The sequence below is a fragment of the Garra rufa genome, chromosome 14, assembly GCF_049309525.1.
Source record: "Garra rufa chromosome 14, GarRuf1.0, whole genome shotgun sequence".
In the NCBI taxonomy this organism is placed as follows: domain Eukaryota; kingdom Metazoa; phylum Chordata; class Actinopteri; order Cypriniformes; family Cyprinidae; genus Garra; species Garra rufa.
The window spans coordinates 21006438-21150616 of NC_133374.1; the positions used below are offsets into that span (position 1 = coordinate 21006438).

General features: G+C 37.8%; 5 protein-coding genes across 8 annotated transcripts in view; 4 read left to right on the plus strand and 1 right to left on the minus strand.

Moving 5' to 3' along the window:
• Positions 1–7975, plus strand: part of ube4a (ubiquitination factor E4A (UFD2 homolog, yeast)) — a 14931-nt gene extending 6956 nt beyond the window's left edge. The window contains exons 11-20 of the mRNA XM_073818460.1: positions 1–97; positions 1781–1913; positions 1999–2189; positions 2274–2374; positions 3532–3645; positions 3848–4022; positions 4213–4393; positions 4490–4637; positions 4721–4878; positions 6305–7975. The exon at positions 1–97 is cut by the window's left edge and continues 211 nt beyond it. Of these exons, the coding sequence (XP_073674561.1) occupies positions 1–97; positions 1781–1913; positions 1999–2189; positions 2274–2374; positions 3532–3645; positions 3848–4022; positions 4213–4393; positions 4490–4637; positions 4721–4878; positions 6305–6440 (1434 nt within the window). The 3' untranslated portion in view covers positions 6441–7975. The remainder of the gene's footprint in view (positions 98–1780; positions 1914–1998; positions 2190–2273; positions 2375–3531; positions 3646–3847; positions 4023–4212; positions 4394–4489; positions 4638–4720; positions 4879–6304) is intronic.
• Positions 7976–13017: 5042 nt separating this feature from the next.
• kmt2a (lysine (K)-specific methyltransferase 2A) lies at positions 13018–59151 on the plus strand. The gene is made up of 36 exons (XM_073817477.1): positions 13018–13263; positions 30454–30523; positions 31014–34348; positions 34435–34612; positions 34697–34922; positions 35006–35067; positions 35150–35617; positions 35761–35831; positions 36070–36306; positions 36390–36536; positions 37971–38066; positions 38155–38275; positions 38364–38477; positions 39583–39767; positions 39852–40025; positions 40194–40304; positions 40401–40474; positions 41565–41767; positions 42386–42483; positions 42581–42718; positions 42854–43012; positions 43499–43616; positions 43698–43776; positions 43857–44017; positions 44099–44251; positions 44336–47428; positions 47462–48788; positions 48872–48940; positions 50087–50166; positions 50252–50413; positions 50532–50606; positions 50705–50879; positions 51530–51637; positions 51717–51800; positions 51903–52032; positions 54227–59151. The coding sequence occupies exons 1-36, from the start codon at positions 13018–13020 to the stop codon at positions 54500–54502; spliced, it is 12603 nt and encodes a 4200-aa protein (XP_073673578.1). The 3' UTR covers positions 54503–59151.
• A 4500-nt stretch (positions 59152–63651) lies between these two features.
• c1qtnf5 (C1q and TNF related 5) lies at positions 63652–75443 on the plus strand. Its single transcript, XM_073817930.1, has 3 exons — positions 63652–63772; positions 67063–67296; positions 74559–75443. Exons 2-3 carry the CDS (start codon positions 67071–67073, stop codon positions 75077–75079), a joined length of 747 nt encoding a protein of 248 aa, XP_073674031.1. The 5' UTR covers positions 63652–63772; positions 67063–67070; the 3' UTR covers positions 75080–75443.
• A 5521-nt stretch (positions 75444–80964) lies between these two features.
• Positions 80965–85438, minus strand: rnf26 (ring finger protein 26). Its single transcript, XM_073817741.1, has one exon. The coding sequence runs from the start codon at positions 84899–84901 to the stop codon at positions 83627–83629; it is 1275 nt and encodes a 424-aa protein (XP_073673842.1). The 5' UTR covers positions 84902–85438; the 3' UTR covers positions 80965–83626.
• Positions 85439–97658: 12220 nt separating this feature from the next.
• The window catches only part of mcamb (melanoma cell adhesion molecule b), a 53670-nt gene continuing 7149 nt past the window's right edge, over positions 97659–144179 (plus strand). For all 4 annotated transcript variants that reach the window (XM_073818266.1, XM_073818268.1, XM_073818267.1 and 1 more), the window contains exons 1-12: positions 97659–97798; positions 130320–130438; positions 132311–132560; positions 132641–132711; positions 132791–132878; positions 132978–133157; positions 133307–133434; positions 133614–133749; positions 133855–133967; positions 141527–141668; positions 141840–141967; positions 142142–142298. In XM_073818266.1, coding sequence (XP_073674367.1) covers positions 97741–97798; positions 130320–130438; positions 132311–132560; positions 132641–132711; positions 132791–132878; positions 132978–133157; positions 133307–133434; positions 133614–133749; positions 133855–133967; positions 141527–141668; positions 141840–141967; positions 142142–142298 — 1570 coding nt within the window. In that variant the 5' untranslated portion in view covers positions 97659–97740. The remainder of the gene's footprint in view (positions 97799–130319; positions 130439–132310; positions 132561–132640; positions 132712–132790; positions 132879–132977; positions 133158–133306; positions 133435–133613; positions 133750–133854; positions 133968–141526; positions 141669–141839; positions 141968–142141; positions 142299–144179) is intronic.

Consider the following 144179-nt stretch of genomic DNA (forward strand, 5'->3'; position numbering starts at 1 on the left):
CTGGTTCAGCTCAGCCTGGGCAACCAGGGAACTGAGCACATCCCTCTTACTTTTCCCTTACCTGCAGTAGAAAACAGTCTGCTATGCTTCGTGCCAGGTATCCCTACTAAGTTTTTGTGTTCCTTTTCAGTAAACAAGCTTGTTTCCACTAGGGCTGTCATGATTCCTCGATTCAATTCGAGTACTTGATTTATCTTTACTTGAGTTATCTTACAATTCTGACATTTTTATACACAATTTAGAGCTTTTTCCTGCAATTCTAAATGGTGAGATGTTAACTTACCATTAAGAGTTTACAACTCGGAATTGTTAGGAAAATTACAATTATTTTATTAATCGTCAGAATAATCGACCGATTACTCATTAGTGACAGCCCTGGTTTCCTCTATTTAAAAAAAGTAATTGCAACTTATCTGACAATTCTGAAATTTTTAACTTACAATTCTGACTTTTTTTTTTATTCACCTTTTTTTTCATGCTATTCTAGATTGTGAGATGTTAACTCACCGTTGAGAGTATACAACTTGGAATGGTTGGGAAAAAGTGTGTGTGTGTGTGTGTGTGTGTGTGTGTGTGGGGGGGGGGGGGGGGGATTAAAATTATCCAATTACTTGAATAATTGTCAGAATAATTGACCAATTACTCGATTACCAAAATAGTCATTAGTGACAGCCCCAGTTTCCATCACTTAAAAAAAAAAGGAAAGAAAGGTAATTGCAACTTTTTCCCCATTCTGAAATTTTCCCCCTTACAATTCTGACTTTTTTTTTCATGCAATTCTCAATTATGAGATGTTAATTCACCATTAAGAGTTTATAATTTGGAATTGTTAGGAAAAAGGAAAAAAAAAAATCATTAGTCATCAGTCAATCATTAGTGACAGCCCTAGTTTCTACCACTTAAAAAAAAAAAGGTAATTGCAATTTGTGAGTTATCTCACAATTCTGACTTTTTATTTACAGTTTTGAGAATTTTTTCATAATATTCTAAATTGTGAGATGTTAACTCACTGTTCAGAGTATAGAACTTAAAAAGGTTAGGAAAAAAAGTAAAATTACTTGATTAATTGTCAGAATAACCAACCAATTAACCAATCAAATAATTGACTACCAAAATAATAATTAGTGAAAGCCCTAATTTCTATGGCTTAAAAGAATGAAATAAAAAAGGTAATTGCAACTTGTGAGTTATCTCACAATTCTGACATTTTTTTTATTCCCAATTTTGAGGGTTTTTTTTTTCATGCAATTCTAAATTGTGAGATGTTAACTAGCCATTAAGAGTTTAGAACTTGGAATTGTTAGGAAAATTATCTATTGTCTGATTACTCAATTAGAATCAAAATAATCGACCGATTACCAAAATAATGGTAACAGCCCTAGTTTCCACAACTAAAAAAGAAAAAAAGACAAAGAAAAAAAGGTAATTGCAACTTGTGAGTTATCTCACAATTCTGACTTTTTTATTTACAATTCTGAGGTTTTTTTTTTTTTCCGTGCAATTATAAATTGTGAGTTAACTCACCGTTGAGAGTTTAGAACTTGGAATTGTTAGGAAAAAGTCAGAATTGTTAGAAGTTGCAATTGCATTTCTTATCTGTGGTGGAAACAAAAACATAACTGCGAGAGGCCAATTCAATATAGAGGAGAATTTCTAAATTGTGAAATATAAACTTAGAATTTCAAGGAAGAAAGTCTGAATTGTCTAAATTTACCAGTTTTATTTATATACCTCATTGGGCTGCAATTTTTCAAAACTGAATCTCTTGACTCCTTCACAGAGTTCTTTGCTGAAAACATGGGCGATTTCTTCATATTCCTCCGCCGCTTTGCTGACGAGGTATTGGAGTCCTCGGCGGAAAGCTTAGAACATGTCCTGACCTTCATCACTGTGTTCATGGGCAACGTTGATAGGTGTGAGCCGGAGTAATGCTGAGTTTCTCGCGCATTTTTTGCTTTCCATGTGGCTTGTTGTTTACTCTGGGTTATTTACTTACAGAATGAAGAATCCTCATTTGCGGGCAAAGCTGGCAGAGGTTCTTGAAGCTGTGATGCCCCATATGGAGACTTTGTCACCTGGCGCTGCCCAGCCTATCATGTTCCAGCGCCAAAGAGTGTTCAGCAAATATCGGCATGCACCCCAACTTGCTGAAGCCCTCATTACAGTGTTTGTGGATATAGAGTTCACTGGTCAGTTTCTGAAGTTTTTTTTTTCTATTGTTAATTTGATTGTAACAGCCTATATAAGATTTTGTGCAATGGCCTGTTTCTCAGGTGATCCTCATCAGTTTGAGCAGAAGTTTAATTACAGAAGACCAATGTATGCTATTCTGAAATACATGTGGGGAGAAGAGAGTTACAGGGAGAGCATTAAGGTGAGAACCAGACAGATATTTTGTTATTATACAGTCAAAAGTCAAAAGTTTACAGAATCAGCCAAATTAATTTACCAAAATAAGAGGGATCATACAAAATGCATGTAAGTACATTTAGTACTGACATGAATAAGATTTTTCACATAAAAGACATTTACATATAGTACAGAAGAAAATAAATGACCCGGTTCAAAAGTTTACATACACTTGATTTTTAATACTGTGTTGTTACGTGAATGATCCACTGCTGTTTTTTTGTTTTTTTGTTAAGTGATGTTGTTTATGAGTCCCCTTGTCCTAAACAGTTAAACTGCCTGCTGTTCTTCAGAAAAATCCTTCAAGTCCCACAAAATATTAGTTTTTTCAGCATTTTTGTGTATTTGAATCCTTTTCAATAACTGTATGATTTCGAGTTTCATCTTTTCACACTGAGGACAACTGAGGGACTCATATGCAACTATTACAGAAGGTTCAAACGCTCACTAATGCTTCAGAAGGAAACACAATGCATTAAGCCAGGGGTGTAAACTTTTGAACAGAATGATGTGTTAATTTTTCTTATTTTGCCTAAATATCATGTTTTCATTTTGTACTGCTCTTCAGAAGCTACAGAAGATATGTGCATGTTTCCTAGTAGACAAAATAAGTTACATTTACCCTGATCTTCAAATTCAAAAAGTTTATTAATGCATCGTGTTTCCTTCTAAAGCATCAGTGAGTGTTTGAACCTCCTATAATAGTTGCATATGAGTCTCACGGTTGTCCTCAGTTGTCAAAAACCAAAGACCTGAAGTATTTTTCTGAAGAACAGCAGGCAGTTTACCTGTTCAGAACAACCAAGAGACTCATGAACAACTATCACTAAACAATAAACACAGCTGTGGATCATTCAGGTAGCAACACTGTATTAAGATTTAAGTGTGTTTAAACTTTTGAACAGGGTCATTTTTATAAATGTAACTATTATTTTCTCTTGTGGATTACATGTAAACATTAAATAATTAACTATTTGCAGATTCTGCTAGGTGTATGTAAACTTTTGACTTCAACTGTAAATAAAATGTACATTGCTTTGATATTTTCTTCATCCCTTTTCTTCAACAAAACCAATATAAAATAAAGTGATATAAATAACTAAAACATTTGTTTCTTCACAGTGTCTCGCCGATTATGCATCTGAAAATCTTGAAGCCATGAATCCACCACTTTTCCTGAGATTTCTCAATCTCCTCATGAATGATGCCATCTTCTTACTTGACGAGGCTATACAGGTACTTGTCTGCAAAAAGATTGCTTAATTGTTTTATGCAAATCCCTACTATTTATACTGGTAGTAGTAACACATTTTGTTTGTTCAATTTAGCCTGGCTGTTATATTACATTAACTTATTAACCTCTATTAAGATGATACCAGCAAATATTTAATTGACTAATTAAAGATGTGACACTCACAAATGCATCTGTTCCTTCCAGTACTTAAGTAAGATCAAAATCCTCCAGCTGGAGAGGGATCGGGGGGAGTGGGACAGTCTGGCCCCTGACGCCCGCAGAGAGAAAGAATCTAGTCTGCAGATGTTTGGACAGCTGGGTCGCTTCCACAACATCATGTCAAATGAGACCATTGGCACCTTGGCTTTCCTCACATCTGGTAAGAGATGTGAAAGAAACCAAATGCACTAAAATATTAACACATCACAGATTTATTTATTTATTTTTATCATAAACCTGACCAATTAAGACTTGAACTGAAGGGCTTTAAATAATTATAACACTTGATTTAAAAGTGTACTAAATGACACTAAAACTCAGACTTAATGTACTTTTGATTTTCTCACCAGAGATAAAAGGTCTTTTTGTTCACCCGTTTCTCGCTGAGAGGATCATCTCCATGCTCAACTACTTTTTACAGCACTTGGTCGGCCCCAAGATGGGTGCCCTCAAAGTGAAAGACTTCAGTGAATTCGACTTCAAACCCCAGCAGCTCGTGTCGGACATCTGTACTATTTACCTAAACCTGGGGTAGGCTCTTTGATTATATTTTTGACATTTATTCTGAATTGCTTACCTTATTAACTTAAGAATAATATTAACTTATGGATGCTGTTTCGGCCACAGAGATGAAGAAAATTTCTGCGCCACCGTCCCAAAAGATGGAAGGTCATATTCACCCACTCTGTTCTGCCAAACTGTCCGCGTACTCAAGAAAATCAACAAGCCTGGCGACATGATTGTATCTTTCAGTCTTCTAGCAGATAAAATTAAGGTTAATAGAATCACTATGCACATTTATCTTAAATACACATCTTTCTCAGGAAGTGTTTATGGTAATTTTTCTGTCTCTTCCAGTCACTTGCAGACAGGCACCAACAAGAGGAAGAGACCTACTCTGATGCTCCAGATGAATTTCTGGATCCCATCATGTCTACCTTAATGCTTGATCCGGTGCTTCTACCTTCTTCAAACGTCACAGTAGACCGTTCAACAATAGCACGACACTTACTAAGGTGAGCCTCAAGGTTATTATAGTAAACTAATATCGAAACTTTATTAAAACTGTTATTTAAATAAATGTTAACTAATTTAAATATGCTAGTTTTTATTTAGTTTATCTTGATGTGTTAAAAGGAAAGTGAAATAAAAACTGCATACACTGCTGTTCAAAGGTTTGGGATCAGACTTATGTTTTTTTTTTTAAATAAGTGTCTTATGCTCATCAAAGCTGCATTTATTTGATCAAAAATACAGAAAAAAGGAGTAATATTGCAAAATGTTATTACAATATAAAATAATAGTTTCTATTTTAATATACTTTAAAATACAATTGATTCTTCATCAAAGCTGAATTTTCATCAGCCATTACTCCAGTCTTCAGTCTCACATGATCCTTCAGAAATCATTCTAATATGCTGATTTATTATTAGAATTATCTATGTTAGCAACAGTTGTTTTTTGGAGCCTGTGATATTTTTCTCAGGATTCTTTAATGAATAAAAAGTAAAAAAAAATAATAATAATTCAAAATAGCAAAGACTTATATTGTTATAAAAGATTTCTATCACTCTTTATTAATTTAACACATCCTTGCTAAATAAAAGTATTAATTTCGTTCAGAAAATGAAAGAATAAAAATGTACTAAACAGTAGTGTATATTTTTAGAAAATTAGATATAAATTTAGATTTCTATTTCAAATAAATGCTATTCTTTTTTTACTTTTTATTCATCAAAGAAACCTGAAAGAAGTTTCACAGGTTATAAAAAAATAATAATAATAAGCAGCACTGTTTCCAGCATCGATAATAAATCAGCATATTAGAATGATTTCTGAAGGATCATGTGACACTGAATGCTGACAATTCAGCTTTGATCAGAGGAATAAATTAGATTTTAATGTATATTATTTTCTGTATTTTTGATCAAATAAACACAGCCTTGATGAGCATAAGAAACTTTTTTGAAAAACATTAAAAATCTTACTTGACCCCAAACTTTTGAACAGCAGTTTACATATAAAAAAAAAACTACAAAAAATGACGACAAACACAAGAAAATTACTAGAATTTTGCCTAAAATTAAAATGGAAATTATGATACTAAAATAACACTGCCATGTTTACAACATTATTAATACTGGTTATTTGAGTATTATTTATATACTATAATATTTATTAATATTTTAAATTGGTTTAATATTTTAATTTTAGTAATTTTTTTTATGCACATTTGTAATTTGTATTATTTTTGGGGGTTTTAAATAATTTTATTTATATATGTATATGTATATGTATATGTATATATATATATGTATATGTATATGTGTGTGTGTTTGTATTTTACTTTATTTTATTTCACCTTCTAACAATAACCACCCTGGTATTTGATTAGGTAATTGTATTAATAGCAGTGTTGGTCTTGTCTTTTTTTTGTTCTAGTGACCAGACAGACCCTTTCAACCGCAGTCCACTCACCATGGACCAGATCAGGCCCAATGAAGAGCTCAGGCAACAGATCATGAAGTGGCTTGCTGATCATAAGCAAAGCAACCAGCAAATGGGACCCAGTGGCTAAACCACATTACTCCCTTCCCCCAACCACCCAGGCATGCTCTGTATGACTAAGCCATTCAGATGTTTCTGGCCTGTCTCATACAGCTTTGAAACAAGAACATAAACCACACTCGGAGGAGCACGTCTGCATTTGTAGTGTTAGTGTGCTCCTCAAAGGCCAAATGCAAATCTCCAAATGCCATGTCACTGTAGCATATTCGGCTATCTGTTCTTTCAAACTCCTCAGACACCTGAGGTCACCACAGACTGAACTCGATAACCGGAGTCACTTTTTCTCTAACATTTTGCACTGGGAAATGAAACCTGGGCTCATAGACAGCTGATTTGAGGTTTGCTTACTTGTTCTAATGCATCTGCCCTACCTCTGACTCATATGCATGCAATATTTTATATGCATTGCTTATTTGTTAACTTTTTAAGTTAGAATATAAGCAGTGTACCTTGATTTGATATCGAGGACAAGTTGTGGCCTCATTTCATTTCAAGCAGGAAGTGGCAGTATTGATTTAAAATATCAAAGCAAACCAATAATGTTGGCTGCAAAAGAGATTAAACTATCATAAAAATATTTTGCTAACATCATCAGCACTATATTCCACAGAGTTTCAGTTTTTATAGTTGTACCCATTGGTTTGCTCAGTGGCTTTACCACTTGTCAAAATGCTTTTGGTTGTTATAGACATTTTATGCTTGAAACTCAAGAAGCATTTGCTATAATATGCACTTTTATGACACTCATTAAGAATAGAGCTCTTGCTGAAATGTTTGAAAATAACCCTGTACACTTTACAAGAATCTGCTGTCTTTTAACAGTGCAATTTGTCCCGAGTAATGACTTTTTTGACTTCTGAGTCAGCCTTATGACCTCCTCTCATGCAGAGTGACGTCATGTCTCTTCTTCACAGTTGCAAAACTGCATGCTGTGGGTGGATGAACCTTGCTACTGAGATTTGTCTTAAAAGATGACACTGATAAGACACTGTCCACTCACTGCTTTTGGTTTTGAGAGAGTTGCATTAGAGCTGTAGGATATTTCTGCATTTTGGTTTTCACTGAATTGTTCATTTCAGTGAGTGTTAGTTGGTTTTAAGTCTAAAAATTCTTTGTTTCCAAGACCTCACCCAATCAATAAACCTGACCCCATGAGTTTTCAGAGCAGACTGAATGCTTTAGGCCCTGTTGTGATATTTCTGTGCATTTGCTTACTCATTTGTCTCTTTTAACACAATTGAATCAACTGAACTTTTTTTTAAATAACATCATGGACAGTAGTCATATAATGTACATGACAAAGAACAACCAGAGTTTCTACAGTGGTCTTAGATGAATGATTCTGCTAACTAACTACAACCGAACTGCCGCAAATAACAGCATGCTTTCCTGATGTTGATTTTATTTTTGTTGGCAACTTTTTTTAATTGTATATTAAATGTGCTTATGGATTGTTAATTGCACAATATTGGATAAAAACAGAAATCAATGTATTGTAATTAAACTTTCTAAAATAAAAAAGCAATGATGTATAAATGTTTTTAATCTTTTTAAAAGTTTTGTATGGATTCCATGGATTTATTGTTTAGACTTTACTGTACTTGCAGTGTTTTCACAACGCGTCATCAATCCACCATATTGGCACTGAATGTAAACAATGCCACTAGACCGAACGAAACTCGCATATTTTGCTTATTATTGCTGCTGAAAATGGTCAATTATTCTCAAGTTTTGGCATGTACTAATTGGTCAAACCAGGAAAAACATTTGGAGTGCCAAAACTTATGACAAACCAAGGAGAAGAGTGGAAAAAACTGAGGAACAAAGGGTGTTTGTGGTTAGCCAAACTAAACCAGGATTTCCAGGGCAAGAATATTGACATTCGTGTTTGTTCTTATTATTTCCAGTCAGACAGGTGAAATATTAGGTTAATATTTCAAAATATTGCGCCCATTCCTGATCTATATGATTCTTCCACATAGTTTTTCTGTGGTTTAGACCACATAAATGAGCAAAACAATGTTTTCGGTAGTACATTAATCTTTGCCTGATTCACAAGCTTGTAATAATGTCTTATTATGAGTGGTCTGGGTTTCTATGGGAAAAACCCACTGTCCCGTCCTTCTTTGCGTCACAGCCTCATGTCTATGTAAAGAAGGAAGCTGCTAGTGGCCTACTGGTGTGTGGATGCTGCAGGTGGCAGATCATTTGTGGCCTCTTCTTACAGCAGCTGGAGTAATTAAACTTAAAAAACGGTGCATGATGGTAATGAAACGCATGTAAGTGACTGATTACATTCTAGTTTTAAATGTGCATCTGATTATAGATATGTGGCATTTGTATTTTAAAGAGAATGAGCTCTAAAGAACATTAAATTGCTTTTTGAGGTTAAAAGAACAATTCCTTTTCTATGAAATTTGAATTGTTTGACTATTAGAGATTAGACTGTATATAAAAAAAACTGAAATCACAGATAAAGCTAATACACACTGACACTCAGTACAGATAGTCACGTTGTTGATGCTGATGAAGTACAGTGAATATCCACCCATGCATCCATATACCCATGTATAGAAGATAATTCCACAAATAAATACAGTTGCAGGTTTCAAACAGAGATGGTGAGTGACAAAGACGCAAATTTTACACACTGCAGCTTTAATTTCTTGCTTTATCTCATCCAATATGCAGAAACAACTGATTATCTCTACCCAAAAAGTGCAACCTCTGTCTTTGAGTCGCTATTGAAACATTGCCTCAACCAATGGTGTGTGAGGTGGAGTACAACTCGGTCTTGAGTACAATTTTTTGCGAACTCGGACTTGCATTTTGACTCGGACTCGAGCTTTTCGGACTCGGGAATTATTGCCGAGTCCAGGGACAGTTGATGGAAATTTTACTGACTCAATACATTATTACGAAAGTGTCATTCAGTATTCGCGCGTGTTAAAAAGTCTTTTTTTTTATTTTTTTATTAAACAAGTATGTACATATCAATACAAATACATCTCACAACAGAATAAAAAACGGTATACAGAGAGAAAACGAATAGGCCTACAAAATTGCATAATATGGACATTCAGTTAATCAAATTAAAACGACATAATGCATCATAGGTTTTCTCAGCTTTTCTGTTTCTAATATGTTTTAAAGTAGTGCCATACTGTTTAATTTCTTTAATAAACTGTTCACAATTTGGCTTAGCTTTAGCCCATTTATTAACATGAATATTATATTTTCCAAGTAAAATAATTAATTGCGTAAGAAAAGAAATTATACTTTTAGAATCAGTAGTATCTTGTACAAAAAAACAACAACATCATACATTTCTATTTGTATTAATGAATCAAACATCCGAGAAAGAAAGTTAGATACATCTATCCAAAATAATCTTGAATATATGCATTGAAAGGAGAGATGAGTCACAGATTCTTTAACAACACCGCAAAATTCACAAGAGTTTTCCAGATTTAGTTTGAATCGTTAAAATAATTCTTTAAGAGGGTAAATTCTGTGTGATATCTTAAAAGATACCTCTTTTACTTTATTATTTATAAAAAACTTATTTGTTCTTAACCACACTTTCTTCCATTCAATATTTTCAAATTTTGATGACCAGAAGAATGAGAAGTTGAGCATGGCAGATAATTTGTCTTTAACACATTTCTAATATATCTATTACTGCATTTATCTTTAACAATATAAATATCACCAATAAATATATCAAAAGTAAATGGTTGTTGGTCAGTATTAATTGAATGTACAGAATTACGTAATAATGAAACAACTTTAATTGGAATCGCATCAAAAATAACAGCGTATTCTTTTGGTTTCACAGGAATTTTAAATTTTGTAAGGAATTCTGTGTATGTCAAAAGCAAACCATGTTCATTAAGCAACTGACTTACAGTAAATATTCCATTGTCATACCATAACTGATTAAAAATTGATTTTTTTTATACAAGATATATCTATTATTCCACAGAAAATATCGATGTGGTGTGAAATTGTGTTTATAGATTAATTGCCAAGCCAGCAATGCCTGCTTATGAAAAGTTGCCAATTTAATTGGGATTTTATCAATAGAAAAATTTCATTTTAAAAGAGGGTTAATACCACCTAAAGAATTAAATATAAAATTGGGGAATAAATGCCACATAGTTTATTTATTTTTAATGTACTCAATTATCCATTTTATCTTAAAAACCTCATTGAGATCTGTAAAATTTAGCACTTCAAGGCCCCCAAATTCTTTACAATTATTAACATCAAATATCTTTTCGTAAGTAATGAGGTTTCATGTGTTAAAAGTCTTGCCAGTATTTGAAAGCCTGCGTAAACCTGCTGCCGCAGAAGCAGTTTAGTAACTTTATTCATCATCAACATTCAACATTTATTTTATCATCTATAGTTAATGTATACAGTGAAGATGAGTGTCTTATTTTTACAATTATTTCTTCATTAAATGTTTGTGGTAGGTTATTTCTGTGGTAGACTTTACTATATAGATCAATCTGAAAAACTTATACAACTGTTTCATTTGTATTTTGATATATTTATTTTTCCTTTTGCTTGTAATTAATCATTACAGTCACACAGTTTATTTTCCTTCAGTAAGCTTGAGAATGTTTTACTTACATTATTTTCTAATAATTCAATGGCCTATTGTCAATAGACCCATTTGGAGTAGATGTTACAGTTATGTGACTTGCAGCTATGTGCATTGTGGTGGCAGAAAAATTCTATTTATTTTACATTTACCTATTTTACAATTCTGATTTTTTTTTATATGTTGTATTTCAGACTTTATAACTCAATTTAACTTAACAATAACAAGTCTGTCAGTTCTGAGGGGAAAAAAAACAGAAGTGTGGGATATAAACTCATGATTTTGAGCTGAGGGGAAAAGGGCGAATGTATTTTATCAGAATTGTGAGATATAATCTCGGAATTGTGAAAATAAATTCCGAATTTTTAAATATAACTCAAATTGACCTTTTTTATTCTTTTGTTCCATGGCTTCCATAGACTACTTGAAAACTGTCATTAACCCTCACAGCCTCAATTTCATCCAAGAATAAAATGTAAAATGCCATAAAACCCAAAACACACACAGCCACAAGAGTTAAGAGGTACATTTTCTGCTCCTCGGGTCTCATTCACTAAGCTTCCTAACCACCCCATTGAATTTATACATTTACTATATAACAACAAATAAAGTCCTGTCCTCTAATTAATCACATTCTAAAAGCTGTTTCACTCTGAAATATGTCACAATTCATAAATCAAGTCAGACTTAACTTCTGTAACATGACTAAGATTGCTGAGCAGGACACTAATTATGAGATGGTGTGAAATCAAAAATCAAAATGGCAATATGCAATAGAGGTTTATTTTTGTTACATTTAAATTGTCATTGTCTTAGTTGTGAAGGTTAAAACAAGGTTAAGATACTGACAAACAGTAGTGTTTAGTTGGACTCAGACTCGACTCGGTCTCGATCCATTTGGACTCGGACTTGAGTCGGACTTGACTGGTTAAAGACTCGGACTTGACTCGGACTCGACTTAGGTGGACTCGAACCCAACACTAGTGTGAGGTTAGTGTGCAGCTACATGTTTCCCTGACCATTAGCAAATGGGGGCGTGTTGGATGCAGAAACTATGCAGGCAATTTAATGCATTTTCTGGAAACTAAAAATATATACAAATAATGGCATGAGCTCAGGGCGGGGCTACCTATTTCCCTGACCAATAGCAGATGGGGGCGTGTCCAAAAAACCTGTGCGAAAACAGTCACTATTTTTGCAGTTCCATTTGTTGACAGTTGGGGTGCAGAAACTACAAACACACACAAATGCAATTTGTGCAAACTAAAAATATATTTAAATAATGGCATGAGCTCAGGGCAGATCTACCTGTTTTCCTGACCAATAGCAGATGGGGCTTGTCCAAAAAAACCTGTGCGAAAACAATCATTATTTTTGCAGTTCCATTTGTTGACGGTAGGGGATGCAGACATTACACAAGAAATTAAATGCAATTTCTGCAAACTAAAAATATATTGTGAGCTCAGGGCGGGGCTACCTGTTTTCCTGACCAATAGCAGATGGGGGCGTGTTCAAAAAAACCTGTGCGAAAACAATCATTATTTTTGCAGTTCCATTTGTTGACAGCAGGGGTGAAGAAATTACTGGCAATTCAATGCATTTTCTGCGAACTAAAAATATATGTACAAATAAAATTAGCAAATGTTAAAACTTAATTATATAATTAAGTTTTTAAAGACTTAAATATAAAGGCCTATGTAAACAGTGTACCGAATTCCTAGTTAAATGTTGCTAAGCAGTCTTCCTGTGCCTGATGAACAGTTTTTTTCCTCCTCTGAGTATCGCCGACGAACCTGCGTAAAAACATCACTGAGCGTACTCTGCGCTGGGATCTTGTCGGGGTCTTCGGTACCACCACCCCGAAACATGGATAATCCATTCTGATCGCTGGACGACAGCGGCCGTGTGCTAAGATTGCTAGTTCGGGGCCACGCCCACACTGAGCTCCTGATCCTAGGGCAGGCAGGCAGAGTGTAAAATGGCGCACAGCTGTCGGTGGCGGTTCCCTGCTCGGCCCGGAGGGAGCAGCAACTCGGGCACCGGGAGGAAAGCGGGCCGAATACGAGTCAATGCTTCCCTCCGAAACAGCGCGGGGACTAATCCGAACGCGAACGGGCTCGGGCCCGGTTTCGACGCTGCGTTGCAAGTGTCCGCTGCCATTGGCAGCAACCTGCAGAAATTTCGGGATGTTTTGGGGGAGTCGAGCGGCTCCAGCAGCGGGGAGGTAAGCGGGACCCTGGCTAAAGCGTTAGCCTCATTCATGATCAATGCAGGAATTACAAATAACTCCGCGGCTGGGTAGCAGCTCCAACTTGCTCAGTGAGGAGAGTGACTGACTGACTGTTCTAGTTATTTTTCTGCGCAGCAAACACATGCCTCCATCCATGTGCTGTTTTTCTCACTATGGGACTACTGACAGGCTAAATTGCTAGCTAGTCCACATCAAAACATGTACCTATTCCTAACTAATAACTGGTGTTGCTCTGCTTCTGTGGTCTGATGTCTATGTTGAGGCGTTCTAGCATCACATTTCGGGACCCTGAGGAGTTTAGTGCCATTTTTTGACAGGATGGAGATGTGAAGCTAGATAGCTGATGGCTGCTTTACGTTGAACTTGTTTCAATTTGATTCGGAGACTCGTGTGTTTCATGAGACATCGCTTTTTTACTTTAAACATACTTTTTAGGCTAAAAAGCGTAGAAAAGACCATGCTTGATGCGCAGCTTGCGCCAAAAAAAAAAGAGGTCTAAAAGAGCTCAAAGATAAATAAAGGATGAAGTTTAAAGATATTTAGCACGTTTAAGTTGCTTTGGGCATTATAAATAGCGTTTTTCGGCCATGAAGAGATTGAACGATAGCGTTTGATGACTCTATATTGCACTTCAAGTTGTTTCTTTCACCAAAAGACAACTTCGTTCAAAAGCCTGGTGGTATATAACGGAACTTTCCTTTTGTAGAGAAACAAACAGCAGCTTAGGGTGTTTCAATAAGCATAAACGAGCAGATTTTAGCAGGACTGAACACCTGGTGCCAGTTGGTTGTTGTTGTCTGAGCATTTAGCGATAGCACGCAGAGTGCATCAATCCCAGCTATAGTCTGTTTGGATTTTAAACTTCATTTTAAAGTACTGGCCCATAAAGAGTTAGAAGATGTAATGCTTTGCTTCTAAAACTACTGTGGCCCTGCATGTGTGCACTTCTGATATTATTTTGTCCAGTTATACATTGCCCTCTAGCTTGGGTTGAGAAATGGGTGATGCTAGTAGCATAAACAGCGTTGCTATTAAAATACGCAGCCTGGTGTGTTTTTGTTGCGGGGAATGGGGCTTATATCCACAAATGGTTCATTCTGTTCTGAAACTTTGCAGCCTGTAATTTTAAACCTCTCGTGTTTGATCTCCTTCACCCTCGAGAGGAGGCTGGCTAACGTGTTAGCTTGTTAGCACCCGCTGATGCACGGGAAAATGGGAGGTGGACATGTTTTTTTTCCCTCTCAGATATTGCGTAGTAGCAGTATGCATTCGAAAAAAATGTCATATTTCTGTCAGGAACCAAGCGAATCCTGTGCAAAACCTCACTGATGCTACAGGGACCATATGTTTAGTCAAAGACGCCAAATGCAGTGTTTTGAGCGGTGCAAAAGGCGGCTGCAATAAAAAAGGTAGCGTTTGACGGAGGTTGTTATGTATGGGGGTGTGTACTGTGACAAACTACCATCTTCCTTTCACAGTAGTAGAGCGCTGCGCATCGGAAACGCGGGGAGATCGAAAACGAGAGCGGGCGCCAACCAGAAACATGCAAATAGCGTGCTTGATTTTGTGTTTCGCCTACGGGTAATTTAGCGTTTGAAAACGTGGCGCAGATTTAAAAGCGCGGAGATGTGGTTTCTAGACTTGATATCTTTAGGCGTTTTATATTTATGTCTATATATATACACGTATATACAATACACTCATTTTCCTCACCTCTCTGTCTTGTTATGTTGGCTTGGAGAAGCCAACATATTGTTATGCTATTTAAACTTATTATTATTATTATTATTATTAAAATTCTTCTGAGACTAAAATTCTATACGCTACTCCTCCTAGAGCTTTAAGGCTACAAGCCCCAAACTCGGCGGAGCCCTGGGCCCTGGTCACCAAAGTGTTGCTATATCTTTTTGGAATGATCAGACTTACAGTTGATTTAATATTAATTTTTTTACATGAAAAATTTCTATGGGATTTCAATGGGCTGAGAAAAAATGCGCCATCTAAAGGCGCAATACCTCTCCACTGAAGAGGCGGGATTCAAACCTCTTACTTACAGTCACTCTGAAATCGGTGGAAATACAAATAAATACCGCCTTAAAAATTCAAATATTAAAGCGATTTAACTCTAAATACCCATTAGAACATATCAACAGCTAAATTCAGTGGTTTGTGAGTAGTTCTTGTAAGAGAAAAGCTCGCACCCTTCAGCGCTTATACAAGCCGTCAGCACTAGGCTTCTCTCTCTCGACATGTGCTCACAAACAACATAAATTGCACGAATTAGAACGCCTTTAAAGTAAATATATTTCAGCGATTTGTTTGTAAATACCCATTAGAACACATCAACAAATCATGCCTTTTGAGATCTGTTTTATTTCAAAGTTAAAGCACTGTCTTCAGCAAATGTGTTATACAGACGAGCTAACCTGACTGAGAATTATACATGACTGCACGTCTTTTAAAAGCATTTAAATAAAAACACTCCAGCGATCCAACACAATAAATATACAAGAATATTTTAAAGAACTACATTAGCTGCAAATGAGCTGTTCAATAGGTTTCACTAGATGTTACCGAGCTGAGACTTACTTTCACTTTGATTTCGGTGGAAAATGCATATAAATAACGCCTTTAAAATTACAATATTCCAGCCATTTAATAGTAAATACCCATTAGAAACACATCAAGACCTGAATTCAGCTGTTTGAGCGAATTTATTGAAACCCCTAAGCATTTCCTTCACCGCGTACAGATTGCTTTCAACGAGTTTACATGGATACGAACGACAAAATTTGCACAAATTTGACCGCCTTTAAAATTACAATAATGCAGCGATTTAATTCAGTCCACCCATTAGAAAATATCAACAGCTAAATGCAGTTGTTTGTGACTATTTTTTTTTCATACAGAGAGCGCTGCATTCAGCCGTGTGTTCTACATAAGCTCCGAGATGTCCGACTGAGAATTATACATGACTGCACATCTTTTAAAGGCATTTAAATAAAAACACTCCAGCGATTCAACACAATAAATATAGAAGAATATTTTAAAGACCTGCATTGGGTGCAAATGACGTTTTTCATAGGCTTAACTAACATGAGATGCACGGCTGCATTTATGTGTCTGTTAACAAAGACATCATTTGCACGTCTTTTAAAGGTATTTTAATACAAACACTCCGGCGATTCAACACAATAATAGTTCAGTCATATAATAAAAAGTTTAAATGCTTATTTCTGCTTTTCGGCTCAACCGCACGGCAACGCAACGCGGCTTTGAAGCAGGCATCACTTATTCCAGTATGGCAAGCCGTTTTAACCTAAAATACACATATTAATCCAATATGGTGTTCTGGGCTGGCCCTTTTGCCCGAAGCCTGCCCGGTTTGCTTCTCCAAGCCAACATTTAAAGTTTGTCATCGAACTTTAGCTTCTAGTTCTTATTGCAAGAATATGTTGTGGTTTTTATGTGATGGTAACATACATCACTCCAATGTTATTGTACAGCCATTTGTTGTTTTTAAGGCGATTTACTTCAGATTCTTGTTTATAAGTCGACATTTAATCAAAATATATTCATTTTGAATAAATGTTCGTGTTATGTTATTGAAAACAATTGCTTTAGATGTAGTAATTTTGTCTTCCTCTACAATAACTTTCCCTATCTTGTGATGTCACTTAGGCCATGCAGGCTATTGGATAATGCTGATTGTGTTAACTATAGAGGGTTTGCACTTATGCCAGGATTTGGTCAGTTACCAGGATACTCGGATGTAAACAACAGCATTGATTGCACAGTTAATGTAACACTGAATGTTGTTTTGCTAATTTCTGCTGTCGAAACCATGGACAAAATGTGTGGAAGCTGCTAAATCATATAGAGAAGGATTAGGATAGAAGAGAAAGGGCTCAGTAGTTTTACAAACTAAAGTTAATAGGTGGTAAAGATATGTACAAGCAGTATTAATTAATATATTAGTTTAATATTTCACCTACCTGACTGGAAATAAGAACAAACTCGAATGTTGTCAACTACAAGTTTCGTTCGATTTAATGGCGTTGTTTATGTTCATTGCCGCCAATATGGCCGATTGTTGACACGTCATGAAAACACTTTTTTTAAATTTTATTTCAGCACTTCTTGTCTCTTTGTATGTTGACTTGAAATTGTTTAAAAGATTTAAACCAAAGCTTGCATTTTCTTTCCCGTGCTTTTATTTGTAGCAGTTCTGTGTGCTTTAATGCACCCTTTGAACCTTTTTGAGGAGCACTCAATTAAAACATTTGTGTATTAGTGTATAAGCCAGACCGATGGCTGAAATCCCAGTGGAGCTCACAGTTCATGCTGCACATCGATTATGTTAACTAGAGGGTTTGCATATGCATCACGATGTGGTCAGTTACCTGGATGTGCAGCCATATTTGAGATACCTGGATGTAAACAACAGCATGGATTGCACGGTTAATGTACTATTGCATAGGTTGTTCTGATAATCTACACGTCCAAATGATTAAAAAAATGTGTGGAAGCAAGAAAGGGTGTGATATTTTGACAAACTAAAGTTAATAGGTGGTAAAAATGCGTATGAGTAGTCGGTGCCGATAGCCTTGTGGGCAGCGCGCCGACCCACAGTGCCGTTGCGCTCCGGGCGTCCCGTGTTCGAATCCCAACTCGAAGACCTTTCCCGATCCTGCCCCTATCTCTCTCCCACTTTGCTTCCTGTCATGTCTGATCTGTCCTATCATAATAAAGGCCAAAAAAAAAATCTTTAAAAAAAAATATTAGCCTAATATTTCACCTACCTGACTGAAAATTATATAAACAAACAGAAATGTTGTCAAGATTCTTGCCCTGGAAATCCTGGTTCAGTTCGGCCAACTGCAAACGCCTTTTGTTCCGTGATTTGTTATAACTTTTGGCAGTCTACAGTACTCTAAATATTTTTCCCGGTGGCAATAATTGGCCATTTTCAGCAGCAATAAACAGCAAAATATGCACATTTCATTCAGTTCAGTGCCACCAATATGGCCGATTGATGACGCATCATGAAAACTGTCTATTTCGGTTCTGCCATACTTTTTGTCTCATTGAATATCCTGTTTCATTCATAAATATGCCCCACCATAGAAGTAAAAATGTTTGCAATTTTTCTTTTCCCGTGCTTTTAGTTGTAGCAGTTCTGCGTGCTTTAATGCACCCTTGGAGCCTTTTTTGAGGAGCGCTTATTTAAACACGAATACATTTGTGAAACGTTTAAGTAGTGTACAAGTCAGACAGACGGCTAAAATCCCAGCGGAGCTCGCAGCTCATACTCCACATCGATTATGTTAACTAGTAGGGCTGGGTATTGTGACCAATTCGGCGATTCGATTCTTATTTTTATGGTTTTGATTCGATTTCGATTAGCTATCAATATTTCATTTAAAATGTTAGTTTTGCAGACATGGGATCCATATTTTGATATAAATGCTGGTAACTGAAACTCTCCTACTTAAGTTTATTACTGAAATGCACATCTACATTAATGATAGGGTGCACACAGTTGTTTATTTTAAACAGTTTTTATTTTAAATGAACACTGTAACAAGAAGTCATCCAATATGTGCATCCATTGTACACCATGTAAACTGCAGAACTGCAAAATGCACATTACTGTAAAAAAAATTAAAAGACAGTAACAGTTCTTGACTACAGCCTAATCATTTTTGATCACCAGATTTGTCTGCAAAAAAAGCAGCTGATGGTGACACCTTCAGGACGAGAGGTGAATATTCATATCCTCTTACGTGAAGCACGCGCATTAAGAATCGATTCAGGGATTTCCCGAATCGATATCGTTGCGTTAAACTGAAGATCGATTAAAATCTGAGAATCGATATTTTTTACCCAGCCCTATTAACTAGAGGGTTTGCACATACGTCACGATTTGGTCAATTACCTGGATGCGCAGCCATATTGGCGATTAGGGCTGGGTAAAAAATATTGATTCTCCGATTTTAATCGATCTTCAATTTAACGCAACCATATCGATTTGGGAAATCCCCGAATCGATTCTTAATGCGCGTGCTTCAGCTTCACGTAAGAGGATATGAATATTCACCTCTCGTCCTGAAGGTGTCACCATCAGCTGCTTTTTTTGCAGAAAAATCTGGTGATCAAAAATGATTAGGCTGTAGTTAAGAACTGATAGTTTTATGGACAGTTAGAATGTTTTGTATTATGATGGGCCTGTTTTGAACGTTTTGATTTTAGAAAAATGTTTTATTTCTTAAACATGTTTGAAGTTCTTAATAGATTTCACTGTTGCACATTTACAGTCTTTATTTTTTTACAGTAATGTGCATTTTGGAGTTTGTTTACGTGGTGTACAATGGATGCACATATTTATGTTGTCTTGTTACAGTGTTCATTTAAAATAAAAGTTGTTTAAAATTAATAACTGTGTGCACCCTATTATTAATGTAGATGTGTATTTCAGTAATAAACTTAAGTAGGAGAGTTTCAGTTACCAGCATTTATATCAAAATATAGATCCCATGTCTGCAAAACTAACATTTTAAATGAAATATTGATAGCTAATCGATATCGAATTGAATCGAAATCGAATCGAATCGAATCGCCGAATTGGTCACAATACCCAGCCCTATTGGCGATACTCGGATGTAAACAACAGCATGGGTTGCACGGTTAATGTACTACTGCATAGGTTGCTTTGCTAATTTGTGCTGTCTAGACCATGGAGCAAAATGCGTGGAAGCTGCTAAATCATGCAGTGAAGGACTTAAAGGAACACTCCACTTTTTTTGGAAGTAGGCTCATTCTCCAACTCCCCCCGAGTTAATAAGTTGAGTTTTACCGTTGTGAAATCCATTCAGCCGTTCTCCTGTTCTGGCGATATCACTTTTAGATCATTGAATCCTATTAGACCAGTAGCATCGCGTTCAAAAATGACCAACGAGTTTCGATATTTGTCCTATTTAAAACTGAACTCTTCTGTAGTTATATCGTGTACTAAGACCGGTGGAAATGCAAAGCTGCGAGTTTCTAGGCTGATAAGATTAGGAACTACACTCCATTCCGGCGTAAAGTCAAGGAAGTTTGCTGCCGTAATATGGCTGAAGCAGGAGCAGTAATACCACACAGCACATGTGCAAATGCTAAACTAGCTGGGAACTCATTTCTGATAATACTCCGCCTGCTTCGGCCATATTACGGCAGCAAACTTCCTTGACTATTACGCCGGAATGGGAGTGTAGTTCCTAATCCTATCGGCCTAGAAACTCGCAGCTTTGCATTTCCACCGGTCTTAGTACACGATATAACTACAGAAGATTCAAGTTTTAAAAACAACAAATATGGAAACTCGTTGGTCATTTTTGAACGCGATGCTATTGGTCTAATAGGATTCAATGATCTATGCTAAGCTATGCTAAAAGTGATATCGCCAGAACAGGAGAACGGCTGAATGGATTTCAAAACGGTAAAAATCAACTTATTAACTCGGGGGGAGTTGAAGAATGAGCCCATTTCCAAAAAAAGTGGAGTTTTCCTTTAATAAGCAAAAAAAGGCACAATATTTCGACAAACTAAAGTTAATAGGTGGTGAAGATTCATACAAGCAGTATTACGTAAGAAATTGGCCTAATATTTCACCTACCTGACCAGAAATAAGAGCAAACACAAATATTGTCAAGATTCTTGCCCTTGAAATCCTGGTTGTTTGGCCAACCACAAACACCTTTTGTTCCTTGATTTGTTATAACTTTTGGTAGTCTACACTCTACAGTACTCCAAATATTTTTCCCAGTGGCAATAATTGACCAATTTCAGCAGCAATAATCAGCAAAAGATGCGTTTCGTTCAGTTCAGTGGCGTTGTTTATGCTCAGTGCCACCAGTATGGCCGATTAATGATGCATCATGAAAACGCTCTATTTTAGTTCTGCCATACTTTTTGTCTCATTGAATATCCTGTTTCATTCATAAATATGCCCCGCCATAAAAGTATAAATGTTTGCGATTTAGAAATATCAACCAAAGCTTGCACTTTCTTTTCCCATGCTTTTATTTGTAGCAGTTCTGCGTGCTTTAATGCACCCTTGGAGCCTTTTTGAAGAGCGCTCAATTAAAACACGAATACATTTGTGAAACGTATAAGTAGTGTACAAGCCAGACAGACGGCTAAAATCCCAGCGGAGCTCGCAGCTCATACGAGTTGCGGACACAGCATTGTAGTTTCATTCAGAGGGGATGTTGTGCCTGGGTAGGATTGTTCTGGTTCATCGCAGCCCGCTGAGCTCACAGAGCAGCCTAAGGCCAGTAGCATGCTCAGTAAACAGAAGCACGCCGCCCCTCCTTCCCATCAGACCCAAATCCAACAGCACGGGCCCACAGGGCCCCAATAGGATTTCACTTCTGATGGCTGCCTTTTAGACTACTTCATTAACCCATTTGGACAGCTTAAAATGTTTACACAGAGGTAATACGTCTGCGTGATTTCTCGCAGCGGTGGAAAACGAGGCTTTTGATGTTCGGAGATATTTTCGTCTAAATCTAAAGTGCAAATACAAGTGCGCGGCTGCTTGCTAGACAACTGTTACTTTCAGGAGGTGTCCTGTTTAAGTCTCCATTCATGGGTTTCTTTGTGCGGGACGCCATTTGGCTTGCCTTTTAATGTCCAGAGTAAAGCCCCGCTTACAGAAGCAGAATGAGGATCAATATCAAGGCCTCATACAAAAGTGCAGTTGAATGGATACAGCAAATGAATGCTTTGCTCCGCTGCTTTCTAATGAATGGCGTGGCCTATACGGAGGGAAGAAGTCCAGCAGGTGTTTGGCCTATTTATCTGGAGAGGGCCCTGTCCCCTAGACAGCGTGTGGATCATAGCAGGAAGCTTTGTGTCTGCTTTTATTCCAGCCTTTACGAAGTGCAGGCAGCTGAAAGAGCACAGACGTGGATATCAAAGGGTGAAGAGCAAGCCCTCCTCCCCCTGGGACAGCGCTGGGAGGGAATTAGACACAGGCCGTCCCATCCATGGCTTTATTCCGCTTTTGTAGGCGGGCAGAGGGGGTTTCGCCGCCCGCTTTTCGCTCCGAGGGGGGGCAGCGGCAGCCATTGAGCGCACGGAGCAATTCTCTCCGAATTTACGTCCCTCATTACACCTCGCAGGAGGCGCATCTTTGTTTTTATCTTAAAGCCACGACTCCTCATTAGCGTGGGTGTGAGGTGTTGGAACATGTTGTTTCAGAAACTCTCAGTTTTGGGTGCTTTGAATGTGGGTGCATGAGCAGCATCAGAGCGTTAGATCTGCATCTTAACTGAGGGTAATTTCTCCTGATGTGATTTTGTGTTACCAAAGTGTTGTAAGAGGCTCGGATGATCAAACGACCGGGGTTCCCCAACCTTTCGTGTTGTTTTCGTTGAAACAACCTATATGTGGCCACATAAGATGACCAGACGGGTTTCTCTCGCTGTGAGTTGTTGGGGGTTTGTCTGTTTTGGCCGTAAACTGAGAATGCCATCAGCCTGGCCCCGTTTTAATGTTTAATGCATTGCGTTTATCTTTTACACAGGCGTTTTTAAGGGAATCTGATGCCTCAGCAGTTGTCAAAACGTCACATTGTTTCGAAAATGGTGATTCAGTGAATTCATGAAAGGCCTCACTATCACATATCCCCGGGCTTAGAGATGATAAACAGTTGCATGTCTTGATGTGGATATGTTGGCTTACTGTGATTATAGGGGTGTATGCGTGTGTATGGTATCGTTGGCCACACACACAGTAGTGCAATTATGTCCCGCTCTGGGGAGGGAGAGTTGCCAGGTTGCAGTGTGCTTGCCAGTTTATGCCCAGTTCTTAAGCGAACTGTTGATGCCATGTTGAGCAACTTTCCTGGGTTTGTGACCATCTGCTCAGAACAGGATGTAATGAGTTTATGTAAACAAATAGTCTTGTTTGCTTACCTTTTATTTATGGGAACTCAGAGGTGGCACAAACAAGTACTTTATCTGCTGTTGTTAGAAGGGAGGATGTTGATTTGTAATCCGGTCGCTCTGCTGGGGGTGTTCCCATGTTTGGGGGTTTTTATGAGAAGCCTTTTTTATAACCGTGCGTTCTTAAAATTTAAAAGCACAATGGCCCTAGATATATGATTGTCAAACCAAGCAGCATCTGCAAATAAATGGGTGTAGAACTTTTCTTAAAAGTAAGTGTTTAATTGTAAACAAACTTGTCTGTTGGTTTTAAAGATTTTAGTGACTTTTATTTTGAAAAACATTTTTTTTTATTTTACTTATACAGCAATTTTATATTGTTATTATTGTTGTGTTAAGTGTCATCTTTAAAGAAACACACATTAACCCCCATAGAAAGAGCACTTTGTTTTATTACTATTATTATTATTATTATTATTATTATTGTTGTTATTATTAAAAAATATAAATGCAAATTAAAGCTTATTATTATTATTATTATTATTATTATTATTAATTGTTTAAAGTGTCTTTTCTTCAGAGAAACAAACAGTAAGCCCATAGAAATGGATAAAGTTTCTATTATTATCATTACTATTATTATTATTATTATTATTATTATTATTATTGTTGTTAAATATTAAAATGAAATAAAAGAAAATGAAATAAATTAAAATCAAGCTTAAAGCTTATTATTATTATTATTATTATTATTATTATTATTATTAAACTAAAAGTGCCTTTTCTTTAAAGAAATATAAATTTAAAGCCCATAGAAATAGAGCATTTTTATATTATTATTGTTGTTGTTGTTGTTGTTGTTGTTATGCTAAAAGTGTCTTTTCTTTACAGAAATGTAAATATAAAACCTGTAAAAGTAAAGCATTTAAATTATTATTATTATTAAGTGTTTTTGTTTTAAGAAACATGAACAATAATCAGATATAATTCTATAATTCTTTGACTATTATTATTAAATATTAAGATCAATTTAAGAAAAATTAAATTAAAGATTTATTATTATTGTTGTTGTTATTATGCTATTTTCAAAGAAAAAAACATTAAGCCCATAGAAATAGAAAACGTTTCTATTATTATTATTATTATTATTATTATTATTATTATTATTATTATTATTATACTAAAAGTGCCTTTTCTTTGAATGAATGTAAATATAAAATCTATAGAAATAAAGCATTTTAAGGTTTATTATTATTATAAGTGTTTTTTCTTTTAAGAAACAAACATTAAACCATAGAAATAGAGCATTTTTCTATTATTATTATTTTATTGTTATTATTGTTAATGGTCTTTTCTTCGAGCAAACGAACATTAAGCCCATAGAAATAGAGCACTTTTCTATTATTATTATTATTATTATTATTATTATTATTATTATTATTATTATTATTATTATTATTAAATATAACATTTGAAATTAAATAAATAAAATAAAAATCAAAGATGATTATTATTATTATTATTATTATGCTAAAAGTGCCTTTTCTTTAAAGAAATATAAAGCCTATAGAAATAAAACACTTTTCCTTTTATTATTACTATTATTATTAATTGTTACAATTAAATTAATTAAAAAGCTCATAGAAATATAGCACTTATCTATTATTTCTATTATCATTAAATATTAAAATAATAGAAAAAAAAATAATTAATTAAAAAAATTTAATTAAATATGATTTTTCTGCTTTAAGTTTTTATTTTACTTAGTTTCATTTTTTAAAAGCTATTTCTTTAAACAATAAGCAAATCAATATGCTGTTCAAAATAAAGTTCTTCATTCATTTAAAGCCTTTTATAGTAAAAGTGTAGCATTTTTTTAATGTGTATTGTCATTTACAATAATTTTATTATTAGAACTATAACAATTATTTTTGCTTATTTTATTTAGTTTTATTGTGTTTTATTTTGATTAAGTGTCCAAATACTTTTTTTTATGGGCCTTCTTTAGTTACTACTTGAATTCTTTTCCCCCAAATTATTTTGGGAATGAAGATTTGGGAACAAAAATAAAGTAAGTAGAGAATAACAAACAAGTGTTTTGGTGTGACCCCCCTGCGCCACCATTATCTCTCAACTCTCCTCCCCCATCCTGCACTGGCAGCAGGTGCTCGGGCGCCTTGGCCGAGCCGAGTGTCACTTTCTCGAGCCCAGTATCGCCGCTCCCCCCTCCGTCTCAGCCGTGGGTGTTGATTGAGCAGCTCCGCCGGAGCGGATAGCCAGGCTACTTGTAGTGCGTGGGTGTGCTGTTTAGATTAGCTTTTCATGTTTTAACTCATCTTTTTTTGTGTTTTGACGAATTGTAAGCCTCTAACATTTTGTCCTTCAGGAGATAGATATTCTCCTGACAGACTGTTGTTGTGCATTAGAAATCATTCTTAAATTACTGGCCCGGTTAAAGGTTACTAACGATGATGATGATGATAATTGCTGGCCACTGAGCCTTTTCATCATGCTGCATCTTTGCTCCATGCCTTCATGGTCAGAATGATGCTCTGTACCCTGTTTCTCCCTCCCTGCATCCCTCCATCCCTCCTCCCTTTCCTCTTGTCTTGGGATGTTGTTTACATCTTGCAGTGTGCCTCACGCACAAGGTGGAGGAGGGTGTGTGTGTGTCGGTGTGTGTGTGCGCGAGTGCGCTTTTGAGTGCCTGAGGCAGAGTCGTGCTGTCATTGAGAGCTACTCATGGTGTCACACTGACTTTGAGCTCCACTGCTCGCAGCTCTCTAGTACTCTATCACCTTCGGCACAACAGTAAAGCTGCAATGAAGTCATCGTAGCTCTGAGAGCGTACATTCCGGACAAAAATTAGACTAATGAATCGAATAGCAATAAATGCACTGTGGAGATTTACGTGTATTATTTTAGGCTGAATCCGCTCCTCGTTTTAATTTTTACTAGTCGTTTTACTGGTCTCTTATCCAATACTCAATTAAGATGATCTGTTAGCACTGATCATCTGATAACAGACTCTCATTTCATTTTGCTCTGCTTCCCATAAGAAATTTGTCGCCATATGTTGAAATTAAAGCTGAATGGGGATTTGTTAGTGAGATTGGACTTGTATGTGTGCAGTCTCCGGCGGCATCTGTTCTACAAACTGGACCGAAGGGAATTTAGCTGCAGCCCCACATGCTGCTATAAATAAAGAATATGAAATGAAACGCCCCCTAAGGCTTGAAAATCAACACAATAGGCTGTTTAAGGAACTTGCAGACATTAATCATCTTTTGAGAGGTAGGGCTTAGTGTGTAGTGAAATGTTGTCAGTACTTGTTCAATCCAGTGAAGAACCATTTACACTCTGTAATAGTAGTAGCAGTAGTAAATGGTTGGGCACATTGGCATAAATGTATATTAGGATGCTAATGTCACTGGCTCACTCTTTTCTGATGATTGCTTGATGTTTAGTTTGAATTATAGAGTGTGTTCACACTTGTAGTTCGGTTCATTTGGTCAGGACCAAAACGGAAAAGAATGCATTTGGTCCTGATGCGTTCACACTGGCATTTTTGACATTGAACCTAAAGATATACCAAACCTAAAGGCATAGTGACACGTTCACAACCTGATTGATCGGGTTGAGTAATGTATATTTTGTGACTGAACTCCCCGAACACCCCAAATAAAAGCAAAAGGTGTGTTGGACTTAAAGACTTGGACTAAGTGCGCCCATTATTGTGTGTATGTGATTTTATTTTCACCACCTGTGAATTTGCAAAGAGCTCATGAAAGGCATTTTACCTCCTCGTTGCTCCACTTTTCCCCTTTGCTCATTTTGTTTGTTGCATTCGTGAAATCAAGTCGCATAGTGTTGCATCTAGTCATTACTTCATGTTTTTGGTTAGTTTAGAAGTATTTGGTCTGTGTCGCTTTCTTATTTAATTCGAACCGCGCAAGAGTTAGTTTGGAAGCATCTTTTCAGCGGCCGTTTGGTCCGCACCAGGGTCGGTTGGCAGCGTTCACACTTACTCAAACTGAACTAATAAAGCAATCGCACCAGAGTTCGTTTAGAGTTCGAGACCCATCTTTTTAGCGGTCTTAATCATCTTCTTTGGCTTGCACCAGGGTTCAGATGGCAGTGTTCACACTTACTCACTAACCGCACTAACAGAGCATTCGCACCAGAGTTCATTTTAATCGAATCAAACATGACAAGTGTAAACACACCGTAGGGTTTATGAGGTTTTCTCTTCCTGTTATGAGTGTCAATTCATCCCATGCAGATAGACGTCTATTTGCTGTCACCGTTTTCATACGAGTGTTCAGCCATGAGCATTGAATTTATAGGATTAGTTCACTTTCAGAATAAAAATGTCCTGATAAGTTACTCACCCCCATGTTGTCCAAGATGTTCATGTATTTTTCTTTCGAAAAGAAATTAAGGTTTTTGAGGAAAACATTCCAGGATTTTTCTCCATATAGTGGATTTCAATGGGAACCAACAGGTTGAAGATCCAAATTGGTGTTTCAATGCAACTTCAGAGGGCTCTACACGATCCCAGCTGAGGAATAAGAGTCTTACCTAGCAAAACGAGCTGTCATTTTTCTTAAAAAACAAAAACAAACTTTAAATACCTTTTAACCACAAATGCTCGTCTTGCACTAGAGCAGGGGTGCCCAATCCTGTTCCTAGAGATCTACCTACCTGCAGACTTTAGTTCCAGCCCTGCTCCAACACAGCTGTCTGTAATTATCAAGTGCTACCTAAGAGATTAATTAGCTGCTTTAGGTGTGTTTGATTAGGGTTGGAGCTGAACTCTGTAGGATCGTAGATCTCCAGGAACAGGATTGGACACCCCTGCACTAGAGTCTTTGACTTTATGCAAAAAAGTTGTTAAAAATTTCCTGATATTTTACTCGCCCCAATGTCGTCCAAGATGTTCATGTCTCAAAAAGGAATTAAAGTTTTTGAGGAAAACATTCCAGGATTTTTCTCTATATAGTGGACTTCAACGGGAACCAACAGGTTGAAGGTTCAAATTGCGGTTTCAGTGCAGCTTCAAAGGACTCAATCCCAGCTGAGGAATAAGGGTCTTATATAGTGAAACAATCGTTTTCTAAAAAAAAATATACAAATTTATATACTTTTAACCACAAAAGCTAATCTTGCACTAGCGTCTACAACTTTAGGCTTTACGTAATCATGTCGAAAAGGTCACGCATGGTTATTTCTTTGTCTGTATACTCCATCATATTTTTTCCTCCAACATTATTGTATTGCCTTGTTTGTAAAGGCCCTTTGACATTCTTTGCATGTTTGCTTTGTAAACACTAAGCGTTGGTACTTCCGCCTACGTCATACGTGACCTTTCCAACGTTACTATGTAATGCATGAGGTTGAGCTAGTCCAAGATGAGCATTTGTGCTTAAAGCATATACATTTTTTTAAGACCCTTATTCCTGGGCTGGGGTCATTTAAATCCTTTTGAAGCTGCATTGAAACTGCAGTTTGGACCTTCAACCCGTTGATCCCCATTGAAGTCCACCATATGGAGAAAAATCCTGAAATGTTTTCCTCAAAAACCTTTTCTACTGAAGAAAGAAAGACTTGAACATCTTGGATGACATGGTGGTAAAATGGCCCAACTTACACTTTCAAAATGCCTCTTGTAATGCTCTTTCCCTTTTCGTTCTGCTCTGTCTAGCTGTTTTTGAATGCAAATAAAGCATCTGATTTAAATTCCCTTCTTTTTGTCCAATGCAGGGCTTCCTGAAGATTAAGTACTTGATTATTTGATCTTGAAAATGTAATTTTGCACATTTCTATTTTAGAATTCACAGTTGCAGGGAATTTTGATGCGCTCCCAGTTTCAGTTAGGTCCATAAAATCCTTTTAAATGCTCTGTGGAGCTGGCCTCTACACACACACACACACACACACACACACACACACACACACACACACACACACACACACACACACACACACACAGTGTGTGTCCTTGTGAGTACAACTTAATTCACACCAAGGACACTTCAGTGACTGAGACATTTTTATCACAACATAAACCAGCGTGCCCAGCTGCAGAGCAGACAGTAATTACAGTAATCATCTGCACTGTAAGCCTGTTGAAAAATCTGATAAATGTGGGAAATGTGGCTGACTTGAAGGGATGTGGAGCGTTTAAGTTGACTCAAAAATGGATTTGGAATTATGGCTTACCTAAAATGTTGTGACAGAATTAGATCAGGAAGGCGAGAGCCCAAATGGGCCATGTAATCAGCATTCCTCCCTGTATCCCTCATGTCAGGTGTGAGATAAGCACAGGGCTATCATAAAAGCCTGGAGCTTTATAAAATCCTATCATAGGACGTCTGCAAAGCTCAGCCTGTTTGGTTGACGGAGGTGGAGCAGTTGTCAGGCGATACGGCCATTGCAACAGATGTCCTGACAGTGAGATCAGCGCTGATGTCATGCAGCCTAGCGACAGCATCTGCTAAGGATACCTGAGTGCAATTGGCCAAACTGGTCATCTCAGTAGGAGGTGCCATCACAGATGAGTCTGACTCTGTTACTTTCTCAAGTTGTAGGTAGAGCACAGAAATTGGTTTGCCTACTTTTGAGCAGTTTAAAAGTCTGTTGTTTGGGGCAACCTGACAAGTAGCTGCCAGGTTGAAAATTTAGGGTACAACCAAACTGTCCTTAATTCATTAGGGTTACTGAGCCTGATCTGTTGGTGATGCATTATTGCATTTTTGTTCAAAAGGTCATGTTAAGTCAACACTGTATGTTGTTTTGAACAGATGGTGGTTAAACAAATGAATGAAATATGCTCCCTGAACTAGAGGGTATGACAATTAAATATTAAAATAATTCAAATAACAGGATGGGAATGTATTGCCTTCTCTGTCTTGTCAAATGTGTTTTTATCCATAAATTCACTATGGACAGACATCTAATGTTCTTTTTTTAGCTGAACACTTGACTCCAGAGTTCTCAGCGATTGTTCAGTGATTTCAGGATGAAAATTGCTAACATTATGAGTGATCTCCTGGCCTTAACATTTTCTTAGACATGAAGATGGGATTGTAGCAAAACTGAATGACTCTTTGGAGAATAGCCTGTTTAATTTTGTGGATGCTCATTTTGGGGAAAAAAATATATATATATATATATATATATCACACTGAACCACTGCAGTCAATGAATCTGTCTCATTTTAATTTTTTAGGAGGAATTTGGAGGCTTTAGCACAGTCAGTGACAACAGAAGAATACATAGCCCAGGAAGGACGTCAATAGGTAAAGTATCTTTTACATCTCTAATTGTGACCCTGGACCACAAAACTAGTAATGAGCTAAGATACAACTACGTGAAAATCTGGAATCTAAGGGTGCTAAAAAAATTATATGTATATATATATATATATATATATATAGAGAGAGAGAGAGAGAAAATAGCCTTTAAAGTTAACCAAATTAAGTTCTTAATGCATATTACTAATCAAAAATTAAGATTTGATATATTTACGGTAGGAAATTTACTAAATATCATGGATATTCATGGAGCATGATCTTTAATTAATATCCTAATTATAATTTTGACCCATACAATGCATTTTTGGCTATTGCTACAAATATACCCATGCTATTTATGGTGTTGTGGTCCAGGGTGACAATTCTGTCTCTCTGCAAATGTGTAGGTAATTTTAAGTGTAATTGAGATGCATTTTAACATTTAAGCATGAAGAAATGTAGAGCTTATTAATAAATTGCTTTCTCTGTCTGTCAGGTTCCATCTCTCCAGAAAAGAAACCCAGAGGACGTCCTCCTAGGACTCTAGCTGCACAGAGAGTTGGCTCTGATATTGAGACAGCCCCTTTACCTCTCTCCACATCTCCTACAGAGAAGGTAAAACGACCACCAGGGAGGCCTCCTGGCACTGGAGAACAAAAAAGAAGAGGCCGCCCTCCTGCTTCTGCCAGCCAGAGAAGCTGGCAACAGAGTGGCCATGTGCTCCCTGGAGAGGATGGGGATGCAGAACAGGAGAGCATCACTAGTCCCACACACCACAAGGACGGTGTGGAGGACGAAGACAAGGAGAAAAGGCAAACTCTGCTTGGGTCTGGGAACCATCAGGGATCTGAGGCTAAGCCTCACAAAATCAGCCGGGAGTCCAAGGTGACCAAACTGAAAAGATTGCGGGATGTCAAACTGAGCCCACTGAAGTCTAAGCTGAAGGCCATTGTGAGAAAGAGCGTCCCAGTTTCTGGTGGGCAAAGACGAAGGCGGGGCAGGCCACCTTCTGCCGAGCGCCTCAAAGCTGAAGCTGCTGCCGCCGCTGCTCAGGCTGCTAACGCCTCCTCGGTCCAGGAGATGTCCACCACGGCACCTGGGACTGCCAAACATAAGGCCTTCAGGGTTCGTCGGACACAAGATGTGGGTGCCCGAGCTCCACATGATCTCAGGGCTTCTCATCCTGCTGATGAACGCACTAGCCCAGATCCCCATGACTCCCCTACAGACAACCCAGTGACCCCAACTAAACAGGGGAGGCCGTTAGGGTTACGCCAGAGCCCTCGCCATATCAAACCTGTGCGGGTTGTCCCTCCTTCCAAACGCACTGATGCCACTATTGCAAAGCAGCTGCTGCAGCGAGCAAAGAAGGGAGCCCAGAAAAAGAAACTTTTGGAAAAAGAAGCTGTTGGCACCCAGGGAACTGCAGGTCTTGAGGGTGGGAAGCACAGGAGGCGAACGCAGCTAACGAACATCAGGCAATTTATCATGCCTGTTGTGAGCACAGTGTCGTTGCGCATCATCAAGACTCCAAAGCGATTTATCGAGGATGAGGGCAGTTTCAGCACTCCACCACCACACATGAAAATTGCTCGATTGGACTCTGCAGTGTCTGCCCCACCACCTCAACCTATAACATCACCCACCCCAGCTCTTGTTTCCACAGCTCCTGTCACAAGTGGAACCACTGCCACACCCGGGGCAGGGCCTGTTGTGGACTCTCTCCCTCCTCCCCCACCTCCTGTCCCGACTGGCAGCGCCAACATTGCAGCCAGTCTCCTTAACAGCAGCTGCAACAATAGCACTAGCAACGGGCGATTCAGTAGCAGTGCAGCGTCCTGTGGTTCCAGCGCTGTTTCGCAGCATTCCTCTCAGCTCTCCTCTGGTGAGTCGTCTCGCTCCAGCAGCCCCAGTCTTGATGACTCCTCGTGTGATTCCCAAGCCTCTGAGGGCACCCAGGCCCTGTCAGAAGAGGCAGATCATTCCCCTGCCTCTCAGGGAGAGACAGAGGCCAGCATGCACCACGCCTCGCACCCACCATCGCCACCATCCGAGCCGGAGCCAGACCATGTGGTGTTGATGGAGCGCAGCAGGCGGGGTCGCAGAGGTCAGAGCCATAGAAGGGGTGCTTTAGTGGCGCGTGGTAGGGGCAGCCTGATCGGTGGAAGGAAACAGGCCATCATCAGCCCAGCCACGGGGGTTTCACAAGCTGGATCTCAACAAGCCTCTTCCACGGCATCGTCATCCTCTTCCCCACCTCCGCCGCCTCTTCTCAGCCCTCCTCAACCTCCCCAGGCAGCTTCATCAAATGCATCTGAGCATCACTCCCACTCTCCATGGATGATGACACATTCCATTGCCCCTTTTCTGCCTACCCCTCCAATACTCTCCAGCTCCCACGATAAGCGTCGCTCCATACTGCGAGAGCCCACTTTCCGCTGGAAGTCTTTGTCATGCGCTGAAAATAAGTACTTCTCCTCTGCCAAGTATGCAAAGGAGGGCCTTATCCGCAAGCCCACTTTTGACAACTTTCGTCCTCCTCCACTGACTGCGGAGGATGTGGGCCTCATGCCTCCAGGACCTGGTGGAGGTAGCGTTGCACCAGGAGGATTCCCAGTGCCTGGTGGTGCAGCTGGGACAGGTTCCAGGCTTTTCTCTCCCCTGCATCATCATCCTCACCACAATCACCACCAGCACCCCTCGTCGCGGTTTGAAACGCCACTCCAAAAGCGCAGTCCCCTGCTACGTCCGCCGTTCTTCACTCCAAGTCCGGCTCATTCCCGCATCTTTGAGTCGGTCACCCTCCCATCCTCATCAGGAAGCAGCCCTGGCTCCCTGTCTCCCCTTCAGGTCTCACCAACATCAAATAAAAAGAGAAAGGGGACTAGGTTCTCTCGTGGGCAACCCAGGTCACCATCACACTCTATGACTACCAGGAGCAGTCAGTCAGGAGTTCAAACAGGGAAGGCCTCTGAACAATCCATGATTAGCAGTTCTGTTCCCATGAGCGTGACTGGGAATTCCAGCCCATTGCCTGGAGTTGCAGTCAGTCCACTTGCTGCCAGTGCCTTAACACCAGCTTCTTTCAGCGGCTTCCCCTCAGGCTCCATTGGTCTTACGAGCCACGGAGTTTCCGATGGGCGGCGAGCAGCAGGGGGTCTCGGTGTGAGTGGGAGTTCTGCTTCATCTTCACAGCTCTTCCCTATTTTTACCCCCGGTAATCAAGGATCATGTGGGGGAACTGGAAAAGCAGGAAGGGAACGGAGCGTCTCTGCGACTAGAGACACAGGTGCAAAGGAGAAAGACAGGGAGATGGAGAAAAATAGAGAGCGTGAGAAGGAAAACAAAAGAGATGGAAGGAAAGACTGGGATAAAAGAGGGAAGAGCCTTTCATCAGAGGCTTCCCCTAATTCTACATCCAGCCGCTTTACAATGGAGCCCAGGGACATCGAAGAATCCCTCACCCAAAAAAGGGCACCTGGCCGAAAGAAGTCAGTCACAGTTGACTCTGGTGCAGAGGCCTCCCCAAGCGACTCTGCTGGGGCCTTGCCCTCCAAGGGTCGTCTGACCAAAAAAGGCAGACCTTCAGAGAAGAGTATTGAATCAGAGGGAGTCGAGAGGGAGAAGGACAAGGAGAAATTGAGTGCTCCTACCCAAGCAGGGCAGATGGGAAAACCCCCTGCCACCACGTCACTGGGCGACGTGTTAGATTGTGCCGAGAAACAGCCAGTCACAGACAAGCGTGTTGCAAAACTGCTAAGGAATGCTAAAGCTCAGCTCAGTAAAATAGAGAAGAGAGAGGTACAAGCTGGCGATCAACCCAAATTACCGGTATGTCCTGCCTTTTGCTGTCCCATTTGATTTAAAAGATGTTCCCAGGTTGTCTTTCCCAAATACAGTATGTTTGTCTTGTGCAGGGTCAAGAGAGTGACTCTTCTGAGACGTCAGTCCGTGGTCCACGCATCAAGCATGTGTGTCGTCGTGCAGCTGTAGCTCTGGGTCGCAACCGTGCTGTGTTCCCAGATGATATGCCTACCCTTAGTGCCTTGCCATGGGAGGAGAGAGAAAAGATCTTGTCTTCCATGGGAAATGATGGTGAGAGAACCTCTTTGATTTGATTTTTTTTTTTTTTAAAGAAAAGTCTCGTTTTTTTAACACTTCAGTGGTGTGCTTGAATAGACAAATCATCAGTGGCGGGATCAGAGGAGGCAGAGCCACCCACACCTCCTATTAAGCCAGTAACAAGGCAGAAAACGGTCCATGAGGCCCCACCCAGAAAGGGCCGGCGCTCTCGACGCTGCGGGCAGTGTCCAGGCTGCCAAGTCCCAAATGACTGTGGGGTCTGCACTAACTGCCTGGATAAGCCCAAATTTGGGGGACGCAATATTAAAAAGCAGTGTTGCAAGTAAGTGTGAAATCTTTTATTGTGGGTTTTTGCACCTTAAATGTGTAACTGCCCCTTAAACCTTTGTGCTTATATCATCACAGAGTACGGAAGTGTCAGAACTTGCAGTGGATGCCGTCAAAGTTTCTTCAGAAGCAAGCAAAAGGTCAGTTTTCTGAGAATACCCCTTTTTGTAAGCCAGAGATGTTCTTACGTTTCAATTAATTGTCTGTTTGCATCAACTACAGGTAAAAAGGAGAGGAGGAGGAATAAAATGTCTGAAAAAAAGGATTTGCATCACAAATCCCAGTGTTCTGAAGCAAGCCCCAAGCCAGCCCCTCCTACAAAAGATGACCCACCCCGTAAGAAAAGTGAAACTCCGCCGCCTACGCAGGGAGAGGACAAACAAAAGCAGATGCAACCTTCAGCACCATCCTCACCAGCTTCCTCCCCAAAGGACCCTCCGCTCTCTAGTCCTTCTGATGAACCGAAGCATTCTCAAACCCCTTTGAGCTCAGCCTTTAGAAAGGAACGGAAGCAGCAGCCCAGTTCTTCACCCACCCCTGTGCACACTGCCCCATCCTCCCCACCAGCGCAGTCCTTGCAGCAGCAAAGCCAAGTGCCAGCAAAAAAGGAAGGTGTTGCAAAATCCCAGCCCAATGAGCCCAAGAAGAAATCTCAGCAACAAAGTCAGCCCAGTTCTGCCACAGACACAGGTAAAGAGATAAGGGAGATAAACTGTATGAATTACTGTTGTTAAGTTAACCTTTTCTTGTACAACCACCTTCTAGCCTAGTATTGGACACTCCTGACTTAACAAAGCCTTTGTTTGTTTTTTTATGGTCATGTCATCTTTTAGCATCCGAAGCAAAGCTAAAGAAACAGACCACTCGTTGTGTTCAACCACTTAAGCCTAAACCAAAAGAAAAGGTAAGCAGATATTCCTGGCACTTTTGTATTATTTATATGCCATAAACATTTTTTTATAAAAACAGTTTTGACTCTTGCTTCTACCTCCTCTGAATAATGGTTGATATTCTTTATGATGCTGATATTGCACAAGCGATGCCAAGATCACAGGTTCAGTTCCCAGGGACTGTTCCTTGAATACTCTGAAGTCACTTTGTGAAATATTTTAAAATTATTATTATTATTTTTTTTTTTGCAGGAGAAACAGATACCCAAACCTGACAGCAGTACTTTAAACTCCCAGAGCACTCCTTCGACTAGGGGCAACGCCAAGCAGAAAGCGCCCTGCGATGGAGTGCATCGAATCAGAGTAGATTTCAAGGAGGACTATGACATTGAGAATGTGTGGGAGATGGGTGGACTCAGCATTCTCACCTCTGTGCCAATCACCCCGCAGGTGGTGTGCTTTCTTTGTGCCAGCAGCGGAAATGTAGAGGTGGGCTATATTTTGTTTGTAATTCCTGATGAATTAAAGACCCAAAAATGATGGGATAGGTTCTTATGGCTTCTTGTCTTCAGTTTGTTTTCTGCCAGGTGTGCTGTGAACCCTTCCACCTATTCTGCTTGGGGGAGACTGAACGCCCCCATGAGGAACAGTGGGAGAACTGGTGTTGTCGCCGATGCCGCTTTTGCCATGTCTGTGGCCGGCAGTATCAGAAAACCAAAGTAAGACTTTCTGTTCAGTTGCCTTTTTAAAAATAAATTAGACTAATGGGAATGCATTTACAAAAAATGGTCCATTATTTTTTTAATATTTTGAGTCAAAAGTTTGCAGAATCTGCAAAGTGTTAGTTATTTTACCAAAATAAGAGGAATCATACAAAATGCATGTTATTTTTTTTTTTTTAGAACTGCCCTGAATAAGATATTTTACATAAAAGATGTTTGCATATAGTCCACAAGATAAAATATTAGTTTAATTTATAACTAATGTAAATAACCCTGTTCAAAAGTTTACATCCCCTTGATTCTTAATTCTGTGTTATTACCTGAATGATCCATATCTGTGTTTGTTTTGTTTAGTGATAGTTGTTCATGAGTCCTTTGATTGCTGGCTGTTCAAAAAGATCCTTCAGATTCTCACAATTCTTTGTGAATAGATGGATCTTAAAATTATACAGTCATTGGAAAGGGTTTAAATACACAAAAATGCTAAAAAAACAAAGAATTTGTGGGACCTGAAGGATTTTTTCTGAAGAACAGTAGGCAGTTTAACTGTTCAGAACAAATGAGGGACTCCTGAACAACTATCACTAAACAAAAAAACAACAACAACAAAAAACAGTGGATCATTTAGGTAACAACAGTATTAAGAACCAAGTGTTTGTAAACGGGGTCATTTTTATGAATTCAACTATTATTTTCTCTTGTGGACCATATATAAATGCCTTTTATGTGAAATATCTTATTCAGGTCAGTACTAAAATAAAAAAAAATAATTAAAATTTTGCAGATTCTGCAAGGTGTATGTAAAGTTTTGACTTCAACTGTAAGTGAGACTAATGAAAGAATTACTATTACTACAGGTATTTTTCATGTTTCAAGGTTTTCTTCTAAAGCATTAAAGACAGTTGAGGACACTTTGATTTAGTATTTCAAAGTGTCTGATCATGGAATAGTAAAGTGCTTACAACAATACCAGAACTGATTTTAAAGGAAGAGAGTCTTGGAACAGAGGAAGGAAAGTTTCAAAACCTTCAGATTTAATGGAAAGCAGTTTTAACACACTGACTACACTAACCTGTATATTATAAGACCGATTTATGTAATTATTCCTTTTAGTTTATTTCACAAAATGTTAAGACCATCAGATCTAAAAGAATGATGCTTTCTGATGTAATAGTTAAAGATAAATGGAAAAGTTTAATATTCAAAGAACCAGTCAGCTTGGTATGTGCTAGTGAAAAATGCCTCCTTTTGAAAGACAAATACTTGTCAGCTTTCTGGAATTATCATTTCCTTTTGGTAATACCGACTAAGCGACTTCCAAGTTTGGGTTTATTTCTCTTTGAAAGCCCCTTGTCGCTCTCAAAACCTTCAGAGATGACAAACGTTCAATACCCAGATGGAGTCAAAATAACAATATTTGTTTTCATCTAGCAGCTACTGGAGTGTGACAAGTGCCGAAATAGCTATCACCCTGAGTGCCTGGGACCCAACCACCCTACCAGACCCACCAAGAAGAAAAGAGTCTGGGTATTTACACACTCTCAATCTTAGATGTCTGTAACATCTGTGGTATTTTTGCTGCGTTCTCCCGTGATTATTTTTCCTTCTGCCACAGGTTTGCACCAAGTGTGTGCGCTGTAAGAGCTGTGGAGCCACCAAACCAGGGAAGGCCTGGGATGCTCAGTGGTCACATGATTTCTCTTTGTGTCATGACTGTGCCAAACTCCTAGCTAAAGGTAAGTGTTATTCATTCTGGAAGTTTAATGTATGCCTTTAATCTATAACTAAATTGTGTAATTAATGGATTTTTTTCCTTCTTTCCAGGCAACGTCTGCCCACTCTGTAATAAGTGCTATGATGAAGATGACTGTGACAGCAAAATGATAAAGTGCAGGAAGTGTGATCGCTGGGTTCATGCCAAATGTGAAAGTTTAACAGGCGAGTTATCAGTTGTTCTCCATATAAATTACCCCATGATTTTCTCAACCTCAAGCCATCATAGGTGTATATGACTTTCTTCTTTCAGACTAATACAGTTACACTTAAAAACAACTTCCAAGCTTTATAATTGCAGTGAATGAATGTTGAGATTTTGAAAGGTAAAGGTCACTTCCAGAACAAAAATGTACAGGAATTTACTCACCCTCCTTGTCATCCAAGATGTTCATGTCTTTCTTTCTTCAGTTGTAAAGAAATGTTTTTTGAGGAAAACATTTCAGGATTTCTCTCCATATAGTGGACGTCTATGGTGCCCCCAAGTTTGAATTTCCAAAATACAGTTTAAACGCAGCTTCAAAGAGCTCTAAACAATCCCAGCCAAGGTAGAAGGTTATCTAGCGAAACGATTGGTCATTTTCTAAAAATTATTACAGTTTGTTTTTTAACTTTAAATGCTCGTCTTGTCTAGCCCTCCATGTGCATTCTGGATTTAATACAGTTAGGGTATGTCAAAGAACTCTCATCTCGTTTTCTCCTCCAACTTCTAAATCGTCCTGCATTGCTGCAGAGAGTATCGGCCCAGTGTTTACAAAGTGAATGCACAAAGATCATCACCCTTTACTAAAAAAGGTAAAGCAGTGTAGTTGGAGGAGAAAATGAGATTGGAGTTTTTCGATATGCCCTAACTGTCTTGAACCGGAATGCAGAGCTAGACAAGAAGAGCATTTAAGGTTAAAACTAGTTTCACTAGGTAAGACCCTTCTATCTCGGCTGGGATTGTTTAGAGCTCTTTGAAGCTGCATTGCAACTACATTTTGGAAGTTTAAACTTGTGGGCACCATAGAAGTCAATTTTATATGGAGAAAATACCTGAAATCTTTTCTCAAAAAACATAATTTCTTTATGACTGAAGAACGAAAGACATGAACATCTTGGATGACAAGATGGTGAGTAAATTATCTGTAAATTTTTGTTCTAGAAGTGAACTTCTCATTTAAAGTGCATCTGATAGGTTCTAACATGGACATGCTTACTAAACATACTACAGTGTGGATGTTTCTGTAATGCCACACTCCAAACATAATCTTTCCTTTTTTATATTTAGATGATATGTATGAGCTCTTGTCTAACCTGCCTGAGGCTGTGGCCTACACCTGCACAAACTGCACTGAGCCCCATTCTGCTGAGTGGCGCACTGTCTTGGAGAAAGAAATTCAGAAGTCCATGCGGCAAGTTCTCACTGCCCTGCTCAACTCCCGCACATCCACTCACCTGCTTCGCTACAGACAGGTGAGTTGCCATCTGCACTCCTAGAAGTTCCCACCAGCTTTATTTTCACTACATAACCTATTGATCGATTTTCTTTGTCTCCAGGCGGTTATGAAACCACCTGAGCTGAACCCAGAAACGGAAGAAAGCCTTCCCTCACGCCGTTCCCCAGAGGGCCCAGACCCCCCTGTGCTGACGGAGGTCTCTCCGCCAAATGATTCACCGCTCGATTTGGAGTCTGTGGAGAAGAAAATGGATTCTGGACGCTATAAATCCATGGTAAGAGTTTTTGAGTATCTCCTTTTTGAAGTAAAAAAAGTAGCTTTTATGTTTCTATTCTTCTTTGAAGGAGTACCTGTTGTGTTTTGAGCTTCTAATGCAGCAGGGTTCAGATGCCGGTCACAAACATGTGAGAGCCAGGTGTCATTTTCTGCTTCTCTCTTTCAGCTGGAGTTCAGTGATGACATTGTGAAAATCATCCAGACAGCCATCAATTCAGATGGAGGTCAGCTAGAGAGTAGGAAGGCCAACAGCATGCTCAAGTCCTATTTTATTCGGGTGAGAAAAACTGGTGGAGACACAATTCTGAAAATAGAATGTCTTGGAGTCCTACATCATTGTTTGTAATTGCGCTGTCGCTGTTGTTTGTTACAGCAAATGGAGCGGACTTTTCCATGGTACAAGGTGAAGGAGTCCAAATTCTGGGAGACGCGCAAAGTCTCTCCTAAGTGAGTCTTTCCAGTGCCTGTCTAATGCTTTGTTTTAGTTTTGACTAGTCATTTTATCTAAACTTTTTTTGTCAGAAACAATGTTCAGAGCTAACTTAAGGATGTTAATGGTGAATAGAGGGACCAGTTAAGCTAGTACATGAGCATCGAGAACAAACTCACCGTTGAGTCTGTCTATTCTTTGCTCTCCTCTAGAGCAGAAATATCACCTTTCCATAGGGAATGCAGCCTGTATGGTCTAGTTCCATTGTTTGAGGTCAACAGGCAGTGTCACATTTCACATGGGTGCTTTGACAAGTCTTGTGGTTGGCATTTGGTTTGCTTGTTTGTATACTTCATTTGTTACCATGAATTATTAACAGCCGTGAAGCAAGTTTGTGTGTGTGTGTGTGTGTGTGCATGCCTGACATTGAAAACTTTCTCCTTAAAAAGAGAACACAAATATTTTTATTATTTCCTATATGCATTGTGTTTCCTTCTGAAGCATCAGTGAGCATTTGAACCTTCTGTAATAGTTGCAAATGAGTCCCTCAGTTGTCCTTAGTGTGAAGAGATGGATCTTAAAATCATACAGTCATTGTTAGAAAGGGTTCTCAATGCTCAAAAACCAAAGAATTTGTGGGACCTGAAGGATTTTTTTTTTAAGAACAACAGGCAGTTCAACTGTTCAGGACAAACAAGGGACTCATAAACAACTATCACTAAACACTGTGGATCATTCAGGTAACAACACAGTATTAAGAATCAAGTCTATGTAAACTTTCAAACGAGGTCAATTTTATAAATTCAACTATTTTCTCTTGTGGACTATATGTGAACATCTTTTATGTGAAATATCTTACTCAGGTCAGTACTAAATAAAAAATATGCATTTTGTATGATCCCTCTTATTTTGGTAAAATAATTACCATTTGAGAGATTCTGCAAGGTGTATGTAAACTTTTGACTTCAACTGTATACACTGATTTAAAAAAAAAGTGATAAGTCAAAGTTGGTAAAGACATTTTCTAATGTTACAAAAGATTTCAAAAAACAAGTCATTGTTACATAATGAAGACATGGCTAACAAGGCAGTGTTGTATATTTGCAGTAGTGGACTGCTTCCCAATGCTGTGTTGCCCCCTTCTTTGGATCACAACTATGCCCAATGGCAGGAGAGGGAGGAGATAGCCAAGGCTGAGAAGCCTGTGCTAATGAAAAAGATCATCCCAGCTCCCCATCCTAAAGCACCTGGAGAACCTGACTCCCTGATTGCCCCCACACCACCACCTCCTCCACCCATGCTTATCCATGGTAAGAAAGTTGCTTAAAAGCACTATAAATACAAACATGTATAGGAACTACTGAATATGGTACATTGTGTAAGAAGAGTTTAACGGAGAGTCCACCCAAAAATGTAAATTCTGTCATTAATTACTCACCCTCATGTTGTTCCAAACCTTCGTTCATCTTCAGAACACAAATTCCAGATGCGTTGTGGTACTCTTGTGAACGCTCATCAAAGACTGGCAGGGTAGAGAAGAAATGGTTGAATAAAGTTGTTAATTGTGTTTTCTTTGCGCACAAAGTATTCTCGTAGCTTCATAACATTACGGTTGAATCACTGTCACAGGGACTATTTGAACGAGTTCTTACCACTTTTTTGGGCCTTGACCGTGGTAGTTGCATTGCTGTCTATGCAGGGTCAGAAACCTCTCGGATTTCATCAAATATCTTAATTTGTGTTCTGAAGATGAACGAAGGTCTTACAGGTTTAGAACATCACAAGGGTGAGTAATTAATGGTCGAATTTAGATTTTTGGGTGAACTATCCCTTTAAATAATGGCATTGTCTGAACTTAAATATGAGATAGAAGAGAGAGTTAAAGTGTATGTTGATAAGTTACACAGGAATGTTTGTTTTGTGTTCAGACCACAGCCCTGAAGACAGCCCTAATACTCCTCCTCCTGGTGTAGGTGACAACAGACAGTGTGCACTTTGTCTGAATTATGGAGATGAGAATACAAATGTGAGTAATCACCCACCAAAATGAACGCATTAGCATGTACAGATTTGGATACTGTGTGTTTGTTTTGTATGACATTGTTTGGTAATTTGTTTTCTAGGATTGTGGGAGACTGCTTTATATTGGGCAGAATGAGTGGACCCATGTAAACTGTGCACTCTGGTCATCCGAGGTGTTCGAGGATGTTGATGGTGCACTCAAAAATGTCCATATGGCAGTCAAGAGAGGCAAACAGCTGGTACGCAATCGAAGCCATGTGCTACGTTTGTTCATTGAGTTTCAGCGCCATAATATGCATTTGTGTAATTATTTTTGTTACTAAAAAGAGACTGTAGGCATCCAAAATAGATTGCATTATGCTTTGTTTTCTCAGCAATGTGAGAATTGTCACAAACCTGGAGCCACAGTGAGTTGTTGTCTGACCTCCTGTACCAACAACTACCATTTCATGTGTGCTCGTCAGCAGCAGTGTGCCTTTTTAGAGGACAAGAAGGTTTACTGTCAGACTCACAAAGATCTTATAAAGGGCGAGGTAAGGAATGATACATGCATGCAAGTGCACTACCAGTCAAAAGTTTTTGAACAGTAAAGTTTTAAAGAAGTCTCCTCTGCTCACCAAGCCTGCATTTATTTGATCCAAAGTACAGCAAAAAATATACACACTCCAAGCTTTTGAATGGTATAGTGTATAATATTACAAAAGCTTTTTATGTCAGATAATGCTGATCTTTGGATCTGAACAAGGAACCTGAACAAATGTACACCACTGTTTTAAATATTTATAATAATAAGTTTCAACAGCATTATTGCATGTGGCACTGAAGACTGGAGTAACGGTGCTGAAAATGTATCTTTGATCACAGGGATAAATTACATTTTAAAATATATTCAAATAGAAATTTATTTTTAGTAGTAAAAAAGTTCACAAAATTACTTCATAAAATCACAAAAAAACATTTAGACTTGTGTAATTCACTTATGATTACATATTTGATTTATTGTAACCTTTTTTTTTAAGGTGGTGCCAGAGTCAGGCTTTGAAGTTACTCGGAGGGTCCTTGTGGACTTTGAAGAAATCAGTTTGAGAAGAAAGTTTGTTAATGGGCTTGAACCAGATAACATCCACATGATGATAGGTCTGTATTACAACAGCAAGCACCCTGCAAAGACATAAAATACACAAAATCAAAATTAAATAGCACGTGTTTTTGGTACAGGGTCTATGACCATCGACTGTCTTGGTATGCTAACTGAACTGTCCGATTGTGAGAGGAAGCTGTTTCCTGTGGGATACCAGTAAGTCTTTGAAATCAAAGTGTTGTATTTCAATAAACATAAGATATGAAATGGAATAACCACTTGATGTGTTTACACAGATGCTCAAGGGTCTACTGGAGCACTCTAGATGCCCGCAAGCGATGTGTCTATAAATGTAGGATTTTAGTGTGCCGCCCCTCTATGGCTGAAACTATCAATAACAACACAACCTCTCAAGAAGAGAACCACACAATTGCTCATAGTCCTCCACCTGTTTCAAGTAAGTAGTTTTAGATTTGTTATTGTCATTCCAACATTTTGTTGGAACTTTAAAAGCTAATCATTATTTTAAACATTTCAGATGAAGTCAACGCTGCTTTGCCTGCACTCATAGATTCCATGAAACCATCAAATGTGCCTTCCACACCAAAACAAAGGGTTTATTTTAGGAACAGACACCCCAGCTACCCACCATGTCATCGTTCTCCCTCAACTAGACCACTTCCCTCCCCAGGTAGGGGTTATGTACATTTAAATGCTTATTTCCTTTTTTGAAAGCGTTTGTTAATATTATTCAATGTGTTTTTCTCCCCATTAGATGGTTTTAGTAGTTCAGCCCATGAAATTGTGACTGTGGGGGATCCTCTGCTGAGCTCCACTCTACGAAGCATTGGATCTCGTCGACACAGCACTTCCTCCATCTCTGCTCAACAACCTAGGCAAAAGGTTTCCTCTCCTCAACAGGGAGGCACGGTATCCATTCAGTCAGGCAATTCATCTGCCCCATCACATTCCTCAACCTCAAAAGAACCTTTAACCAGGGACACAGACAAAGGGAGAGCACCATCTGGAGAGAGATCTCACAATCGAGAGGCAAATTCAGTGAACACTGGGGCGCAGCGTCGGCTCAGTTTTGGTTTCGAGAGAATCGAAGGCAATAGAGAAGCAACCAAAAAGCAGTCCGATGGTGAGAGTTTAAAGTTATCCCATCCAGTTAGCATAAGTCAGGTATCACCACCTCTGGGAACTGCAGTATTGACAGGACATCAGAGAGGAAGTGGCAGTTTGAAATCCGAGAAAGGAAAACAAGCCACAAAAGATACTGATCTACCAGCCGGAGCCACTTTTATGTCCAGTCATCCACTTGCCACACTTCCTAAGGACAAAGCTAATCCAGTCAAGGAAGACACAGGAAAGACTGGGTCTCCACAACCGGTTTACAGCAAAAGTGGGAGTAGGAAGTCTCATGATTATGCGTCCGGTCCAGCTGCGGCAGCGGCAATGAAGCCTCTCTGGTCATCCGGTGCCAAGGTGGGAGAGGAGGACATTAAGCGTGGCTTCCAGGCAAGTGCTGCCGTCACTGCTAGTCATGGAGCCTCTAGCACCAAAGAAAAACACTCCAAAGTCAAAATGATTGTGAGCAGGGATGTTTCAAAAGAAAGAAAAGAGACTGCTCAAAACCAAAACCCAGTTCTGAACAGCAACTCTAAAAGCAGTAATGTCAAAACACAAGGTCAGGGTCCTCCTCCTCACAACAGTAGCAATAAAGCCACAGCACTGAGCAGCAACACGGGGTCTAGTGCAGTGGAAGTTAATAAATTTGATCAGAAGGAAATGGAAAAGCCATTAAAGTCCAAAGAGAGATTTAGCTTTGAGAAAAAGCATAGTTCAGGCATGGATGCTATTCAGCCGAAAGCAGGGTCTGAAAGAGGTATTAGAGCACCGCAGGTACACCCTAAATCAAGTAAGGACGTTACTCCAGTCGTGAAGAAACACACTGAGAGGCTGCCTCTGATGTCTCAGAAAATGGATCCTAATGGAACCAAAGCTGTGAGCATATCCCCCAACACAAACACGTACACTTCTGTTACCCCTACCAACCAGGGCCCCCAAAGAAGGTCCTCTCGAGCGATGGTTTTCTCCCCATCTGCAAGTTCGGAAAGCTCAGAATCAGACAGCCACATTCACCCAGATGATTCTGAGGAGCACCTCATGGACCACCAGTGTGCTGATGATGGGGAGGACCATAATTTAGAGGATGAAGGCAGTGAAGATAAGCACCACGAGGAGGATAGCGATGGTTCAGCAGGTTCAGCAAAGCGCAGATACCCAAGGCGGAGTGCCCGTGCTCGATCAAACATGTTTTTTGGGCTAACCCCTTTCTATGGGGTCCGATCATATGGGGAGGAAGACATACCCTTCTACAGAACTGGTGAAATCTCCATGAAAAAGCGCACTGGGAGCAGCAAGCGTTCGGCTGAAGGACAAGTTGATGGGGCAGATGATATGAGCACGTCTTCTTCAGCCGACAGTGGAGAGGATGAAGAAGGAGGAATTGGTTCAAATAAGGATGCGTATTATTACAACTTCACACGCACTATAATAAACCCCAGCTCTGGTCTTCCGCCTATTGCGGGTATTGATCAATGTTTGGGAAAAGGGTCCCAGATCCACAGGTTCTTGAGGGACCAGGCAAATGAGCAAGATGATGACAGTGATGAGGTGTCAACAGCAACCAAGAATTTGGAGCTGCAACAAATTGGCCAGCTGGATGGCGTGGATGACGGATCTGAGAGTGATGTTAGTATAAGCACCAGCAGCACAACCACTGCTACTACTTCGTCAACACACAAAACTTCAACGAAAAGAAAAGGTAGAGAAAGCAGAACAGATAAAATAAGCGTTGACTCAGGGAAGGAGACAGAAAATAACCCAAGTGGGAACAGCCGTGACAGTCGTAAAAATCAAAAGGATAACTGTCTTCCATTGGGGAGTGTGAAAACACAAGGACAAGACCCCCTTGAAACTCAGTTGACACTCACCACAGATCTTCTCAAGTCCGACTCTGATAACAACAACAGTGATGACTGTGGTAACATCCTACCCTCTGATATTATGGAGTTTGTCCTCAATACCCCTTCAATGCAGGCTCTGGGACAGCAGACAGAAGCTCCTTCTGCTGAACCTTTCTCCTTAGATGAGAGTTATGGGGTGGATGTTAACCAAAGAAAGGACATGCTTTTTGAAGACTTCACTCAGCCACTGGCCACCGCTGAACCTGGTGAGAGTGGGGTAAACACCTCCATTGCTGTTGAAGAGTCATACGGTCTTCCCCTCGAGCTGCCCTCTGACCTCTCTGTGCTGACAACTCGAAGTCCAACGGTGAATAATCAAAATCACGGCTCGCTGATCTCCGAGACCTCTGACCGCACCATGTTGGCTCTGGCCACAGAGGAATCAGGAGTTGAGAAAAGCGGGAAGAAATCAAGAACAGGGTCCACAGTATCCAGCAAGAGCCCACAGGACAGATGTGCTGATTCCCAAGTTCCGGAAGGTCATATGACTCCAGAACACTTCATTCCTGCACGCATTGATGGTGACCACATCACAAGTCCTGTGGTAGCACCTGTGGGAGAGGCTGGGAGCCAAGATCTGACGAGAAATACTAGCACGCCAGGTCTTCCCAGCTCACCCACCTTGCCCCTCCAGAGTCAGAAGTTCATCCCTGCTGCTACTGTTAGCTCAGATCCCGCTCCAATTACAAGCTCTGCTGTTCAAGCTACCACCTCTCAATTAAAACCTGAGAAACTAATATTGCTAAATCAGCATACACAGCCACTCTATGTATTTCAAACCCTTCCCAATGGCGTAACCCAAAAGATCCTGATTGCACCATCTGTTAGTGCAACTGGTGTCATGAACACTAGTGCACCTGTCTTGACAGGCCTCAGTGGTAGCATCTCCACCTCTCAGTCCATTTTTCCTGCTGGTGGCAAAGGGTTAGTGCCTGTATCTCATCATCCGCAAATCCATGCATTCACAGGTACCACTCAGACAGGTTTCCAACCAGTCATTCCTAGTACCACATCAGGCCTCCTCATAGGAGTTACCTCCCATGATTCCCAAATTGTTGTGACAGAGGCAGGAAATAGGCATGATCATGCCTCTGGTGTTGCAATGGTATCTAGTGCTTCATCCATTACCCCAGCTCCAACTATGCTGCCCTCTGGACATGGCAAGAAACGCCTCATTTCGCGTCTTCAGAGCAATAAGAGCAAAAAACAGGCTCGCCCAAAGACCCAACCTACGCTTGCTCCCTCCGACGTTGGACCCAATATGACTCTCATAAACTTGTCGCCTTCACAAATTGCTGCTGGAATCCCTGCTCAGACAGGCCTTATGGAATTAGGGACTATAACTGCAACACCTCATCGAAAAATTCCCAACATTATCAAACGGCCAAAGCAAGGGGTGATGTATTTGGAGCCTACTCTCCTTCCACAACCCATGCCCATTTCAACCACAACTCAGCCTGGCATGCTGGGACATGATTCCTCGACTCACCTGCTTCCATGCACTGTGTCAGGGCTCAACCCAAGTCAGTCCGTTTTGAATGTGGTGTCGGTTCCTCCCACTGCACCTGGGAACTTCTTGGGAGCGAGCTCTGTCTCGCTGAGCGCACCAGGCCTCATAAGCTCAACTGAGATCACAGGATCTATAAGTAACCTTCTTATTAAAGCCAACCCTCACAACCTGGGCCTTCCAGAGCAACAGATGGTTCTTCATTCAGGAACCCCCATGATGTCTCATCTTGCTAATCCCGCCCAGACATCCATCGCAAGTAGCATCTGTGTGTTTCCCCCAAACCAAAGCATAAGCATGTCTGTCAACCAGCAGGTGGAGAAAGAGGGCAGCATTCATCTCCAACACCCAGTCAGTCGAGTCCTGGCAGATAAAACCCTTGACCCAAATGTCAGTTCAACTGGTCAAGTGGCTCTTGCCCCTAATCCCATTGCTCAAGACATGAACAAAGGTCATGTTGTTGGCGTCCTCACTCAGAGCTCACGAACCTCTCCTATTTCTCGACCACATCAGCAACAATCCTCAAAGTTACCTGCTGGAACAGCATCCACTGCAGGCGGAAAGGGAAAGCAAAAGGCCAAAAGACCTCGACCAAGCCCAGATAAGAGCAGTGGAAAGAAACACAAAGGACTCCAGTCGGATACACCAACTGTTGACGCATCTGCAATACAATTATCATATTTACCAGGGTAAGAGCCTGACATTTATATTGCATATTGCTTATTGTAGTTAAAAAAAAGTTTAAACATGCTAAAAAAAAAATTTTATATAGGGACCAGGATCTTTCATCACCTGAGCCAATGGATACTGGGCAGTCAAATGAAACAGGTTCAAAAACAAGGTAAATAATTATAAAAGATCAATCCTAATTTTTCAGTTTACTTTATAGTACAGTTCAAGTCAAAAGTTTACATACACCTTTCAGAATTTACTAAAATAAGAGGAATAAATACAAAATGCATGATATTTTTTTTAATCTAGTACTGACCTGAATAAGATATTTCACATAAGACGTTTACTAATAATCTACAAGAGAAAATAATAGTTAATATTACAAAAATGACCCCGTTCAAAAGTTAACATACACTTGATTCTTAATACTGTGTTGTTACCTGAATGATTCACAGCATTTTTTTTAGTTATAGTTGTTGATGAGTCCCTTGTTTATCCTGAACAGTTAAACTGCCCGCTTCAGGTCTTACAAATTATTTGTTTTTTCAGCGTTTTTGTGTATTTGAATCCAACGATGACTGTGATTTTGAGATTCATCTTTTCACACTGAGGGCAACTAGGGGACTCATATGCAACTATTACAGAAGGTTCAAATGCTTACTGATGCTTCAGAAGGAAAAACAATGCGTTAAGTAATACCTTTGAACAGAATGAAGATGTGTACATTTTTATTTTGCCTAAATAGTTTTTATTATTTAGTACTGCCCTTCAGAAGCTAAAGAAAATACTTGCATAATACCCAGAAAGCAAAATATGTTAAATTTACCTCAGCTGTTCTCAGTGTGAACAGATGGATCTCAAAATCATACAGTCATTGTTGGAAAGGGTTCAAATACACAAAAATGCTGAAAAACCAAAGAATCTGTTGGACCTGAAAGATTATTCTGAAAAACAGCGGGTAGTTTAACTGTTCAGGACAAACAAGGGACTCATGAACAACTGTAACTAAACAAAAAACACAGCTGTGGATCATTCAGGTAACAACACAGTATTATGAATCAAGCATATGTAAACTTTTGAATGGGGTCATTTTTATAAAGTCTTATATTATTTTCTCTTGTGAACTACATGTAAACGTCTTTGATGTGAAATATCTTATTCATATCACTACTAAGTAAAAAATATCAAGCATTTTGTATGATCCTACTTATTTTGGCAACATTTTTGCAGTTATTTTAGCACTTTCTGTAAGGTGCATGTACACTTTTAACCTCAACTGTATCTGACCTATTAAAACTTATTTTTTTCTTCGCAGTGATTCCGCCACTAAGACAGCTGATTCTTCTCTTAAACGTAAAACCATGGACCCTCATGATGAGAAGCCAATTACTGCAGGTGAGTAAAATGTTAGGTCTGGCTATCCATCTCTCTGTTTAATGTCACATGGCTAATAGTTGTTTTTTGGTTACGCTTTTTGCAGGGCTGCCTAGTAAGGGTAAAGGATCTAATGCATTTTCAGTGGAAACACCTGATCAGAGGAACAGCGGGAGAGAATCCTCTCTGGACTACAAGCCGAAGAAAGGCCTCATATTTGAAATCTGCAGTGATGACGGATTTCAGATTCGCTGTGAAAGTATTGAGGGTAAGTGCGATCTAGATAATAAAGTGTATTACGCCCAGTATAGAGTATGATGTTCTTTTGTTCATAATTACAGTCAGTCTTCTGTGGAATTAATTTCCTGTTTCCTGTTTCTTTTCAGAGGCCTGGAAGTCCCTGACAGATAAAGTGCAAGAAGCCAGGTCCAATGCTAGACTCAAGGCGCTTTCGTTTGATGGTAAGAACATATTAGAGTGTTTATTTTAACCATTGCACATATTTCTTTTACGAATCTAACAGGCACATCTTGTATTTCACATCATCTTTCTCTTTCAGGAGTAAATGGCTTGAAGATGCTGGGTGTGGTTCACGACGCTGTAGTGTTTCTACTGGAGCAGCTATATGGAGCCAGACATTGCCGAAACTACAGGTTCCGCTTCCACAAACCTGAGGAGCCAGAAGATCCTCCTGTCAACCCTCATGGATCTGCCCGTGCTGAGTTGTACCACAGGTGTGTTGTTGTCCGTGTTCATCTAAAAAATTAAACTTCTGTCATTAATTACTCACCCTTATGTCGTTTCAAACCCGCAAGACCTTTTGTTTATCTTCGGAACACAAATTAAGGTATTTTCGATTAACTCCGAGAGCTTTCTGACCCTGCATAGACAGCAATGCAACATGTTCAAGGGCCAGAAAGGTAGTAAGGACATAATTAAAATAGTCAATGTGACATCAGTGCATCATGGTACTCTTGTGAATGGCAGCTGAGACTGACACAAAAGAGAAGAAATTGTTGAATAAAGTTGTTTTCATTGTGCACAAAGAGTATTCTAGTAGCTTTATAACATTACGGTTGAACCACTGATGTCACATGGACCATTTTTACAATGTCCTTACTACCTTTCTGGGCCTTGAACTTGTCTGTTGCTTTGCTGTCTATGCAAGGTCAGCTGTTGTATTTAATCAAAATTGTCTAAATTTGTGTTCTGAAGATGAACGAAGGTCTTACAGGTTTGGAACGACATAAGGGTGAGCAATTAATGACAGAATATTCATTTTTGGGTGAACTATTCCTTTAAACCTTACAATGAAAAATGCAACAGTGGTTGTAAACCATTTAAACACTCCAACTGACTTTCGTCTGCTTGATTTAATTTTCAGGCGATCAGTTTTAGACATGTTTAATTTCCTGGCCTCCAAACACCGTCAGCCTCCTGCATACAACCCCCAGGAGGAAGATGAGGAGGAGATGCTGCAGAAGTCTGCTCGGTGAGTAACCTTACCTGACCTTGTTCTACCTGATTTTCATTTATGGAATAAAACATCACAACACCTGGTGTTTTCACAGACGGGCCACCAGCATGGACTTACCACTGCCTACGAGGTTCAGGCACCTAAAGAAAGCATCCAGGGAAGCTGTGGGTGTCTACAGGTATAAACACTTTCTATTTAAAACCAAAAATGGTTGGATTGAGGAATGAAAAGATGCATTTTTGTTGCATATCGTCTTTTGAATCCTACGTATTGCTTCCAGGTCAGCCATACACGGCAGAGGTCTGTTCTGCAGGAAAAACATTGACGCTGGAGAGATGGTGATCGAGTATTCTGGCAACGTCATTCGCTCTGTCCTCACTGACAAGCGGGAAAAATACTACGACAGCATGGTAGAAATCAAGAAATACTAGAAAACGCTAGTATTTTCACTAGCTTAAAAATGTTTTTAAGTCAGTTATTTCTATGTTTAGCTGTAGTGTGTGAGTAGGAAATATCAGTTTACATTTCCAAAGATTAATTTTGCCATTAATTGCAATAATCCAGTGAGAATTTTGTTTGCACAAGGACTCCACACTTCTGATTTGATCTCATCATCATCCAGTCTGGAATGATATGAAGAAACAGAACTAATTGAGACTGAATCTAAAGGAGCTGTTGCAATGTCTCAAAGATGCTTCAAGAAACCTACCTGCAAAGCTACAGTACTACAAAACATTTGGTGTGACCATCCCTTGCGTTTAAAGCAGCTTTTGCTCTATGTGCACTTGCGTATAGTGTTTTTTTTTTTTTTTTTTTTTTGGTAGCTTTGCAGGTAGGTCTCTTGAAGCATCTTGGAGACGTTGCCACAGTTCTTCTGATTTAGTCTGTCTCAGTTTGTTCTGTTTCTTGTCATTCCAGACAGACTGGATGATAATGATGAGATCAGATCTCTGTGTGGAGCACTGGCTGTTGTCAGACTCCTTGTTCAAACAAAAATCTCAGTGGATTATTACAATTAATGGCAAAATGAATGTTTACTGAAATGTAAACTGATATTTCCTACTGACACACTACAGCAAAAGATAGAAATAACTGACTTAAAACCAATTTTGAGCTGGTGAAAATACTAGTGTTCTAATCATTTTTGCTACCACTGTTAAGTGCATTGTGAAAGTATTCATTTTTTTTTCACATTTTTATATTGATGCCTTATGTTAAACTGCTTTAAATAACTTTTTTTCCCCACATCGTTCTACACTCCATACACCATAATGGCAAAGCAAAAAAATAGGTTTTTACCATCTTTGCAAATTACAAATAAAAATGACTCCATGTGGGACAGCTGAAATTTAGCTCAGGAGCATTCATATTGCTTTTAGGCGTTACTACACTTTGAGCGGAGTTAGCCAGTCGCAAATTCAATTGAATGGATATGGTTTGTAAAGACAAACATCTTAATAAAAAGGTCTAACATCTGAAAATGCATATCAGAGCAAAAACCAAGCCCTGGTGTCAAAAAAACTGCCTGTAAAGCTCAGAAACAGGATTGCATCAAGCCACACATGTGGGAAAGAGTTCAGAAAAAATTCATTGAAGGTACAGAAGCATGTAGTCTCTGTTACCCTTAATAGAAGTTTGAAACAACCAGGACTCTTCCTACCTCCTGGCCAAAGTGAAGAGTTGATAGAGAAGGGCTTTGGTTAGAGTGGTGACCAAGATCCTGATGCTCACTCTAGTTGAGTTCCATGATCATATGTGGAGATGTGACCTACAGAACAAACATCACTGCAACACTCCACAGACACATGAAAACACATGGAATTTGCAAAGAAGCATCTAAAGGACCCTCAGACTGTGAGAAACAAAATTTTCAGGTCTGATGAACCTTAATTTCAAACATCATGTTTGGAGGAAACCAGCTCTGCTCATCACCTGCAAAGTAGCATCCTAAAAGTAAAGTGTGGTGGTAGCAGCCTCATGCTGTGGGGCTGTTTTTCAGCAGTAGAAGGGCTTAACACGGCAAACTATAGAGATGGCCAGTGCAGAGCATTCAGAACCTCAGACTGGGCAGAAGGTTCACATTCCAACAGGACAATAACCCTAAGCACACAGCAAAAGTGGCTTACAGACAATTCTGTGAATGTCCTTGAGTGGCCCAGCCAGAGCCTGGGATTGAACCAAATCAAACATTTCTGGAGAAACCTGAAAATGTGCGCCTGTCCCTATCCAACCTGACAAAGCTTGAGAGGTGAACAGGTGAGGGAAAGAATGGCAGGTAATTGCCAAAAGCTGATGTGTAAAGCTTGTCACATCATACCCAAAAAGACTTGAGGCTGTAAAGGCGCTTCAACTAAGTACTAAGTTAAGTGTATGGATACTTATGCAATACTTATTTCAGTTTTTTTTATTTTGTTTTACCAATTCTGTTTTGCTTTGTCATAATGGTGTATGGACTGTAGGTTGATGTGGAAAAATAGTGATCTAAAGCAGTTTAACATAAGGCTGCAACATGAAACTTTCGCAAGGCACTGTATATCACTGCAATGAATTTTAAACTACAACACTGATGTTCCTCATTGATTTGTCTTTTTTGTGTTTACTCAGGGCATTGGCTGCTACATGTTTCGTATCGATGACTACGAGGTGGTGGACGCCACCATGCACGGCAACGCAGCCCGATTCATTAACCACTCGTGCGAGCCCAACTGCTACTCCCGCGTGGTCAATGTTGACGGTCAGAAGCACATTGTCATTTTCGCCACACGCAAAATCTATAAAGGCGAGGAGCTCACGTACGATTACAAGTTCCCCATCGAAGAACCAGGCAATAAGCTGCCTTGCAACTGCGGGGCAAAGAAGTGTCGCAAGTTCCTCAACTGAAAGCAAACTCACAGTCTGTGAATGCTATCAAGAGTATATACTTGCCAGGGAAGAGACATTTTAAATGTTTTTTTTTTTCTTTTTTACTGAAGCAGGCTCAGGTTATCAGAAGGTTAATGGTATTGTGCCTCTTAAGTTGTTTGATTTTAAGAAAAAAGACAAACGAGCGGAGAAGTCAATGAGTCGCGATGGAGAAGATTGCCCTTGTGTCCCCTTTATAAATGCCCAGTTTAAGAGATTAGTGCCCCCACGTTCTTAACTTTTCTATATTACCTTTTATTTTACTGTTTTAAGTTTTTTTTAAGAAGGATAGTTTTAAATTTGTAATAAGTCTGGCCTGCCCTTATTTACCAAGTGTGACAAATTACTGAAAAATTGCCACATCGTTCCATTTTACACCAAAGTGCAATTTCGGAAGGGAAAGATTTAATGTTTGTAGATTGACGATACATAATCTTTTTTTAGCCTGACCTGTTTAGACATCTCTCCCTTTTTGAATGTACATCGAAGCCTTCAGAGCATCCACGGTCCTTGCCAAGCTGGGCCCGATTCTCTGTATGGAAGACACTGTAAATATCTCATAGGAGAGATGATGAGGGGAAACACTAGGGGGAGCAGTGGTCCCAGGAATAGATTGTCTCAAGAAAAATGTTGTTTTGGCCAGTGGTAGAAAGAAATGCGTTACGAAGAGTAGGGCTTATTGAGATGTGCTTCTGGGCAGGTTGAGATCCTGGTGGACTGACGGCCATTTTCTGAGGTCTGGGGGGCAGGCTTGTGCACAATTCAGAATTGAATTGAGAATGACTCCTAAATTCTTGAATTTGAATTGAATTTGAATTGATGTCAAAAACAGGATCTAGAATTACAATTCGAATTTGAATTGAAGGAAGCAGAATTGCAATTCAATACAAATTCAAAGAAATTTGTATACATAAGTGAAGTGTTTACCAATGAAGCTTTACAATATATGTCAGGTATGATTTCATTACATATTCTATAAGTGATATTAGTTTGAACTACTTGTACAGATTACACTGTGTTATTTGATTACTTTGAAATGAAAATAACATTTTGAACAAAACTAATCAAACATTGAGGGAGTAATTTATTTCAAGAATTTGATCATTATCTATATGTTGAAACAAAATGTATGCAGGGTTGAGGAGTGACTAGTTATGTGTAATGAAATTATGCTATTAAATTACAAAATTAATGTAATTGTATGTGAGATTCAACACATTCTTTCTGTTGTATGACTGTGTGGAATGTTTTTGAATTGCCATGAATTTAATTCCACTTCCTGTCATTCCAACTCCAATTCAAATTCAACTTCCTGTGGGACGGAGTCAATTCAATTCAAATTCCAACTCATGAATTGAATGGCGGCCAATTCTGAATTGTGCACAAGCCTGCTGGGGGGGGAATAACATGCTTTTATTTACTGTCCGTTTTTATAATTCAGAGAGAAAGTAGCTCACACAAAGTATAATTTGCATGTCATTGCGAAACCTCATAGAATTTAAGTGATTTTAGCGAGTCTCACCAATTTTTACTCCCTAGGCCTGTAGTTGTGTATAAAATGATTAGATTACATTTTTGAGGCGATTTTAAAACTCAACTATTTTTGTTCTCGTCACTGACAAATATCATTCGCTGAATAATGTAAATAATATGTATATTTTTCTATACAAATGACTAAAAAGCACTCATTGGTGAATAGCACTTAACAATGGTATTTATATTTTTAATAATACATTGTATTTATTTTATCAACATTTTTGTAGGAAATAATAGATTTAGAACACTAATTCTTTGTCCAGACATTTTTATAGCACTGTCTCGTCTTTTTTTTGTTTCGTTTTGGTAGCCCAAGTGTTTGTTTCTATTCCAAAGACTGAAGCAGTTCCCACAGAGTGCGGTCCACCAGAGCCTCTCAATGCCAACCCAGATCAAGCGTGAACATTTCAAATATCATTTCAAAAAGGTGTGTAGGTTTTCTAAGTGCGGATCGGTTTGATACGACTCTCCTTTTTTAGTGCCAGCCTTAAAATCACATGCAAGAACAGCCCTTAAAAATTCCCTCTTTGCGTTTTCTAAAACTCGGAGGAACGATGCATGGAATCCTTCTCTAGCGTTCTAGCAACTGACGAGTCCCAAAGTTTATTCCATATATTTTGTTATATCAAAATATTTTCGTAGAGATTGGTGTAATGCAAGGAATCGCCACAGAGGCTATCCCGTGTAAAACTACTTGTAAAGCACTATATATATGGAGGAGCGGAGAGGAGAGGTTTCCTCACGGTCTTGTGCACTGAAGATCAGTCTTCTTCCCAGTCTTCTTCAACACATGTTGCCTTGGCACTGCATGGACGCTCCAGCCAGCCATTCAGTCAATGCACATTATTTGCTCGTATCATCGTTCTCGTAAATGTCGACACTCCTCACACCTGTTCCCGAGTTTGTTTGAATAAGGCTAAGACAGATGTGGCTTTCTCATTTTTGTGGATGTTCTGTGGATTGTTCTTCTTCCATGGTTCAGATTTTCAGAAGTTTGGTGCCTTCTCTGTAAATTTCTCTGGTGGTTTTCCTTTTCGGATGATCGGATCAGCTGAGGAGCATTCAAAGCTGTTTTAACTAGGGCACAAACAGATTCCACTTGAAACTCTCGTTTTGTTTTTCGTGTATGATTTTTAAAGGGATGCTGTAGCGTTTGTGGGTATCGCAGAATGGTTCGGGATCTGTACATACCTCTAGACGAAGCTGCTTTGTGCAAGTGTGGCTTCCTTAGCGAGCCACTTTTTCAAGGCCAGTTCCTCATTGCCTCGTATGTTTAACTCTAAAACAATTGTGTTTTGTTTCTTTTGTTTTCCTCGGCCACTGCAGACCCCCTCCAGCCCTCACTGTACCTAGGCTGCAATAATTTAGACTTTTCCCAGCATTTCATTTTTGACTATGGCACTGAAGATCAGAGTTCTGTACGTTGCCTCACATTGAACATTTGTTGGCTGCTGCCTCTTATTTGTATACGTGTTTATATTGATCCGATTTTGCGGTTTAGCCATCGTTTTCAGGGATTATTGGGGGGTCTCGCCCAACTTTCCTCTCGCCCCGGCACCCCTGTGGAACAGGACGTGCTGAACTCTGCAGCTAGGCCGTTGTTGAATGTATTCTCTAGAATTTTTTTATGTTTGTTTGGTTTCTTTTATTTTGATTTTTCCAACATGAAAGGCTGGGAAGATACGGGACAGCTTTTTCTTGCGTAAAATAGGAGGATTATACAGCAGGGTTCTACAGAAACTATTGCTCAGTCTAACGAAATAAGATTTTTATTTTATTAATATATTTTTTTTGTAATGCAGTTACTAATCCTAAGGGCTTTGTAATAGACTCCTGCACACAGACATCAATACAACGTCAGACGCTCCACAAACTGGTGTAACAGCGCTCGGTCAGTGTTTCAGAAGCAGACATGCTCTGTCGTTTTCCTGGACTTTACTCTTCCACGCCACGCGAGTGGTACCACACCTTCTCCTGTAATTATAGTCAACAGTATATATGTATACACAATATACATGATATATATATATATATAAACTAAACGTGTATGAATAGTAACTTGTACTTCAATATCTACACAATATACGGAATGGACAGACAAACTTAGTTACAGTAGCAAACAGCAGCTTCATAATGGTTAATTGCAATGTTCAGTGTATAATCTATAATGGTTTTGTGTTACAGATAAACTTTAGAGTAACTAATGTGCATCAATTTAATATCAAGATCAAGTACCAGTTTTCCTGTGCCTGTGTATGCTCCCTCAATGGAGCATTGCAGTTTTGTTTTTTTCTTTAGTTTTTCCATTAGTTTGAACTTTTTTTATTTGGCAAGGAGCGTTATTTATATTATGAAACGAGTTCATGTAAAATGTGGTTGTAAACTTTTTGAGCATTGATAATTTGTTTGCTTTTGATGGTGTAGTCGGCTTTATTTTACTCTGTACATTTTTAACAGTTTGTGGACATCAGGAAAAAAAAAATGTCCTTGCCTAAACCCAGCCATGTCACCTATACCTCTCTCTCCTATTGGATCTTAAGTTGTACTTTTTTTCTTATGTGATGTTCTGTAATGAGTAATGGTAACCATTCTATTTATTTATTTCTGCAAACATCTCTAGATGTACACTGAGGTAAAGCTCCTTTCCAAGAGCAGATGACTGTGCTTCCTGTTTTCGGAGTTTTAACGTGGTTCACTTTGTACAGAAATGAGTTGCGGACCATCGGAGGTACTTTAGGGAGTCAGAAAGGTCTTGAGATGAAAGTTTTCCTTTGTCTTACCAACACTCTTTCCCCCCGTAGCTTTGAGAAATCATGTTGATGTTGATACTGACCGTTTTAAGGTTTTTATTTCAAATTTGTTTCTTTTCTCCAAGTTGCCCCATCAGTGTTTTACCATTTTACAGAAAAATGAAGGAAAATTTGTTAAATTGAAAATATTCAACCACAAACTACTTAAGGATGAATGTATAATGAGGAAAAAAATTGTACATAACAACTGTAAAAAGGAAAATTTCTAATCATGTTTATTTTCTATGCACTTTTTTTATTTAAGTGATAGTTTAAATAATAAACATGTCTTGTTTACTCAAACTTGATCTCTTGTCGTTTTATCTTTCCAGAATTGATAGACCACTAGTTACATGACTCAAGCCAAAACTTATTCAGACACCTTTAACATCTTACATTATCATAGTTTATTTATTATAGTTTAGAAAATGTTAGTAAAATATGACAAGAACTCATTTTGATAATGTCAGATAACATTGATAGAAAGGTATGTAATGGATTACCACTGTTGGTATGACAATATTTAACTATCAATACTTTGTTGACGAATTACCAAGCAATGTTTAATTTTGTTCAGTCTGTGGTGTATAAGGTTGCATTAGCAATAAAAAAAATTAAAAAACACTTAAGCAAAACAGGTCAATAATGTCTGAATCATTTTTGAACCCAAATTTAATCCATTTTACTGGTAGTCCACTCAATGTAAAATTGTTGGGTATAATATGTCACAATTTACTTTATTTTGCCATCCTCACTTACATAAATTAACTGTAGTGCCCTCCACCCACTAGTAATAAGCATCAAAAATCTTATCTGGTGTCTGAATAATTTTTGGCTTGACTGTATATCAGGTACAAAACATGGCTAATTTTCTCAAGGAAATATAATCTCAACTAATGCTGCAAGAGTCAGCTGGTACTACATTATAATATATTACATTATGTACAGCTAATTATATTTCTACTTAAGTTAGTTTTTTGGAAATATGAACTTAAATGGTGGCTGCCAAAATTTGACGGATTTCTTCCAATGTAAACAATGTTAAGGACGTTAAAAAAATTATAATGAATGTTATTTAGCGAAATTATCCTCTCTAGAGTTCATTTTTCTAGCTGACTAACGAGTATGGTCAGCGAGTATGTTTTTTTTCTGCGGTAGATGTGGCGATGCGTGACATTGTTTACAAGCTGTTATACTGACGTCTTTCCGCGGTTAAAACACTGATTGAGCGATTACATTAGACGGGATACGGTTTTCGGTAAGTTGTACTCTTTCTTTTAACATACCTTTGGACGTTTACTCTGATTTATTTCGTGCTGAAACTAGTTAAAACAGAAAAAAATGATCAGCTGCTGCTTCACCTGAACTGAGGCGCTAACAGCGATCTGTCACTCCATGAAACAGCTAGCCTGGGTGTCCCCATACTGCCTTGCGCAGCGCGATTTTATTCACGCTTCTAGTCAGTCTGGAAACCATGGACCTAATTTTCACCTAAGATAGGGAACCAATCACCGAACGGGGAGGGAGCAGCAAGACGATGACGCCTTCTATGCGACTCACCGAAGGATCCAGCATGGCAGCAGACGCAAAGTTATCTCAAAGAGTGGTACTTCTATACTCTTTGGTTATCTTTCGTGTCTACACTGGACGCGAGCGGCGCGACCCGACGCGACAAATTACATTAGAACGCAAGTTTATTTTGAAAAAAGAGCAACTTTTGGCGTTCGCTCTACATACGTCATCCGGGATAATTGAAACGATTGGCTATGAGCTACGCACAGGCGCATTTGATAGACATTCGTATCGCCCAATAAACGGCTCTGGGCATTCGTAAACCACGCCTCAAATACGAGAAAATGAACATGTGGTTCCCAGACCACGAATCATGACGAAGTCATAACGTGGTCTGGTGATAGCCAGGCTATGAAACAGCGCCAAAACGGCATTTTGTTTGAGTAATGTAATAAAATGCACAGAATTTTAAATCTCAAACTTTTTTCATATCATAACAAACAAAGCACAAAACTTACTACGATTTATTGGATAGGAATGCGCTACAATGTTCCTTTCATTAAATGTGACCCTGGACCACAAGGGTCATTTTTGTGAAATCGAGATTCATCTGAAAGCTTTCCATTGATGTATGGTTTGTTAGGATAGGACAATTTTTGGTAGAGATACAACTATTTGGAAAGCTGGAATCTGAGTGTGCAAAAAAAAAAAAAAACTTAGAAAATGTCCAAAATTAAGTTCTTAGCAATGCATATTACTAATCAAAAAGGTTTGATATATTTGCGGTAGGAAATTTACAAAATACATTCATGGAACATAATCTTTACTTGATATCCTTATGATTTTGGCATAAAAGAAAGTATAATTTTGAGCCATACAATGTATTTTTGGCTACTGCTACAAGTATACCTGTGCTGACTGGTTTTGTCGTCAAGGGTCACAAATGAATACAGGCTAGACTAATATATTCTTGTGATTTAAAAATGTGACATTGTTTCGTAAAAATAAGAATCGATTAAAAAAAGGATATATATATATATATTTTTTTTTTTACACAGCCCTGTGGCAACATGGTACACTTGTAACGTAATGGTTCTAAAAGGGGATTTTGCAAAAATGCAACCATTTTGGCTTCCCCAAAGAATCTTTTAGTAAGCACTTCTTAAAAGAATGATTTTTTTTCCCCTAGTGAAGAACAATATAAGTATCCTGACTAACCTTTCTTTAGAACCTTTTGCGTAATGGAAATGTTCGATAGATGTTAAAGGGGTCATCGGATGCAAAACTCACTTTTACATGTTGTTTGAACATTAATGTGTGTTGGCAGTTTGTGTACACAACCACCCTACAATGAGAAAAATCCATTAAAATTAATCAATTAAAAGTAATATCCCTTTTTTAAAATCAGTTCATTCTCAGCTTCTAGTCAGTGTGACGACACACGACAGAGGCCACTCCCACGATAGTTGATTGACATGAGCGCCTTAACTTTGACCCACCCTCACTGAGCTGAAACAGTCCGATTCCAATCACCGTTGTGTCGACTCGGGTGCAGGGGAAGACAAGAATGTCTGAGATTGAGTTGATTCTGTTGTTGGATGTAATAATAACCATAGCAGTCATCATTTACTCCCGACATCTGAGCCGCTGAAGATGCAGAGGATTAACGTTACTTTCGTTTTGGGAAGGACAGCGCCGATCCCGATCTACACATGCGCCTATGTTCATGGGAATCATTCGTGATGCAGCTTCACCCACAGCAGAAGTGAGTAGAAGGGTTTTTTATGCATCTTTGCAAATGGCCTTTCTTATTAATGTGCTAGTTAGCAAGTTCCGCGGCTAAAGTAAACATTACGGCTCGTCATCCCACGGCAGAGAGGGGCGGGGCGAGGCGAGCAGAGCTCATTAGCATTTGAAGGAACATGCAACAGAATAGTTTGCTCTTAAAAAGGGCTGATTTTGACAAGGTAAAAAGAGTGTACAAAGTATGTTATAGACTTCTCATTAAGACCCTAAAGAATCATATCAACTTGTGGAAAATGGTCATCCGATGACCCCTTTAAACAGCAAAGAAAAAAACAACACGTGAAGTACTTTGCTGTTTCTGGTTATGTGTAGCACATATGCCTTTGTAAATCCATTTGAAGGATCCCACTGCAGGAAAGAGCTGCTCAAGTTTGTTTTTTTACAATTGATTTCTTGTAAACTGTTCGTGTAACAGATTTTATCAACGAATCATAATGTAATCCAGATCTTGCAAAAAAGGGTTTTATTAAAGAAGAAAACAGTTTAACCACTTTTAGCTTGGGTTTTACATGCAAGGAATATTTTTTAAAGTTACAGCTACATACATAAATACATGCATAAATAAACAAATGCTTCTTAGTTTAAATGGTTAGAAAGACTACAATATGAAGTATTCTTGATGCAAGACAAAAAAGAATCTAGCAGCATTACATTATTTAGCTTTTTAAATGTAGCTTTTTATTACAACCATTCACACCAAAAGATCAAATAAAGGGTTACGAGTTTCAACCAGCTGTTCATAATGTGAAGTACCTGGTCTCATGAAACCCCACAGACAATAAGGAGCCACTAACAGTTTCCCTGAAGTAGTTTATGAGCCATTAAACCTATAATGAGAATTAAAAAGCTGAATACGTGTTCTAGACAGGCCTGGATACCCCTAATGGCGAAGCTTTGCTCTTTAAATAAAGCTTCCAAAGTAACTAAAACCATGTGTCCGAGCTGCCACCCACATCAGTGCATCCCACCAGCTTTCATGCATGTCTGCAAATTGTCACCGCTCCTCTAAACTCAGAAATAACCACATCATTATCCAAATGCAGTGAGAAAAATTTTTTCTCTATTGATGTGGAGACTATGAATCCAGAGGATTTGTTTACATAAAGTGGCCATGTCACATGATCAATGACACATCAAGTATGCTTTGTGTTTTTAAAGCAAGAATAGTTCAATCTCTCAGTTGACCACAGGCCTGTAATCCCTGAACGGCTTATTTCTCGCAAATTCGCCTGCCACAATAAGCTGGCATCTTTCCTTTGTAAACCCCACACTAATTAAAGACACATGGATCTCGCCAGACTGTTCGCTGGCGCCCAAGACCCCATCTCCAGGGCTCTATTGTATCAGATAATGTTCATGCTTATAAACTTGGACAAGCTACAAACATTCAGTCTCCGTCCCTTGGATGATCTCTCTCTCTCCCTCCCCATCTCCCAGCCTCCCCTTTTCTAATTGGCTTCCAATAGCTTCCCATTTCCTCTAAAGACTAGGAGTGCTCATTTTTTCCCAGACGCCTTGGACAGCAAAGAAAAGAGGAGTTTCACTGCTCGTTTCTCTTTCGCCTGCTCAAGACTGTCAATCCAGTGAAGCTTCAAAAACGTAAATGGTGAGTTCGATTTTTCTTCCATAACAAAAATTTGTTTAGTCATGAAGGCTCTGACTGCTTTCACTAATAATGTGTTACGGAAACTTTTTGGTTTGTTTTTGTAGGCAAATTATTAACTTTTTTGTGTAGATATTCTGCCATTTAGACACTTCAGTGCAGATATAACTATATTACATCACTATATTTAACAATGCTGAGTCTCTAAATGGAAAGATTATCCAGTCTCTTATGTAACTTTTTGTTTTCATCAAGATTGTTTATCATTACTGTTCATTCCGAATCTCAGTTCAGTCATTTACTTCCAGAGATTCTGAAACAGAGATTCAGTTTACTGCAATTTCTGAAGGCAAATTTTGAAAACTGAAAAAGGTATGCACTTTTTAGGGATAAATAAGGTACAAAAGTATTGCTTTTAAAAGGTTGCTGCCTTTTGTACCTTTTTTTTCTGACAGTGTACTAATTTATGAATATTGACAGTTGAGACCCATTTATAATTTTTAAGATAAGCACCAAAGCCATATTTCAACTCAAAGTTTAATTTATAGTATAGCCTAAATGTTGCAATGATATTATAGGAATGCAAAAACAAATACTAAGGCAGGCTTGTATACAAAAATGCAACACTGCAATAATAAATATTCTGAAGTGAGTGATTTGCTTTGTTTGGAAATCAGACCTTTCTGCTGACACTGGAATGATGGTATTTGTTTTGCGCTCTTTGGCAGTCGTTCGTCTTAACTCCTAACATGGAGTCATCTCAGTTTGAGCTGCTCAAAGCATTTAGAACCAAAGTACATAAACAAGGCCCTGAGAGATAACAGTCCAGATGTTCTCGAACAGATGTCTCTATTAAATTGAAGATACCAGTCCTTTAACTGATTCTGCAGAAGTTTGAGGAATGCTTTGGTGGTCTGGTTGTATTTCTCAGGGTGAATCATCAGCAGTTTCGCTTCAAGTTATAAGAAACAGCTGTTTGACAAACAGCAGACTTGAAATGAACCTGCTGATTTACGGTAAGGCATAAAATTTTGGAAGCGCTTAGTTCCAGGCAGGATTACGAGAGCTGACAAGCCCACAAATACATCCTGCAAAGACAGTGTGTGTTTGAAGGCTGATTATTGACTGGCTTCAGCACCTTATCAAAAGATTGTAGACAGTAAAATTTATTATAGTAATTAACACATATTGCATTTTTATAATACACCAACTCACTATAAACATCGGTTTTCAACCCATCAGTACTGGAGATGATATCCAGCTTACTGAGCTTTTTAATGCAACATGAATTACAAAAATCTACAGAAAGCACATATTTGACCCAGGACCAGTCATAAGGGTCAATTTCTTTTTAAATCTGAGGGTGCAAAAAAATCTAAATATTGAGAAAATCGCCTTTAAGGTTGTCCAAATGAAGTTCTTAGAAATGCATATTACTAATCAAAAATTAAGTTTTATATATTTACGGTAAGAAATTTACAAAATATCTTAATGGAACATGATCTTTACTTAATATCCTAATGATTTTTGGCATAAAAGAAATCATCGTCAATCATTTTGACCCATACAATGTATTGTTAAATATTGCTACAAATATTCCCATACTACTTATGCCTGGTTTCTTGGTCCAGGGTCACATATTAAAACAACTGTTGTCCCACAACCAGAGGTAAACATTTTATATTGAACAATATTGCTGATTTGTTCAGTGTTGGAGATTTACATTCATATTAGCCAACAAAATAAGGATAGTTCACCCAAAACTTAAAACTGTCATTTACTCAGCCTCATGTTGTTCCAAAATTTATTTTGTAAGATATTCTGGCCAGTCTTTTAAATATCAATAATGGTAAATCAGGACTGAGGCTATAGTTTTATGGTGCTTATGCATCCTTTAAAGTCCCCATGAAATCAAATTTTTTTTTTTGGCTTTTAGTATGAATATGTTAGCCTTAAGGTTATCTATAAGCTAGTGTGTTTCAAAACAATAGCAAAATTCACATTTACAAGATATAAGCATCCAAAACTTACAGCCTCTAACTTCCGCCAATACGAATCAACGATTTTGATGACATCATCCTGCACTTCAGCTTCTCATCAAACTTTCTGACCAATCAAATGCTCTCGAGAATCCAAACCATCCCGCCCCCTACACGTTTAAATAGCAGCTGAAGTTCCAGCTGAAATCAGTCACTTGTTCACAGAATTATTATTTTCTCTACTGTGAATGGCACGTAGTGCACTATATAGGGGATAGGGAACGATTCAGACAGTGTAAATATGCTTTCTATTGGGACAAAAGAAGTCGGGGGCGGTATATGATATGATATGTCCCGCCCTGTCTTCCTGTTTCAGTTGAAATGACGTCAACAGATAGAATAACGCTGTATGTTTAAAAACACTTTAGTGGACCTTTAAAAGCATTTAAAGTCCATGTAAAGCAATATTAAACGTGTTAACACCCACCCAGCCAAATCTGAATGATAAATTAAATAAGTGATCAAATTCATGAAAAAATAGACAGTATTCTCTTCTCTTAAACCACTGTCATCGCTGAAACCATGCCTACTCGTAGGAAAGCTCCCACCTCTCTCAACTGTCAAATACCACTACAACCTGAACGCATGCTCCCTCTAGCAGCTTAATTGGATTTACACAGCCATACAACAGGTAATATGCATTTACATGACGAAGACATAGTTAGCTAGCAAACTGTAGGCTGTAGTAACTAACAGTAATGACAGTAACTCGCAACTGAGTGGGTAAAAGACTGATGTGAAGTGTCTAATGTGCTCTAGTTATTATAGTGCTAGGGGCAGGCTCATGCTCAGTGGCTCCAGTGTGTCATCGACACATGATTACAGAAAAAGTGAGGAAACTGTTTAATGATCTAACTCCACAAATCAGTACTACATAGTTCACAGTCTTTGTAATGTGTTTTCCGCAATACATTTCTAATGCGTTTAGAAACGAATTGCCTTCACATGGACTTTAAAGGCAGTATGCTGTAGGCTGTAAGATATGAATTCCTAAGCTATAAGACATCTCTCATCTGCATTTACACTTACACAGAACAGCTTGTGCTTTAGTAATTACGATGTACTGTCAAATTTCCCTTGGCATACTCACTCTATTGACCAAGAGGTGAGATCATACAACTGTCAGAGTTGTGCTTTACTGCTTTTCACATTATGTCCAGACTTCATACCGTACATCTATTTTTAGTCCCAGTAATCATCCTGAAACAAGATACAAGCTTATGAGACTATGTTTTTTCTTTCTTTTCTCCACAGACTGAGCAATGACATCTCTGCAGACATGGCCTCTTTCATTGCTGCTTGTTATTGCAGTACATTGTTCTAACTCGCTCGAAGACAACAAGATCCCCAGTTTGTGCACAGGCAGCCCAGGTATCCCAGGATCCCCTGGGTTGCACGGCAGCCCCGGTCAGCCCGGCAGGGATGGACGAGACGGCCGTGATGCTCAACCGGGAGAGAAAGGGGAAAGAGGAGAAAGAGGAGAATCAGGTATAAAAATAACAAGCTCAATGATGTCTCTCTCACCTTCTTCTGCCATTGAGTGCTGCAGTGATGACAAATATTTTTAGGAAATTATTCACCCTGCAGGTTCCCTCAACCAAAAATGATTTTTCCACTGACTATGAAAGCCTGTTTCCACCACCGAATAAAAACTTAAAAAGGTAATTGCGACTTTTTATCTCACAATTCTGACTTTTTTCTTGCAATTGCGAGTTTACATCTCGCAATTCTGACCTATTTTCTCAGAATTGATATAAACTCAGAAATGACAAATAAACTCAGAATTCTGAGAAATAAAGTTGCAATTCTGAAAAATTATTTAGAAGAATTGTGAGAAAAAAAAAATCAGAATCGCGAGGTATAAACTTGCAACTGCGAGAAAAAAAAGTCAGAATTGCAAGATAAAAACTACACTGTAAAAAGTTTGCTGTAAATTTTACAGTAACTTACTGGCAGCTGGATGCCAGTAAGTTACTGTAAAAATGTTTACAGTATTATTACTGTAAGTGCATTTACAGTACTAAAAGGTATTTACTGTAATTTCATTTACAGTATTTTTACTGTAATTTCATTTACAGTGTTTTTACTGTATCTTCAATTACAGTATTTTTACTGTATTTTCAATTACAGTATCAGTACTATAGAGTTTATTTTCATTTATTTTAAACATTTTTTTACCTGTAAAAACAATCCAATTAACCTACAGCACTGTAATTCAAGATTTTTACCACCCCAACCCCATAAAAATCACAATAACTCATAAGCATTAGTTCTGATAATATTCTTTTTAATTGTTGAACATTTTCTTTTTAAAAGTACAGAGACTTTGTATCATGGCAAACATACACATACTGAAAAGCAAAAATAAGTAAGTACACTACCAGTCATAAGTTTTTGAACACTAAGATTTTTTTAAAGAATTCTCTTCTGCTTACCAAGCCTGCATTAATTTGATCCAAATTTAATTTATTCCTTTGATCAAAGCTGAATTTTCAGCATCATTACTCGTCTTCAGTATCACATGATCCTTCAGAAATCATTCTAGTATGCTGATAAACATTTTATTTAATTTTTAGATTTTTCAGGATTCTTTGATGAATAGAAAGATATTATTTAGCAAGGATGATTTAAATTGATCAAAAGTGATAATAAAGACATTCATAATTAGGGCTGCAACAACGAATCGATAAAATCGATAAAAATCGATTACTAAAAGAGTTGGCAACGAATTTCATAATCGATTCGTTGTGTCGCGCGACGCAGAGGCATTTGGTTAATTATATATTTAAAAAAAGGAGCGCAGTGCGGAGTGGACACATTCGGTCTCTCTCCCGCACTGATGCCAGCAGAGTTCGGCGCCTCATAAACTGTGTTTCCATCAAAAAATGCGGATTTAATTTATGATTAAGATTATCTGGTAATGTAAGGCGTTCGAAGATCGAATCTTGCACCTCCCGGTCTGCTAGCACACAGATCGGTGCTGTCCCGATTTATTTGATATACATGTTTGTATTTAAGCCTACTTAGGCTAGCCTACTTTCACAGCAGCCAATTCTCGATCGCAAAACAGCTGCTGTACGGGTCGTTGGATAGTGGAGATGGAGAAAACTACTTCTATAGTTTTTGTAACACTGTCTGTCTGTATAATGTGTCGAAAACATACCACAACCGTAAGGAGAAAGAGGAGCTCTGCTGAGGTGAAATTGTCTCAGTTTTGAATAGGGCTGTGACGGTGGCACGTTGTTTTTTTTTATATATAGCCTACACTTCAGTCAGCAAACAAGCAGCCTAAAAACGCTAAAATAAATCAAAGAAATAATATATTTAATTAAGAAAGTAGCCTAAGAATATTAAATAGGCTATTAAACAAACATTCCTTGCAACAATGTTCGACAGTTCATCATTTCCAGTCCGACTGTCTTTTTTTCTCTTTCTCTTCCTCATTACACAGCTGCTGTTTTAATAGCAAAGTGATTACATTTATTTTCGTTTCTTTAGTTTATAAAGTTAATTTAGAGATATATTTGGAACACGTTTTGTTTGTTAAATTCAAGTTTTCGTTTTTTTAAAGTCATGACCTAGCAAACAGCGGCAGACAGATCAATAGCCTGCTCAAGTCATCGCGATTTAAATTAAAATCCATTGATACAAAAAAACTTAAAACATATCACAATATTAGTTTAATCATTCAATCAATATAAATCCAAAGTTTGTGCGGAGAGAAGCGCGCTTTGCAGAACATGGAGACGCTAGTGCAATGTGGAATTTCTTTTTTTGCTTATAAAGGTAAGAGTAAAATACCACCCGGAACTGTAAAGGGTCTACCTTAGTTTAAAGATGCATTAGGCATTAATGAGCAGATGGCAGGATCTTCAGCTTCATCTTTGCAACACTGAATCAGAAATTACTAGTTTATTAGTAAGTAATTCAATATTTTCTTAATTTTTGCCCTGACACATTCATGGTAATTACTTTTGCTGGGGCTTTGAGGCCAGTTTTGCGTGCATTTGAATGCGGAACTCTTCCAGCTGGTCGCTGCTGATGGCAGGACGCTAAACACCGCTATGGCAGAATGAATGTAGCAGAAAGTTAGTCAAGTTATCCTGTTCCAGCGTGCAAAGTCACATGACTTTTTTAATGCGCACTGAGGAATTTAATTTGAGAGGCTTCTTGATGGGAAATGCATCATGTACACCACAGCAAGCCGCTGTCTTGACGGATAGTATTTTTATAGTTTATTTAGTTAGTTTATTTATTTTTAAAAAGTCTATATATTTGGCAGATGTAAAGCATACAAATGTATGTTTTTTGTGTTAGTCCATTTTTATTTTATTTTATTATTATTATTGATTTTATAACAGTTCAAGGAGCAACTTGTTCGTGCACTTTCTAAAGATTTTAGTTCTGTTTTTGAATAAAGGGTTGTAAATTAACCCCTTTCTTTCTTTTTTAATCCGATTCATCGATTAATCGAAAAAATAATCGACAGATTAATCGATTATTGAAATAATCGTTAGTTGCAGCCCTATTCATAATGTTACAAACTATTTCTGTTTCAGATAAATGCTGTTTATCTGAACTTTCTATTCATCAAAGAAACCTGAAAAAAAAAAATGTACTCCACTGTTTTTAGCATTATAATAATTTCAGCAACATCATAATAATAGTTTTTGAGCAGAAAATCAAATTATTAGAATGATTTCTGAAGGATCATGTGACTGCAGTAATGATGCTAAAAATTAAGCTTTGATCACAGCAATAAATTACATTTTAAAATATATTCAAAAAGAAAACAGTTATTTTAAATAATAAAAATTGTTCAAAAGTGTATTGTTTTTGCTGTACTTTGGATCAAATGAATGCAGGCTTAGTGAGCAGAAGAGACCTTCTTTAAAAACATTTAAAATCTTACTGTTCAAAAGCTTTGTCTGGTAGTGTAAATAAAATAAAATAATACAGTAAAAATGTGTTTGTGTTGTGTTAAATTTTAGTAATTTTGAGTCAAGTTGACAAGCTCTCTGATGAGAAACGGCAGAATGGGATTCAGGCTGATGCTTGTTGTTTGCACCCTCTTTCCAGAAGTCCATCTGATCTGTGACTGTCAATGCATTTGCTGCCACAAAGGTTGACTGTCTGAACGAACCTGCAAGCACAAGAAAAACAGTGTTTAAAGAATTTGCCTCAACTGTCGAACTTGGTGCTGTATGCATTTAAAAAAAAAATTATATACTACATACGAACGCAGTAGTAAGAAAAAAAACTGAAGAAACTTTTTCTTGAAATTTTTTATAAAGAATTTTATGAATGGGTCAGTAAGTCACTGATTCTAGGTGTTTAAAAAAGGTAAATTCATTCAGTAATGAAACACTGCTGTGTGCAGAGATGCACAACATGGCTTTGTTAAGAACCGTTTTTACTAAATGGAGCAAAAAGACAATATTTTCTTCTTGATTTAAATCACTTAATATTACATTCTTGTTTATTGAATTTTGTTGCCCTGACACTTAGTAAAGTCTGCCACAGACCATGCTAAATGCTAACCAATCTGTTCATATAAACATTCTAAACAGGTGTGTGTTTCCTAGAAAGTCTGTGCATATAATAGGCCTACTATGATTAAAAATCTCTATTTGTTGTTTTACAGTAACAATAATCTAAATTGACAGACAGTAAGATTGCTATTATGAATTTAAAGGTTACAGTAAGTTAAAGACACCTGAAGCAGCTGCATTTTGCGGTTTAAATGCTGGTTTAATAGAAATAATTTTATATGGTAATAAAAAACATTCCCAGGAAATAAATACCTTACAAATGTGTACTTTAAATACAATATAACTTGCTTAGGATAAAAGCATCTGAAAAATGCATGAATGTAAATGCAATGTAAAACAAAATATGTTTTAGGTTACCTTATTCTGCATGTCTGTAAAATGGACAGCTGGCTGTGTGATGATTCTGCCCCTGATGGTCAGCATCCAGTTAGTGCTTGGAGAAATCTCCTGTAACAGACAGTGTCACAACACCCTTTTAGTGTTACTATAGTTTATGATCAGAAAAGACAACTACTGTACAGTAATACAATTTACATTTTTAATAAAATAAACATTTATCATATTTATTAGCAAAACTTGCTATATTAATATATTGCTAGCCCGTTACTCTCTTTAAAACCCGTTAACCCGTTCTGTGAGTTAGTGGAGAACAGCAGCCTGTGGCTAATTTAGTAACGTTAACATTAGTTAAGTTGACGAAAGCAAAAGCTTAACGTTACCTGTTGTTTGCACTGCGACGACGGCAATCACCAGAAAAGACTCCAATACACCTCTGATGCAGACGACATGACCACGAGACCACAAACTTGAAAATAAAACACAAAAGAAGCACTTAACCGCGGTGTTTCAGCTTTACCTCAGTGTTTCATGTTAGCGCGCTGTTTATGTCACGTCTGTCACTGAATTTAGGGACCGTCTATAAAGTTACATACGACATTGATACACACATTTCTTACTTAAACATCATTTGAAGAGAATTACCTTGCCAGCTATAAAGAAGCAGCGTTGAAACGATATTATGCCGCTCTGTGACTAACTTTGAGTTTGTCAACTTCGGCTTATGGACATTATTAGCTTACCAGTTCATGTTATCGACGATACTATGGCAGCCATTCACAAGAAGAAGATCCAAAATACACCTCCGACGTTACAGACGACATCCAGACCAGAAACTTGAAAATAACAAGCAAAAGAAGGGCTTGAAAATACTATTTAAAATCTCCACAGAAAAAGCGGTGTTGCTTAACGCACTTTACGTTACCTCAGTATTTCACCTCAGTTCGCCGTTAAGCTTGAGTAACGTTAAGGGCTCGTCAGACGAGCTAACTTGCATTAAAGGGCAGCACAATATACAAACGCGTTTCTCGGTTTCACTAAAGTTTATTTCGACTAATATATGTCACCTTAAGTTACTCACCAGTCCATGTTTTCACCGTTATGGCGGCGCCCCGGCCGTCAGTCAGAAAAAAAGGCTACCGACATGCAAAACACGATGAATATTGTTAGTTTGCTGTTAACAAGTGAAAACATCTTAAAATTGTTCAGTTTTTCATAAAACACAAATAATATACTAACCCTTTTGTCAAGTTATTGGTGCAACATTTCTCCTTTTGTCCTTTTTACCGCCACTTCCTCTCAGCAGGAGAGAAAAAAAATCGCCCTTGCCATTGGTCAATTTTTCGCGGGCAAGTTCACTACTGTAAATTTACAGTAGTTTACTGTAAACGGATTTACAGTAGTGGATAATTACAGTAGTGATCATATATTTTCCCATAATCCTTTGCAGTTTACAGTAAAATACTGTATATACATTTTACAGTATCTTACTGTAGATATTACAGTAAAATACTGTTCAAATTACAAAAATCGGTTACAGTGTAGCAATTGCGAGAAAAAGTCAGAATTGCGAGATAAAACTATATCGCAATTGTGAGTTTATATCTCGCAATTCTGAGAGAAACAGCCAGAATTGAGTTAAGAGTTTATACAGTTTTTATACTGTTTATACCCCAATTGTAAGTCGCTTTGGATAAAAGCGTCTGCTAAATGAATAAATGTAAATGTAAATGTAATACTGCAATTCTGACTTTATAACACTTATCTTTTTTCCCCCAAAATTGGACTTTAACTGAGAAAAATGTTGAGTTTTTTAACATGTTTTTCTGATGAAAAACAATTAAGAATTGCAAGATATAAACTCACAATTCTAAAAAAAAATTAAGAATTACAAGATCATATCGCAATTCTGACTTTATAACACAAGTTTTTCCCGCTCAAAATTTGACTTTATGTGAGAAAAAAAAGTCTAAAAATCAGAATCGTGAAATAAAAACTCACAAAAAAAGAGAAAAAGAATAGAATGGAATTGCGAGATAAAAACTTCATTTACTGCAATTATGAGTTTATATCTCGCAATTCTGAGAGAAAAAGTCAGATTTGAGAGATATATTTTAGAGTTTATTTCGTAATTCTGACTTTATAACGCAGTTGTCTTTTTCCCCCCTCGAAATTGGACTTTATAATCCCAAATTGTGAGTTTCTAACAATTCTGAGAAAAAAAGTCAGAATTGCGAGATACAAACTTACAATTGTGAGAAAAAGTCAGAATTGCAAGAAAAAGTCAAAATTGCAAAAAACAGTCAGAATTGTGAGATATGCACTTGCAATTGCAAGAAGTCAGAATTGCAAAAACAAAAGTCAGAATTGTGAGATATATACTTAAAGTTGTGAGAAAAAAGTCAGAATTCTAGAAAAGTCAAAATTGTGAGACATAAACTTACAGTTCTGACTTTTTTAGAATTGTAAGATATAAACTTGCAATTGAGAGAAAAATGGTCAGAATTTCTCGCAATTCTGAAAAAGTCCTAACTGTAATTGCAATTTTGACTTTAACTCACAGTTGATAGTTTACAAGCTTATATCTCTCAACTCTAACTATATAACTCACAATTGCAAGTTTATATCTCACAATTCTGAGAACAAAAAGGAAGAATTGTGAGATAAAAAGTCACAATAACCTTTTTAAAAATGTTTTATTTAGTGGCTTCCATTGTTTTATGGATTCTTGCAGAAAAATAGCTACAATGAAAGCTTATGATTCTTACATCTTTTATTCCCACATGATATAAAATGGGTCAACCCTGCAGCACTCTATTGAATGTCAATAGTAGAACAAAAATCCTACAATGCTTATCACAGGTCAGCCGGGCGTGAGGGGCCTTACAGGAGACAGAGGGGATCCAGGCGAAAAAGGAGAGAGAGGAAGCCCAGGCGAGTGTGCGGTGGCCCCTAAATCAGCTTTTAGCGCCAAACTGTCCGAGGCCCGCACAAGCCCATTGACGGTAGGGGATGCGGTGCGCTTTGACAAAATCATTTTAAATGAGCAGGGGGATTACAATCCCGAAACGGGACGATTCACCTGCAGAGTGCCGGGCGTTTACTACTTCGCTGTTCATGCTACGGTCTACCGCTCCAGCTTGCAGTTTGACCTTATAAAGAACGGAAACACCGTGGCCTCCTACTTTCAGATCTTCGGGAACTGGTCCAAACCAGCTTCACTTTCTGGAGGGACACTACTGCACTTGATTCCAGGAGATCAGGTTTGGGTGCAGATGGCCTTGAGCGAGTACACTGGCTTTTACTCCAGCTCGAAGACAGACAGCACTTTCACTGGTTTCCTAGTGTACTCAGACTGGAAAAACTCTGCTGTTTTTGCATAGATTTAAAGCACACTGCTACTAACTTTCTCTCTCATGCAGGTTTCATGAATCCTTTATTAGGTAAGACAAAGGCCTTTAATCGGCCTTCATTTGGAATCATTTTATTAGAATCAGATATGATCAGCACTGCACAGATGATTACGTTCTAAGCACATTTAGTCATACAGAATAAAATTACTGGAGTATTTCCATGCACAGAACTCAAGTATGAAAGTCATTAATGAAACACATTGCTTCTTTGGAAATATGGCATAAAAAATGAAAATAATGAAAAAGAAAACCATCTGCTGTTTTTACAGAAAATGTTTATTCTGGTGGCAGTCTCTATTTTGTGAAAAAGCACAATAAATACTTTCCAACACGTCTCTGGAATATGACTTCAATAAAAAATTACTCTCATAATTACCTAATTCGTCAGTAAATGATACCAGGAAAAGCCATTTCTCCTGCTGGAAAACTGTAAGCTGTCATTTCACGTTTCATGGCGCTTTTAAAGCAATACTTCATTTTTTGCAGTAAATGCTGTAATTATTTATTCACCAAGTCGTTCCAAACCTGTATCCTTATTCTTTAATGCAGAAGTATTCCAGTTACCCGGATGTGTGTCTATACTGGCGATACAAGGATGTAAACAACAGCATGGATTGCAGGGTTAATACTACTGAATACATTGTTCAGCTAATTTATGCTGTCTATACCACGGAAGAAAACTGGTGGGAGCTGCTAAATCATATAGAGAAGGACTTAGTATAAGCAGGAATAAAGACATGTACAAGCAGTATCAATTAAGATAATAGCCTAATATTTCACCTACCTGACCGAAAATGATAAGAACAAACACGATTGTTGACAAGATTCTTGCCCTGGAAATCTTGGTTCTGTTTGGCCCACTACAAACGCCTTCTGTTCCTCAGCCAGTTTTTTGCACTCTTCTCCTTCTCCTTTGATTTTGGCAGTCTGTAGTGCTCCAAATGTTTTTCCCGGTCCGACCAATTAGTACAACCCAAAACATGACAATAATTGACCATTTTCAGCTGCAATAATCAGCAAAATATGCGAGTTTCATTCGGTTCAGTGGCATTGTTTACATTCAGTGCTGCCAATATGGCATATTGGTGAGGCGTCATGAAAACACTCTATTGGGAAATAACCAGAAGAATAACAACGCACAATAAGGGTAAAACTGTTCGTACTACAAACCGGTGTGCTCTTAATTAAGATAATGCGTTAAAATAATATGGTTTGACACCAATTTGCAAGCTGTTTTGTAGCTAAAAATACCTGGAAGCGGATCCTGAAGCCAAATTTAACACATTATGAACGAATTATTCCGGTTTTATTAAGTGGAAATTTTGCGTGAGGGTGAAAAATTTCCACACATAGATTGCAGGACTGATTCATATTGGTCGAATGGAATGCTGTGTTGGCTAACAATTAAGTTTGTTTTGGAAGTGACTAAGTAAGCGTTTTTATGCACCATCATGTTATCGGTAACAGATGTTCTTTGCTAGTTTCGCTAATATGACTAGATTAAATTTCAAATTGTATATTCATAGAAATCCAGAACTCATGATTTGCGTTTGGTTGCCTCTTTGTGCTGAGTCACTCAGTTAACAAGCCTCATTTTACACAGTTTGTACTTTGTTTAAACAAAACGCAGCTTTCTCTTTATTTTTCTCTATGCTTTCTCCTGCTTTTCTGCATGTTTTTGTTTTAAGACAAGTAGTTCCAATTTTCCTCAGGCTGCTGGCAGACACGTCCACGGAATGTTTTCGCAGTAACGTTAGGAAGAATAAGAGGTACATTTGTATCCTCCCATTGTGCAGTTAATTTCCATGAGGTCATGGCTTGCCCCTTCACAGCTGTTAGCAGAGTAATTCAACCAGACAGAAACAAACTCAGAAGGGCGTCTAAATCCAAGTCATTAACTCCCAAATACTTTTATCATTAATATTCGCAATACTACTCATATTATTTATTAGTCTTAACAACAGGGCTTTGAGTGAGCTGGTTTAACAGGCATATAAAACATCAAAACAGTGTCTAAAGGTCCAGATTCTGCTACATACATCAATGCTAAAAGCAATCTAAATAGCAGATTCCTTTTATAACCATTTTTTATGTATTCTGATGTATTTTTTCTGTCAGAATAGTGCAAGTTGGCATAAACGATATGATATTAGTTACCGTGTGAGTTCCACTGAATGTTTAATGTCCTCTTGTAAATCGCACAAATTATATTTCTTTTGCATACATATTTGAATATACAGTTGAAGTCGAAAGTTTACATACACCTTACAGAGTCTACAAAATGAAATTTTTTGAACGGAATGATGCATAAAAGTATAACTCGATATTATATATATATATATATATATATATATATATATATATATATATATATATATATATATATATATATATATATATATATATTATATATATATTTAATTTAGTACTGCCCTTCAGAAGCTACAGAAGATACTTGAATGTTTCCCAGAAGACGAAATAAGTTCAATTTATCTTCAAATTCAAAAGTTTTCACCTCCTGGCTCTTAATGAAAAAATGTAAAAAAACCAAAAAAAAAAAAAAAACCAGAGAATTTGTGAGACCTGAAGGAGTTTTCTGAAGAACTGCGGACAGTTTAACTTAGTTTAACTGTTCAGGACAAACAGGGGACTCATAAACAACTATCACTAAACAAAAAAAACAAACAACAACAACAAAAAACTGTGGACCATTCAGGTAACAACACAAGAGTCAAGTGTCAATCAAATTATTTTCTCGTGCACTATATGTAAACGTCTTTTATGTGAATTTATGTGAATTTTATGTATCTTATTTAGGTAAGTACTAAATAAAAAATAACATGCATTTTGTATGATCCTTCTTATTTTGGTCAAATAATTAACATTTTGCAGAATCTGCAAGGCGTTGGCTATGTAAACTTTTGACTTAAACTGTACATTTATATATCATGTTATTTTCGCTATCTACCGTAGTACATGTCCTTGGACTTTACAAAACCTAAACTGTATTCAAGATAAAGTGAATTCTCTGTAGTTCTTTGCTTTTGGATTTTACATAACACCACATATTCTCAATGTGTAATCATTTGTAGCGCTACTGCTTTTATTACGAAACATATCCTGTTTCCATTTTTATTAATATCAGCAGAGGGCGTCCTTTCATTATCCTCGGAGGACTCGCGTCTGAATTACAGATTAAGATCCCGTTTATTCATATTTTTTGTTATGTATTTTGCTTTAATGACAGCAGAGGGCGTTCTTTCATCATCATAACTAAACTAATGAACGATGACTGCATACAGAACTGGTAATATAAAGTAACCACACTCTTAAAAATAAAGGTTCTTTATTGGCATCAATGGTTCCACAAAGAACCTTGAACATCCACGGAACCTTTCAAATGCAGAAAAGGTTCTTTAGATTTATAAAATGTTCTTCAAAATGGTTCTTTTAAGATCTCAAAGTTTCTTTGGGGAACCAAAAATGGTTCTTCTATGGCGTCACAGCAAAAGCACCCCTTTGGAGCTTTTATTTTTAAGAGTGTACACAAGTTAAGGTTAGTGTTAGGGTAAGTACTTAGCTATAGCTATATATACTAGTAGGCCTATGTACATGTTGAACAGGGCTGTAAAAGTGCTGCTTCCACAAAAATAGCAATTTTGTTTTACTTTGCATTTACTACATAGTTGGCAAATCCTTATGGAATTTCATGTGTAGTGGTAGACGTAATGGAAGTCCCCTGTGCAGTGGATGTTATTGTGTGGGTGTGAGGAACTGGTGTTTTTTCCCCGTTCTCATCCTCAGAGACAGGAACGATCCTATTGACCCAGAGGCTGGACTTCCTATTTGTAAGATAAACTCAAGCATGTCCACTATTGGTTCAGCGGGCCCGGGGCCAGACACACCAACATATACACTGTGAATTGGATGACCCTCTGAACCGAGCTGAGTCTATTCTAGCTGTGCTATACTTAGAAGACGACATCCCTGCATGAGTATCAGAATTCCAAGTGCTTATTTTTCAGGAAGTTTATAGAAATGATGAGGGTAGAGTATCATTGTTTTGTTCTTTCTAAATACAACAACAGTATTGAATTAAAAAAGTGGAACTATTTTTGAGATTTTCTGATAATTTACTCAGCCCTTGTCATCCAAGATGTTCATGTCTATCTTTCTTCTGTTGAAAAGAAATTAAGGTTTCTGAGGAAAACATTTCAGGATTTTTCTCCATATAGTGGACTTCTATGGTGTCCTAGAGTTTTAACTCTAGATGATCCCAGCCAAGGAAGAAGGGTCTTAACTAGCAAAAAAATTGACAATTTATATACTTTTCAACCTCAAATGCTTGTCTTGTCTAGCTCTGCGTTCTGATTCTTGACAGTTAGGGCATGTTGAAAAACTCCCAGTCTCATTTTCTTCTCCAACTTCAAAATCGTCCTGGAATATGAGTTGATGCAGAGCTATAAGACAAACATTTGAGGTTACTTTTTTTTTTTGAGAAAATAACCAATCGGTTCGCTGGATAAGACCCTTCTTCCTTGGCTGGGATCATTAAGAGTCTTTTGAAGCTGCATTTAAACTGCATTTTGGATGTTCAAACTCGGGGGCACCGTAGAAGTCCACTATATGGAGAGAAATCCTAAAGTTTTCCTCAAAAAACAAACAAACAAACAAACAAAAACATACTTTCTTTACGACTGAAGAAAGAAAGTCATGAACATCTTGGACAACAAGGGGGTGAGTAAATTATCTGTAAATTTTTGTTCTGAAAGTGAACTTCTCCTTTCATTTCTTTTTGACTCTTCTTCATGCTTATCCATTTGTAGTGAATAATTGAAGGGCTGATTTATTTGAGGGTTAGTCAGAGTGTAGACCATTACAAATAAGAGAGCAAAGGTTAACTTATAGCTGGACTCAAATCGATAAACCAACAAATGAAAAAACACGTTTTAAAAATTTCCCACCTGTGCTTAGAGTTCAATTCCTATACTCTATAACCTAGACTAACAAAAAATGTTTTAAAGTGGTGCTTAGTTTTAGTTCAAGGCACAAAATAAGCGAGGAAATCCTCTTTCATGTCTGTTTAAATATAAGGACCTTTAACACTGTTAAATTCATTATGGTGCCTCACTTCCTTCGCGTTCGGTTCGGTTATTTTTAAAGCATTGTTCTCAAGTATGCAGTTACAGATAACAGATATGAAAGTTGTATCCGAATGTAAGTACTTTGGGAATTGATTGAATGCTGTTACTCAGTGCACAACAATGTGAGATTCAGATTTCCATTTGCTAAAAATGCTGGAATGTGGAGCTGTCCAGTGCTGAAGTGTTTCCTTTTATACATCTAGAAAAAAAAGCTTGCATTCACACACCTCATATCAAACGAACCACTTAAAAGCTACTTCTTCAACACTTAAAAATCTTTACGAATGGGTAACAATTGTTTAAAATATATACCTACACTGAAAGTCGAAAACAAGATTACTTATGCTAACACACATGCTGTATTTATTTAATCAAAATTCAACATAAAAAAAATCTTAAGTTTGACCAGTAGTGTAGCTGTGTTCATCACTAGCTCTCTTCGATTGATTGTGATGCATGATAACATTAGATCAGGCTTCGGGAAACTCCCTTCCCATGATTTAACAACCGGAGGAAGTGGCCTCCATTATACTCTCTGGTTCATAAGGTCCCACGCCCACAATCACAGCTTAAAATCTCTGCTTGTGTGCTGATCTCAGCACAGAAGTGGCACAAGTCATTTATCACAATTAAAGACATTGTTGTGAATTGCATTTTAGCCCAATGACGAAACTACTACAAGTCGTGCTGAAGACAAAGACAGTACGAGGCCACAGTCAAATACTGTTTATTGTTCATCTGGATAGTCAGTGAATGTGGTTTTGATATTATCCAGGCCTCTGGAGAGAGACAGACATCTGCTCTACCCACAAACATCACCACTGGAGACCTTCATAGAAAACAAACATCTGCGGTATAAGAATACAAAAGGCTTGGGGCTTAATAATATGGAATGAAATCACAGCTTGTTCAAAAACATTACAATAACAACTCATGGGTTAGTGCTTGTCACCTGCATTGGGCAGAATTGAGTGTTGGAAATAAGTCAATTTTAAAAACTTTTAGAAACTTGCATGGACTTTTTTTATTGCGCCTGATGCACCTGATTGTCTTGCGCATTGTGCCTTTCTGAATAGGTTTTGTAATATCATGTAAGACCAAAATGATTGAGATAAACCAGAAAAGCCTGTACCTTGTTTCTCTAATGCATGTTTTCCAAAATAGTGATTTCTCACAACATCCCCTAGACCAAGCTGAGCTAAAAGCCCTCTGCCAGGCTGTTTTTACCGGTAGCTGAATTGAATTACCGTCTCTCAAACCAAAAAACAAGCACAAAATTTCGATTCGAAAATGCATTAATCAATACCACTTGAGCAGGGAGAAAGCCTTAGTGCTGTTCAATAATAAATGACAAAAACAGCACAAATACATCATTGGATTGTAGAATGGCCTGTGAAAATATTGTAGTGACACTTTTTAAAAAGAGTGCAAAACAGCTTTGGTGGAATGATTACAATGTATGCAAAGCAAAACAGATTTCTCCAACATGAAAGAATGTATGTATAAAGAATAAAGAATGTTGTAGATGCTCCCATGAAACCTTTGATCACCTTTAGAGTCAGGCATTTAAAAATTAAGCAGACAACAAATCATAGTAAGGCCCAACATTAATATTCCTCATAAACATCACAATAATCCACAGATCATCGACAAGACTTCAATCCATCAATTAACATCGAAAAGCTCCATGTTTGTAAGAAACATTCTTACTTAAAACTATCACTTGTGGACATAATAACGGTTCCTCCAGTGAAAAATCCACCAACATATTTGTTTAGAAATGTTTTGGCTTGTAAACGGTGCTTGATCTATGCATACAGTTGAAGTCAAAAGTTTACATACACCTTGCAGAATCTGCAGAATGTTATTTATTTAACCAAAATAAGAGGGTTCGTACAAAAAGCATGTTATTTTTTATTTAGTACTGACCCAAGTAAGATATTTCACATAAAAGTTTACATACAGTCCACAAGAGAAAATAATAGTTGAATTTATAAAAACAACACTTTTCAAAAGTTTACATACACTTGTTTCTTAATACCGTGTTGTTACCCGAATGATCCACAGCAATCAACAATGGCTGTATGATTTTGAGATCCATCTTTTCACACTGAGGGACTCATATGCAACTATTACAGAAGGTTCAAACACTCACTGATACTTTAAAAGGAAAAAATAAGCATTAACAAACAGGGGGTGAAAACTTTTGAAATGTAAAAATCTGAGTGAATTTAACTTAATTCTTCTTCTGGTGAACATGTATGTTCTGTAGGGCAGAACTAAATGAAAGAATATAATATTTAGGCAAAACAAGAACATTTTACACCCTCGGCTCTTGATGCATGCTTTTCCTTCTGAAGTTTCAGTGAGCGTTTGAACCTTTCTGTATTAGTTGCATGAGTCCCTCAGTTCAGTGGAAAGGGTTCAAATACACAAAAATGCTGAAAAACCAAAGAATTTGTGGGATCTGAAGGATTTTTTTTAAACATTTAGATAACAACACAGAATCCAGTGTACGTAAACATTTAAACAGGGTCATTTTTATAAATTAAACTATTTTAAATTTTTTCTTGTGGACATCGTTTATGTAAAATATCTTATTCAGGTCAGTACTAAATAAAATAATAACATGGATTTTGTATGATCTTCTTATTTTTATAAAATTTCGCAGATTCCGCCAGGTGTATGTAAACTTTTGACTTTAACTGTATTTCTCTCCTGATTCAAGCAATATTATGGATAAAGGACTGTTATTATGGATAAAGGACTGTGAATTTCCGTAAGTTATAAAAAATGTCTGAATAATGGCTCTGCATAGTATAAAAACAGCTTTACACTTCACAAGACGCTAAATGATAAACTGAAGACACTTGAATTACTTGTGGATTACTGTGAGATTTCAAAGGTTCCCATGAAACCTTTGATCACCTTTACAATCAGGCATAAAAAAAATCAAGCAGATAACAACTCATACTATAAAGCCCAACGTTAGTATTGTAGCATACAAATGTTCCCCATAAACACTCATCAATTACCTCATAAATCTTCCATCTTTACAAATAACGCCCATTTTTAATGTTATCTAATACAAAGCTTACATTCATGGAATATTGCTGTATGAGAAAAATAGTGTTGCTTATACAAGCTGATGAAAAATTGACAATGAATACAAAAATCATAAGAAAGCACGATCACAGTCATCAGCCTCGCCATTTACGCTTTATAAAAGGTTGTGATTTACAATCTATATACAAGCAACAGTAGTGGAATGAACATCTATGAAAAAAAGGAACAAGTGGTTTCCCACATTTCAAGAACAGTGCTGCTCGAAAAACCTGAGGATGACAGAAACACATCCGTAAACCCTTCCCCTTCAGAGATACACGTCCATGGTCTGAAGGATCATGTGGCGGCACAGCGGGCAGTTGTGTTGGTAGATAGGCTGGCTGAGCAAAATGTTGGTGCACTCTCTACACAAGCACAAATGCCGGCACGGAAGGAGCACGACAGTCTTGGTGCTGTCCTGACAAATCACGCACTTCTTCCTCTCCTCTTGCTCGTGCAGAAGAGTCAGGAGGTTGTCTGGCGGAGGGCCTTTGCAACTATCCTCCGAAGGAAACTTTCGAAGCGGCCTGTGAGTGCTGGAACTCGGAAGTGGGAGATTTAAAGGGTCATCCACTTGGTGGGCATCCTCAGGCTCGTTTTCTGGCACAGCTTGAGGCTCAGGATTGGGATCAGGCTGTCTAACATCCTCTTCGGCCACAACCATCCTCGCAGGAACCATTATCCGGCTGCGATTCCATGCCAGTCGTCGCCAGACGTTCCTCTCAAGCATGTGGAGACGCTGCAGAGCCCTTTGTAGTCGCTGAAAGACGGGAACAGCATTGATGTGGTTGCTCACACGTAAAGATAGCAGTCGTGGGAGCGCAGGGTTTAGATAAGCAGTTGCACTCGCAATTACAATCAGTGTGAGAATCAGCCCGTAAGAGTTGAGGAGGAACACGCTCGCAAAAACATGGCACACAGATCCCAAGAACTCCATTGCCAGTCTGCATGGCGTCCACAATAGAATAGAGGTGCCAACAAGACTGCTGTAAAGGAACGTCAACACCGTCAAAGTCAGCTCGAGAGCTTTCTGCAAGGGGCACGAAACGGCTTCCACCGTGCTGACCACCACAGAGTATAAATTTTGCGTCCCAATGAGGAGCAAGTTGATGATCGTGTTGATGAAATACAGCAACAGGCTGAATACAATTCCACAGCCTTCCCAGGCCTGCCGCAGCAAGCCGTGTCCAGACAACAGTCCACGATGCAGAAGCTCTTTGGTGCGCAGCAGTAGATGTGAAGACAGGTATCCGATCATCTTGAAGCTTTCCAGGATGCCTCCGAGGAGCTGCATCCAGCTTCCGACCATGTTATGGGTCACGACGGCCACTCCGTCCCTCATGGTGATGATACAAAGCAGACTGAGATTCCAGCACTCCGACACTGAATTTGTAAGTAGCATGGGCAGACTATTGATGAAGCAGATCACTGCCACCAACAGCTGAATGACTGAGTTGACGATCACAAAGTTTAAATCCAGGAGGAGACCAATGACATCTATGCATTTTCCAATTAAACTGAAAACAAAGTTCAGTAGACCCATAATAAGGATGTGAACACTGTTTGCTGAAATAGACTACAGATCCTCTGTCGTATTATTTGTGCTGTCAAACATCATAGTTGAGTCTGTAATACACAAGCAAACAGTTTCATTGGCTAAGTTAGCTTGCGTGCTAACCCATTCACATCTTTAGCAACGTTGACGTCTTGGCAAACCACTTGAGATTAAAAATTCAACTCCAGTTCGAATATCACAACTGACCATTAGCTGGGAATGACATGTCCTCTGTTTTGAAGCGAAACACTCATCCTAAACATGGGTAGCATAGTGCAGTAGCTGCTGCTCACACATGGACGGGAACTGCTCGGCGGATGTTTACGTTTGAAAATCGAAACTGCTCGCCTTGGCTGGTTGTGTAAAGCTGCATCCCAAGGAGAGGTTTAGTCTTAATACACAGTGTAATACAAACATCCGCGTTTTTTTGTGAAGCTGCAAAACGAGGACAAACTCAGACGGACATTTCTTTGGATTATTCATGAGCTAGAATCGAAAGCTTCTCGTTCTGTTTCTGACCATTGTTTCCGCTTTACATCACGTGTTTCAAGTCGATCAACTCGGCGCTCTGGCTGCGCAAAAATGCGCATTTTCATCTGCTTTTGGTCATTTTATTTTGCAAGCACTGATTATGTTATTTTTTTTTTTTTTGTGGAGGTGGGGAAAATTAAATCATTCATGATTAATTGGTAAAACAAATAGATGCTTATCTATGCTGTTTTCAATTTCGAACAGCTGCTTGATTGAATCATGCAAGTTATTTATTTCTTTGTTGGTGGGTTAGTTCAGGCATTTGGCTTTTGTCCGTAGAATATTGGAAATGTTCTACAACACAACCTTTGTTTCTATTTGAAATGTTTTCACAGTATTGATTAAAATGGTCATGCAATGCTTTAACATTTTCAGGATACAGGGCAGAATAGGGCTAACGATTACAAAACGCACAAAAAAGGTTTAAAATAAAAAAATCTTAAAGACTAAAATACTTGTTATATTATAAATATTCTTAAAATTTTTTTAAAATGAGCTGACAATCCAATAATAGTCAGTTTTATGACTGGCCTAATTCTGAAAATTCTCAAAATGTGACGAGTGAAAGCTGAATAAATACGCTTTCCATTGATGTATGGTTTGTTAGGATTGGATATTATATATATTTGGGTGAGATACAACTATTTGAAAATCTGGAATCTGAGGGTGCAAAAATATCTAAATAGAGAAAATTGTCTTTAAAGTTGTTCAAATGAAGTTCTTAGCATATTACTAATCAAAAATTAAGTTTTGATATATTTACAGTAGGACATTTATAAAATATCTTCATGGAACATGATATTTACTTAATACCCAAATGATTTTTGGCATAAAAGAAAAAGCTATAATTTTGACTCATACAACATATTTTTGGCTGGTCCAGGGTCACATTTGGCTTTTGTCCTTAGAATATTGGGCATGTTCTACAATTTTTAATAATGTTAAGGATTTTTAAATGTTTCCAGTTTTGTTTAAAATGGTCATACAGGGCCAACTATCACAAAACATACAATAAAGGTTTAAATTAAAAGCCCAGTTACACAAATATGTTTCTTAAAGACTAGTTATAACTATATTATAAATAATTGTTTTAAAATGAGCTGAAAATCCGATAGCCTTTTTTTTACAGGTCTTATTCTGACATCTTATCGTTACAACAGTTAACATTTTAAGTGGTTTAAAACATTTCATCAAAGTTGTCCTAAAACCAAAACAATAATACCCATTATTTTCTTAGGACAACTTTGATAAACTTTTTTTCTTCAAATGTTATAGTACAGAGCAAAATGAGAATGTGTGTTCAACAATGTGTGTATCTTTATTCCTGAACAAAAATGGTGGAAATATAGCCAAGACTCTGAAATGACTGTCAAAAACAAACACTGAGAAATATTTACTAGAGTAAAATGTGTGACAACTAGCCCCAGTCTCGCTGAGTTATTTTTGAGTTTTATTTTGACACATTGGGTTGTTAACATTTTTTCAGCTTGATCATCACATTATCCGTTCTGAAGCAGAATTGATGAGAAATATGTATTTTACAATTTCCAAGGAAATAACGATCTTGTCTGTTCATTTGAACTAGACAAATAAACAAAACAATGGTTTGCATTTACACTACCCGTCAAAAGTTTTTGAATAGTAAGATTTTCAATGTTTTCTGCTCACCAAGCCTGCATTTATTTGATCTGAGGTACAGCAAAGACAGTAACATTTTAAAAATATTTTTACTATTTAAAAAAAATGCTTTCTATTTGAATATATTTTAAAATGTAATTTATTCCTGTGATTTCTAAGCTACATTTTTAGCATCATTACTCCAGTCATGAACCTTCAGAAATCATTCTGATATTCTGATTTGCTGCTCAAAAACATTTATTATTATTATTATATTGAAAACATCTAAGTAGATTTTTTTTTCTTCTTAGAAAGTTAGGAAGAACAGAAATAGAAATAGAAATCTTTTGTACTATTATAAATGTCTTTATCATCAATTTTGATAAATTTAAAGCATCCTTGCTAAATTAAAGTTTTATAAAATTATACTGACACCAAGCTTTTGAATGGTATAGTGTATAATGTTACAAAAATGTTTTATTTCAGATAAATGCCGATCTTTGGATCTTTATATTCATCATATAATCCTAAAAAAAGTACTCAACTGTTTTAAACTCACATAATTAAAACAGTAAAAATGTTTATTGAATAATAAATCAGCATATTAGAATTATCTGTGAAGGAAATGTTACTGTTTTTGCAGTACTTTGGATCAAATAAATGCAGGCTTGATGAGCAAAAGAGACTTCTTTAAAAAACATCAAATCTTTTGACTTGTAATGTATGTCAGTCAAGCTTTGATGAAAATATAAAACTGATGGCTTACTGAACAAATGAGAATGCCAATACAGAAAGAATAGCCCAATTAGCTAGTAGTGCATTTATGATGCCTCTATTAATATTTAAAGGGCAAAAAGTCACACACAAACACACAAGACACATGCAAACACACAAACAATGTGACGTGTTGAAACGCACAACTGCTGCTTTGCTGAGCATTTGTCAGGGCCGGTAGGTCGACCACTCTTTAACCTTCATCTGAGGCCAAACAGACATTCTCAGCTGAGGGCCTCTTGGGAAAATAAACAAACTACACTGATCTGAGGCCCCCATTTGGAAGTAACAAAGCCCTGGAGAATAGATTTCCTTTGACAGATTTCCTTCTTCTAAAGCATAAAGCAAAACATTACTGTATTTTCCATTCCTACGGGTCACTTCCACACCATTAAACTCAGTGACAGTCCTCAAGTGCTCCTCTCTGCTCCTTGCTACCTTCAGCAAGAAAGGAAATCTTCTCTCACGTGGGAAACAAAATACCGGTGACTTGATTGCGACAACAGGTCATTTTGTTGAAGGCTACTCTATTGTTTCACTGACCCATTTCGTAAGAAAACATATAGCTACTGGATTCTGTTCAAACAACAACATGGAAAAAATGTTTAATGTGGGTTTCTCAGCACATATTTTGTTGAAATGAAAATATTCTTGAAACTTGGGTAGATTTTATATAATTTTTTTAAAGTACAGTTTTAAAAACCATGTTCCCATGTTATTTTTTATTATACTACGGGGCCATTAAATGCTTAAATCTGATTGGCTGCCGAACGTTCTAGAGGTGTGCATTAGTTTTAAGGAAATGCACGGCAAACGTAGTAACTAGTAAATAATTACGTTACTTAGTTACTTTTTATGGAAAGAAAAAAATTCAACTCTTCAGCAATTAAAAAAAAGGAAAACAAATGTTAGATTATCTTGAGTAATTTTTGCTTATTAGTATGGATGATTTAAATCATCGAAGGTCGGCTGCAAAGACATCAGTTAATAAAATGGGATTAAATACATAAAGGATATTTGTATTATTTAACATATTTAATTATCGCAGGTTTGCATTAAATTTCACAGTCTTTATTCATTTTGAGGAATACTGTATCTGTTTTTTTAGTGAGTGAGATAATTTTTTTGCATGTTCACATTTATTCTAGAACTAAAGTAACATCTTACAATTTCTCTCAACATGGGTACAGGAGAGCTTTTAATCAATAAATAAGAGGAAAAAGTAACTGGCGTAGTATACTTATTTGAAAAAGTAACTCAGAAATTTCTTTGTTAATTAAAAAGTAATGCGTTACTTTACTAGTTTCTTGGAAAAAATAATATTATTATGTAATTTGCGTTACTTGTAATGCATTATCCCAAACACTGTCTAAAATGATGTTTTGGAATTAGCAATGGAGGCATTGGATGAGCTGCGTCAGAAATTAATCCTACTCACAATAGCGTTTTAAGGCCAAAACCCGGACAAATGCCTTGAAATACATCTCCTGATGTCTTGAGATGTGGTAACCGTAGTATAAGTGGAATAATTGACTTTGGAAATAAAATAATGCACATGTGAAGCGGTTATTCCTTATGTAATGTGTGAGTATTAATGTTAAAGTTGGTTGTTTTGAACAGATACCCTACCAATTATGCCCCTTTTTGCAATATGTAATATAAGTCTCAGCTGTCCCTAGAATGTGTCTGTGAAGTTTCAAAATACCCCACACATCATTTATTACATCATTTTGAAAAAGCCTATTTTGATTGGAAGTAGAAACACACAGTCTTCGTGCATGTTTCTTTAAATGCAAATGAGCTGCTGCTTCCCGCTCCTTTTTCAGATTAGGGCTGTGCCTTTACAGCTGGTACCTCAGATACTCTGCTAAAAACATCGGTTTGGTTGTGATTATCATGTATATCGTGTTGAAATCATGCGTTTGAAAGCCATATCAGTTTAAACTTCTAATATAGGGTTTTCTGAGAGGATACATCTGAAGTATGCGCACAAAGCGACTGTCACACGGCATGTGAGTATTAAACTAAATTCTTTTTCATGTCTTATTGCGCTTAATTGTGTGTTTATATGTTAAAAACTCACAGGAGTGAAAAAACAGTTGGATATGTCTGTGAAGGTGAACAGCTGGGAAACAAATCGCAAAAACAAGATGGCAGCACCATGGGTGGAAACGTGCAGATTAAGGAACGGTAATATTATAATAAGATACCCTTCATACGTCACTAGGGGAGCTAAATCTGAGTGGCTAGTTTTTTCCCATATGCTTGCAGAGAAAGGCTGACCAAAACAAAGTTACTGGGTTGTCCTTTTTCATATTATATCACTTAAACATGGAAAACTTCAGATTTTCGTGATATATCCCCTAGTAACTTTTCCATGTCAACTAACTACCATTAGAGTATTAATAAACTGTTATAGTTAGAGAATAAGTTGGCGTACTTGCAGTGTAAGAAAAATATCTGTTGGGAGACCATCAATTTAAAGTTTTAGTAGATATTAAGATATTGTCTGAAATGGACCATCAAAATAAAGTGTTTCCTTTCAACAGACGTTTTTGTTTTTTATGTACTGTATGTGATTTTTGATTACTTTTATTGAATCCAGTTATGGTCATTTGACCCCAAAAGTAATGATCGTACCCAGATTTCGAACCAGATAAAAGGGTTAATTTGCAGCTGGTGCTGTGTTGACTCAGGAAGTTTATCAAAAGCAATATGAGGAGAACTATTAATAGTCATTCACTTAGAGACAGACTGTTGGTGCAGTAATCCAGAAGCTTCTATGGGAAAACACAAACTCTCAACAGCAGAAACCACTGGTGTGCTGTCTGGTCACAACCTAGGCTATGATCTCACATACCACAGCAACCCACGAGCTCCAGCCAAGTTCAACACTTGAGCAAGCTTAAAAAGAAGGATACGAAGGGAGAATGAAAGGGGTAGAGAAAATATTGATATGTACAATTGGACAATCCCATGGGCTTTTTGTCTCTGTCTGTGAAAATGCGCCTTCCCAGCGATATAATTTTTACCAGGGCATGATCTTTCTATATCAGATTCATACCCTAGACAAAGGAAATGCTGGAAAATTGCGCAATAAAGATTCTGAGATATGCATATTCAAGCTAACATTTATTTCAGCCCACCATGTTCTGCCACCAAAGAGGGGACCACAAAACCAGTCATAAGGATACATTTTTTAGAATTGAGGTTTGTACATCATCTGAAAACTGAATAAATTGCTTTCCACTGATGAATGGTTTGTTAGGATAAGACAATATTTGGCCGAGATACAACTATTTGAAAATCTGAAATCTGAGTGTGCAAAAGATTCAAAATATTGAGAAAATTGCCTTTAAAGTTGTCTAAATGAAGTTCTTAGCAATACATATTACTAATCAAAAATTACATTTTGATATATTTACGGTAGGAAGTGCATAAAATATCTTCATAGAACATGATCTTTACTTAATATCCTAATGATTTTTGGCATTAAAGAAAAATCAATCATTTTGACCCATACCATATAATATCGGCTATTGCTACAAATATGCCCATGCTAGTCAAGACTGGTTTTGTGAAAGACCAGGTCAAACATTTTTACATCCAACTTGTTATTTATTTATATCTTCCCATCACCACAGAAACATCCTTATGCCACGATCAAGACCATTGATGTCAGTGTCTCCTTGAAACAAGCCCTGTTTTTGTGAGGACTCTTTTTTTGCACACATATAGGACTCTAAATGTCTTCTGCTCCCTGCCCTTGAGCCCCTTCACTCCTCAGACGTTCACAGCCACCACCCTTGTGTTTAACAGACAATAGCCCCTCTCATACAAGCAGACAACTCCAAAAAACATTCCCCAGGGTCCAGAATGGAAAGAATGACTTCTTTCCTACTTCCTTCCTGTCGTTGAAGGAAAAGCATGGTTCTTTCCACTACTTCAAGAAAGCAAGACAATGATATGTGGGCTTGTCAGATATTAATCATACGGGTGGGCTATCATCAGTGAAATCACAACTGATTGTTTATTGTAAGCTACAACACAAAAGTATAAAAAAATAGTAGTTATGTTTTGTGGTTTTTGATGATAAAAAAGTAGAATAGGCAGAACAGGACTTGAAGTCTTCATTCAGTTTCTTCATTCATTTGCTTTTTCTCCTAGACATATGAATGGTGCTAATTGCAGAGCAACATGTTGTGTTAAGCAGAGCGTGTCTAACATGATCCATCTTTAATGGACTGAAAAGAGACATGTAGTCCATGTGCTTGTCTAAATGTTGTATTTATCTTGTCTTTAAACCTGTTCATACGGCATTTTACAGCCTAATACTGGTAGTACTTTAAAATGTCTGTTTTTGTGAAATGCGACAATTAAGGTTATTTCTGGTTGTACATGTTAAATATTGATGTTATGTTTATGAAATGTGTGTATGTGACTTACACTACCAGTAAAAAGTTTTAGAACAGTAAGATTTTAAATGTTTTTTATAGTCTCATCTGCTCACCAAGCCTGCATTTATTTGATCCAAAATACAGCAAAAGCAGGAATATTGTGAAATAATTTTACCTTTCAAAATAACAGCTTTCTATTTAAATATATTTTAAAATGTAATTCATTTCTGTGATCAAAGCTAAATTTTCAGCATCATTACCCCAGTCCTCAGTGTCACATGATCCTTTAGAAATCATTCTAATATGCTGATTTGCTGTTCATGAAATATTTTTTGTATTGTTGTTAACAATATTTACAACAGTTGAGTACTTTTTTTTAGGATCATTTGATGAATAGAAAGATCCAAACATTAGCATTTATCTGAAATAAAAAGCTTTTTTAACATTATACACTATACGATTAAAAAGCTTGAAGTCAGTATAATTTATGGGAAAAAAATTATAGAAATTAATACTTTTATTTAGCAGGGATGCTTTAAATTGATCAAAAGTGATGATAAAGACATTTATAATGTTACAAAAGATTTCTATTTCAGATAAATGCTGTTCTTTTGAACTTTCGATTCATTAAAGAAACCTGAAGTAAATAAACTCAGCTGTTTTCAAAATAATAATAATAATAATAAATGTTTTTAAAATATATTCGTATAGAAAACTTAATTTATTTTAAATAGTAAAAATATTTCACTTTTTTGCTGTACTTCGATCAAATAAATATAGGCTTGGTGAGCAGAAGAGATTAAAAAAAAAAAACAACATTAAAAATCTTACTGTTCAAAAACTTGTCTGGTAGTGTATATACATTTCAAACCCAGAATGGTACTTTAGCCACAGTTAAAGGAATAGTTCACTTAAAAATGAAAATTTGCTTAAAATGTACTCACCCTTAGGCTATTCAAAATGTAGATGAGTTTGTTTCTTCATCCAAAAAGATCAGTTAACTTCAGTTAATATCAGACAGTCAACTTCTTGTGAAGCAAAAAGCTGTGTGTTTGTAAGAAAGAAATACATAATTAAGTTGTTTTAACTTTGTCACTTCTGACCAATCATAACGGCAAATCTGCCATTTTGTTCGACAAACAAACCAGACATGAGAGAAGATTAAAAGAGAAGTTCACTTTCAGAACTAAAATTTACAGATAATTTACTCACCCCCTTGTCATCCAAGATGTTCATGTCTTTCTTTCTTCAGCTGTAAAGACATTATGTTTTTTTGAGGAAAACAAAATTTCTATTAGTGGACTATAATGGTGCCTGCAAGTTTGAACTTCTAAAATGCAGTTTAAATGCAGATTCAAAGGGCTCTAAACGATTAAAACATATGTAAAATTAATATACTTTTTAACCTCAAATGCTCATCTTGTCTAGCTCTGTGTGAATTCCGGGTCCATACAGTTAGGGAATGTTGAAAAACTCCTATCTCATTTTCTCCTCAAACTTCAAAATAGTCTTACATCGCTGCAGAAGTACCAACCCAGTGTTTACAAAGTGAATGTGCAAGAAGGGGTCAAACACCCTTTACAAAAAAAGATAAAACAGCAGTTTAGGACGTTTCCGCGGTTGAAATAAAATACCCTCTGATGTTCATTCACGTTTATTTCATGCTTCAAGTAAATATGAAAAGATGATTGGTTCATATGCTTCTTAAACGGAGGCAATACAACGATCTGTGACAACAGGTTAAAGAGCCACAAAACGGTATTTATGTATTGTGACTTTGTTTCATATCCTGCTCTGTCTTGTCTGTCGGGAACATGAGAACATGATGTGTGGCAGTAACAAAGTGGGGCAGGTCTTTTCAAAGGGTCATTGGTAAAACTTTGCCACTTTGACAGATCTCATACTAAATTTTACTTTGATATATAAAGTGATGTAAAACGTGACAAACTGAATTTGCATCTCTTGTTTTTCATCAGCAGAGCAGCGCCACACTCTCCTCCAGGTGTGCAAACATTACCTGAGTTCTCCAGAGCACAGCTGTCAGCATCCTACTCACAAACTACAGCCAGCAACCTATTACTGTGCTTTCACTTCATATGAGCTCTGAAACTAAAAATGAGCATCTCAAAGGGGATTTGACTTGGTGGGTCATGTGAGTGAATAAACCATGTCAAACTGATTCTCGACTTCAGTCCCAAAGGAAATCTTCAGCTTATTTTCAAATACATATTCCTTGGTTTGTCTTATAATTAGTTCTCAACAGTAGATCATTGGGTGGATGATCAGATTACAGGCTCTCCGTATCTGTTTTTCATCCACTAATGGTAGACAGTTCAAATAAAGTCAATTTAGAAACTATTTAAGAAGGCAACTAAAAGCCTCATTATCAAGAACAATAGCATTTATAATGACCGTAGATAAATATAGAAAGCTCTGATTAAGACTTCAGGCTCCGTCGCCTGAATAAATATCAGGTCAAGCTATTGCTCATGCGCTTAGATCGCATGTCAGAAAATATACGTCATACTTCAGGAGGCAGGTCCCCATGTCTCTCAGCCAGACGGCAGTAACTAAATGTATTATCCTAAGAAAACAGCCAATAGGTGAGCCTGGACCACAAAACTAGTCATAAGGGTACATTTTTTTGAAACTGAGATTTATACATAATCTGAAAGCTAAATAATTTATGTATACCCATAGCATGGTGACATTGCGTGCTTGTTATGTGCATTTGTTTTATTGTTACGGTTTATTGTTAATTGAAAGTTTTTAAAGTATTTCAATAAACCATCTATTTTTTCTAAATCATAGTTTATAATTATAGTGTAATATTAATTCAGTGGATTGTTTTTTTTGTTGAAATCTCAATCTTGATTCAACATTAATTGCAGGTACAAAAGTGATATTGAACCAACATCACTTAATGACACTGATTTAATTACATTTTTATTGATTTTTTGTTGAAATCTCAGCTTTGTTTCAACATTAATTGTTGCATGCAAAAGTGATATTGAACCAACATCACTTAATGACACTGATTTAATGACATTTGCATTGATTTTCTGTTGAAATCTCAACTTTGTTTCAACATTAATTGTAGGTGCAAAAGTGATATTGAACCAACATCACTTAATGACACTCATTTAATGACATTTTCATTGATTTTCTGTTGAAATCTCAACTTTGTCTCAACATTAATTGCTGGTGCAAAAGTGATATGGAACCAACATCTCTTTGCAACATTAATTCAATGCAATTAGCGTTGATGCATCAACATTGACTCTTAAAAATCATGGTGCTTCTTGATGCCATAGAAGAACCTTTTTGTCTAAATGGTTCCATAAAGAACCTTTAACATCTGTTTCACAAAAGGTTCTTTGTGTTCTTCAGATTATAAAAAGGTAATAAAGAGATGGTTCTTTATCTGAATGGTTCTTTGTGGAAACAAAAATGGTTCTTATGGCATCACTGTGAAGAACCTTTTAAAGCACCTTTATTTTTAAGAGTGTAGTTTGCTATCTGCGAGTCCAAAGTTTGCCGTTAAAGACTATTTGGATGAGCCAGAAAAGTTTGAAGAATATTTTGTGGGGCCAAGCAATTAAAAAAAAGAACCTTTTGGTTTAAATTTGAATTTCTGAGTTGTTATTTTGGCGATACAAGCCAATAATTTGATGTTATGACCAATATGTGGATACACATATTGGATACACTGTAAAAAAAAATTCCGTAAAAAAACTGTAAAATTCCAGCAGCTAGGGTGCCGGAAAAAAAACGTAAAATAACAGTTTTTTTTTACAGTATACTTATGGAAAATTACTCAAATGCAACAAGTAAATTTAGATGTTATACAGTACAAAAAAAAAAGGCTATAGACAAATTCGTATTACGTCACTTGCAGCTGCATAGTGGTGGCAGAAAAACACTGGTAACAAGTGGAGGGAAACGGGTAAAATCTATGAAATAAGACAAAAAAAACTATTTTTTGGGCCTTTTGATGCTAGAATTGGAATGCCAATTATTTTTTATAGAATACTGTCGTCAATGACACCATTTGAAGTTAAATGCAGACATTTAAATGGACAGACTATGGATGACAACTGCTTTGATTACTCTACTTTTAAAGCATAAATTTGATTTAAACAATATAGCCTACATAATATTCGCATATGCTGTTCGTAGGGGACACATTGTATTAGCTTTACAGTTAGAGCAAGATATTATTTTAAATCTCTTATTATTAACATTTTACATAACTTGTTTATTTTATCTCACAGTTTTGACTTTATTCTCGCAAATGCAAGTTTATATCTCTTAGTTCTGACTTCATAACTCGATTAAACTCAACAATGGTGAGTTTGTCAATTCTCAGGGGGAAAAAAGCCAGAGCCGAGGGGAAAAGAGAAAATGATGAGTTGTTTTTTCTTATCGGAATTATGAGATTTAATCTTGGAATTTTGAAAATAAACTCAAAATTTTGAAATATAAACTCAAATGTACCTATTTTTTAGAAATATTTTATTCCATGGCTCCATAGACTGCTACATAAAACTCATAAACTCATAAAAGCTCCGCCAACAAAAAATGTCATCACTGTTTGCGAACACTGAATTGGTAAATTAATTATTACTGTTTTTGAAAAATAAGTTAAAAAGTAAGAGTCCGGTCATATAAATATAAAAATAGGTGAAATAAGAATGTGTATAAAATTTCCAATCAAGCAATATCCAGTATCCACCTTATTTTTCGTAAAAGTAGGAGTGGCCATTTTATAATTGTTTTTTTTGGGGGGGTCTGGCTTAGGTTTCATACATGTTACTGTATTATTTTAATGTATTATCTCTTAATTATGAACACACTGATTTGTAGTGCAAACAGTTTTACTGTTTACTGCATGTTGTTATTCTTCTCATTATTTATCTGATAATGAACCGGAAGTCTCGCCCATAGTTTGTTAGTTCCTGAACTGAAACACAACAGAAAGTCCAGCAGCAATAGAACAACCCTAAAAACGCAAGTCTTGAAGCAAAAGATTTTTGTAGGCTACTGTTTTGAAATTGCAAAAAAAGACCCGAACAGAAATGTTGTGGAAGAACTTGAAGGAATAAGTTTATACATGGAGGGAAGCCTGACAGCATCACTGAATTGAAGCAGTGTTTGAAGATGGATGAGGCGAATTCCTTCAGGCAGGCTGATGTGAAATTTATGCAGAAATTTCTTAAGCGTTCACAAATTTATTGCGCACGTAATTTACGGCAAACACATGCGTAATCCTGATATGGAAATAACATGTTTGCTTTAAAAATGTTATAGCTAAACACCGTGTTTCATGTGCATTGGTGTTGCAGACAGTGTGGTATTAAAGGGCGCAGCCCACTAGGCCCCGCCCACTCATCGCTCAGCACTTCAGGCGCGCTCTGTGCAAACATCTGCCCTCTCTGATGGTCTACAGGAGACTTCAGCTTTCCAGCGCTCTCACTTTCCTCGCATCAAACCTCGAATCAGGGAGACATGATCCTCCGTTATATCGCGCTCTTGGTCGCGGGACTCAGCGTCCTCACAAGCAAAAGTAAGTCAAAGTTAGTAAGTCAAATGAGCATGACAGTATCAGGTAAATAGCTAGGCAACTGTAAAGTTTATGCTAGGAGTAGTGTGATGTAAGCTGTGTCGTTGATTCTTGTGCTAAAGTGCGGGATGCTTTCCTCATTCATGAGAAATTAATGAGAACACTGTAAATGTACAGTATGTAATGCATTTCCATTATGAAGTCTGAACACAATTCATGCTGCATGTGGGGTGATACAAACTCAGCTATGTAATACTAATCAAGGTTGTAATTATTTCAAATGATTTTTGTGATTATATTTTGTATGAATGTTTCGTATTAATATATATTTTGATTATATTTCGTATTGCAAGAAAGTATTCTACTACATTTTATCATAAAAGCCAACACCCCAGAATAACATGAAAAGAAAGCGACAAAAATGTGCTTTCAGATTTATTTAAATATTTCTTCAGTGAGCATTCAGTGTTCCATCTTCATTTTTTCATCTGTAATTATAGCTATTTAAAGTGGCTAAAAATTAAATTAATTTGAATTTAATGATATTTAAAAGACACTTTATTTAATTAATTAATATTTATTATTATTATTATTTACTTGTTAATCTATTTTCAATTTTAACTTTTTTTGAACATTGTAATACTTTCATAATTCTGTAATTAATTTTAAAAATATACTTTAATTTAGTAGACAAAGACACATACAGTGTTATGAAAAAATTAAGATATAAATAAAGATTATTGAATGTTATTTCAGTTTTTCTGCTTCAAAATTCCATGTTTAATTTAACGTGTTACTTGCTAATTCTTTGTAATTGTGAAATTTACCAGCAATTTTTGAGTAAACATTTTATTCAACACCTGTGTTTTTCAGTTATTATAGCATTATGTATATGCGAAGGAGCCTGCTGTGTGCTTGTGATCATTGTCAAGAGATGTTATAACTGGAGGAGCTTCAGTCAGAACAGTGAATGGAGTTGTGCTGAGGACACAGTAGCAGGTTTATCTCTCTCTCCAGACCACGGGACTGTGGTTAGATAACGTTAGTGTTTTTAAAACAGTTTACCATGAGATGATCTAATTTGTAATGAAGCACTGGATTATAGCTTGAAAATGTGTTTTGTGATTATGTTGAATATATGAAAGAGTGGCCTACTGCTTTAGCACATATTTGTGCAGTTAGACATGAGGATCGACAAGGAAGGAACTGCATCCCCACTAATGGCATTTTCTTTGTTCAGAAGCATCTGTTAACTGATGTGCAAGTTCATAGTCAGACATTGTTTCCATTCACCCTTTAATCTCCACATCTGTGCTGAACTTCCTCACCGCTTCTTCATTTTTCCTTATTCTTTTTCGTAATTATCCCCTCTTCCGCTGACCACCATTCATGCTTTTCCTTATTGTACTGACCTCCTGTTACAGCCCCCTCCTTCTTTCCTGCACACCTTTGGAGTTGTGATCTGTAGTAGCTCAGTACATCCTTCTGCCTTTCTGTGAATATGAGTCACTGCTCTGATCATATCTGAATAGGTGATTTATTTTACCAAGCACATAAGTTAGGGTTTTAGTGTCCTTCTGAGTATATACAGTTGAGGTCAAAAGAGCTGTTGTCTTCTGGGGAACATGTAAGTATCTTCTGTAGCTTCTGAAAGGCATAACTAAATGAAAAAAAGTATGATATCTAGACAAAATATAAAAAATGTACACATCTTCATTCTGTTCAAAAGTTTTCACCCCCTGGCTCTTAATGCATGTTTTTTCCTTCTGGAGCTTCAGTGAGCATTTGAACCTTCTGTAATAGTTGCATATGAGTCCCTCAGTTGTCCTCAGTGGGAAAATATGTATCTCAAAATCATACAGTCATTGTTGGAAAGGGTTCAAATACACAAAAAAGAATTTCTGAAGAACAGCGGGCAGTTTAACTGTTTAGGACAAACAAGGGACTCATGAACAACTATCACTAAACCCAAAAAAAAAAAAAAAAAAAAAAAACACAACTGTGGATCATTCCGGTAACAACACAGTATTAAGAATCAAGCTTTTGTAAACTTGAACGGGGTCATTTTTATATATTCAACTATTATTTTCTCTTGTGGACTATATGTAAACATCTTTATGTGAAATATCTTATACAGGTCAGTGCTAAATAAAAATAACATGCATTTTGTATGATCCCTCTTATTTTGGTTAAATACTTAACATTTTGCAGATTCTGCAAGGTGTATGTAAACTTTTGACCTCAGCTGTACCAAAAACCAATTCGTTGCTCTATACAATATAGAAAAAAATGAGGAGAAAATACACTCTTAGTGCACTAAAACACTTTTTTTAGTACAGGACTTTTGTAACTACATTATCTGCTTTTTCAAAAGAAACAAGGGCCAGAATAGATCAGTAGTCTAATATAAATGGATAAATGGATTTAGTCTGTTTTGGCGAATTTAATTTTATCTGTGTAAAACTATCCAGAACTGTCCCTAGTAATTCGAAATGCACAGCACTTATTGCTTTTACAGCAATTTGTCTGATTAAAGAATTAGGTAATCAAAGCCTGTAATGGATTATAGTTAGGACTATTTTAGAGTTACTACTCAAAACTGGCTGAATCCATCAATGAGCAGATTAAATAAGGCAATGCATGATATAAAATAGTAATGTTTAGAGATGTTTATTAGGCAGAAATTAATGCAGTCTTTGTGTGTGTGTGTGTGTGTGTGTGTGTGTGTGTGTGTGTGTGTGTGTGTGTGTGTGTGTATGTGTGTTTTTTTTTTTTTTTTTTTTTAGCCAGAATGTTCTCCTTCCTCTCGGTCACGCTCCGAAAAAGAGATTAGTGACTACTTTGCATGAACATGTTCTTGTATGTAGTGTGTTTGCTTGTGTTGTGCAGCTGTCTTGTTTCACCATGTCAGATTTTGTGGCTTTGAACATGTCCTGTGTGATTTGCACACAGTGAACAAAGCTTCTGTGAGTGGAGCCGCTTTTATGTGCATTGAAAGTCATTGAAAGACGTACAATATTGGATCTTAACATTTTAGCCGATAAAGAAACAAAGTGCCTTTCTGGACACCATCTAATTAAGGGTTAAAGGCCATTTTCTGTCTCAGGACTATGTCAGAGATGATGTGTGTTTACTCTTACAAAGGCATGTAGTGAAACAGTAAAGCTCTTTGTATGTAATAATGTATATAACGCAGTAAGAATCTCTAAACACATGCTAGAAATAGTCTTTAAAAGGATAGTTCGCCCAAAAACTCTCATGTCTTTTCAAACCCATAAGACCTTCGTTCATATTTGGAACACAAATTAAAATATTTTTTAGTGAAATCCGAGAGCTTTCTGTCCATGTTCAAAGCCCAGAAAGGTAGTAAGGACGTGGTGGTTCAAGGTGGTTCAACCGTAATTTTAAGAAGCTACAAGAATAGTTTTTGTGCACAAGACACTCGTCTGTGTCAGTCTTCAACTTCAAATAGAATCGTGACCCATGTCAATTCTGTATAGTAACCGTTTATCCGGGTAACTGAAACTGGCATTACATTCATATCTGTTGTATCACTCGCATCTCTTTTTATTAAAACCAACTGCTGCCATCTTGCATCTCTTTTATCTATTTTAGAGAAAGTTACCTCAGAGGACTTGAGCATTAATGTCACTGTAATATTGGTGCAGTGTTCATTGTGTCAGTTGTTTTGTACATCTTAATGGACTAGTTTTAATTGCTGGAAGCTTTATGATAACATACAATTAAGATTATATAATAATTTTAGCTCAAATCATTTCATGTAGGCTCAACTGATTATTGGCGCTGCTATTAAGCATTTTTATGGTTATCGGTATCGGCAATTTTCAAAAGCGATTTGCCGATAAAATAATTTAAAAGCATTTCTATTATTTTCTTGTTATTCTAAAGTTTGACATGTGATTTACATTTTTACGCCAGACATATATATCGGTTCAAAATATTGGTTATTGGTCTACTTGATCTGTAATAATCAGTATCAGCATCGGCCCTGAAAACCACATATGTGACCATGGACCACAAAACCAGTCTTAAGTCGCTGGGGTATATTTGTAGCAATAGCCAAAAATACACTGTATGGGTCAAAATTATAGATTTTTCTTTTATGCCAAAAATCATTAGGAAATTCAGTAAAGATGATGTTCCAAGATTTTTTGTAAAATTCCTACTATAAATATATCAAAATGTAATTTTTGATTAGTAATATACATTGTTAAGAACTTGAATATATTTGTTCTAAACAGATTGCTCAGGGAAAATTTAATAGCATTATTCCATTTGTTTCACAGTCCAAGAGGTTGAAAAGTAAACTTTGGCCACTTCAGATATGACCGCACCCTCTGGGTGAGCTTTTTGTGCTTGGATTCCTGGCCTAAAGTCATTTACCCTTTTCAGAATGAGTCAAACCTTATGCAAGAATCAATCAGAAAGAATCGTTCCAACAGGCTGAAGCACATGTTTTGAGTGATAATTACTGCATGGCTTGCTTGTGCCACAGTACAGTGAGCCTGCAGTGTTTGTCGTTGATGAGAGGCATTCTGGGTCTGAGCCCTTGTTTATTTGAGTGATGGATAGCAGCTGACCGTCCATTAGTGTTCAATCACTGTGCACGACTGAGAGTCATTTCCCCTTCATACTGCTCTCTGTCTCTGCTCTCAGACCTAGAGCTTCTCCAGTGTGGCCTCTTTGCCACTCTGTTTCCAGGAATAATCTGCATGCTTGTAATGCCTGGGATATGCATTGCCTTTTTGTTCTAGCTATATCAATCCTCTAAATATCTGCCCTTATAACAGAAGAAGAAACCTGCTCCTGCGTATGATATTCCGTGTATCTTAGTGTTGTATAAATATGTGTCTGGGTAATGCAGTATTGTTGAGATTAGGCTGACAGAATCCAGATCTCGGTTAGCGGAAAAAGCCCCGCACTCTTGTTAAAACTACTGCTATAAACTGAAGTTAGGCATGTTTTGAGGAAAAGTCATAATTGCATTGACAAGTTGCTTTCCCTTTATTTTGCTATTATTATGTTTTTATGAGGAGATGGTATGTTTTTGTAAATTTTAATTGTTATTTGTATGTTTAAATATCTGTAATAGCTAAACCATTCATGAGTTGAATTCCCTACTTGATCTCATGACGAAAACGTCCCTCTGGGAACTTTTTGGCGAGATGCGAAATATGCGCCAATAAGTACATATCTCCAGTTTCCAACAGAAATGAACACTAGAGGCTATAAAACAGTGAGCACCTTTTGGCCCCCTTTAGTGGACATTTCACATTGAATGTGTCATGAAACGTACATGGCGGTACGTATTTTGCGTCTTGCGAAAAAGTTTCCACAGGTATGTTTTCGCCGTGAGATCAGGTTTTGAATTCCCCGACCAATTGCAGATAGGCATATATAATATATATAATGTGTTACTGACAGTGCTGCCGCGCAGTGCCCGCCGCCATTTCCCAACAAATCGCAAACAAACTTCATTTAGATGTTACAGCACTACGTATAACAAGCTAATAATTGTGAATATCACAAAATAAAAATTTTACTTACCGATAGATCAGTGTCCGCCAACATCTTGGTTCTCAATGCAGCCAGAGCGAAAAGAGCGCGAGAAGTTGAACGGAGGCTGATGCATTGGGCGGAAAAAAACAACCGTTAATCGTTTAAGTTTAATGTAGTCAGATGAATATTATACTAATTTTATTTTACTTTTTAATTTGTTTTAGGGATTTTTAATGTGCTATTCATATAAAACTTTATGTATTTTTCTTTCACAAATACAAACTGCCCTCCCCCTGGAGATAACGCATGTACTGTGTAGATCTATGCAGAGGCAAAAAAAAAAAATAATTACACATTATGTGTTAAAAATCTACACAACATGTGTCAGAATGCTATCAACACAGCCATGTGTGTTGTTTTTTGACACATCTGTTTTTGCAGTGTAGTATTCTGGAAACCTGTTTAAAATATTATTTTTAAACATTAGTGGCACAAAAATGAATGGAATAGTTCAGCCAAAAATGTAACTTTGCTGACAATTTACTCACCATTAGGCCCACCAAGATGTAGATGAGTTTGTTTCTTCATCGCAACAGATTTTGAGACATTTAGCATCATATTACTTGCTCACCAATGGATCCCTTGCAGTGAATGGGTGCCGTCAGAATGCGAATCCAAACAGCTGTTAAAAACATCACGGTAATTTAAAACACTTCACTTGAACAGTTAACATCTTGTGAAGTGAAAAGCTGTGAGTTTATAAGAGTCCAGCATTAAAGCGTTTTAACTTTAAACCATGAAAATTTCTATTCCTGTTTCCTTGGTTTGAACATTAAAAACATCTTAATGTTGGATTTACTTCATACAAACTCAAAGCTTTCCAGTTCACAAAATGTTAACTGATGGACTGCAGTTGTGTGGATTATTTTGATGTTTTATCAGCTGTTTGGACTCATTCTGACGGCACCCATTCACTGCAGAGGATCCATTGGTGAGCAAGTGATGTAATGCAAAATTTCTCCAAATTTGGATGCTATGAGGGTGAGTCACTTTTCAGCAGATTTCCATTTTTGGGTGAAGTATTTTTTTGCTTTCATTCAAAACAATCGGTTTTGGTCACTGTTAAAAAGATTAAAGATAACATTTTAATGTCTTCCAGTATGGCATACGCAGCATACATAATGTTTTAAGGTTCACTTGCTGTACTTCCTGGTCAAGAGTGTGGTTTATCTAAATACAGCAAATGACCAGACCATAAACGCTTTAGGTTTTCAGTCTCAAAGTTTTTGTAAAAGCATGGTGCTTATCGGCTTGGAAAAGTCTTGATCATTAATGTAATACTTTCATCTTTCATTTCCCCAAAAGAGCATGAAACTGCTTCAGAGAGACCGACTGCGTATGACTAAGTGAGTGAGAGAAAAGATGAAGATAATTGTGACTTTAAACTCTTTCCTAATGATGTAGATGGTATTAAACTCCAGTGAGATCAGAGGCTCCACAGTTCCTTTGTTGCTGGATTTATTAATGTTTGATTCTTTGCAGCTTAGTCATTTCCATAAAAAAAGTGTATGCGTTTTTCTTATTCATATTCCTCCATTAGATATGGCACACTTTATCATATTTCAAACGTGGCAAAAGTTTTCAATATGAAATGTATTACCATTCATTAACAGTTATTCAGGATTTCAAATAGAAGTCTGTTTTGGAAGGAATATCTGGATGAAATTTGTTCTTTTATCATATTTAATTCACTGTTTAAGGTCACATGTATAGTAATATTATATATAATGAAAAATGCTGATAAATTTTTGATCAGTATTTTTGTAAAAAGGACTTCAGAATTGCGAGTTGATATCTCTGAATTGCAAGAAAAAAGTTAGAATTGTGAGTTTATGTCTCCTAATTCTCACTTTATAACTCGCAATTGTAAGTTTATATCGCTGAATTGTGAGAAAATGTCAGAATTGTGAGTTTATATCCCTGAATTGTGAGAAAACGTCAGAATTGCGAGTTTATATCCCTGAATTGCAAGAAAAATGTCAGAATTGCGAGTTTATATCCCTGAATTTCAAGAAAAAAAGTTAGAATTGCGAGTTTATATCTTGCAACTCTGACTTTATAATTCACAGTTGCAAGTTTATATCTCACAATTATGAGAAAAAAGTCAGAATTGCGAGTTTATATCCCTGAATTGCAAGAAAAAAGTTAGAATTGTGAGTTTATATCTCCCAATTCTGACTTTATAACTCGCAATTGTGAGTTTATATCCCTGAATTGTGAGAAAACGTCAGAATTGTGAGTTTATATCCCTGAATTGTGAGAAAACGTCAGAATTGTGAGTTTATATCCCTGAATTGTGAGAAAACGTCAGAATTGTGAGTTTATATCCCTGAATTGCTAGAAAAATGCCAGAATTGTGAGTTTATATCTTGCAATTCTGAAGTTTATATCTTACAATTCTGAGAAAAAAATCCAGAATTGCGAGATGTAAACAGAATTCTGAGATAAAAAGTCGTAAAAACCTTTTTAATGTTTTATTCAGTGGCCATGTACACTTCTTGAAGAAAATAAAAGACAATTTGCCAGTGCAGTAAGAATTTTTTTTTACTAAGAAACAAATCTTAATATTTATGCCGTTTATCTTGCAAATTTTTATCTTGTTTCGAGGATGTTTAGTTACTCGAAAACCAAAGAAGAACTGATTAAGACATTTGTTTGCAGTGCAGCTAAATCTGTTTAATGTCACCAAACCTGGCTTCAGACTTCTGGAAACGTTCCCATACTGCTTTCACTTTTCTGCACGTGGGTCCCAGCAAACAGCTGCCCACACCTGGCATTCAAACAATCATAGAACGTGCTTGAGTTCAGGTTTCAGACAGCAAGACCAGCTCACCCCCACAACAGCAGCTCTCCTGCTGGCTTCCAGCAATGAGCCATCTGATTCACTTTGATTGCTCAAACACAGTCTGCCTGTGAGTGGCTGTGGTGTATTACCTTTTATGACCAACACATACTGTTTGGTATACAGTCAACTTTTGGGAATGTGGCTGATAATTACTATGAATGGTCACGCTCATTATACATAGCTCTGGATCACATAACCTGCAGAAGTTAGCTCTGTAATACAGACTGTCAATCACTGTCTACTTCTGTCATAGAACAGATTTCATTATGGATTATTAGAAAATAGCTCTCATTTGTGGAGTATTTTTTCCCACATATTTAGAGTAGCATTGTAATGCCCCACTGTAACGGTCACCTCTTTTTTAGTAGTTCTATTAGCCTATAAAGGAACTGTAACCAAAGAAACCAAAACTTTAATTTAATTTGACATATGGTAACTTTGTGGCAGCACTAAAAAAAATTTTCTGATGGAAGAGGAGGCTACATATTGGCAGGGCAGTTTGTGTGAAGGTAAACTTCTATATGTTTGCATTTGAGATCTTTAGAACAGGCTACAGTTTAGCCCTGGTTTTTTAACATGAAGGTGCTACATTTAGAGAACTAGTTTTGCAGTTTTGCAAGGTTCATTTAACAGTAAAATTCTGGGATTTGTAAGAAAGAAAGATTTAGTAAGATTTTTAATATTTTTAAAGGCATTTCTTCTGCTCATGAAAAATACAAAAATCCAATTGTGAAAAATTATTACAATTTAAAATATCATTTTTCTATTTTAATATACTGTAAAATATAATTTATTCATGTGATGCAAAGCTGAATTGTCATTTATTTCTCCAGTCTTCAGTGTCACACGATCCTTCAGAAATCATTCTGATTTAATAACAATATGCTGATTTATTATAAATGTTGGAAACAGTTTTTGCTGTGATACTTTTTTCAGGATTCTTTGATGAATAAAATGTTCAAAAGAACAGCATTTATTCAAAATAGGAACATTTTCTTACAATATAAGTCTTAATTATCACTTTTTATAAATTTAACACATCCTTGCTGAAAAACTTTTTTTCTAAAAAAAAAAAAAACTATTATCGACCCCAAACGTTACTGTTGGATAATGTATATTATTACAAAAGGTGTCTTTTCAAAATAAATGCTGTTCTTTATGCTATTCATCAAAGAATCCTGAAAAACAGTATAAAAAGTAAATGTATATAGATATTAAGCAGCAAGAACTTTCCAATACAGATAATAAATAAGCATATTAGAATGATTTCTGAAGGATCATGTGACACTGAAGACTGAATAAAAGATATTCATTTCTTAAAAATCTCACTGACCCCAGACTTTTAAACGTTAATGTACAGTACAATACATATAAATGTATTCTATAAGAGCATTCTTGTTTCTTTTATAATAAACATTTTATCCCGGTACATTCTTTGAAACATTTTAGTGCATGATGAACAAATAATGAATGTATAGGCAGTAAATTGTCTCAGTCTTAGTTCAACACACTCTAACTTTGCATTATTGATAACCTGGCTGAAGACCGACTGAAGACAGGTACCTTCTGTCATTTCAGTCTCTGAACCTGAATACACTAACCGTCTCTTTCAAACAAACACTTTGAGAACAAAAGCATTTAAAATCAGTTTAAGTCCATTTTAAAGGTTGGAAAGGTTTAAGAAACAGCTTGTTCCATCTGCAAACCTTTCTTAAAGGGATGGATTGCACAAATAATAATATTATGTTCTAGTGCTGATTTACTGGGATAATTCGCCCAAAAATGAAAATTGGATGTTTATCTGCTTACCCTCAGGGCATCCAAGATGTAGGTGACTTTGTTTCTTCAGTAGAACACAAACAAAGATTTTTAACTCAAACCGTTGCAGTCTGTCAGCCATATAATGGCAGTCAATGGGACCCTTTGAGAGTTAAAAAAAAACAAAGTAAACCCTGCGGCTCGTGATGATACATTGAGGTCTTAACACACAAAACAATCGTTCTGTGCAAGAAACTGAACAGTATTTATATCATTTTTACCTCTGATCCACCGCAATGTCCAACTGTCCTGAGTGTCAACGTCAGAATTGCGAGTTTATATCCCTGAATTGCAAGTAAAAAAGTTCTGACTAAAGAATTCTGACTTTATATCTCGCGATTCTGACTTTAACTCACAATTCTAAGAAAAAAAGTCACAATTGCGAGTTTATATCCCTAAATTGCGAGAAAAACATTACAATTGCGCGTTTATATCCCTGAATTGCGAGAAAAAACATCAGAAGTGCGAGTTTATATCCCTGAATTGCAAGAAAAAAGTTAGAATTGTGAGTTTATATCTCGCAATTCTGACTATATAACTCCCAATTGCACGTTTATATCTCACAATTCTGAGAAAAAAGTCAGAATTGCAAGTTTATGTCCCTGAATTGCAAGAAAAAAGTTAGAATTGCAAGTTTATATCTTGCAATTCTGAGGAAAAAATCCAGTATTGCCATATGTAAACTCGCAATTGTGAGAAAAATGTCAGAATTCTGAGATAAAAAGTCGTAAATACTTTTTTAATGTTTTATTCACTCTTTCACTTATTCAATGCTTAAAATAAGAAAATAAAACACAGTTTACCAGTGCACTAAATTTTTTTTTTTTTTATTAAGGAACAAATCTTAATATTTATGCCATTTATCATGCAAATTTTTATCTTGTTTTGAGGATGTTTAGTTACTCAAAAACCAAAGAAGAAATGATTAAGACATTTGGTTGCAGTGCAGCTAAAGCTGTTTAATGTCACCAAACCTGGCTTTAGATTACTGGAAAAGTTCTCAAATTGCTTTCACCGATTGAAAACTCGACTGAAGTTATGGTTGCTTGCTCTTTGTCACGCGCCGGCTGTTGTAAACATGCTCAGGACGGTTGGATGTTGCGGTGAATCAGAGGTAAAAAATTATATAAATACTGTTCAGTTTCTTGCACAGACCGATTGTTTCATGTGTTAAGATCTCAATGTATCGTCACGAGCCGCAGGGTTTAATTTGGTTTTGCCTGAGTATGTTTTTTGACTCTCAAAGCCATGGGTCCCATTGACTGCCATTATATGACTGACAGACTGCAACAGTTTGAGTTAAATATCTTTGTTTGTGTTCTGAAGAAACAAAGTCACCTACATCTTGGATGCCCTGGGGGTAAGCAGATAAACATCAAACTTTCATTTTTGGGTGAACTATACCTTTAATTTCATCTGTGGAAAATGAGAAGTTTAGAAGAATATCCATGTAAGTTGATGGTGAGCTGACAGCCTTTTAAGCTCTAAAATGAGCAAAAAGCACCTTTAAATCATGATACGACTCTATATTGTACTATATTCCAAGTCTTCTGAGCAGATTGGACATTCTCCTTTGTGTCTGAGAGAAGACAAAGTCAGTGTTACGAATGACATCAAATGACAAAAAAGACAATAACATAACTTCTTCTACAGATTCAATCCAAAAATGATTACCAGTTGAATTTGTCCTCCAGAACATTTGCTTTACTTTAGGGACGCAAGATGCATAATGGCTAGAGGAAACAGTATTGTGCTCTAAAGACAGAACTCTTTAATTTACAAAAGTCAGTTGGGCCTGCAGGCCTGCCCGCTGGGAACTCAGGAGGCCTGAATGCGGCTCTTGTTCTGGAGGTCTGGAGGCTGCTTCGAGGCCTCAGAGGAACTGCACTCTGCTCAGCTCTGGCCATGTGCCACAGTCTAACTGCTTCTAGCATTCTGCAACCCCTACTACTTTAACTCAATAAGTACAAATCATGTTAAACTACAACTTTCTGCTTAAGTACATCTAAATGTATGATTATACTCTTGTGAGTATAAAAAGAATCTGAATGCTTATGTGCTGTGGGAAAAATCAGTTTACAGCTGTTCTGTTTGTTGGACCTACACAGTGAATGGTTTACAGTTCATGTGTCTGCAGTGGTTTGTCTTTTTAAATGGATCTAAGTTGTATTAATGGATGTAGTTACATCAATATAATGTTTGCAAATGGGATGAAATCAAATAATTCACGGCACTTAGGTCAGTGGTTTGACACGTGTGGGTGGCGTAGTACTGCAGGGCACGATACATCATTGTTGTACATCAGTCATGAGTTTGTTTGGAGTTCATTCAGAATATTTTGTTGGCAAGTAATATTTTCAAATGTATACTTTAGAAATCTAAATATTTTTAGGGCACGGCCGAATGATTTTAAACAGAACCGCAGTGCAGTTTTGCAGAGCATCAGTTTGTCAGCATACAAATCCCGAGCCCAAACTATTTTTATGTTTGTAAATCATGTTCTGTTGAATTTGCTGTCTGAGCTTGAAACCAAGATTTTAACAGCCTTATTTTAATGCTCGATATGAAGGCTGCGTGGTGGCAGTTAGGTAAACTGGCATTGTGGTTGGCCTCATTTTTGTGGTTTTCTGAAACTATTTAGCATTTAAGTGCTCTTAAAATAAGGCTCTGGATCATCTTGTTGCAGGAGATTGGGATGGAAATTATGAGTTGTGTATGGTCAAGGCCAGAGGGCGATTGTCCTCTGAATGGAGGCAGTGTCTTTCAATTGCCCTTAAAATGTGAAACACACACAACTGGATATTTAATTACAAACAAATAATCACATGGCAATGAATATGGAATTAAGAGAGCTGCCTTGTATGGAACCTAATAAGTGATCAAACTGGAAAGCCCTACATAAGCAACAGCACTGTGCGAGAGACTCTACTTTTAGTTTTCATAGTTTGATAAAAGAATGTTGCTAATTTAACAAATTGTAGAAAATAAAAAAATAAGCTAGACCTACATACACTACTAGTCAAAAGTTTTTGAACAGCAAGGTTTTGAATGTTTTTTTTTTAAAAAAAGAAGATACAGCAACGACAGTAAAATGTTTAAATATTTTTACTATTTAAAATAACTGTTTTTGTATTTAAATATATTTTAAAATGTAATTTATTCCTGTGATCAAAGCTGCATTTTCAGCATCATTACTCCAGTCTTCAGTGTCACATTTTTCAGGAGTCTTTAATAAATAGAAAGATCCAAAGATCAGAATTTACCTGAAATAGAAAGATTTTGTAACATACACTATACCATTCAAAAGCTTGGAGTTTTTTGGGGTAAAGATATTATAGAAGTTAATACTTTTAGTGTGCAAGGATCTTTTAAATTGATCAAAAGTGATGATAAAGACATAATGTTACAAAAGATTTCTATTTCAGATAAATGCTGTTTTTCTGAACTTTCGATTCATCAAAGAAACCTGAAAAAATTGTTCTCAGCTGTTTTCATCATCATAATAATAATGTTTTTTGAGCAGCAAATCAGAATATTAGAATGATTTCTGAAGGATCATGTGACTGGAGTAATGATGCTAAAAATTCAGCTTTGAAATCACAGGAATAAATTACATTTTTAATTTATTCAAATTGAAAACAGTTATTTTAAATAGTAAAAATGTTTCAAAATGTTACTGTTTTTGCTGTACTTTGGATCAAATAAATGTAGGCTTGGTGAGCAGAAGACACTTCTTTAAAAAACTTTAAAAATCTTAAAAAAAAAAAAATTAAATTAAAAACTTTTGACTGGTAGATTAGGACAAGTGATGAATGGATGGATGAAACTTTTTATCAATACTTTTCAGTATGGAATAAAAAAAACACTTTGTTAGTAATCCATTCCCTGAGCTTGTGACATGCTAAAATTGGGTCTCTGAGAACCTTTCTAGAGACCATTTTTTGTTTTTCTTGTTATGAATTTTTTTGTGTGCCTTATTTTTGGTTGGGCCATTGACCTTCTGATTAAGTATCTATACTCTAAAAAGTGCTGGGTTAAAAACAACCATTTCTGGGTTATTTGGCAGCCCAGTGCTGGGAAAATATTGGACAGAACCCATCCTGAGTTTTTTTAACTTAGCTTGTTGGGTTTTATACAGGGGTTTGGGTTTGCTTGTTTTTTTTGACATGGTGCTGGGTTAGTCAACCAGTTGAACCGGGAAAAGTCACACCGATTGCCACTCCGCCCCTGGTATAGGCTACAGGGCCGACCTTTCTTCACGATGTTTCACCAGTCGTTTAATGGCCACTCCCCTTTTACCTACCACCTGCAAAGCTGATACGAATATGTTTTACTTTTTTATTTACAACAAGATATATAGTATAAGGACAGGTATTCAGACCACAACTGAACGTTTGAAGAAAATTTAATGTTTTAAATATACCGGTATTGACGGTATTAGAAAATCCATGTCGTGGCGCTATCTCACACCGGTGATGACTATGACACCGGTGTACCGCCCACCCCTAGTATTCAGTAATATTTTGACAGGAATACAATGTAATACAAACCTTAATTTAATTCAGGAAATGTCCTGTCAGTCAAGTTTTCTCTCAGGACAGAACACAGAATGGCTGTTGACAAACGTATCCAGTTTCCAGGCACAGACATCAAGTTACACTGACCCCGCAGCTGAGTAAAAATATTTAAAATAACCCAATCAGAAAACCTGTTGCAAAATTGATAATTGAGTCTTGATTATTAATGAAAGTCATGATTATTTACTGAAATAATGCCTGTGCCATTGTGTTCAAAAACTGTTTTTGGCTTGGCTTGCGGGACAGAGGGTGCCCCATAATGGTCATCTTATCCTAGCCATCATATGGCCAAAATGCCAGGCGTTCCTCAGAGACTTCCCTCACTGTTTCTCTGCTCCCCCAACTAGAGTCTTGTGTGTTCCTGGTTCCTTATTCTGGGCTTTCTTAATCTAAGAACCAGTTCACACCATTGGTTGAACCTGAATTTGACCGCTGTCAGATCGCTCAAACAGAGCAATGGTTTAGAGCCACAGTGTTTACACTCTTCTGGGAAATCAGCCTATGAATGGCTTACTTATGGTTGTGCCTCACATTAAACTGGGTAGGAGAAAGTGTTTTAACATTTAAAAATTACACACTTCAGCTTTGATGGTCACATCAGTTCTTGTCTAAAGACAGAATTTCTAGATTTATTTGATTAGACACAAGACTTTGAGGCTCAAACACCTTCATAATGCTACATGAAAAGCTCACAACCTTAAAGAGCTCAGCCATGTGATCTGATTTTTGAAACAGATCCCTGTCTGTCTCTGATGGCAGGCCAAATATAAGTCAGAAGTGTTGATTTATATGCTGTGGCTTGCTGTTGTAATGAGAAACCCTGCTGTTTTTCTGCCTTTATTGATATGGTCACTCTGAGCCACTAGTGAATTTTAGTCTATGGCCATATCTATTTGCTAGCATACTCCTAAAAGTATGATGTTTTAGCTCATTTATACTTTTATAGGAAAACGGAGTGAAATATTGATGACTCATCCTGTACTATACATGATTTTTGTTAAATTAAATACAAGCCACTAGTTTTTAGCACATAGCCAATCATGTTGACAACTTAAGCCTGTTATCTTTTTTTTAAATGCATGAACCCTCCATATGTCTTTCAATGTTCTGCTTTATAGCAGATATGTCAACACAGGACAGAAACTGCATTTATCAAGTCATTTCATGGACTCTTCAGCAGAGCAATTTATGAGGCTCCTAACCTCGTAACCTCTGTCACACAGACCCCTCCGTGTTCTCAGCTCAGGATTCATGACCTGAGAAATAGTTTGTCCATTTTTGTCCTTCATATATCCTGATCTGGTGCTGGCGTGCCTAATCTCTGTAGAATGGTGCCTCCTTTCCCACTTGCAAGTGAAACGGACACTTGTGGGGTTAGTGGCTGATGACAGAGCGTGAATTGTGGAGCGTCTGGCTTGCGGGACAGAGGGTGCCCCATAATGGTCATCTTATCCCAGCCATCATATGGCCAAAATGCCAGGAATTCCTCAGAGACTTCCCTCACTGTTTCCCTGCTCCCCCAACTAGAGTCTTGTGTGTCCCTGGTTCCTTATTCTGGACTTTTGCCATAAGTGTAAGTCTTCCACAGCGATACATACCAATATAAATCCCTCTAGACGGTTCTTTACACAACATATCAAATCCTCATCCTCTGGCACCTTCTCACCTTTTTGTTGTAAACCTAAAACCATTAACGTGTTTCCTGAAATTCACGGCTGGCTTAAATGGTCCTGCAACTCATTTCAATTCACTGTAGGTTTTTTTTATATAAATATCCACCTTATCCACAATTTTTAAAGATCTACTGAAGTGCTTTAAAACATGCAGCGTTATTTTATGTGTTGACGTAATTTCAACTGAATCAGGAATAAAGGCCAGGGATTTTAAGCAGTCCTGCCTCCCCCCCTTGTTAAATAGCCAATGGTGTTTTGTTTACTGAATATAACAGTCGCATATAAAAGTCGCTTTTGACAGCGCATGACCGCTACAATCTCATCCATATCATGATAAAATATAGCATTCTGTATATTAATTCAAGTGGGTCTGATACGTTTTATGGTCTGTTTCAACTCACGCATATGATCCGTTCTGTGCTATCTGTTTGATTTAATGGGGACTTTAAAACATTTATTTGTCATTGAATCATTCATTCAAGAGATTTGTTCAAAAACGCTGATTCATTCAGTAATGGAACAAGTGAAGTATTTATGAGTGAGCCGCTGAATCATTTCAATAATTTTTAATAGACTGCAGCAATTACTATTTTGTGACAGCCTCTAGTAAATTACATGTTATTTTGAGATTCTTTACTTGAAACAAACTTTTTGATTTTCAATTTATGCAGAAGCAGCTCTACAAGCTATATACACTGCTGTTCAAAAGTTCAAAAAGAAATTAATACTTTTATTCAGAAAGGATGCATTAAATTGACCAAAAGTGACAGTCAAGACATTACAAAAGATTTATATTTCAAATAAAAGCTGCTCTTTTAAACTTTCCATTCAATGAATCTTCAAAAAAGTAAGTTTTCATAAACATATTAAGCAGCAGAACTGTCTTCAACTATAATAAGAAATCTATTTGAGCAGCAAATCAGCAAATGTGACCCTGGACAACAAAACCAGTCATAATTAGCACAAGTATATTTGTAGCAATAGCCAAAAATACATTGTGTGGGTCAAAATAATTAAATTTTCTTTTATGCCAAAAATCATTAGGATTTTAAGTAAAGATCATGTTCCATTAAGATATTTTGTACATTTTCTACCATAAATATATCAAAACTTAATTTTTGATTAGTAATATGCATTGCTAAGAACTTAATTTAGACAACTTTACAGGTGATTTTTTTCAATATTTAGAATTTTTTGCACCCTCAGATTTCAGATTTTCAAATAGTTGTATCACGGCCAAATATTGCCCTATCCTAACAAACCATTTTCATCAATGAAAAGCTTATTTATTCAGCTTGATGTGTACAGCTTGATGTATTCAGATGATGTATAAATCTCAATTTCAAAAAAATTGACCCTTATGACTGGATTTGGGTCCAGCATCACATATTAGAATGATTTTTGAAGGATCATGTGACACTGAAGATAGGAGTGTTAAATGGCTGTAAAAAATTGAACAAATGATGCTATGCTTGTATATGAGCTACTATTATTTTCTGTGCTACAAAATCAGTTTCTTTTCACCCATCATTCTGGGTGGGCAAATGCCACTCTGGCCATTGTGTGGTCTCGCCCAGGGATGGAAATTAACTTTTTTGTCCATCGGCCAGTGTGGCTGGTGGATTTCAAAATCTACCAGCCACTAAATGTTTTACCAGCCACTTTATGTTTTTAACCGACAATGTGTAGCTGCATGTGAAAATTAATACTACAAGATCTACTATACTTGAGCAGTTTATTTAATCTCAAGTCTCAATAAAATACTGACATTTTCACGTAATTTTTCTATCATGATACAGAGCTATCTTCACAACTACACAACTTATAGCCCACATACTATAACAGCCTAGATATTGTATGTAGCCTAATTTGCGCGCATTGGGGAGTCACTCTCTAAACGCAGGGTATTAAAGTTGCTTTTGAATGTGCGTGCGCGTTTTACTTTTGGTTTCGTTTTTACTATAGCGCGAAACTCTCGGCAGCGTAGAGCGTGCATTCTAAAATACAAAAGATTACTTAACAAAACCATTTGGGTGGACACCAACGGGATTTTGAAAAGAGTGTCCCCAGTGGAAATTACGCCCCTGTGTGAGTGGAACTCTGCCGCCGAGTTATCATCTGACGTGAATGAATGCCGCATTGTACAGTATATTGAGAAAGACGCGCCATGAATTGCATCTGACAGAATGTGCGCTGTAGCACGAAATACAATATATTTCTTCAAAAGCAGATTGTAAAGATATTTTAACAGACCTCTTAACGCCTGTGATGTATCGCCACATTTTTTTGAAGGTGTGCCTCCGCTAAAAGTGTCCGCCGTCTTCTTCTTCTTCTTCGTGTATTTTAACGGCAGTTCGCAACCAACGTTAAGGTGCATTACCGCCTCACGCCGTCCGGTTGAAGTATGTTATTTTTATTTACCCGCCACGGTGGCCGGTGGGTGAAGCGAGTTTACCCGCCACAACACAAAATCACCCGCATTTGGCTGGTGGCGGGTGCTAATTTCCATCCCTGGTCTCGCCCCATGCTCATGTTACCCAGTTTGTTAGAGCAAAGCAGGTGAAAATGTCTTACAGTCTTTGTGGCAGTGCTGTAGATTTGAGTTTACTGCTTTAAGTAGCTCAAAGGCAGATTTGAATAGATTCTGTAACTTAAAAAAATACTTATAATAATAAACGCACTGCAAACTTCTGTGAAGCAGTGTAAACTTTTCAAAAAAATTCTTGATCTTCAGTTCAAACTCTACATTCATGTCTGTTTTTGATCGTGGACTTCCTTCCATCTTGGTGTGGCCCCCAGAGACCTTTTACAGGCTTGCAGGGATCCATTTGCATCCATGAAGTGAAGCAGGTTGTAAACAGCCACTGGCTCATGCTTGCTTTGAAGCCCTTCAGCTATTAGCCAGTGAACAGGGATAGATGTTCCTCAGGGAGCTGATGTTGACAAGGAAAAGCAGCTTTTTCTCTTCCTTCATTTACGCAACTAAATAATTTATGGGGTTTCCTGAAACACCAATCTGTGCTGATCACAAACATCTAACAAGCCTTTTACGGCCTGTGTGAATGTCTCCTCCTCAGGCAGACACAACACTTGAGCCAACAGGAATGTGCTGTTTGAATCAATGAAGCACTTGAGATTCATCTTGGCATGAAAGATCAAATGTGAATGTGAAAGAAGTAATCAGTGTTTGATTCAGAGAGTGATGGAATGAACCATTGGATCATCTCTATTTTGAGAGATTTGCTCAAATCTAGTGCCAGTGTAATGAGTTTTTTGGGACAGTCTAACAGTGATTATTAACATTATGCTTTTCTACTGAGGATGGGTTGGCAGGAGCTCGTATTATTCTTCTGATACTGCACTGCTGCATTACAATGGGTCACCCATACTTGACTCTCCAGTAGTAAACAGAGGTTTCTGTGTTTAAACAAATGGGTCTAATAGATTACACTTAGGAAATACAAAAATATTTCTGAAAGCGATTTTATATACAGAATGGGTGTTTCTTCAACTATTGGCACTTTTGGCCCTGTGGACTTTCCACACTTTGACTAGTTTAATTTTTCCATTAGCAGAAGGTCATTTTTTTTTCAAGTTATGAAGAGTGTCATTTCCACCACATCTCAAATTATGTGTTGTGTTTTAACAGAATTTGTTAAATAAAATGGATGATTCCTGGAAGCTAATTTCATAGCTGTTATTATAAATATATACACTATTATATAATCACACATTACACAATTACAACATCTTGCCAAGTCCATACAGCTCGATTTGAAATGAAACACAAAAATATTTTGTTCACAAGTGACATGAACAAAGGTTACATTTTTATGTTTTTCTCATATCACATGTCTCATGTTCATTCTCAAGCTTTTTGGAAAGGTTCTTTGGAACGCTCTTCTACTAACGTTACAGTTTTTAAAAAATGCTTACACACAGTTTTTGAAACTATGGCTCCATTTCTCAAAACATCTACAAAACACACACATGCAAAACATCACAAACTTCTTGCAAAAATAAACACTTCTTTAAAAACTCTTCTTTTTGTTTTGTGCATGGTAACTCAATAAACAAACATAAAATAATTAGTCACATACACGGCAAACTAATGTGAAAAATGTCAAACACTGCTCTTGTGTGTATTTTTTAAATAATTTTATTCAGCAAGGATGTGTTAAATTGATAAAAAGTAATGTCAAAGACTTATATTGTTAGAAAAGATTTCTTTTTGAATAAAAGCTGTTCTTTTCAACTTTATTCATCAAAGAATCCTGAAAAAAAGAATCACAGGTTCCAACATAGATCATTTTATAAATAAATGAGCATATTAGAATGATTTCTGAAGGATCACACTTTTTTTTAACTGCTTAGACACTAAAAGTGGTACTTGGGGCCCAGTTGAAACCATTCACTTATATCTTTAGACTAAGTTTGCAAAACTAAGAGCACATTCTGTGCTTTAAACTAGCAATTGTAAAACAAACTTTTGCAAAACACTAAACACAGTTTTCTACATCACACACACAATTCAAAACTAACAACTCTTTTGTTTCATGTGGGAAACACTAACAACACATCATGTGTAAAACACTCATTTACTGATGACCTAAACAACACTTAACACATAATTTCATCAAAACTCAGTGTTCTGAGAAAGAAATGTATTTTTCCCACAGACTTACACTCTATGTTTAGTGTCCTTTCCTCCAGGGAAATATATATATATATATCTATGTGCATATAGACCAATTTGAAGTCAACGTCACAGTGGTGGCAGAAAAACACTGGTAGCAAGTGGAGGTAAACGGGTAAAATCCATGAAATAAGAGGAAAAAAAAATATTTTTTGGATGTCAGAATCAGAATGCAAATCATTTTTATAGAATGCTGTCGTCAAAGACGCCATTTGAAGCTAAATGCGGACGTGTAAATGGACAGACTAATGAATGAAACCTGCTTTTAAAGCATTAATTTGATTTTAAACAATAGGTCTACAAAATATTGACATGCAGTTCATAATACTGTTTAAACCTATGACATTTTACATTATCTATGTTATCTCACAATTCTGACTTTTTTCTTGCAAATGCAAGTTTACATCTAATATTTCAAACTTTATAACCCGATTTAACTCTACAATAACAAGTTTGTCAATTCTGAGGAAAAAAAACTCCTGATTCTGAGCTGAGGGGATAAGAGAGAATGACGAGTTGATTTTTCTTATCAGAATTGTGAGATACAATCTTGGAATTGCAATAAAGTCTGAATTTTTAAATATAAACTTTTTTGTTCTTTTATTCCATGGCTTCTTTAGACTGCAAACTGTCATTTTCTGCCACCAGATAGGCTCCGCCCACAAAAATGTCATGACTGTTTGCAAACACTAAATTGGTCTGTAGCGTGTTTGCTGCGTAAAAACTTGAATCGATTTTTGCACAGCAGACGGGCTGAATGAAAATGAAGATTTATTCTCTGCCAGCAGGTGGCTCTTTTGGAGCGGCAGAAATATCGTTTTCCCCAGTAACGGTTTTGAACAAAGCAGCACTGCGTTCACAAACACAACTTTATCAGGCATGAAAATTACATAAAAGCTATTCTGAAGTTAGCCACAAATTGATTTCCTTCAAAGATACATCCATAAACACCCACGCTGTGTTTTGATTTTTGGGAATTTGAAGATTAGGGTAAATCTAATTTATTTTGTCTTTTGGGAAATGTGTAAGTATCTTCTGTAGCCTCTGAATGGCAGTACTAAATAAATATGATATTTAGGCAAAATAAGAAAAATGTGCACATCTCCATTCTGTTCAAAAGTTTTCACCCCTGGCTCTTAATGCATTGTGTTTCCTTCTGAAGCACCAGGGAGCGTTTGAAGCTTCTGTAAAAGTTGCATATGAGTCCCTCAGTTGACCTCAGTCTGAAAAGAAACAAGGGACTCATGAACGTCTATCACTAAACAAAAAAAAAAAAAAAAAAAAACGCAGCTGTGGATCATTCAGTTTAAGAACACAGTATTAAGAATTAAGTGTATGTAAACTTTTGAACAGGGTCATTTTTATAAATTCAACTATTATTTTCTCTTGTGCACTATATGTAAACATCTTTTATGTGAAATATCTTATTCAGGTCAGTACTAAATAAACAATAACATGCATTTTGTATGATCCCTCTTATTTTGGTAAAATAATTAACATTTTGCGGATTTTAAAAGTGGGGATGTAAACTTTTGTCTTTAACTGTATATATACTATGTGTGTGTATATATGTATAATGGTATCAAACTCAAATTCTGCTGTAAAGCAGCTTTAATAAGTCAATGGTGCCATTACACAGCTAAACATAATTCAGTATTGATTCAGTTTGGTTGCATAACTGTGTAAAATTCATTAGTTGGATGTACATACTGTATATACAGTGTGAATGTGCCTATGCATGTATTTGTAAGTAAGTACTATGACAAACTCCTGTGCTCCACTGCACCCTGAACGAGCAAAAGACACACGAGAGCAGTGTTTGACATCTGTGTGTAGTTTGGCGTGTATGTGGCTAGTTATTTTATGTTTATATGTAGAGTTACTAAAAAAAAAACTTTAAATAAACTTCATTAGGAGCGAAATTGGTCTTTTTTAAATAAATAGTTAAATGAATAGAACAGAAAAAATGTGAAAACTTCTGGGAAACATGTAAGTATCGTCTGTAGCTTCTGAGGGACAGTACTAAATGAAAAAAAAAATCCATCCATTCTGTTCAAAAGTTTTCACCCACAGGCTCTTAATGCATTGTGTTTCCTTTTAAAGCATCAGTGAGCGTTTGAACCTTCTGTAATAGTTGCATATGAGTCCCTCAGTTGTCCTTGGTGTGAAAAGATGGATCTCAAAATCATACAGTCATTGTTGGAAGGGTACAAATACACAAAAATGCTGTAAAACCAAAGAATTTGTAGGACCTGAAGGATTTATTTTCTAAAGAACATATGTCCACAAGATAACAGTTTTTTTGGTCAGATGATTCTGCAAGGTGTTTGTAAACTTTTGATTTCAGCTGTATAAAAGAGCACATTTGTTTTTCCAAAAGGGTCTCCCTAGTTTTTAAGTAGGCAGATTCAGATGTGTTTTATAACTCAAGAGAATAGTTCTGTGAGTTTTCCCCTGGTCAAACCAGTTCACTCCACGATATTCTGTTTAGATAATTCTGGCCTTCAGAATACAAGACTTCCACTTTTTCTGTCATCACAACATTCCATTTCTAGAGATTAAAAGATGTTTAACTTAACAAGCGTTTTTTAGTCTTTGAATGCAGTCTTTAATAGCTATCCGCATACTTGTGTGTCAAATGGTAAATGCCGCTCCTTTGGCACACTGGGAGGCTTGTGATGCAGAACCCAACATCATGCCACTCTCTAGTGCACCAAAAAAGGCATGGGCCGCTCTCTAGCGCTCCATCACGTCGGGTTACCGGCTATCTTTAGAGCTTAGATCTGCTTAACCAATGGGAGATCTCCATCGCATATCCCATACTTCTCAGGGCAAGTCATCACAATCAGTGCAGCATAAATAATGTCCTGCTGCTTGTTCCCATACCCCAGAAATCAGCAGCTATTTTTGCTGCTATTTTAGCATGATTCGACTGAGACGTGGGAAACAGGGACGGAGGGGAAGTGGAGGTTCATGGGAGGATGCTTGGGGAAAAGTCCACAGAGATCATTGCTAATACACTCCAGAGATGAATTTTTATGTGTGTGTGTGTGTGTTTGTGAGCTCAGATGCTTTTTGTAAACCAACCAAGACTTAAGTGCGCCGTTCACCCTTCTTAACATCGGAGGCTTTCGTGGGGGGCGACAGGCTGACGTGCCATGTTGTAGGTCGCTGGTGTGTGTGACACTCTGGGAGTGTGAGACGGAGTTTAACAGCTGCGTTTGTATGAATTATCTCTCCACTTGAGAGGAATAATAAAACACAGTCAATTTCACAGACGACGCTTAGAGTACAGTACAGTTTGCTAGGTCACGTCAGCTCTGATTTTGGGCTTTTAAATAGTGGTTATGTTCTCATTACTTTTACTTCGCCATAAAACTGCTGTAAAGATCTTGCGATAACATAAAATCTTTGTATCGCATTTGGCTCAGTCTGCTTGTCTTAAGGCCTTCTAACAGTCTGTCTATGTCATTCGGCAGCCCGGACTGACGTACAGGAACTCCACTCTAAACCCATTAAAGCCTTTTAAAAGATACTTTGAACCTGAGGTCAATGCAATAATTAGCTTGGAAGAAGTTCCTGACGTTTGTGCTTTAATAGGGAGGCCTACTCGTCTTCATAGCACACCTGCTGTCTCTTTATTCTGATGTTTGATGGACAGCATGCTGAGATGTATGTGTTACTGAGGAGGATGCATGATAAAAGGCTTAGAGGCTGCTTTTTTAAGACTTTTCAGAGAGATAAGCTCAGTTTTGCTGGGCTGAACGCTTGACCCATGAATTTAAACGGGCAGTGATTCAGTCTCATTCAGAAAAGTGCATGTCTGGGATGGTTTGCTGTTTCTAATGTGCTTGTTTTTTGGATAATATGGTTAAAAGCCCCTTGTGCAACAGACTTCTCCAAAAAGTTGATCCTGTATTGTTTTATTTAGGAACTATAAAGTTAATTAACATATTTTAGGGTTATAATGTTAGCTAATAAAATAATAAAAATTAGCGGGAGCGTCACGCGAGGCAAAAGGAACATGCAGGATTCATATTGAAACGGTCTTTTTGCATTTCAGTTTTCACAGACACTAGTCCATATCGCGATTTGAATTAAGTGACAGACCAACTTTTGATTTATTAATCCAAAAATCGACGAATTCCGTGGCTTTTTGTCGCTATAGTAAATTCGGTTTTTATGAATGGAGTCCGCGATCCAGTCCGTGTTTTCGCGGAGGAGACATTGTAAACGTGCGACCATGTAGAGACAGAAATGACGTGCCTTTGTGTAAATAAGATAAATAACATAAGGCAATTTAGTTTGTTTAATAAAAGAACAATGTATATACCTGTTCTATAGGAAAGATAACTTTAAATGACTTCTATTGTGATCTGGCGCTCGAAAATAATTTCGAGCAAGTTCATTGTATCGAAAATAAAATGAACTTGACGTTCAAGGGGGGCGGGGGTGACGTGGGGGGGGGGGCACTGTATACATTTAAGCAATGAACATTTTGTCAGAACCACTAAATTACGTAATCCTTTTTTTGTCAAAATCGTGATCTCCAATTTAGAAAAGAAAATTGTTTTTCAATTTATCCAGAATCATTCAGCTGTAGTTTACATGTTTATTACTGCATATAATTCATTAAAATAGAAGTTTAATTTCATAAAGTACAAGTTCATATCAAAATGCACCTACATTTTTTTGCAGTTTGTGTTTTTTAGTTGAATAAAATACAAATTTTCCCTATATATTCCATCATTGAGGATTTCTTTAAAAAAAAGTTTAAAAATGAACCCAGTCTCGTGTCTCGTCTCGTGTTGTGAGCTAAATATATAACACTGTTCTAAAGGTTTTTGGATACTTTAATCAAAAAATCATACATATTGTGCCTTTAATGACTACAATGAAAACATTATAATGGATTTGAATGGGTAAAATGGAAACATTATTTTGTGCTGTGGTTGCTAATCAGTATAATATGTTGCTATAATTGCATCGGCCTACTTTGAAGTGCTGTATTTTTAGCAATGAATGTCTGTGTCTAGGCCATTGCATGTAACCTCCCTGGCATGATATGGAATCTTTTCATAGTGTCAATCACACCTGATACACTGCTATTTTATCTATTCTTAGACGTGATAAAGCAGGATATGTCAGCTAACCCTTGTATTCACTGCATGAAGTAATGTACAAGGAAATATTCTCTATTAAGTAGGCTTGCTTTAGGCACAGTTGTTCTCCTGTCTGTTGTCCCATAACAGAAATCATCGCCCTTGGCAGCAGAACGTCAACTAGTGCAAGATAATCTGTAGGGCCAAATAAACAACTCTAATAAAACAACTTGTGCAGCATTAGGTATTAAACAAACATCTGTGTGATTTGTGAAGAAAACCAAATTCATCAGAGGATGTGGTAGCTTACACGGCAGAGCTGCTGTAGGCCGCCAGCGTTTGTTTATACTGTAACTCTGTGGAACGTCCTATAAATAAAGCATGTGATGATTGATATAGTGGCTCCAGCACTTCAGTTTCACTATACAGCTGTGAGAGTTTTTGTATGCTTATGAATAAAGTCAACTCTGAAGAATGGGAGCTTGACATGCATCTGGAATCCACAGGAGACAATTGAAAAACAGGTGCTTTATCCATTAACAGAATTAACAATGACCATTTTTAGGCCCTTGTGTGGTAGTACTGGAGCTGAGGGTTGTGGGGATCATGGGGATCATGGAGTCAGACACCCAGCCTGAGCCTGGGGCGATTTTCTGTGATAAAATTTGAATGTTTGGGAAGAAAGCAAGAGGTTATTTCCCATTTCTAGGCCCAGTTGTGCTTGGCTGGCTTCAAAGGATGTTATAATAGAGATTTCTATATGATCCCAGACTTGAGCTTATTATGAGCTTCTCAGAGGAGGATATGACAAGTTTGAGTGTGTAATTGTGCTTCTCATACATGCTGGACTATTGAACTGTCACAAAAGGTCAGACGAGTTCAAATATCCTAAATAGCAGTGGAATATGCTGAACAAAGATAAATGACACATTCATATCGCAAGAAAACTGATCAAGAATTATCTTGATGTCATGGCCAATAACTGATAAATGTCCAATATTATTATTATTATTATTATTATTATTATTATTATATTATCTTGTCTGTATTTTTTATTATTTAATTTTTTTGGTACCAGTCATTTTTTTGGTTCTAGGCTATTTTTTTTTCTATAACTTGTCCTCCCTAAAATGGATATGGGAATAATGTTTAAAAAGATTTTTAGAAAATATTTATATTTTGCATTTTGTATATACTAATGCCTGTATTTAACAGGACTTTAATGGAAATTGCTAAAATATAATGTCCTCTACAGAGGACAAATCATGGAAGCCTGTTTCTGCCACTGATTAAAAATACAAAAAAAAGGTAAATGTACAATTCCGACTTTTTTTCCGCAGAACTGCGAGTTTATATTTTGGAAGTCTGAATTTATAGCACACAATTGCGAGCTATTAAGTCAGAATTATGAGATATAAACTTGCTATTTTTCCCCCTCAAAACTGGACTTTATAACTCACAATAGAAAAAGTCTGACTTGCGAGATATAAACTCAGGATTTTAAGAGAAAAAGTCAGAATTGTGAGATACAAACTTGCATTTGCAAGAAAGTCAGAAAGTGTTTTTATCTCACAATTCTGACTTTATTTCTTATAGCTGTGAGTTCATATCCCGCTTTTCTGACTTTATAACTCGCAATTGTGAGTTTGTCACACATTTCTGAGAAAAAAAACTAAGAATTGTTTTTTTATCAGTTTTTTATCTCACAATTCTAACTTTATTTCTTGCAATTGTCCGTTTATATCCTGCTATTCTGACTTTATAAATCACAATTGTGAGTTTGTATCATGCATTTCTAATAAAAAAGTCTGAATTGTGGGATATAAACTCAAAATTGCAAGAGAAAAAGTCAGAATTGCAAGATACAAGTGAGAGTAAGATTTGTGAGAAAAAAGTAAAAATTGTTTTAATCAGTTTTTATTTTGCAATTCTGACTTTTTCTCACAGCTATGAGCTCATATCCCGCTATTCTGACTTTATAACTCGCAATTGTGAGTTTGTATCACGCAATTCTGAGAAAAGTCTGAATTGTGAGATATAAACTCAGAATTGCAAGAGAAAAAGTCAGAATTGCGAGATATAAACTTGCATATGCTATAAACAAACCTCAATTGTTTTTATCTCAATATTCTGATTTTATTTCTTGCAATTGTGAGTTTGTAACACAATTCTGAGAAAAAAGTCTGAATTGTGAGATATAAACTCAGATTTGAGAAAGAAAAAGTCAGAACTATGAGATACAAACTCAGATTTGCGATGAAATAAGTCGGAATTTTTTTAATCAGTTTTATATCCTGCTATTTTGACTTTATAACTTGCAATTGTGTTTGTATCACACAATTCTGAGAAAAAGTCTGATGTGTGTGTGATATAAACTCAGAATTGCGAGAGAAAAAGTCATAATTCCGAGTTACAAACTCACATTTGTGAGTTCTGACTTTATTTCTAACAATTCTTTATAGTTTATATCCAGCTGTTTTGACTTTGTAACTCGCAATAGTGAGTTTGTGTCACGCAAATCTTGCATAGAAACCTTTATGGCTGGGTCTCAGGAGTGTTTTTAAAGATGATCTTTATTTGAGTGTTACATGTGGCGAAGACTGTCTGAATGTTAGAATAGAAAAAAGAGGCAATTCAATTAAATATAACTCATAATGTACCAAAATATTGTGCATCCTATTAAAAAATAAAGACTTCCTTGTTGTGTATTAGTGCAGTGTTTTCGAACCACTAGTGTGCCGTGAAAATTGATAAAAAAAAAACGTTCTATCTGTATTATATTTTATTATTATTATTTTAAATCAGTGCTTGGTCTTCGTTCTGTCTGTTTGTGGCTTTCACAAATATGTCACCAATTAAAAAGCATTCAAAAGAGCTTTTGACTAAACCTCGTAGCGCCATTGGATCCTCAAACTGTTAGTTTTTTTCTTTTAGTGCTTAGTAGTGTGCCATGGGATTTTTTTCCTTATCAAAACTGTGCCATGGCAGAAAAAAGGTTGGGAAACACTATTATGTTATCAGCGTGCATGCAAACACACACGTGTGTAATTGTGTTAAGGCGTTGCATCTGTAACTTCCTGGCGGCAGCTGTTCTCTTAGTGTGCAGTCAGGATTTCATGGGGTGATTTCTATTGTCTGAGAAAAATCATTCTTTAATTTGAGACTCGGGTCTCTTTTTCTTCTGCAACAGTGACAGGATGTGCTATTTTTGTTGTTGACTTTGTATGAGTTTAAAAAGACGGAACAGCTGCTTAGTATTGGGCTCGTCTGGGACTCATAGCTTGTCTCACAGCTTTACTGGGAAATGTGTAAACCTTGAGTTGTGTCTTCCTGCTCAAAGTCTTCTGTTTGAAACCTTGGCAAAAACTTCGACTTCATTGTTCAGGCGTCCAAGTTTTGTCCAGCTCTGCTGCTCTGAAAGGAGAGATTATATTAGCTTACTCAATAGACTGATGACACAGAAGAACTCATGTGTAATGGCTATCTGCACTCCAAACTGTGGAGACACCAAACTGTCAACAGTGACTCATGGGCACATTATAAGCTCTCACTTCCTTTTTTGGCCATTCTTTTTTGTCTGAGAGCATTGAATGCTTAAAAAGAGTGACATGCTGAGTGTGTCTGAGTCTCTTAACTATAATTGAAGCTTATTATGATGTTCTGCATGGTTGCTGCTTTGGCATCTTGGCAGACTTTCATTTGTCTGCAGATCTTTTTTAGCTGGGGCAAGATATTGGAGTTCACTGTTGTTTTTTCCTATCTGTTTCATTTCATCTCAGTAATCTGTAAGGTTTAATTAAGGGAAATGCTGGTCATTATGACGCCCAGTTCTGGATGTTTGTGCTTACAGATGATTACAGATTTTTAGATTTTTATACAATACCATGCAAACGTTTAGTTTTTTTTTTTTGAGATGTATCTTATATTCACCAAGGTTACATTTATTTAATCAAAAATACAGTAAAACAGATATTTTTAAATAACTGTTTTAAAGTCAGAATTGCGGGATATAAACTTGCAATTCTGACTTTTTTTCTCAGAACTGCATGATATAAACTCGCAATTGTGAGCTATAAAGTCAGAATTGCAAACATAAACTTACAATTCTGAGGAGTAAAGTTGCAATTTTGAGAAATAAAGTCTCAATTCTGATTCTTTTTTTACACTTTTTTTTCCTCAGAATTGGAAGTTAAGTCAGAATTGTGAGATATTAACATATCAGTCTGTTTTCCCCCTCAAAATTGGACTTTATAACTCACAATTACAAATTTATATCACAATTATGAGGAAAAAGTCAGAATTGTGAAATACAAATTCACATTTGCAAGAAAAAGGCAAAATTGTCAGGCTATATAAATAATTTTGTATATATAAGTAAGTCTGACTTCATTTCTCAGAGTTGCAAGTTTACATCTCTCATTTCTGACTTTATAACTCGCAACTGCAAGTTTATGTCACAATTCTAAGAAAAGTCAGAAATGTGAATTTGTTTCATGCAATTCTGAGAAAAAAGTCAGAAATGTGAGTAGAAAGTCAGAATTGCAAGATACAAACTCACATTTGCGAGAAAAAAGTCAGAATTGTGAGTTTATATAAATAATTCTGTATATATAAAGTCATTCTGACTTCATTTTAATTTTATATCTCTCAATTCTGACTTTATAACTCGCAATTGCAAGTTTATATCACAATTCTGAGAAAAAAAAGTCAGAAATGTGTGTTTGTATCATGCAATTCTGAGAAAAAAGTCAGAATTACAAGATACAAACTTGGATTTGCGAGAAAAAAAAGTCAGAATTTTGTTTACATCTCATAATTCTGACTTAATTTCTCAAAATTGCAAGTTTATATCTCGCAATTCTGACTTTATAACTCACAACTGCAAGTTAATATCACAATTCTGAGAAAAAAGTCAGAAATGTGATAAAAAAGTCAGAATTATGAGATACAAACTCGCATTTGCAAAAAAATTGTCGTTAGTGTAAGTTTCTATCACACAATTCTGAAAAAAAAAATCTGAATTGTGAGATAAAAAGTCACAATTACCCTTTCTTTTTACATTTATTATTCAGTGGCAGAAACAGCTTCCATAGAAAAGAGCAGCATTTATATAAAACAGAAGTCTTTTCTATCAGATGCTTTTACTGTCACTTACTTTTGCATTCTGAATAAGAATATAAATTTCTTAGAACCTACATATTTAAATTGCAATGTGCAAAACAGCATGTCTGTTCAACAAGGGCAATATTTTATTGGTGTGAGACACTCCACAGCATTAGCATGCTAACTAAACCACCACTACTAAAATATCAAAGATATCAAAGCTTTATTTAATTTTGTTCTAAAACAAAATAATTTGTTTCATCACCACACAAGTCTTTAGAAACATAAGAAACAAGACATTATAGATACATGGTCCTACCTTTCATACTCATTGATCAAGGTGAATATTTGATGGCAACAACAAAGAACGTCAGCCTTACTCTAATGTCCCTAATGCACAGGAAATGCCTTTGTTGGAAGAAACTAATCAGATTTCTGTAATGTGAAAGCATCCTTCATACTCAATTATCCTCTTGTAGTGCCTACAGGACCACATAGAGGCCAGAAAGGCCATTTACAATATATTTGAAAGGTTACCGAGGAGCACTGGTGCAAAATCAATTGGAAATCCGAATCTAAATTATAAACCCTGTCTGTGAAGTGTGTTAGCAAACTATTCCCCTCATTGAACAAACAAACAGCATGTCGGAAGGACTAGCAGATGGATGTTTTGTCGTGTCTTGCAGCAATCAGACTTTTGAATAGTTTCAGCCTCCTCATGATTCACATAGCTTTAAGATGCTTTAAGGGAGAGAACAGCTAATTTCTGGCAAACAGTAAGTCACTTATTCTCTAGATAAATCGAGTCTTTCTTCCTCCTGAGACGTGACATGCGGGAATGCTACACATGAATTTGGACATGGGTGGGCTCGGTGAATTCCGCTCATAATATCTTCTCCCTCAAGTGCTTTGCTCCCACTAGAGCGGGCATTTGACATGGGAACATGGGTGGTGCGGTCCAATCAGAAGTGGACTTCCCTGTTTCCTGTTATGGGGTCACTCCATTCAAAGGATATTATGAAGGGTCTTAGGAATCACGAAAAATGTCTAGCAAATCTCGACAGATTTGATTCGATTTTGACAGTATAACGTTTATGTCTATTGACAAATCTGTGTTGATGTGTTTTCAGCATGGGCCGTGGTGGATGTGAGCATGGAAGACCGAGTGGATGTATCTTTAAAAGGCCAGGCCGTGATCCCCTGTATGTACAATCTGGAGGAACCAGCCAAGATGATAGTGTGGTTTACGGTGAGAGACAGGCAGATTTACACTTTATTTTCATTCATTCAGCTAAATGGCTAATTATTATGAAAAAAGGCCTAGGTTTACATCAATGGCATGCAGTGGTAAATTCATGTTCCAGTTACATTTTTTTGGTTAAATAAACATTACTTACACTAGCAGAATAATCTATCTATAATCTATTTTGCATTTTCTACATTAAAAATGTAGAAATATAAATAGACTATGCTATTTAATAAAACAATTAGTGTTAAGCATTTTACATTTATTCCAAATTAATAACTCAAGGCAGATTGTTTTCAGATGTTTTCAGGCCATTTGAATTGTAATTTTGACTTGACAAAGTGGTTATATCTAAGTGTGTGAGTTGTTTATTTAAGTTTTTATTAGATGGAGACATTCATTCTTAATTACCCCCCACCAAACTCACTGCACGTTTTAGGGGGTTACTCTAGTCTTGAATGTCACATGATCCTTCTCAAATCGCATCGAAGTCCCCGCCTAAATCAAGCGATTCGCGAAACATGATTTGAAGTCCCAATCTAAGTCAAATGATTCATAAACCTGCTCCAAAGTCCCGGTCTAAATCAAATGATTTGTGATTCTCAATATGAAGTACTGATCTGAATCAAATAATTTGCAATACGGCAAGTTCAGATCTAAATCAAATGATTCGCGATACATGATTTGAAGTCTCAGTCCAAGTCAAATGATTCACGAACCCGCTCCGAAGTTTTGTTCTAAATCAAATGATTTACAATACGTGATTCGAAGTCCTGACCTGAATCAAATGATTCGCGATACGCGATTTGAAGTCCCAATCTAAGTCAAATGAGTCATGAACCTGCTTCAAAGTCCCGATCTAAATCAAATGATTTGTGATACGCGATTTAAAGTCCCAATCTAAGTCAAATGATTCAAGAACCTGCTCCAAAGTTTCGTTCTAAATAAAATGATTCGCAATACACAATTCGGAGTCCTGATCTGAATCAAATGATTCGCGATACATGATTTAAAGTCCCAATCTAAGTCAAGTGATTCACGAACCCGCTCCGAAGTTTCGTTCTAAATTAAATGATTAGCAATATGCGATTCTGAGTCCTGATCTGAATCAAATGATTCGCGATACGTGATTTGAAGTCTCAGTCCAAGTCAAATGATTCACGAACCCACTCCGAAGTCCAGATCTAAATCAAATGATTTGTGATACGCTATTTAAAGTCCCAATCTAAGTCAAATGATTCACAAACCCGCTCTGAAGTCCAGATCTAAATCAAATGATTTGTGATACGCTATTTAAAGTCCCAATCTAAGTCAAATGATTCACAAACGCACTCCAAAATCCCGATCTAAATCAAATAATTTGCGATATGCAATATGAAGTAAAGGATTCACAATACCTGAAGTTTCGATCTAAATTTGAAGTCTTAATCTAAGTCAAATGATTCTCTAATATGAAGTTCCAATCTGCATCAAATGATTCACAATACACGATTTGAAGTTCCAATCGAAGTCAAATGACTCACGAACCTGCTCCAAAGTCCCAATCTAAATCAAATGATTTGTGATATGCAATATGAAGTTCCGATCTAAATCAATGATACACAAACTCACTCTGAAGTCCCGATCTAAATTAAATGATTTGTGATATGTGATATGAAGTCCAGATTTGAATCAAATGATTTGCCTTACATAATCTTATAACTTATAAATAAGTGCTTATTGAAAAAAATAAAGATATTGTCTTTTAATAATTCAAGCACTTTTCAAGTACCTCTTCAGGAATATTGCTATTTTCAAGGGTTTTTTCCATTCCTTAAATTTCAAAAAAGTTAAATTCAAGTACTTTAAGCACCCTGCATTTTTGACTTTGTACAGAAATTGCCAGGCAGGGACCAAAGCAGGATAAGAATCTACTACTATGATATTCAGAACGAGATCATTGACGAGGGCAGTGACTACGCCGGGCGGCTCAACGTCACACACTCTTATGAACAACAGAATAGACGTGGAAGTGCCATTTTGATCATTGACAGTGTGCAACTGAGTGACCAGAGGGAGTTCATCTGCGTTGTACATGATATGTTGACAGACAGCGGTGAAGGACACACTCGTCTCCAAATCTTCAGTAAGACAAAACAGACTTGTCCCACCTGTTTTAGAAGAGCCTGTCCAGTCATCCTAACACCAAACCTCTCTTTCCTTTAGACTCGCCATCTCTCCCTGTGATTGAACGTACACACACAGGGATTTCTATTAGTGCGGAGGAGCCATCAAAGGTACCTCAAAAACACAAACAAACATCCGATTATGGCTATTTTATGAGCTATTACGCATATAATAATGGTGTTTTTACAGGTTGCAGACTGTACAGTAAATGACGGATATCCCAGACCCAACATCACATGGTATAAGGATAGATTCCCTCTCCAGCAATCAGATGGTGGTAAATACTGGACCATTAAATTAACATTTTCCAAAATGAAATGTCATTTTGTAAAATGTTATTTGACAATGACAAAAAAACAATCTATACCCTCTTTAGATATAAAGATCATGGAGTCAGTGACAATCAAACCTAACGGCCTGTTCACAGTCGAAAGTGGACTGTTCATTCAGGTTGAGAAGACAGATAAAGATGCCTATTTCTACTGTGAGGTCAAGTACTTTGTACCTGGTGGAGTAAAAATGACAGAGTCCAAGAAAATCAACATCACAGTTCACTGTGAGTCAACGTTCTTTGAGCCTTTAGTTACTTTTAAGCCATTTTTGTGGTGTCCAAACCTGTACGACTGACTTTTTTAGTGTATAGTGCTCTGTGCTGCCATCTGTTGGATCCACAAAGTGCAACAGTATCTTACTATTTCATTTCAGACCCTACAACAGATGTAAGACTGTACTTAAATCCACCTGATAAGCTTATAAAAGAAGGCGACACTGTGGAGATCCGATGTGAGGGAAATGGGAACCCTCAGCCTGTTTTTAGTTTCACACATAAAGGGGTAATATATGAGCAGAAATCACTGCCTAACATTTTATGCTTAACTAAATACATGATGTTTAATAACCACGTAACTAATATTATCTAACAGGTATATATTATTAGCCATATAGACATTACTTTGACAAACTTATCTCTGAATGTAAAGCTGCAGTTTATTTATTCTAATTTCCTTTTCAGGAGGATTTGAGGTCAGAAAATGAAATTCTTCTTCTGGAAAATGTCAAGCGGTCAGACAGTGGGACGTATGAGTGCCTGTCAAATGACTTTGAGACAGGCATTGACGCTGAGGACTCCATTAATATCACAGTGCACTGTAAGAGCATGTTCCTCTGCAGTTCCTGTGCTGTGGCAGATGTCTGTGAGATGATGTCAGCTTTTATCTTCATCGTGACTAACACCTTTTTTCTTTCTTTCTTAGATCTGGATCGTATTGTGTTGACACCTGAGGATACAGTTCTGCACCAGGGGCAAGATCTCACCTTAACCTGCAATGCTTTGTCTTCTTTACCTACAAACACAGCATGGTATAAGGTACAAAAATATGATGCAGTCAAAACTGACGATGACCACATGTAGTTGAGGTTATCGCCTTTCTCATATGCCAAAAATGAATAAATGAATAAAAAGATAAACAGTCGATAAGTAGATATTGATTGATTGATTGACAGATAGACAGACAGACAGACAGATAGATAGATAGATAGATAGATAGATAGATAGATAAAAAATATATATTTTAAAATATACAAATAAATGCCCAAAAAACATGTTTTAAACAAGTAATCAATATTATTAATAAATCATTATAAATCTAGTTTTGATCTCAACATTTCTTTCTCTACATTTTCTTTCATATTCTTGCTCTGAAATACATTTTGAGATATATTTTGGTATATGAAGGTGGAAACTACATATATTTCCGTTTCAAATATATATTTCATACTAGATTTATTTCTCTATGTACAACATACTGTATATTAAGCATATATACACTATATTGCCAAAAGTATTGGGACACCCCCTTCTAATAAACAGGTTTGACTACTTTAGTAATTTCCATGAGTACAAATCTTAATGTTTAAGCATATAATGATATTCTAGGGAATTATGTGCTTCTGATTTTATAGCAACAGTTTGGACAGGAGCCTTTTCTATTCTAACATGACAATGTCTCCATGTATAAGGCAAGGTTCAAACAGAATTGATTGATTCAGTCAGTGTGGAAGAACTTGACTGTTCTGCATAAAGCCAAGTCCTAATCCCAGCTGAACACCTCTGGTGTGACTTTAAACGCAGACCTTGAGCCAAAATCTCATCATCAAACACCAATGACTTGTACATACACAGATATTGAGACACCCCCTTCTTTACAACTGTTGCTGTCAAATTAGAAGAACAAATTAGAATCCCCTAGAATATCATTATATGCTTAAACGCTAGGATTTGTACCCATGGAAATTACAAAAGTAGTCAAACCTCTTCATTAGAACGGGGTGTCCCAATACTTTTGACAATATAGTGTAATGTGTATATATATATCTTTTTTTTTGTCATATGGGTTAGTATACTTTCTTATGTCTCTTATGCTCACCGGACATTGTTTGATCAAAAATACAATAAAATCTGTAATATTGTAATATTGATAAGCATTCATTTTCCGAAGAAATTACTTTAGTTACCCCTTCAGTCGAATCACTTCGACGTTACATTGGGATCTCGCCTGAGAGACCGATCACCTCTGAGCCTTATTAAAAAGGCCAATTGAAAATTGGCGAGTGGACGTGCGCGCCGGCCACGCCCCCGTACATACGGGTATATAAGATGGCTGCGCGCACCACTCAGTCAGACTTTTGCTTTCAGAGCCGATGTGTCGAGCCTCTAAACAGCCGAGAAGAGTTCTTCAGAGTTCATGCTCCCTCCTGCTGCTGCGCTGCCATAACTAAAAGAGTGTTTCACAGAAAGAGCATTGTTTGGCAGCCGCCAGCGCGGTCCCGCGGGCGGCCGTTTTCACGGCCATATAAAGCCTTTTTGCATTCCAGCGAGCAGCCCCGGCGAGTGCATTGCCCCGCGGCGCCTCCCTGGGCAAACCGGGATCACAAAAGAGCAATTTCTAGCGGCCGTTTTAGACGTTCTTTTCAGGATGTCTTTTCGGCCGTGCGTTTCTGGATGTGGTAGTTTCCTCTCCTCAGCAAACGGACATGAGCGCTGCCTCACGTGTTTAGGCTTTGAGCACACTGGGGTGGTGCTCATGAATGGTTCATGCGGTGAAAGCATGACCATGACCACGCTGAAGTCCCGCCGCTCGTTCGCGAGCTGGCTCCCCCCGCCTCCCTCCCGTGGTCAGCCGTTGAGCCGCCTATGCTCTTCGGCCACCGCGGTGGGGCGCGGGGGGGGATATTCAAATTACGATAGACAGCATTCCGCCGGCTCAAAAAGCCCTGCGGACCTCTCTATCTCAGCGCGGTCCCGTTGAGTTTCCGCAGCAGACGCTTCCCCGCCTGGCGGGCTGAGCGTCTCCTTCGGTGCTCCTGCAGAGGATGAGATGTCTGTCACAGCATCAGAGGGAGAGTCAGACGGTGACACATCTCTTCCCGCGGCGCGGCGCCCACCCATGGTCGCTGCCCCCCCGGAGGTTGATGTCGAACTGTAGGCTATGCTTCTCCGGGCGGCCGGGGGGGATCGGTTTGAAGGTTCCTCAGGGGGCCCGGCCGATCCTTCTAGGCTGGACGACTGGTTCCTGGGGGGGGCCCGGCGGCAGCGCCGCGCTCCCCCCCGGTCCCGTTCTGACCGGATGTGCATGAGGAGCTGACAAAATCTACGGCGCCCTATTCATTTGACGCGCTTCCAGCTCCTCTCCCCTCGCCACTCTCCATGGCGGGGCAGCCAAGGGGTACGTGGCGGTCCCCCGGGTCGGGCGCGCCATCGCGGTGCACCTTTGCCCGCAGGCGCGGCCGCCTGGTGGGGCCCTCCGCGTCTCCCTTTTTGGGCATGTGAAATTCTTCCGCCCTCATCGGCTGGGCCTTTTCTGCGCCCCCCGACACGCTGCCCCGCCCTGCAGGCCATGGCAACACTGCAAAAGTGCCAGGTGCAGGCACCTTAAGGCCTGCACGAGAGTGGTCCTGACCAGGGGGTACTTGAAGAACTCCGCGCCGCCACTGACTTCGCCCTTCGGGCTACTAGGTCGCGGCGTGTCCCCTTGGTCAGGTGATGTCCACCTGTGTGGTCCAGGAACGCCACCTATGGCTGACTCTGGCCCGGATGGCAGAGGCCGACAAAGTTCGCTTTCTCGACTCTCCCATTCCCCAGAGCGGCCTATTCGGCGACACCGTGAAGGGTTTTTGCTCAGCGGCGTCGAACGTATCGCCGGCCCCCAAAAGCCTGCGATCCTCCGCCCATCAGCATACCCCGTCGAGATGCCAGAGCAGTACGCCTCCCCGTCGTTCGGGCTGGGCATCTCCTCTGGCGCTCCAACGGTCCAGAGGCAGACGGAGGCCGTCCAACATATCCTGCCCCGCCGCGAAGTTACCATTCCGCCGCCTGGGCCCCCGCCTCCGCCTGCCCGTCGCCGAGGGCGTCCCCCCGCAGCTCCGTCCCCTGCTGAGCCACACGATCCAGGCTCGCAGCCGACGTCGAGCCGCCCGTGGGAGAGGGACGCCGCTCGCCTCTCAGGGTCCTGCGACGGAAGACCCTCGCAGGCGAGCTTCGAAGCGTCCCTGATGCGAGCACCCCCGGAGGTGGAGAGAGCTACTCTGTCGGCACTCCCGCTGGAAGCGGGACTTAGCCGGTCATTTGAAATCACAGAAAGACCCAGCCTTCTCACCTCTGGGGCCCCGGCCCCGAGTTTCCTTCCTGAGCAGCACTTCCACTCCTCGGAACCAGACTCGGGACCGGATGTCGCCAGCGCGGGAACCAGGGAAGTAGGTAAGCACTGCTTAGTGCAGTTAGACACTTCTCCAGGACGTTATCCTTCTGGGTTTTGTCTCCTTCCCTGTCTTTCCCCAGGCTGCCCCACCACGGTCACGCCGGTCAACGTTCCCTTGATACCACTACACTGGTTGATACGGACGGTACGGCCCGGCTCCAGGCGTCCGCCCAGACTCACAGGTACCCCTTACATTCTTTATTCAGAAACAGGCGTGCCTCTGTTCTGCCTGCGGAGGTCGCGTTCCTACTGGCGAAGGACGCGATCCAGCCTGTCTCTCCAGCCGGGACGAGGTCGGGGTTTGATAAGAGTCCTGACTTCACGTGTCCAGTTAGAGTGGTGGGTTAACATCCGCCCTGGATGGAGCTCTGTTCCGATCCCTTCTTAGGCTGTCGGCACACATGCTCACGACGACGCACATACAAGTATGTTCCGTCTCCAGGGCTGGGTTGCAGCCATCTGCCTGAAGGGCACCCGCTGTCGCGTCTCGATCTCCCCGGCGCACACCCCTTCGGCGGTCTGCCCCGGGGATCGAGCGCTCAGCGCGAGGTGCTTCCATTTGGCTAGTCCCTCTCCTTCCTGCCTTCTTAGGCCATGGGAGCTCCCCTGTCCCCTCTTCGGCAGACAGGTATTCGCGTCTTCAACCGTCTCTTCGACTGGTGCTTTACCAGCCCACTCGTGAGTTCCGTTGTGCGAACATTGGGACCTGGTGCCTCGGCACCCCCGCCATCTGGTCCTTCAGGCCAACCGAGGAAATTCGTTTCCTCGGTCGGGAGCCCGACTCGGTCCTCAAGACAGCCCGCCTTACTACCAAGAGCGCGCAGTCAGTGCTGTAGTTCCTGAATCAATCAGGCACAACACAGCGGTTCTCTCAAACTGAGGCTCCTGGGGCACATGACAGCTCTAGCCGCTAAGAGCCGCTAAGCTTGTTCATGTGAGACCGCTTCAGCACGATCGAGTCCCATGATGGGCATGGCATCTCGGCCCACTCCGGACTGGCGTTTTCCCGCAGTTTGGCCGACAAGCCAGCCCGTGGCTCACCACGGGTTGGGTTGCCATGTACGACAGAGGCTTACAGCCTCTCCATCTGCTCCCAGGGAGTATGTGGCAGATTTTGCTACTGGCCATTCACTCGAAGCAGGTAAACTCAACCGTGCAGCCTATCGGCTCTCACGGCAGTCCACCACCTGCAGGATGGCGACTCCACCCCGTGACGCAGCTAGTTTGGAGCATATCGGTAGGCCAGCCACATCCGCTCGCCCCCGATTGCTCCCATTACCAGCTGCCTCTTTCAGAGCAGCGCTGGCACTCAGCTGTCCTCCGGGGCCCAAGTACGCCCTTCCCCAGCGAGCCTCCTTGCACAGACTCTGTGCAAGTCCAGGGAGGACGAGGAGTAAGTCTGTTGGTTGCGCTACAAGAATGGCCCACCCAGACTCAGGTCTAGTAACCGTTCCCTCGCGGCAGTCCCTCCCTGTAGGGCACGGGATGACACCCAGACCTCTCCGGCCTTCGCAGGCCGTGATACAATTATCACTCAGTACCGAGCTCCCTTGACTAGGCAGGCTCGCACTGAGATGAGGTCTATTTGCTGGCTTTCCACAGAGTTACACGGTTGCAGTATGCTTCCCTTCCTGCAGGAGAGTTGAGCGCAGACTGTCCCCTCACTCTAAGTATATGCAGCTGCTTCGCCGCGTATCACATGCAGTAGATGGAGCTAAGTAGGTAAGCATTCACTGGCCGTGAGGTTTCCCAGAGGTGCCCAGAACGCACCCCACACCCTCTTGGGGCCTTTCCGTCGCCTTCAGAGCCGCGGGACGCTCCAATTGAGCCACTGGCCTCAGTCGAGCTAGCATTCCTGTCATCAAGACAGCGCTCCTGACCGCCCTGGCTCCCGTTAAGAGGGCAGGAGACCTAAAAGTTTTCTCTGTCAAGTAACGCCTCATACCCTCTGGGACCCCCCCGTCGCCTTCGGGGCCGCGGGGTGCTCCTCAGGAGCCTCGGGCCTCAGTCGAGCTAGAATTTCTGTCATTAAGACAGCACTCCTGACTGCCCCGGCTTCCTTAAGAGGGTAAGTTACCGACAAGCTCAGGTTCCTCAGAGGTGCTTAGCACGCACCTCATACCTCGTGGGCCTCCCCGTCGCCTTTCAGGGCCGCGGGTCGCTCCGTTGGAGCCACGGGCCTCAGTCGAGCTAAAGTTCCTGTCATTAAGACAGCGCTCCTGACTGCCCTGGCTCCCATCAAGAGGGCCTATAAGCTTCTCTGCCAGCAAAGTGTGTCGAGAATTCGGGCCCGGCGTTCTCCACGTTACCGTCGAGACCCCGGCTCGGTGCCCAAGGTCCCCACCACGCCTTTCCGCGACCAGGTGGTAGACCTGCAAGCTCTGCTCTGGAGGAGGCAGACCCAGTCGTGCGATGTTGTGTCGTTAAATATGTGAGACTGAATCACTCGGCACTTCAGCCGCACCAGCAGCTTCTGCCTCGGGATTCGCAGAAAGGGAATGCTCCCCGAACTGAGGTTGGCTAAATGGTGGTAGATGCCCCTCCCTGTTATACCCAGGGACAGCCGTGATCCTTGGTTCATGGCACCTCACCAGCAGATGTAAAAATCGGAAGCTGCGGGCTGGGCGACACCCTACCTTCGCTTGGTTCTCCAACCTTGCGTAGAGGCCGTTCTCCCGTGTCCTAACTTAGGGACTCTCAGGCGAGCGGGAAGACCGGCTGGTGTCGGCTTGCTGCGCCATTTCCACGTGGATCCGTGCGCTATTCCCAGAATGTTCCCTCCGGCGAACCCTGGGTCCTCCTGCCCCGCAGTCAGGGCTAGGCGCGGAGTAGTCCTGCACTGTGATCCTGCCTGGGTTTCCTTCGCCCCGCAGGTTGTGGCTTAGTTTTTTATTATTCCAGCGGAGGAGACCGCTGTTTCCCTCGTATATCCCCAAAAAACTTTTTATGGATATATTGAATTATTCTTATTTCCACATGTAAAATTTCATGTGCTCCGCCCCCCCAACCCATGCTTCAGTACAACTGGCATCCCTGGAGGGGCCCCCTTATTGGGCCCCAGGGCGTTGGGAAGGTTACGTTACACTTCGCCTGCCGGCACGTATACTTGTCAGCACGTGAAGCTGTTGCGTAACGCGGCGTCAGGGTCGTGGCCTTTTCCATGGGTTTGTTCCCAATGTAACGTCGAAGTGATTCGACTGAAGGGGTAACGTCTAGGTTACGAAGGTAACCCTCGTTCCCCGAAGGAGGGAACGGAGACGTTACATTCCCCTGCCACGCCCCTGGCGTCGCGCTGACGCCGGGCTCTCCCGGCTCTTCAGCAAAAGCCTGACTGAGTGGTGCGCGCAGCCATCTTATATACCCGTATGTACGGGGGCGTGGCCGGCGCGCACGTCCACTCGCCAATTTTCAATTGGCCTTTTTAATAAGGCTCAGAGGTGATCGGTCTCTCAGGCGAGATCCCAATGTAACGTCTCCGTTCCCTCCTTCGGGGAACGAGGGTTACCTTCGTAACCTAGACGTTTTTAGATCACACAAACAAAGCCAAATATCAATAGCCTAGAAAAATCCAGACCCTAATCTATTAAGATTAAGGGTCTGGCATCGAGGGGCGGCACCAAGCATGCATTTGAAACTCTGAATGTACGCAATTGGATAACGCCACGACCAATCACTAAGTTTTCACTAAGCCCCATATGCTTAGCTACCAGCGGAGCTAACTGATGGATTAAACTCTTGCCGTATCCAGTCGGCAAAACAGCAAAAAAGTCCTTCTTACAAAGGAACGATTCGAGCGCGGTTTTCTGTTCCTCTTTTATATGAAAAGCCAAGTCTAACTCGTTCATTGTAGCGGCCAAAGCCGTTTCAAACAACTGGTGTTCATCTGTTTACTAAATGATTCCGGACGTCGGAGCGCTGTCGTCATCAGCTTAGCTCGCCTCTGGCCCGCATACATCAAATACATCGATTTGATTGGTTCCCAGAACTGCTTACGTAATGCAGTAACGTGCATCATTGCTCAATGCCAGAGTGTCTTGCAGAGACAATTCAAATTGTGCTCTCGCGAGACCTCTGGATTTCCAGGGTATAATATCAAAACTACAACATATAAATATTATCCAGCATCAAGAATGTAAACTGACCTATTTGACGGTGTGTTTCACTGCAGGATGGTATGCGGCTGATCGAAAAACATGTTTTGGAGTTACACAATGTTTCCTATGAAACTGCTGGGATATATATTTGTGAAGTGACAGTCCCTTCCCTGCCTGAGCTACAAGAACAAAAGTCTGTGCAAATCAGTGTGCGAGGTGAGTCTTTTTAAAACCGGCTTTAGAATATTAAACAAACTAAATAATATATTAATTAAAGTCTACAAATTCAGAAAATATTAGCTCAGTATATAAAACATCACCAATATTATAAAAAAAATCCAAAAAGTGAGCTTTCATGACTAAACATATAAAAATCTAATGTTTTAGGGAAGCCTATGATCACAGAGGAGATAGCAGTGGGTCCAGTGAGTAAGGCTGACCGCTCTGTTAATCTGACCTGCTACGCACAAGGCTACCCATTCCCCAACATCACATGGACCCTCGCTGACAGACAGGTATTCTTACATCACTCTGATTCTGACCAATCAGATCATTCGATAAGAATGTTGCAAAGATGAGGTGATTCAAGAAACCTCTTAAGTAAATAATAATGTGCAGTTTTGAGTTACGATATTCTAGATGAATGGAATCCTGTCAGTTTTATAGAATTTTTAAAACTGATATTATAGACTGGGCAGCCTGTCCCTGTGTCAGAAGCGGAGAACCAGAAGACGGACACTGGTGTTGTCAGCATGATCTCTGTGAAGGCCATGACTCAGCTCACAGCCAATTGCAGCGCCACCAATGAGTTTGGGACAGTAAATGTTTCTCGCAAAATTGAAGCATGTGAGTTTTTATTTTCAGATTGTAAGGTTTCTTCTACTCAAACATATACATTTGCATGTTCACAGTTCCCTTTTGTTGGTTAATAGTGATAATTAAACAATGAAATATTTCAGTTTTTTTTCTATATAATTATTTATACCTTTTTATGACTGAAGTAATTATCAGATTTTTTATCAACAAACCCACTGCAGTTCATCCAGAAATGACAATTCTGTCATTAATTACCCATCCTCTTGTTGTTCTAAATCCATAAGACCTCCATTCATCTTCAGAACACAAATTAAGGTATTTTTGATGAAATCCAAGAGCTTTCTGACCCTGTATGGACAGCAACGTAACTGACACGTTCAAGGTCCAGAAAGGTAGTACTAAGACTGACATAGAGGAGAAGAAATTGTTGAATAGAGTTGTTATTTATGTTTTCTTTGTGCACAAAGTATTCTTGTAGCTTCATAAAATTACAGTTTAACCACTGATGTAACATGGACTATTTTAACAATGTCCCAGTTGCGTTGCTGTCTATGAAGGGTCAGAAAGCTCTCGGATTTCATAGAAAATATTTTAGTTTGTGTTCTGAAGATGAACGAAGCTCTTACAGGTTTGGAACAACATAAGGCTGAGTAATTAATGACAGAATTAAAATATTTGGGTGAACTATACCTTTAACCCCAGTTTGGGAAACCCTGGCATAATGTAATGTTTAATGCACTTCATGATATTGATATCAAATAATGTAATAAATTTTCTTTCTTTTTGCTTTTTTGTTTCAATATGGTACATTTAATGGTAAGTTTAAAACAAGTTAGGTAAAAAGTAATCTAACAGTAATCTAAAAAGTAGTCAGAATACAGATTACGTTACTAACGGACTACAATTTGTAAGTAATCTATCCAGCACTGTTGGTATCATTGACTAACAATGTACCTTTTTTTTTTTTTTTTTTTACAGAATTTATTAATGTAGGTTAATTGATTTTATCAATATTTTGACAATCTTTCAATCTTAAAATATTATTAAATTTTAATAATAAAAAGTAATCTTAATATAATAATATTTTAAGTAATTTTTTTTAATAATATTTATATATATATATATATATATATATATATATATATATATATATATTTGCATTTATTTAAAATAGAAATATTTTGTAGCTTTTGCTTTTTAGTTTAAGTTTTAAATTATTTTAAAATAAATAAATAAATAAATAAAATAAATTACCTAATTCTCAATAACTGCAAACTTTTAAATGATTGGTAACAATTATCATTGTTCATTGTTAGTTCCCAGTGTTACCCAGTTTTTACAGCAGAAGCCTTGGTTAATAATATACTTAATACTTGGTTAATTATATTACTTATTATTTGAATTCATGTCATTTTAATTTTAATATGCTTAAAATGCTTAGTTCTTTTACTGTTATGTATTAGAATGTGTTGGCATTCGTATTAATATATAAATTAGCATTAACCATAACATACATTCAATAAAAGTGTTGTTCATTGTCAGTTCAAGTTAACTAACATACAGTCAAATCCAAAATTATTCAGACACCTTTAACATTTCTCACAATAACACAGTTTATTCACTATAGTTTAGAAAAGGGTACTAAAATATGACAAGAACTTAAGAGTTAAACTGTGTCAGAAGAAATCCATCTTGATAATGTAAGAAAACTTTGATAGAAAGGTATGTAATGGATTACAATCAACCAAAAAGTCAGACAACTGTTAGTATGACAATATTTACACAACTATCAATACTTTGTTGAACAATTACCAATAAATGGTTAATTTTGTTCAGTTTGTGGTGTAAAAAGGTCACATTAGCAATTTAAGAAAAACAGTGTCTGAATAATTTTAGGTCCCAAATTTTTAT

Excerpts from the sequence above, each read along its gene's own strand:
- c1qtnf5 (XM_073817930.1), top strand. The coding sequence starts at position 67,071 with ATGACATCTCTGCAGACATGGCCTCTTTCATTGCTGCTTGTTATTGCA. Across the intron at positions 67,297-74,558 it reads AGGAGAAAGAGGAGAATCAG|GTCAGCCGGGCGTGAGGGGC; the intron begins GTATAAAAATAA and ends TGCTTATCACAG.
- kmt2a (XM_073817477.1), top strand. The coding sequence starts at position 13,018 with ATGGCGCACAGCTGTCGGTGGCGGTTCCCTGCTCGGCCCGGAGGGAGC. Across the intron at positions 40,026-40,193 it reads CTGGACGCTATAAATCCATG|CTGGAGTTCAGTGATGACAT; the intron begins GTAAGAGTTTTT and ends TCTCTCTTTCAG. Across the intron at positions 48,941-50,086 it reads GAAACAGGTTCAAAAACAAG|TGATTCCGCCACTAAGACAG; the intron begins GTAAATAATTAT and ends TTTTCTTCGCAG.
- rnf26 (XM_073817741.1), bottom strand. The coding sequence starts at position 84,901 with ATGGGTCTACTGAACTTTGTTTTCAGTTTAATTGGAAAATGCATAGAT.